The 144,179-nt window shown below is 40.2% G+C and overlaps 3 protein-coding genes and 1 pseudogene across 11 annotated transcripts in view; 3 read left to right on the forward strand and 1 right to left on the reverse strand.

The window, feature by feature from the left end:
* Nucleotides 1–289: 289 nt before the first annotated feature.
* CD96 (CD96 molecule) lies at nt 290–93,200 on the forward strand. Of its 9 annotated transcripts, none has more exons than XM_049105416.1 (15): nt 294–1,039; nt 2,948–3,301; nt 19,723–19,847; nt 28,862–29,072; nt 32,101–32,156; nt 43,553–43,643; nt 44,241–44,366; nt 45,620–45,808; nt 52,993–53,085; nt 75,629–75,697; nt 76,215–76,298; nt 86,149–86,214; nt 86,988–87,077; nt 90,749–90,872; nt 92,807–93,200. In XM_049105416.1, exons 1-15 carry the CDS (start codon nt 979–981, stop codon nt 92,913–92,915), a joined length of 1,848 nt encoding a protein of 615 aa, XP_048961373.1. In that variant the 5' UTR covers nt 294–978; the 3' UTR covers nt 92,916–93,200. The 9 variants fall into 9 exon arrangements, with proteins under 9 accessions (XP_048961375.1, XP_048961376.1, XP_048961373.1 ...); XM_035709817.2 differs by having other exon boundaries at nt 296–1,039; nt 76,215–76,286; nt 86,152–86,214; XM_049105417.1 differs by having other exon boundaries at nt 296–1,039; nt 28,865–29,072.
* Nucleotides 37,827–40,240, reverse strand: ZBED2 (zinc finger BED-type containing 2). The gene is made up of 2 exons (XM_025477981.3): nt 40,119–40,240; nt 37,827–39,875 (listed from the first exon to the last, which is right to left on the reverse strand). The coding sequence occupies exon 2, from the start codon at nt 39,065–39,067 to the stop codon at nt 38,414–38,416; it is 654 nt and encodes a 217-aa protein (XP_025333766.1). The 5' UTR covers nt 39,068–39,875; nt 40,119–40,240; the 3' UTR covers nt 37,827–38,413.
* Nucleotides 82,571–83,290, forward strand: LOC112678599 (cytosolic 5'-nucleotidase 3A-like; annotated as a pseudogene).
* Nucleotides 93,201–111,532: 18,332 nt separating the features above from the next.
* PLCXD2 (phosphatidylinositol specific phospholipase C X domain containing 2) overlaps nt 111,533–144,179 on the forward strand; it is a 49,156-nt gene continuing 16,509 nt past the window's right edge. The window contains exons 1-2 of the mRNA XM_025477899.3: nt 111,533–111,855; nt 140,348–140,808. Coding sequence (XP_025333684.1) covers nt 111,693–111,855; nt 140,348–140,808 — 624 coding nt within the window. The 5' untranslated portion in view covers nt 111,533–111,692. The remainder of the gene's footprint in view (nt 111,856–140,347; nt 140,809–144,179) is intronic.

Consider the following 144,179-nt stretch of genomic DNA (forward strand, 5'->3'; position numbering starts at 1 on the left):
TGTAATCCTCAATCTAACGCTTGTTCTCTTAAGTTTGGAAGGTGAAGACAGCCCATTTTATCTCGAGCTGGACCAGTATTGGCATCGTATCTGCCAGGGAAGTCAACCTATACCAGGAGTCACTTCTCTAAGCCCCTGAGAGTCTCAGTCCTCTGTAAATGGAATTAATGGGGCAGATATCACAGGCCCGGTAGCTGGCTGAGGTAGGAGGCTCTCTACCTTTGGATCCAGATTGTTTCAGCCTTACTCTATCTGGTTTTTGGCTGAGGCAGCAACAACAATGAGAAAAATCCCTCCAGCCAGCAGGGTGGAAGATTTCCCTGCCTGACCTCCAGCCTAGGCCAGACGAGGAGAAGAGGAACCGCCCCTCTTCACCTCCCCAATGCCAGGAAATGTGGGTTTTCCTGCCATATGGGTGACAATAAAATTCGGTTTGATAGCTGATGTTACACCCTGTTACTTTTCAGATCTTATTAAAATTACACGTGTTAATCCTTTGTTCTTTCACCCAGGAGCAATTCTGGAAAGAAAACATATTTTAAAAGTGAACAGAAAAACTGTTACGAAAGACACGGAGTTCACATTTGTTAAATGACTTTGTGTTCTTGAAATGTATAAAAAGCACATTATGAATCGCTCTGCATGATTTCCTTTGTTTGGATTTTCGAAGCAGCAAGACTGACACAGAGATCCTGAAGCAGAGAATCTTTGGATCCCGAGAAGTCTTTTAACAAAGGTGATACACACAATTTCAGAGAACAATTTCAACATTGTTCTGTCGAAGGTTATACTTAGCTCTGAACCACATTACTTTCCTGTCTACGTTTCATTTCCTGGGGTCTTGCTGAGTGGTAAGCAGACCCAGGCGTGCAGAAGGTTTGGGGTTTTTCTGCATAAATAGAGTAGCTGGAGTTTGCTTCAAGCTATCAGTTGACTTCTGTGATTATGGAGATGCTGGTGTGAGGCCTCCAGGAGACGATGGAGAAAAAATGGACCTACTGTGCCGTCTGCTCCATTATCCAAATACATTTCGTCAAGGGTAAGGCTTCTAGTTGTCCTTTCTTGTCAAATCAGCTGCTGTAGGGGAGAATATGGCCTCAGTTCATTTAAAATGTGTGTGACTACTGCTGACATTGATCACGAAGGCAGATCGTTGCTAAGGTTTTCAGTTACGAATTTAAGTGGCAGCTATTGGAGAGATGTTAGAGTCTAGAAATGATTACTAACGAACACTAAAAACGAGAAGGGAATGAGTGGTTTGCGCCACCGCTCTGAGACATTTTCACCCATTTCTTTCCTAAGGGGATCTCTGGAGTAACTGGGAAATTGCACTTCTTGGAAACGAAATGCTCTCCAAATGGTAGTCAGAACAACTCCGAAATACTAAAAAAATCACAAAGCCATTGGTGCTACGGGATCCTTGCTCAACTTTTCTCTCTCTCGAGGATCCTTTTTCTTTTGTATGTAACAAGCATTCCTCCTCCAAATACTAATGTCTTTGGGAGTTGAACATATGTTGAATTTTAATGAGGCGTGTGTAGGTATGGACCTGGAAGACAAAGTAGGGTCCTTACAACAGTGGGAGCCAGTGCCTTCAGGGCCTATTTAAAAATAGCAGGAGGAAAGATTTGTTCTGCATTCTGTAGCATGGGGGAATTAGAGTGAGCCTGAGTGTCTCAAGAATTAACTATGCTTTACAGATATAGCTACAAAGATTTTCAGGAGAATTTCTAAATCAAAGGAGACTTTGGAATACAATGCTGTGGATAGAATCAGAGGCATATTATCAGTCAAAGGAGAGCTTACAGGGAGTGACATTTAACTGTACTATAACCTCTGCCTACCCAAACTTTTGAATCCATAAAAGTGTAATAATTCCCATTTGTCAAGTACCTTTGAGAGCCTTGTTTCTTCTCCATTACTTGTCATCTTCTTATCTTTTTCCTTTGTGGCACTTGTCATATTAATATACCCTTCCTGGAACGGTGTTCCATTAATGCTAAGATTGATGCCTCCACTATTGAAGGCATGTCAAAGGCTCAATGCTTAACATATTTTAAGGGCTTGTACCATGTGGTCAGAGAGCTGATGGGAGAGAATCTTCTTCATTTATGTCTAGTATTTCAAAGTGTTGATAATAGATGATGCCGACCGCAGTTTATCTTCAGTGGAAACTCTACCTGAGGTATTTTCTCCCTTCCTTTCCTCAGGAGCTCTAGCTTCATGGACATGAAGGTCTTTTTGATCTTCATATTGAATGTCAAATTTCTGATTCTTCTCAACTGAATGGAGAGTCAGTTTACATGTTATGAAGGTTATAGAAAAGGCACAGGCTCGAGGCAACCAAATCCATGTTCTTCTACTTTTACTTATGTGTGACTTTAAACAAATCACCTAATCACCCTGTGCCTCAGTTTCCTCTTTGGTAGAGTGTTAACAACATCATTCTGTAGTATGTGAGCAGGATTCAATAAAATAGCCTACATATATTTTTTAAAACAACTATACACATATCAGGGTTTTTTTCAGTTTCAGAAGATGTTATTGTGTTATAGGCAGCTGTTGATTCATAAAACCAAAAAAAAAAAAAAGAAAACTCAGTTTTATTCATTGTAAAAGTAGTTGTCATAAGTTTGCTGGTGGGCTTCAATTTCTGAATTGGCTTAATTTTATTCACAGGTAGTAAGAGAACTTAAATTATCCTTTGGGCAGAGCAACAGACAAAGAGATGAATATTCTTCTAGTGTCCTTCAGCAAATGCTTCCTCATTTATACTGTGTCTCTGCTTCTCTATTGGGATCACACACAGGCTCCCTCCTACACATAAGACAGCCAGGGAGAAAATTCTTCAGTAGCTCCCTTGCCTCACCAAAGTGACCAAGGTTTTTAAAGAAGAGTCATTCCACATGAATCACGTAAACTAATGGCTCACAACCTTCCTTTTCAGGAGTATGGGGAAAAGCACCCAATGCAGAAGACACCTATGCTTTCCCTGGCTCTGATGTCAACCTGACCTGCCAAACAGAGAAGAAGGGCTTCTTGGTGCAGATGCAATGGTCCAAGGTCACTGATAAATTGGACCTGATTGCCCTTTATCATCCCAAATATGGCTTGCACTGTGCTAATGGCGGTCCCTGTGAGTCACTGGTGACTTACGTAGAAACTCCCAGAAATGTGTCAATCTGGACTCTACACTTAAGGAACATGTCCTCCTCACTCACTGGAAAATATGAGTGTACCTTTACTCTGTATCCAGAGGGTGCTCGGACTAAAATCTACAACCTACTCATTCAGACAAATGGTAAGCATAACTGGTGGATGGAAAGGGGCAAATGCTTTCATTCAGCTCTCACTGATTCGATGGACATGTATTCTGAAGCCAATCATGTACACAGAGGTTGGGCAGAAGTGGTATTGTCTGGGAAGGAAGACAGGAATTAATCAAATAATTCCACAAATACATGTAAAACTGTAGCAGCGATAAGTGATAAGGACTACAATGGTCTTGTGAAAGAGCCTGTCATGGAGGCCAGGGAAATTGACCCTGAGCAAGCAACACCTGAGCAGAGGTCTGAAGAAGGAGTAGACATTAACACCATTTAGGAGGTGGGAGGTTTGTGAGTGATCCAGGGAGAGGGAACAGCTTGTGAGAGGGGCTTTGCAGTGTTTGAGGAAATGGAAAAATGCCAGTGGGGCTGTGATGCAGAGGTTAAGGGATGAGGTGGGAGATATTACAAGGACCAGATCATGTCAGATCTTGTCAGCCATATTTGAAGTTTTGATTTTTATATAAGAGCCAGAGGAAGACATTGAAGTATTCACAACAGAAGGATGGCATGACATTTATAATCTGGTTGTACTTGTGTCAGAAAAAGATCATGCTGGCTTCAGTAGGAGAATGGAGCAAAAATGGGCAAGAAGGAAAAGGTTGGAGCAAGCTAGGAGACAGTCGCAGTAAGTCTGGAGGAGACAGAGTGGTAGTTTGGGTAGACATAGAATAAAACAACAAATTTAATGTTTCAGGCATAACTAGATGTGACTCGCTAATAGAACGGATATAGAACCATGGTAGTAGGAGTGAAGGAGAGAGAAAAATTTAAGGTGACATCGAGGTGGGGGATTGCCATTCACTGAAGGCAGAGAGAGCAGAGCAGGTTTGTGGGGGAATGTCTGCAAGTGGATTTGGATATATGACATGTTTAGTATAGGGCAGGTAAAGGTACCAAGGAGGCTGCTGGGCATGTAGCATTCATACATTCCTGCTTTCGGAGGAACTGCATTTGGGGGCAGGAATCCTAGGCTTAAGTTCTAGCTCCTTTCTGGCCAGAAATAAATTTCACCTGGGGCCTTTCGTGTACATTCTCTGAGCCCATCTGGAAAATGATGATAATAATGCCTACCCTAAATTAGTTGGTCCTACAGTAAATGATTTCGATTTATACTAATGGAAAAGAATGAAAATGAAAGCCAACAAATGGAAAATGCACTGGAAATGAAATGTTTTTAACTCAGGAGCAAAGTGGCCTGTTACTATCAGAGAAAAACAACAAAAATTAACTCATGAAGGCTGTGCTAAAAGAGACACAGAACTGCCCAGGACAGGCAACAGGGATGGATTTACTACCTCCTCTCCATTTCTTACCAAGAGACAAGACCATGGTGTTGGAACAATCTACCTGTAGACCAGAAGCTTCTCTACCAATAGTTTACAGTGCCCTATTCCCATTGATGTTTTCCAGGAAAAAAGAGATACTTACGTTCAAATTGGGGATGACGTGGGGTGGGGTTGAATGAAGAGAAATAAGGAGACCTGTGTAGAACAGTGCTTAGCTACACATACTTTGGAGTATGATAGCCTGGACTTGAGTGTTGGCTCTGTTGTTTATTATATATTTATATTCAAGTCAAGTTATTTTAAGTCTCTAAGGTTTTGTTTTCTTCCATAACAAATATGGGTAATTATTGTTCCTCCTATGCAGATACCATTATTTTGATGATTAAATGGGATAATTTGTGTAAAGCACTTACCATAGCTCCTGCCAGAGAGTAAGAGTTTAGAAAAGGGTAGTTTTCATTAAGAAGAGTAATAATGATAATGAGTGAACTCTATTTATCAGTTCTTATTTAAGATGGATCCTCCTCCCTCTCTTTTTATATTTGCATAATTTGGAACCCAGTGGAACATTGAACATACATTAGCACAAGTACACATTGACCTTGGCTTTAGATAAAGATTTTGTACTTTTTGCCTACATCTGTAAACTGTGCAATTACATCTCTGAGGATCTAAAGCCAACCCCATCGAGAATTGGCAACATGGATTGTTGTACCTTAGAGGAAATAAGGGATATGATCTAGCTCGACATGAGGATGGAGCTGGAGAAGAGGTAGTATGTTATCCGGGAAGGAGAGTGATGTTGCCTTTAAGGAAAGCATATTTCTTAAAATAAAGGGCAACTCAAGGAAGCCAAGTTTGTAGCTACTAAAAACTGCAAATCTCTGGAGGGGCAGAAGCCATGCCCACACGCTCTGCAGTTGGAAATTTCCCAGTCTTCTGATTGTAACTTTGCTGTTGGTCAGCTGGACCAGATGAAAAAAAAAATGGCTTCAGTGTTAGAGAAATAGTTCTGATAATTTGTACTGAGTCCAAAGGGAGCAACATACAAAAGAGCAAAACATAAAGGGACAAAGCATCCTTCATTACAGAGTGACCAACAGTGTAAGCCTGGTAGAGAGTGAAGCAGTAGACACTTAACTCAGATGAGGCAGGTGCCATTCAGAAGCCCTGTCAAGTCCCCCCCCCCCACCCCGCCCCATGACACATCCTTTTTCTCCTTTATTCCTTTGATCTTCACTCCCTGCTTCTCTGACTCCTGCCATTTCCCTCGTACATCCCTGTGAGATCTTCAGGTTGGCAAGCTAGTTGGATAAGCAAAGCACATGTGAAGTGTAAACACTCATGAAGCACATGGACACAAGCAAATTGAAGTGGTGGAGAAAAATCTAAATATGAAAACCTGAAGGACCGCAGGCAGTCGGGACCTCTTGTTTCACTTCTGTTGTCTTCTGAGCCATTCTCCTCCCTGTGTTCACAAAACAGTGTATGTCTAAATTGTGTCCCCATGTTCCCCGAGGGCCTGAGAATGGATTCTGTTCTCTTTTCCCAATATTTTGTTCCTGTGTGAGCTGGTGCTCTGAGGCTGCGGACGAGGGTAGAAATGATGATAAACAGTTGGACATTTGCTGCTTTTTCATTTTCACCTGACAGGGTTTCCTCCTACGTTAGCTTTCAAGCTATCCCAAAAAACCCAGTTTTCTGAGTAAAGCCCTGAGTTGTTATAATCCTGGTTTCCTTGATTTGAATGCAACTGGACTCACAGTACCTGAGATTGTATGATTTTGGTGCATTTTGAAATTTGAAGTTACTAGGCTCTGTTACAAAAGTGCAATGTGACTTTAATTTCCCAGATCAGGATAAAAGCCTTAGAGGGCTGGGATCCCTGGGTGGCGCAGCGGTTTAGCGCCTGCCTTTGGCCCAGGGCGCGATCCTGGAGACCCGGGATCAAATCCCACGTCGGGCTCCCGGTGCATGGAGCCTGCTTCTCCCTCTGCCTTTGTCTCTGCCTCTCTCTCACTCTCTCTCTCTCTCTCTCTCTCTCTGTGACTATCATAAATTAAAAAAAAAAATTTTTTTTAAAAAGCCTTAAAGTTAATAAGTTCTGATAACCCACTACCATCGGAAACGCCGGGACACCTGCACCCCGATGTTTCTAGCAGCAATGGCCACTATAGCCAAACTGTGGAAGGAGCCTCGGTGTCCAACGAAAGATGAATGGATAAAGAAGATGTGGTTTATGTATACAATGGAATATTACTCAGCTATTAGAAATGACAAATACCCACCATTTGCTTCAACGTGGATGGAACTGGAGGGTATTATGCTGAGTGAAGTAAGTCAGTCGGAGAAGGACAAACATTATATGTTCTCATTCATTTGGGGAATATAAATAATAGTGAAAGGGAAAATAAGGGAAGGGAGAAGAAATGTGTGGGAAATATCAGAAAGGGAGACAGAACATAAAGACTGCTAACTCTGGGAAACGAACTAGGGGTGGTAGAAGGGGAGGAGGGCGGGGGGTGGGAGTGAATGGGTGACGGGCACTGGGTGTTATTCTGTATGTTAGTAAATTGAACACCAATAAAAATAAATAAATAAATAAATAAATAAATAAATAAATAAATAAATAAATAAAAAAGCCTTAAAGGACTATTAATGTTGTTATTGAAAGCAGTGGGAGGGGGGGAGAAATGATGGTATATAAGGGGGAGGAGGAGGGTTGAGAGAAGTAGTACAGACTATGATAAAAGAACTATTATATTTTGTTATGAGTAATAGAATAAAATATTTTAATACTATAATCTTGATAACTTGGCTATCCTGTCTAGAGACATAATTTGTTCTTTGACTTCTTTCCAGTTTTCTTGGGATATAATTGACAAATGACATTGTATTTGTTTTAGGTGTACACAGATGATTTGATACTTGCATGTATCATGAAATGATCACCACAATAAGTTTAATTAATATTCATCACCTCATAGAGTTAATTTTTTCTTGTGATGAGAACTTTTATTTATCTCTTAGCAACTTTCAAACATATGATACAATATTGTTAGCTTTAGTCAACATGCTGTATATTTTATCTCCAGAATTTATTTATCTTAGAAGTTTGTACCTTTTGACCTTCCTCATGTATGTCATCCCCATTCCCCCTTCTGGCAACTGCCAGTCTGTTCTCTGTATGTACGGGTTCATTGTGGTTTGTTTTTTAAGATTACACATATAAATGAAATCATACAGTATTTGTCTTTCTTTGCTCGAGGTCCATCCATGTTGTCACAAATGGCAGGATTTCCTTCTTTATGAATGAATAATATTTCCTCGAATATTAGAATATTTTCTTTATCCATTCATCTATCAGTAGACACTTGGAGTATGTGTCCAACAACTTGGGTTGTTTCGATGTCTTAGCTATTGTAAATAGTGCAGCAATAGACATGGGGATGCTAGATACCTTTTCAAGATAGTGATTTTATTTCCCTTAGATATATACCTAGAAGTGGAAATGCTGGATCATATGGTAGTTCTATTTTTATTTTTAAAAAATATTTATTTATTTGAGAGAGAGGGAAAATCTTCAAAAAGACTCCCTGCTGAGCGTGGAGCCAGAGGCTAGGCTTGATCCCACCACCTGTGAGATCATGACCTGAGCCAAAACCAAGAGCGAGAAGCTTGACCCACTGACCACCCAGGCACCCTGATAGTTCTATTTTTAATTTTCTGAGGATCCTCCATACTGTTTTCCAGAATGGCTGCACCAATTTACACTTCCACCGACAATTCACAAGTCCTCCATTTTCTTCATATCTGTTCCTATATTTGTTATCTTTTTGAGACTAGATATTTTAACAGGTGTGAGGTGATATCTTACTGTGGTTTTGATTTGCATTTCCCTGATGATTAGTGATGTCAGGCACCCTTTCCTTGCCTACTTGATACTTGGATATCTTATTTGGAAAAATGTCTCTTCAATTTCTCTGGCCATTTTTAAATTGGATTGTATATTTTGTTGTCATTGTTGTTGAGTTGTATGAGTTGTTTATATATTTTGGATGCTAACCCCTTATCAAATATGTGATTTATAAATGTTTTCTTCCATCCCATAGGTTGTCTTTTCATTTTATTGATGTTTTCCTTTTCCAGAAAGAAACTTTTTAGTTTGATGCAGTCCCATTGTTTATTTTTGCCTTTGCTCTTGGTGTCAAATCCAAAAAATCGTTGCCAAGACCAAAAAATCATTGCCTCTATGTTTTCTTCTACAAGTGGTATGGTTTGGGGTTTTATGTTCACGTTTTTTATCTGTTTTTATTTGGCTTTATGTATGGTATAAGACAGGAGCCCAGTTTCTTTCTTTTGCATGCAGTTCTCCAGTTTTCCCAACATCATTTACTAAAGAGATTGTCTTTTCCCCCATTTCGTATTCTTGGCTCCTTTCATAATTGCATTATTATAAATTAACTGATCCTACATGGGGGTTTATTTCTGGGCTCTCTGTTTCATTGATCTGTGTGTCTCTCTTATAGCATAATTTGTTTTTGAACTTGAATGCTATCTCTTCTTAAATTCTTGTATTCAATCTTTATCCTACATATATTTTTGAGTGCTACATATATTTTTGATACAATACAGACATGACTCTGTCATCAGGAATCATGAAGTCCAATGGGAAGAGACACAAAATAATCAAATAAGCAGAAGAGAAAGGTCAAATTGTGACAGTGAGATGTGCTCTTGCAGTAGGAAGATCAAGAAGGGTTTCCTGGGGAAGTGATGCTTGAACAGGAGTTAACCAGGTAAATGTGGGGAACACAGCTTTACAGAAAACAGGATGTGTTAAAGGCTCTGTGGTAGTAAGGAGATATTGTAACAGTCAGGCCTTTTTTTTTTTTTTAAGATTCTATTTATTTATTCATGAGAGACATACAGAGAGAGGCAGAGGCATAGGCAGAGGAAGAAGTAGGTTCCCTGATGTGGTACTCAATCCCAGGACCCTGGAATCATGATCTGAGGCAAGGACAGATGCTCAACCACTGAGCCACCCAGGTGCCCTCTGTGGAGGGTTTTAAAATGTATTATGGCTTAAGCAGGATTAAAAGGAAAGCAGTCGAAGATGAGGCTAGAGAGATTGAATGGTTTAGTGAAGTTTTATCTTTATCCTAGGAGCTGTGGAAACTAACTGGAAGGTGGTTGTTGATTCTTTATCAAAATTTTGCGTTTCAAAAAGATTTTTGTGGCAACAGCGTAGAGAACAGATTGAGTTAAGGTAGAGAGGATAAGGTAGAGCAGTTAAGACAGGACAGAAATCTAAGTGAGAGATGCTAGTAACATTGAGTAGAGTGGCAGTGAGGTACATGGGGAGGAATATTCAAACTAGAAATATATTTAGGATATTCACCCTACAGGATTTGATGTTGGATTGCACATGTGAAATGAAGAATAAAAAGCAGTATCAAGGATGATGCTTTGGTTTCAGATGTGTGGAACAGAAAAAAAAAATGGGAGAATTACTCAGTAATTCAGTGTTAGGAAAAACTAGAGGACAATCCAAACATGCAGGGATTGTTTTGAGTTTGAATTTGATTTTGTACCTGTGGAGTTAGACCTGAAGTTGACACATTCAATAGATGTCAAGGAAATAGGTAGATATACAACTCCTGCTCTAGAAGAAAGCTTTAAGCTGAAGATACAAATTGGTGAGGTATATGAGTGTATGCTAACTGAGGTTTTGGGAGTGAAAGAAATGTAGGCAGAGAAAATCAAGTGAGAAAAGCAATGTGGCCGTCAACTGAGATCGATGGAGAAAGATAAATCTTCAAAGGAAATAGAAGAGTAACTAAAGAGGCAGCAGTAAAATCAGGAGAGGAGTTGGCTCACAAAAGAAAACTAGAATGACAATATTTTGTGACAGGAGGTAGCTATCAATTCTGATGTTTCTGAAAGGACAACATGGTTATTGGATTGTATTTAGGAACAAGGTTGTTATTGATCATCTTCACAGAAGCTGTTTTTGTAGAGCAGAAGGCAAATGGAAGTCAGACTCAAGGGAGCAGAGGAGTGAGTATAAGGCAAGGAAAAGGAGACAACAAATGTTGATGCAACTGCTAACAAGCCTGTCAGGAGTGAGTGGAAGGCTAGGAGTGCTCGTGTGAGTGCTTGCATTGGCATTATGCTGGGAGCAGGATGGTTTTAATTAATGCAAGATGCTTGACTAAGCTTTAACATCAAGTCAGAGTTGAAAGAGTATAGTGAAATACACCATACTGTACACTTAGTACAATAAATAAACTAAGGTTTCGGAGAATATAGGGACAATGAGATCTATAACATTAGTACTATGGCTAATGGACAAAAGGACATTCTTAAAAAATTCTGTAACAGAAGGGAAGGAAGTTGGGGCAAAAGCACAGGATGACGGCAGTGCCCTTCTCTATTTTCTCGAAAATGGGAAACATGGGGCCCCTGGGTGGCACCGTTGGTTGAGCATCCGACTCTTGGTTTCGGCTCACCTTGTGATCTCAGGGCCCTGAGATCAAGCCTCATATTGGGCTCTATGCTCCTTGTGGGGTCAGCTTAGGATTCCCTCTCCCTCTCTCTCTCTGCCCCTCCTGCTCGTTCTCTCCTTCTCTCTCTCTCTCTCTCTCTAAAATAAATAAATCTTTTTAAAAAATAAATAAAATAGGAAACAAAGTTATCTTCAGGTAGAGAGAGGGAGAAGGCTTCATTAAGGAGGTTGGAAAATTTTGAAATAGTTTCTATGAATAGAGGGAAAATGAGTTCCCTAGGTAAATGCATTTGGATTTTCTGTTCATGTTGAATATTCATTTGAGTATGATAAGAAATTGTAGTGAAGACAATTTGGCGGAAGTGCTTGGCTGCTTAGATCTGGGCATTAAAAAGTAGCTAGTTGGAGTTCACTATTGGACTCCCTGTATACTACTGGGAGGAAAACCAGAGCCAAGGGACTTGGGATAATAACAAGAATGTTACTGAAATGGTGGACTATAGAACTCTAGATAGATGATGAGAGAAGCAAAGAAAAGAAAGCGGATGGGTTGGGAGAAAGTAGAGATCAACTCATTTAAAGTCTCAATGAGGACAGAGAACAGGAGAGACAACATTAGTTGCACAAAACAACCAGCAGGAGTGATTTTGTAGGTGAAGCAATTATGTGTGGCTCAAAAGGTCCAAATTTGATGGTGAAAGTGGAAAGCAGAAATGGAGTGGAGACAGTGGGGAATAACAGTGGCAGACCTGAGAGGCCAGATAGTGAATAGGTCAACTGAGAGGTTACTGAAACCACTCAGGATTAGATCTAAAGACAAATAATGGATGAGGCCTGGGACATCAGAGTAGGAACTGGAAAACTTGAAGGACCAGATAGTAAATATTTTAGGCTTTGTCCATACAGCCTGTACAGCCTCTGTCAAAACTGTTCAACTCTGCTGTAGCATGAAAGCACTTATAGACAATATGTAAGTGAATGGGCCTGTGTTCCAGGAGAACTTTATTTACAAAAATACCCACTGGATTCAGCCCACAGGCCATAGTTTGGCAATCCCTGAATCGGAGGATAATAGTGAATTTGGGGGAGAGAAGGATTAGTTTTTTTCAAAGTGTGCTGCTTAGAGCTGGCAATACTCAAGGTGACTTCAGATGATTCATGGAAAAATATTAAAAGCTCTAATTGGGGAAAATTTCAAACATACAACATTATATAGAATAGTACAATGAGCTCCCATGTACTGAACATGCAACTTTAATCATTATTAACTTACAATCTTGTTTCATTTAAACTCTTAGCAACATGCCACCTCCCAGATTAAAGACAATCCAAGATATCTTATTTATTTTAGAATGATTCTTTAAAAGATAAAGATATATATATATATAATAGCCACGATACCAATACCAGAACTAAAAAAAAACTAGTAAATTCTTAATACCATTAAATATCCAATTGAGCTCATAGTTGTTATTTTTACATTTTGGTTCTTTAAATTGGATTCACATAAACTCAAAGTGTTGTGATCATTGCAAAACTCCCCCCCCCCCCCCGCTTTTTTAAAAGATTTTATTCATTTATGAGACAGAGAGAGAGCCTGTGCGCAAGGTGGGGGAGGAGCAGAGGGAGAAGCAGCAGACACCCTGATGAGCAGGGAGTCTTGATCCCAGGACCTCCAAGATCATGACCTGAGCCAAAGGCAGCCATTTAATCAACTGAGTCACCCAGACACTTCAAAACTTTCTTTTAATCTAAAGGTTATTTTATATTTCTTATTTTTCTTTCAAGTAAATGTGACTCTTTATCCTGTAAAATTATCACAGCCTGGATTTTGCTCTTATATCTCATGTTCCTCTTTCACTAATTCGTTGCATATGGAGATTTGATCACATTAACTTTGTTTTTACTTTTTGTTTTTTGGCACAAGTACTTCAGAGATGATGTTGCATAGTTACGTCAGAGGCACATAATGTCTGGTTGTGTGATGTTAACCACCATTGATGAGTATTGCCTGGATCCATTAATTCATTATGGGTTGACAAATAGTGATGTTCAAATTCTGTCATTCTTGTATTTATTACCTGAAGTCTGCTTATAGAGAAATTTCCTCTCATGAGCCAATTATTTATTGATGTGCAGTTTGTATAAGAAAAGCAGAACAGATACTTGATTCTTTCCCTTTATTTGTAAGTTTTAAAAATGAGCTGGTTCACTAGCACTCTTATAAGCTGACCAAAAAGTATTTTGTATTATGAATTCATATGAATTTGAACATATTGATGAATTTCAGTTAGTTATGGTGATTATCCTTATTATGCTGAAAAGTGCCTAAATTTCTACTTTTGTGTTTCTCTAATGCTTTTTTTCCTATATTTTCTCTGTTTTTCTTTTCTGTAGTTTAGAAATTATCTATTGACCTATAATCCAATTCAGAAATTTTATTTTTGTGTGATGTCCAGTTAAGTTTTCAACCCAATCAAATTAATTCTTAATTTCTGATCTTATGTTTTTAAGTTACTATTTTGGGTAGATTTTTAATTCTTTGATCAGATTATCCATCTTTTCATTTACTCCATCTTTTTCTCTATTCTTGAATACATTAAAAAAGTTATTTTAATATTCTTGTTGGATAACTTCAATGTCATGATCATTCTTATGTCTGTTTCTATGTTTATTTTCTCTCTCTTTCTCCCTCTTTTTGCAACTTCCTCCAGCATATCTCTTCTTTTCATTATAACTCTTGAAGATATATATATTATATATTATATATTTATAAAATAAATCCAACAGAACAGTGCTAAAATTAATGGTTTAAAAATTTTCTGTTCTTAAAGACATTAAGAGGGAAAAAAAGAAATATATAGTATTTTATATTTACCCATGTATTTACCATTTCCTCTGTTCTTCATTCCACCTCATGGCATGAAGTAACTATTTGGTATCATTTACTTTCAGCCTAAAGAACTTACTTTAGAATTTTATATAAGACAAATCTACTTGCGGAATCCTGTTTTTTTTTTTTTTCATTTTTATTTTTGAAGGATACTTTCACTGAATGTAGCATTCTTAGTGGGCTGTTTTTTCTTTCAGCATTTTGAATATATCTTCTGATCTCCATTGTTCCTTGTGAGAAGTGAGCCATTGTATTATTGGTCTCTGCATGTGATTTGTTTTGTTTTGTTTTTCTTACTGATTTCAATTGCTACTTCCATAATTTTCTCTTTGTTTTTGGCTTCCAGCAGTTTGATATTCATATGCCTAGGTGGGTTTTTCTTTGTGTTTAACTTTTTTGAGTTTTAAGATTCCTGGAGGTGTCTTTTAACTTTGCAGAAAGTTTTTAAAAATCAAATAAGAAGCCATTATTTCTTCAAACATTTGTTCTGTCCCACTCTCTTTCATCTTTCCTGCTATGACTCCCATTGCATACTTGTTAGAACCTTTGATTCTGTCCTAGATAATTTACATATATATATTTAGATTTATTTGGGGGGGGTGGAGAGAAGGCACAGGGCAGGGGGTGCAAAGGGAGAGAGAGTCCTAAGCAGACTCCACACTGAGTGCAGTGTCCAATGTGGGGCTCAATCTCATGACCCTGAGATCATGACCTGTGTCTGATGCTTAACCAACTGTACCACCTAAGTGCCCTTAGATCATTTATATTGATCAATATTCAAATACACTGATTCTTTCTTCTGCCATCATCCCAAATTGGCTATTGAGAATCCCTAGTTAATTTTTCATCATTTTTGTTATTGACTTTTCAACTCTAGAACAATTATTTGGTTCATTTGATAGTTTTTTATTTCTCCACTAGGATTCCCTATTTATTGAGTCATTTTCATCATATTTTGTCTTAATCCTGTGAACATACTTCCAGGAGCTGCTATAATGTCTGTTAAATCCAATGTAGGGCCTACTCAGAATCAATTTTAACTAACTGCTTTTTTTTCTGAGTATGGATTACTCTTTCCTCTTCATGTATCATCTTTTTTTGTTAAAATCTAGACATGAATAATAATAATAATGTGACAGCTCTAGATCCAGTGGGGTTTTTTTTAGGTTTTCTTAATTTTTTAAAATTTTGGTAACTATTCATACCTAAATTATAAAACCTATTTCCTCTTCAGTGTGTGGCTATTGATTTTTCTACTCAACTTTTTATAAGAATTATTATGTCTTTAGTTTGGTTTCCAAGGAATTGACCCTGCATTGGCAAAGCTCCTTTATTGGTCCACCAATGAATTTGACAAAAGTTGTACTCAAATTCCTCAGGCCTATTAGGCCTCCACCCTCTATATTTAGATGTATGTGTGTGTTGGATTAGGGGGAGGAGGTGGTTAGAGGGTTCATGCAGAGTTGCAGACAGTTACATGGTCTCCTTTGGGTTTGGCTTTTCAGAAAGCTCTCTGAGGTCTCCCCACTCCCCTGTGTAGTTATTTTCTCAGTCAGCCTAGGATGGGCAGATAATTCATCTGAGCTATTTCATGACTCAAATTTCCAGAATCTCTGTGTTAAATGTCTGTCTGGTCTGCTACTCACTCCAAGTGGGATTTGCAAACCCACGCTAACCAAGCTTCAGTTTTTCTCTGTTTCCTACCAAATTTGTGCCTGTTAGCTAACAAAGTGAAGGATCTTCACACTCAAACCTAATTTAAGTCTGCTTCTTCTGGAAGAAAAGCTGCTGTTTTTTGCAGCCAGCTCCAAGATGGTAAAGCTACTTTCTCACTGACAATGCTGGGGAAGGGAATGGAAGGATCCCTAGGTGAGAAGAGTAAAGAGTCTTGCTATTCTTAGTGAAATTCTAGCATTTTTCCAAGAAGAGATGCTTCCCAATTATGTTTGCCTTTGGTCTTGAAATGATGGTTTTTATACATTTGTTTGGTTTTATACATGCCTGTTTTACTGACCTTTCCATGGCCCCATAGCCATAAGCACTTCAACCGTCCCCCTGCCCCATTTATAATACTTCTATTTTATCTTCATTTAAAAATATATATTTATTACTACTCTCTTCCCTATAGCAATGATTTATGTTTAGTGCTAAAGGTGAGCGTAGATTCAACACTCATCTCAGCTTTTATGTAAATGCCTCTCCAGTCTAAAGTGTATTCTACTGGAGAATCCTCAGGAAGTGCTCATGGGACCAATATGCCCTGAGTTCTTATAACATGGTTCTAACAGGTTTTATGTCGTCTTCATATCAAAAGGCTAATTTTGCTGAATAAAATCCTTAGGTCGCATTTTCTTTCCTTGAGTACATTAAATATGTTGCTACCCTATTTTCTGGCATAACGAGTGGCTGTCAAAAAGCTAATAATAATCCCATTTCCTATAACTGACTTTTTAAAAATACCATTATAATAATATGCCTTAATGTCTATTCTGAACCCATTTCCCTACTTTTGCAGTATAATCTTTCAATATGTATTTCTTTTTTTAAAGATTTTCTTTATTTATTCATAAGAGAACAGAGAGAGAGAGAGAGAGAGAGAGGCAGAGACACAAGCAGAGGGAGAAGCAGGCTCCATGCAGGGAGCCTGACGTGGGACTCGAACCCGGGACTCCAGGATCACGCCCTGGGCCAAAGGCAGGCGCTAAACCACTGAGCCACCCAGGGATCCCCTGAGCTTTCTTCCTTCTTGCCAGTTAATTCATTTACCAGTCTTGCTAAAATTTTTTGCAGCTCATATCATTTTCCTTATTTCTATTACCTCATTTTGAATTATTAGACTCTGAAATTCTCTTTTTTTCTAATATGCCATCATTGTTGTGGGGATATTCTTTTGCTCTCTTTTCTTCTTATAGTATCTTCATATGTGATTCAACCCCATTCCTTTTCTATTGCTCATGCTTAAGGTAAATGCGTGCTGATTTTTGCCATGGAAGGGTGGCCTAGGCTAGCTTTTGTAAAGTCTTCAGTGCCCCTAGAGCCCTCTCTTCTGTTAGTTTTGAGGTAAATGATATGCCATTGTACTTTCTGAGATATACTTCCTCTCCTCCTATCCCTCACTTTTATCTAAATTGCCCGTTTGCTTTCTCCTATTGGACCTGTCCTGTTTAATTTGGATTCTCCTCTCAGGGGTTTCTTCACAGTATGGGATCTGTCTGAAAAGCACCCTGTGTTCCAGCACTGCTGTGCTTCTTCTTGTTTCCCTTGAAGGCACTGGTAATCTGGTGCCTGCAAACTCATTTCTCCATTTCTGCTGCTATTCTCAGACTAGTCTGCATGTCTTTCCAGTGATTACCTGTTGCTTTTTGGGGGCAGTTATCTAGTTCTGGGGGGCATCAGAAGCCCAGTCAATTTTCCTGTTTCTGCTCAGTTGCTGATACCACAGTGGTCCAGTGATTTGTCCCCACCTATTATGGGGGGTATATTGTTAATTAGTGTTCCTATATGTATCTCCTATGTGTTTTTAGGTTTGCTACTCTACTTAACTTTGTCTGTTTCTGTAGGGAGTTTCAGGAATATTAAAAAAGTTAGATCGGTTGCATTCCCAACTTCCCAGAACCTGGATAAACTTTACAAAAACCTAATACTTATATATTTGAGTAATGTACATGAAAACACAATTAACATATCAAGTGGATTTCCTGTGCTTCTCAAATATTAGTGTCTAGATCATTCTCTGTTTAAACTAAACTTATATAAGTAAAACAATTACAAAAAAATCCAATTACAATAATATCAAGAATAAAATTAAATAATAGCAATGGTGGTATGTAGTCCCAGCAAACAATTTTGGTGGTGGTATACAAATAACTCCATTTGGGAAAAAAAAAAAACTCCATTTGGAAGTACTGTTATAGCTAAATTGTTTTAACTATAAAGGGCAGGGCCTTTTTTTTTTTTTTTAATTATGGGGTTGGAGGAACATTTGGAAGCAGTAATGAGGAACAAGGAAAGCACTGATCCCACCTCCTAATCTTGAGGAAATAAGGCTATGATAAAATAAACAGCTACTACTTGAGAATGATGCAGGGAAGATGTGACCTACTGGGAAGGCCTGGTTTCAATTAAGGAAGGGAGGAGGAAAGAATTATCAGTAAAGAAGATAGCTTCTATTACTGAGAGATTGGAATGTTACAAAGTCCTCCTACAGTCTAGATATAACATTCCAGACTGAGAAATATTCCACTTCAAAAAATATGCTGTTGATAATAATGAAAATACTCATGCCCATTAAATTCATGGAATTTATGTTAAGTAGCTGAATGGTCAGAAGAAAGCTATTAGTATAAGGATGGTCCTTGCTATATTGGTTATAATAGTTTAAATAAACTAAAAGCCCAAACTGAAAGAACACATTATTCAGTAATTGGAAATGACAAAACAAACGATGATGTGTATATGTGACAGCATGACATAAAGTCTGAAAATTTCAACCACAAATAGCTTAAGAATCACGCAAAACATTTTATGTAAACATACAGGAATGTTTGTTGGTTAAAAGGACTGCAAAGTATGAGAAAACATATGCATACAAACAAGATTTGTATGGACATGGAAAAAAGAAAAGCAGATTTTTAGGATATCTGGATGATAGAGTTCATTTATAAATTATTCTTTGATATTATAGTTTAGTCATAAACACGTATGTGTGTGTCTATGACTTACCCAAAGAGAGGCTATGAAACTGATATTTATCCCTTATTACTTAGAAGGAAAGAAAGAAAGAAGAAAGAAAGAAAAGAAGAGAAAGAAAGAAAGAAAGAAAGAAAGAAAGAAAGAAAGAAAGAAAGAAAAGAAAGAAAGGAAAGAAAGAAAATAGTCCATTTATGCTTCTTCAGGGTTTCCTTATATGTTTTTCTGTATCATTCCCTCTTTGGAGGAATATTTATAAACTCTAAAAAGACAACCCATAAAGGCAGTAAGGCAGCGAAAAGATTGATAAATGTCAGAGTTTGGCGGGAGAGAGGGATGAATAGGGAGAGCACAGAGGATTTCTGGGCAGTGAAACTATCCCATGTGATACTACAATGGTGAATACGTGTCATTATACATTCCCCAAAACCCGCAGAAGGTACAGTACCAAGAGTGAACTCTAATGTAAATAAGCTGTGGACTTGGGGTGATAATGATGTGTCAATGTAGTTTTATTGATTGTAACAAATGTACCACTGTGGTTAAGGGTGTTAATAGTGGGGGAGGTTGTGCATGCATAGGAGGCAAGAGATGTATGGGAACTCTGTACTTGCCATTCAATTTTGCTATGAACCTAAAACATCTCAAAAGAAATTGAAACCTATTAAAATGTTTAATGATTAGAGGCTAAGTTATAAAGTTTTATATTCTAACTAATCAAGAAAATATGGTCTGAAGCCTAATTTTGGGGTTCAAGCAAAGGAACATACCAAATAGTGAGTTGGATTCTTTTAGGGTAGTTTCTCTGTACTTTTTCAGTGATAAGGAACTTTCTGATTCTCAGTGGTCCCATTTTGCCATTTATACAATGAGGAATGTAGTGGGGTCTTGCCTTGACATAGGCCCGCGCTGAGGGTAGATGAATCTCTCCATTAAAACTGTTCCTGTTTCTCTCACAAAAACCATTTTATAAACCAATCACATATTCATATCTCTTCCACCTATGTTTTGTTACAGTGACACAAGATGAATGGAGAAGCAGCCATATAATGGAAGTATGGATAAATCAGACTCTGGAAATTCCATGCTTTCAAAATATCTCCTCAGAAATTTTGTCTGAGTCCACCTTTGCATGGTTGGTGGTAAGTGTTGCCCTTTTCCGTGAATAACTGCAATGATCTTTAAATATTAATGAAATAAAAATGAATAACAAGTAATAATAGGGAAGAAAGCACACTAGTGAAAGGTTGGGGACTGTTGGGGGAGGAGAAGGAGGGAGGGCACTATGATTCCTTCCAATTCGGCAAGCCTTTGGGTTTATGAAGGCAGTTATTTAAAAATTAGTTCCTAAAGGTTAGTTTCTATTTCAAGCTATATACCAAACCATGGTTATAGAGAGAAAAAAGTGTGATGGTGCCCCGGAGAGAAGCCAAATCCAGCAGAAACCTATACACACAAATATTTGTTTTATAAACAACATATGCAGGGGGAGAAACCCCTTTTCCTAGAACCCTTGCTACTGCATCCTGGGGAATACACAACATTCCTTTTGATGAGGAAGCACAAACCCTCAGACTTATGAGATATTGGCAGAAAACCTACATGAGAGAAGCAGGACCTGTATGAGAAGCAACCACTCAGCAGCCATTTCAGTTTTATTATTGCCACAGGTTGTGGCAGGCCCATAGATGTCATGTTTTCTGACTTAAAAAGGAGAAAAGAAAAGAAAAAATAAAAGAGAGAGATGCCTGGGTGACTCGGTGGTTGAGCATCTGCCTTCGGCTCAGGGTGTTGATCCTGGAGTCCCGAGATCGAGTCCCACATCAGGTTCCTTGCATGGAGCCTGCTTGTCTCTCTATGTCTCTGCCTCTCTCTGTGTCTCTCATGAATAAATGAAATCTAAAAAAAGAAAGAAGAAAGAAAAGAAAGAAAGAAAGAAAGAAAGAAAGAAAGAAAGAAAGAAAGAAAGGAAGAAGAAAGAAAGAATAATGAAAGGAAAGGAAGAAGAAGAAAGAAAGAAAGAAAGAAGAAAGAAAGAAAGAAAAGAAAGAAAGAAAGAAAAGAGAATAGAAGAGAAAAGGAAAAAGAAAAGAAAAGAAAAGAAAAGAAAAGAAAAAGAAAAGAAAAAAGGAAGGAGCCAAAAGTCTAGACTTTCATGAGAAATTTTCCAAGGCAATCCAACCAAATGGCAGCTAGCTGTGATCTAAATTTATAGTAGACCTCTAATATTGTTAAATTGGTTGATGACATGAGACTAACACAAAGATAACTATCAGCACAGTTTTGAGAATCACACAATAGGGTGCATATTTGGATGATCCAGAATATGATTATAATAATTTTTAGACTGTGATCAAAAGGAAAACACAAGATTTAAAAATTCTTGCAGAACTCCTAGATCTTCATGAATGTAGTGGCTACTACAGTTTGCAAAGTACTGTATCCACGTAAATGATAATTCACATTTACAAGTTACCGAAATTTTTGTGGACTGTCTTGGAAACTAGATCCCTAACGCACAGAGATTTTTCTGAGGTTGTGCCAAATCCAAAATAATGGACTTGCAAGGAGGCCACAGAATGCAACTTACTAATGAGTTTTCACTGTCTAGATATTTTTTGGATAGTCAGTAGGATGAAAAGAAAAAAAAATGTTCTGAAATAACTTTCCCAGACTGTTCTAAAATCTATAGTGTCTCCTTTGTCATCTGTCAAAAAGCACTTTTCCCCCTTTATAGGATTTGGTTTCCAAAGTGTAAGTCTTCCTATCATTAGTATGTCTATCATTAGTATAAGGCAATTGTTCTTAAAGCATGATATAGAGTGGTTCTCAGAAAAAAAAGTTGAAAAGAGAAGATGATCTCAAGAGGGCAGGAACTGGCCCTACTAAACATTACAGCAATGGAAGTGCACCGTCTGTATTTTGTGTTATTCCTATTTCCCACCAATGGGCAAACATTTACACTCTAATTATCACAATTTCACTATCAAGGGGAATAATCAAGTTTAATAATAATAAATAACAATACAGTTGAATAAAGCTTGACTGCAGAGATTCAGCCTGGCTACTGAGCTGATCTATAGTGTTCTTAACTTATCTACAGATTAGGTTATCTGTTTTTCCAAGCAAGTGTCAATACTTCAGCCAGCCTGTGTCTTTTATGTGACTCTGAGCTTCTTCAGGGCTAAACACAGTGCCTCTCATTGAAAAAAATCCCTGGCATCTGGTTTAGTACCTAGAACACAGGCACTCAATAAAGACTCAATAAATAATTGAATAGATCTGTTTCTCTTTGTCCCTTTCCCCCACCTTCCTACTCATTGGCCTCATATTAAACTGATGGTCACTAAATTCATGCTGGTTGGTTATTGAGCATCTCATTAAGTATCAACAACTAGATAACTGATAAGGCACCTTCTATGTTGTAGTTGTCTTCAAAGAAACAGAGAAGGCTATGCAGATGTTATCTGTGGATCCTGCCAGGGCATTTAGGATAAATGAGGGACAGAGAGAGTGCACCTAAGGTCACACAGTGAGGCAGTCCTAAACTTCCAGAACTTCCAGCCATGCTGTCACTTTGAAGAATGCACCATGATACAGATAACTTGAGGAATCATTTTGAGAGCAACGTCTCTTCAAAGGGGACGTTGTATTGCCAAATGTGCTAAGTAAATTCCTACTGCACATTCCCTTTTTAAATGTCAAAATCTATTTGCTCTTCCAATTTATATCTGTGCTCCACACTGTTGGCAGCTGTGGGATTCAGCAGGTCTGATAAGAAAACATCTAATGTGCTCATAGTAGGGAATCAACTGCAGCTCTTCAAGTCATGACTGTCGCAGATCTTCAGAGGACACAGATGCCCCCTCAATCCATATTTTCATTCTTTGATCTCTTGTTAAACTCGCAATAATAATCACAGTAAGCCAGTTGTTCTTAAAAACATAATTCAATATGCCTTTTAGATAAAGGTTAAAGAGTGGAGGTGGTGAAGATGAGCTGAATACAGGAGCCTGCCAGGCAGCTGCCAGGTGCTCCCCCCCCGCCCGACTTCAAGTGCCTCATTGAGCCCTGGAAACAATTTTCTAAACCAAAAGTATTTTAATCTAGGTCACTGAAAAACAAAAGTGATGTCTTCTTGTATGTGGGATTTTGTGAACTCTAATTCTGGTAAGGAAATTAGGAAAAGGTTATCATTAGGATCCTCAGTTATCATAAAAAAGTATTTGCCTTGTGTATGGGATCCCACGTAAAGGCTTTGTTAAATGTGCTCATGGGGGCAGCCCGGGTGGCTCGGGTGGCACAGCTTCAGCCCAGGGTGTGATCCTGGAGGCCGGGGATCAAGTTCCACATCAGGCTCCCTGCATGGAGTGGAGCCTGCTTCTCCCTCGGCCTGTGTCTCTGCCTCTCTCCCTCTGTGTCTCTCAGGAATGAATAAATAAAATCTTAAATAAATAAATAAATGTGCTCATGGGGTGTTTTTTTTTTTTTTTTTTTTTTTTGCATTTGAGGAAGTTACATGCCAGGATGGTGACTATACTGAAGTAGGAAGGCATCAGATGCAAATTGCATATCCAACACTCATCTAGCATGAGAGATAATTAAATAAACATAAAGAGTTAATCCTTCAGGGGACACTGAGAGCTTATGTATATGATGGGATGATGAATAAGAAGTCATAGGATCTTTATGTTTAGATGGTGTGCAGTTGGTAGATAAAGGACAAGTAATAGTTTTTCCAATTTATGTCCTGGGGCACAAATATATAGTCATCTGGGAAATTCTATGGGCTTATTCTGGGAGCTTCTAAATACAAGCCTAATATTCTGTTTCCATTCCAAGGTATCACCCTGATTTTCTACAGCATAAATTTCAATTCAGTCCAACAAACATATATGAATCTGTTTTGAGTGTTAGGTCCTGCAGGGATACACAACCATATCGAATACATTTCCTGCCATGAAATACAGCTTTAATAAAAACATAAAAAATGGCAGCCGAGAGGGAAAATAGTTGGATTCTGTGTAAATGGACCTGGAAAAGCTTCTTAGGTTATATTTGAGCTGGATGATTAAAAAACAGTTGGCCAGCAAACATCAGACATGTACTATACCAAGACCCTACGACCCATGAGTACAAGTTGGTAGTGGAGGTGGAGAGAGGTATCGAGGAAACGTTTGTTTCCAAAGTTGGTGGATAAAGAGAAACCCATGATTTTTTTTTTCCTTTAAAACCATGAAAAAAAAGGAGAAGACTGTATCAGATTCAAACAGTTCAATATTTGTGAAAAGGTACATAACTAAAACCCAGATGCTTATATTTCTTTACATTTCTCTCTTTAAATATATCTTTTCCATATACTCTTCTTTAACATTTGTAATGTTTTATATTTAAGTAAAAAGTGAACTGGCATTATGAACAATGTTGGTTTCCCATGCCTGTGGGAAGCCTAACTATTCAAAAAACAAAACTCACCCTCTACATGATGGCAGTTGTCCCTAATTGCCTTCATTGTAATCAGAAATAAAGTGGTAGCCAACCCACAAAGAGTGACAACAAATTGTGATGATTGGAAAAATATTGTTCCGGTGCTCTACAAAGTAGACGTGGGGAGCTTTGCAAGCAGCCTGCTCTCAGAGCACTGACTGGATGGAAAATAATATGAAAGAAATGTGAAGAGAGGAAGCAGTTTGGAGATAAAGAAGTAGCAGTTGGTATAATTAACAAAATTTATTGAATGAGCTCTATACGCTCAACGCCTGCCACATACTGTGGTCAACACAGCCAGGTCTGACATGGCTCAGGCCAGCCTGGAGATAAGATAACATCACTAAATCAAAAGGTACCAAGCTCTCTTTTCTTCATTGGAAATTCTGGTTCTAGTACAAAAACAGCCTTCACAAATTATTTTAAGCTTTGTCATTAAGGTCATTAAGGGACATATAGGAAGAGTTTTTCATGATTCAGTATGACCCTGCCAAACCCGCATTAGCTGATTATTTTATCCAACTGCTGCCCAAAATTTCATTACTCACTTATTTCTCTTCTATGGGTCTTGATTTTTTTGTTTTTCTTGTGAATTTATTTTTCTCCTCAAATAGACTATAAGCAGAAAAGGCAAGGACTGTTTGTTCTGCTCCTGTTATGAGGCTGAATATAGCAAAATCATTAACAGCATGACTTTTAGGAGGAAATTGTTGTTTTCAAATACTGGCTCTACCATTTACTAACTGTGTGACCTGGGAGCTGGAATTAAGGTTAAGTGAGCAAGGCCCTCTCCTTCAGTGCAAAATTTAAGGGACTGCCCCAAAATCAGTGATTAAGATATATATTTTAATTAAATATTTTTAAAACCAAAATTTAGGGGAGATGTGTTATAAACCAAATATTTGATATTTAATGATAGATTTAGATTTTTAATTATAGATTTTTAATTATAGATTTTTCATTAATTTTTCCACTTGGTCAAAATATGGGAGAATAAGAAGTGCATATAGGTACACAAGTTTTTCCTTTTGTCTCAGAATTCAGTGTGACTTTGGCTGTGTTACCTAAGTTTTAGTTCCCTCATCTGTAAAAGGGAATGATTATAGCCTGACCCCATGGTGGTATCATGAAGGATAAATAAGGTAATACAAACTAGATAGCTTAGCCTAGTACCTGTACACCATACATATTAAAAGTTAATCTTTAAGGGATCCCTGGGTGGCGCAGCGGTTTAGCGCCTGCCTTTGGCCCCGGGCGCGATCCTGGAGACCCGGGATCGAATCCCACATCGGGCTCCCGGTGCATGGAGCTTGCTTCTCCCTCTGCCTGTGTCTCTGCCTCTCTCTCTCTCTCTCTCTCTCTCTCTGACTATCATAAATAAATTAATAAATAAATAAATAAATAAATAAATAAATAAATGTTAATCTTTAAAAGATCAACTGTATGACTCTCCATAATTCTTTAAGTTAGCCTTGCAGATGGTGAATTCTTAGGAAATAAGGAAATAAAGACTAAATATCAGTGAGGCTGGAGGACAGTGCATTTGTGTTACTTGAGTATGTATTGAGTGTCAGGACAAGCATAGGTGTACCATGTAAGCTACTTCAGTCTGCATTCCTCTTTCAATCATATGGGTGCTCCAACTGAGAATCCCAATAAGTTTTAGAAATATTTATTACTATTTTTTCAAGTGATCAATTTTTTTTTCTTTGAAGAACAAGAAAAACACACAAACTGGTAAGAAATAAAAAGACTGTACAATACCTCTTACCAATCTGTTTCCAGCAGACCAGGTTGCCTAAAATCATTATTATCAGGTAGGAATTGAGTTATACTCTCTGACCCCTACCACCAAAAACTGGATCAATATATCACAAAAGAGCTCTTTCAATAAACAAATTGCCCACACCTCTGTAATCTGCAATTTGTATAATGGCCTCCGGCTTCCTGGAATTTCTTTTAAATTTTCATTTCAGATCATCAAAAGAAAATTCTTTTTATTGTTTTGTGATGGTTTTGGTTTTTATTAGTACATGTTGTCTCTGGGACTTAAGTGTCTCTGGACCTGGGCATTTGTGCTTTTTGATTCTGTGACATAAGTACGTTCTTGCTTTGCTTGACCTTTGCACAAATTAGTTAGCCTTAGTATACTGGGGACTTTCATAAGGAATAAGTAAGACTCGAAAGAACTTTGCACAATGTCTAAAACATAGTAAGTGCTAAATAAATTTAAGCTATGATTAATAAGAATATAAAATTTTAGTAGTGGTTATAGCATAGCATTATTTTCCCCTCTCCCAATTCTAGATATTTCATTGTTTGCCTGGGCTCATTCTTTCCCCACCTCTTATCTCATTTGCTCTGTGAAGGTGGCCATTCATGTATAGGTTCTTGCCTTGGCCCCCTTTATAACTCCTCCATCAATGAAACTACCCTGGCCAGCCACAGGAAGCTGCACAACAAAGGAAAGGCAGCTTTTGTCTCCCTAGTCTCCAACCTCAGGCTCTGACTGCCTTTCTACCCACTACAAAGTAACAGATGGAAATGTTCCAAGTGGGGAATCATTTACTAAGTGACCAAAAAAGCATTTTGAACTCTAAGATCTTCACAAAAACAGAGCCTGTGCATGAAGCCAGAGCTGTGTAAATTCGTGTAAGTTCGTCAGTTGTGCAGACCTGCAGGGGGAGCCTGCTTCCCTAATTATTGGCCTCCAGATCAGCAGCCATTGAGTGAACTACCTTCCACTTTCTCTGCTGTCACCACACAATAAATACTAAGGGCTCCTTTCAAGACCTCTGTCTCCAGGATACAAGCTCCCTCCCTTTAGTTTTCTGTGTGCTTCTTCATTAGGAAGATAGCAGCACAGATCCCTAGGTCCTGCTTCATGGGGGATAAAGGTATGTACATTGTTTCAGAAGGAAATCTTGAGCAGGGTATCATTCTTTGCAAGCCTTACTGTCTATGTATCTGGAATGTAAGGCTAACTATCAATCCTAGTCATATGCACGTAAAGAATCATGTCTTACAGAAGAGTTTCTACTAAATATTCTGGAAATGCTTGTCTGAACTATTTAAGAGGTTTGCCTTTGTGTTTCTACTATTTCTGCTCCTAGCTCATTCTTGAATTCTCTCTTACCTTCCATTTCTACTACTCTGAATCTATCTGTTTCTTTTTAACAGACTTAGGCCAGAGATTTCAATGGACAGAGTTCTGTTTTCAATATTTTGTGACTTCTTCCCCCTTCAAATGCACTGCTGTTCAACATTCTCCATCTTAGTTCCCTTCATTTCCCCTTGATTTCTGCCCATCATGATTCATCTGTTGTTCAGAGTTAGACAGTAGTTCTCAAACCTGGAGCCTTTGAGGACCTTTTAAAAAATGCCCCAGCCTGAGTCTCATCCCAGAACAACTGAAGTAGAATCTCCAGAGGAGAGACTTTGTGCATCAGAATGTTTTCAAAGCAACTCAATTGAGAATATTGTGTTATACTAAAGAAGAATGAGGGCATAACCCATCCTCTACCCTTGTGCCCATGAAGAGTTCCCTCCTCACTGCCCCTTAGCACATTTACTGACACTGACCTGCATAGTGATCTTGTCCCTGGAAATTCTGGGTATGGCAAGAATGAATAATAGGAGCTTTTCTTCACATACCCAAGAAATGATATGGAATTAGAAGAACCAACTACTTCAAGTAAACTCTGATTTGTGGAACTCAGATTAACGTTTGCAGTCTACCCTTTAGGTGTCCTCTTTGAAGGTAATACAGAAACAAGGCCAGAGGGGCAAGGACCATGAGTAGGAGGGGCCTAGGGCACAAAATTTTTTTTATTATTTATTTATTTATTTATTTATTTATTTATTTATTTATTTACTTTTTTTTCTAGGGCACAAAATTTAAGAAGGCACTTACTCTCAGGTGCCCACCCTCTGCTTCCAAGCCCCTGAGAGTGAGTGCCTCCTGAAATGGTATGCCCTAGGAGCCTCTTCACTCATCCTAGTCCTGACCCCAAGGAGAGCTAAAATGAGACCTTTTCTAAAGGGAAGGTGGGATGGAGGACAACTGTAATCATCCAGTTGAGGTGAAGATTTAAAACAAAGCTGATACAGTACATCTTAGCATCAAGATTTTTTTAAAGATTTTATTTATTCATGAGAGACATGGAGAGAGAGAGAGAGAGAGAGAGAGAGAGAGAGAGAGAAAGGCAGAGGGGGAAGCAGGTTCCATGCAGGGAGCCAGATGTGGAACTTGATCCCAGGTCTCCAGGATCACACCTGGGCTAAAGGCAGTGCTAAACCTCTGAGCCACCTGGGCTGCCCAGCATCAAGATTCTTGAACTTAAAATGAGAACTAGTATCTTTCATTAGCCTCCAGTGCTAATGAAACTGCCTTCCAAATCCCACCCCCTGATACGCAGCTTATGGAAAGTTAGGAAGGGGAAGTTTAGTCAGAAGAGCATCAAGTTTCTATTCATGTGAGGAGGGGATGACTCTAGTTGTCAACTGAAAGTCAATTGTAAAGATCTTGAGTCTCTAGTAACATACTAAATATTGATTCTTCATTCATCATCTCTTTTTTCACATGATATGAATGAATTAATGCATGTGGAACATCTAGCCCAGAGCTGGCATGATTGAGTGCTCAGTAACTGGTAACTGTTTCCTTCAGCAGGAGGGTAATGGAATTCAGGAAATACGTATCACCCAAGGTCACGCCATCAGCAATTCCACATTATTTAAAGACAGAGTCAAGCTAGGTGTAGACTATACACTCTGCCTCTCTCCAGTCCAAATCCATGATGATGACCGGAAGTTCTCCTGCCACATTATGGTCAGACCTGGCAAAATCTTGAGGAATTCCATCACAGTCAAGGTTTTTGGTAAGAGTTTTTGTTCTCTGGACTTCCCTGCCATCTTCCTGTCCATTTCCCCTGCCTGGCTCCACCCTGGAGAGAAAGTGCCCTGTTAACTGGAGAGTAGCCCTCCAGGGTAGCTATTCTAGAGCTCTGTTTCCCTTGGTACTGTCATTCATGGTAGGGGTGAGGATAAGGATAGGAAGTTAAAGACTAATGATTGAGTTAATACAATAAAATCACACAGAAAGCCATAGATTGGCCAGTTTTCTGGTGACCACTCCTTATTTACAACTCTAATGTTTCCTGAGAATACTGGAAATCTCTTTAATTATAACTGCCAAAATCTAATTACTTGGTTGTCTAATTGTCTCGGTTGCTTGCTGGAGGAAGGCGGAACTGGGACTGTGAGAAAACGAAAATGATAAACACAGCTCCAAAGAAACTGCAGGGGTCTCCCCACCCCCAGCAGGGCCAGCTCCTTCTCAAAGGAGCCTGCAGGGATGTCCCTCTGTCCCTGCATTCACAGAAGTGTGGAGCCGAGCTGACATATCCCCTGTGGCCTCACGCAAATTGCACAGACTCTGCAGGGAGTAAATTTGGGGGAAATGTGAAAATCCTACTTTGCTCAGTGATGCATGGCAATATTAATAAATCCAAACCCCTGGCTTTGGATTTTTTAAAATCTTTGTCACCATGAACTGTATTTTTTTTAAAGTCGTTTTTAAGTGAAGGCAAAAAGAAAAAGCAGTGATGTGGATGAGCAACTAATTGTTTTTGCAAATGAGGTAAACAAAATAACTTCACAAAATCTAAGGGCATGAGCTTCTAGATTTTTCCCTCAGTTCTCTGAATGACTGGACAGGTGAATAATCTTTGTTTTTACTTAGAATCTTATTGCATTATTTTTAAAGATCAGAGAATTAAGTATTTTGAGGGAAACACAAAGTCTGTGGGGCCTAAAGATGGAAGCAGCTACAGCCACAATTTCTGGAGTTTAAGTCTCTTGCTTATAGCTCTTCCTACATCTCTCTCCAGCTCACCCTCTCTTCCCCACCCCCACCCCCATCTCTGGGGATGGGCTAAGAGATAATCAATCATGCCTGATGATCAGGTTTGCCTATGGAGCCTGAACAGTGCCTTGTGAAGAGGTGGGAAAGACTGTTGATCTCTCATCGATATCACCGTCCACTCACTTACTGGGGTGTGACTGTCTTCAACCCAACATGGAACTGACTCATCAGGCCTGACTTTTAACAAATCAATGAAGGCAGCCATCCAGGATGTGAAAAGAAATGTCGATTCTAAGTTAGGCGAACTATGTCCCATTTGACCAAGGGTTTTTGCACCACAACTTGATCTAACTGCATTGTCAACCCTTAAACCATGCCCCGTACCTCACGGCAGCAGATACTTCCATCTTGGTCTTGAATGCTTTTCACTCTTTCACATCTCACTCTTATGGCCCTTTTGTGTCTACGTCAGCTCTGTTTCTATGTCTCTGTTTCTTCTTTGATCTCCTTTCAGTGGATGCTCAAAAATGTGAGAGTCTGTCTGCTTGTTCATTAGATTTTCCCTGCCTTCTGGCTCTCCCCTTTAGCGGATGGGCCAGCCAGGCTGTGCTTGGCTGCTCTCATCCAGTCCTTAGACTATTTGCATATGCCACCAAGTGTATACGATAGTGACCCTGGCATGGAAGTAAAATACAGACCTTACACAGAACCCACTCAGCATCCCTCAGTGATCCCTCAAATAGAACAAGCCAAAAATAAAAACTTGAAAACCTTGAAATAAATACCCAAGCGTAGCACAGACCCACTCCAGCTTGGATGCCCTAGACCCAGCTTATTTCTTCTTCCTAATAATGCCTCCATTTTCTAACAGTCCAGAGACCAGAAGTTTCCACAGCTTGCTTGCTACTTCGTGCCCCTCTCTCACTAGTCTCCTTTGACTTTACTTTCCTTAGCAGGGAACCTGCCATCACAGGTTTGCTCCTGCCTCCTCTTACGCCCCAAACCTGATTGCTCTGAGCCTCAAAAGGAATGTCTTTCTAGTACCTTTACAGCTTTTAGTAACTGTTCTTTCTTTCACGTCTTTCATTCCAGTGGTATCTGTTGCTAGTATGAGGTCAGAATACCCCTCCTCCTGTTACTGTTTTAGGGTGTATTTTGGTTTGGGTTCTCCTGGAAGAAAACATTGAGACCAGAATTTGAGTTAAATTAATTTCTTTGAGAAGTATTTATCAAGGGAAATCAGAAGAGGGGTGGAAAAGCTGAGGAAGGGAAGGAAGATAATGAAATGTATATGATCATGCGTGCCAGTTTCCAGCGTGGGCTGAGAGCTCATTCCCACTGGGGAACTCTGAAAGAACACACATCAGAGTTCTCCCAAATAAAGGCAAGGCAGTTGGGGTATTATCCACCAACGCCCCATCTGTTATCACCATTAGCTCTCTAGACTTCCAGTTTGCCCTACTTGTGGACTAAGTGTGCTCCCATAAGTCCTTAGGAGGTAGTCATAGGTGTGCCCAACGAGAGGCCTTCAACATGTAGAAGTTAGTGCCAAGTGAGTACAGCAGACATTGACAGCACCTGTGACAGGCTTACTGTTCCTCCCCTGGTTCATAGACAGCTCTGTCTGCCGTCAAGAACTGACTTGAAGTCCCTTCAGTTAAACATAATGTACTCCATGTCTGTTTTGTGCTGGGCACTGCTAAGTGCTAGAGATAGAGAGATGAATGAAGCAGCCTGACCTTCAAGGCACTTACGATCTAGCAGGACATCAAAATCACTGAAGTATTCTCTGGTGTTTTCTAAGATCTGTATTTTCCATGAAAATGTAAATTTCTTAAGGTCAGTGAAGTTGATCTGTCCACTTTTCCTCAGCATCCAGCATACTGCTGGGCACACAGTGGGTATTTAATAAATATTTGATGAATGATGAATCTTATGTGTATGAACTCATACGTGCACACACACACACACACACACACACACACTAGTGGCCAGGTCAGATGACTGTCAATGCCACTAACTATGTTTTATTTGCCTTTAAGCTAAGCCGGAAATCTCCATGATCGTGGAAAATAACTCTACGGATGTCTTGGGAGAGGTGAGTCACATTAAAGCCTTTGAAAATCTATGGTATTATAGATTACCAAGGGATGTTGGGTTGCATCATTGTCCTGAATGTTTTCTCAAAGGACCTTACTCCTTGGCCCTCAGCCAATTAATTTCTGGTGCAGAAGAAGGGAAGCTGAGTTAATCCTAGAAACCAAATGGGCATCCTTAGTTTCTGACTTCGGGCTCTTAGAACATGTGATCTCTAATCCTTAGTTCTTAAGTTTTCTGGAAAAATAGTCTCAGTTGTTTAAACTTCTCCTTAATAAAAATTAGAGAGGATAGAAAGGAAATACTTGGACAGAAATCAGTGTGAATCCTGGTGTAAGAATAAGGCATTTGCTCGGCTGGCATTTAATTTGCTCTAATCCATTTCCTGTACCAGCCTTCCTATAGTTTTTATTTGGAAGTAACAAGAGGAAAGATGCCTTTCTGTAATTCCTTCAGAACCCTGGCTATTTCTCAGGCAGTAGAAGAAAAGGCAGGTGAAATAGGAGAGTAGAGTAGGGCTGTCTGACTTCAGTTTCTTTTTTTTTTTTTTTTAAGATTTTATTTATTTATTAATGAGAGGCACAGAGAGAGAAAGAGAGGCAGAGACACAGGCAGAGGGAGAAGCAGGCTCCACGCAGGGAGCCCGACGTGGGACTCGATCCCGGGTCTCCAGGATCACGCCCTGGGCTGAAGGTGGCGCTAAACCGCTGAGCCACCCGGTTGGCTGCCCTGACTTCAGTTTCTTGTAGGTAGTTCCCAGCCTCAAGTCACTGGGATCTGGGCTCACTTGCCAGTTCTTCTTGCTGGCTGTGACCTTAGGCAAATTATGTCAACATCTTTGTCATCAGTTTTTCTCTATATATGAAGAGGAGAAGAAGGGTATCTGCATATTGTTGTTCTTAAAAGAATTAAATGAAATCATGTATAGAAAGTTCTTAGTATAAATAGGGCATATATTAAATGCTCAATAAACATTATACTTGTTATATTGTTATTACTATTAGTGTAAATCAGCTGTCTTGGGTCCTTTTGACTTAATTCAAGCTTTTTAAAATCCCAAGTTATAAAATAAATGTTCCCATGAATTCTCAAACACTTCTTGCCAAATGGGAGGAGAGAAAATTACACTCATCTTCTAGTTTCTTCTAGTCCTAAGAACCCTAAATAAGTTATGATTTCTGATCCTGTTGAGTGTCAGTCATTTAATTTGACAGCTGCATACAAACCATAGCTCAAATGCTGTGGGATGGCTTCAGATGAGCATATACTTGTGTCTTCTGTTGATTTTATGTATTCGTCTCTTAGATGATTGCTGTTATAGTCCTGAGTATATAAAAAAAGTCTTAAAATTTTTGGTTCTTCCACAATTAATTCCAATTAAATTAGTGGACTTCAATAGTTTTAAATAAAACAATCTAATGGCACAGTGTTTGATGGATATTTTTGTTTCTTATAAGGATTTCTTGAAGGTTCTTTGTGCCAGTGTTTACAGGTAATAAGAATTCCATCCAGATACAGAACCTTAAGATTGGATCCAAGAATTCCAATGAAAAAGAAAAAAGGACTTTCTCTTACATATTATCAGATTTCCTCTTCTGTACACATGCTTACCTAGGTTCTGACTAGGCAAAGTCAGAGAACCTTCTTTCCTAGGGAATTAGTGAATAATCTCTCACTGACTCTACATAACCAGTGACAGGATACAGCTTGCCTGTGGATCTTTTAAGATCTTGCCAAACATTAGTAATTCCTTTCTTTAATATTCTTAGAGTCTCTATTGTATTTTTAATAGCTTCTTAACTCTTCAAAGTCCTTTCACATGCTTTTATCCAGTGATGTCAGTGAACCTCTGAAAAACGTAGGGCATCAGCCATTTTACAGATGAGAAATTGGGGCCCGGAGAGTCTACACAACTGACTGAGTCACTAATAAAGGGCAGAGCAGGGATGAGAATTTAGCATGCCTGGTTGCAGGCAGGGTGGTGTAATGAGAGGGGCCCAAGGTTCAGGGGCAGAGAGAACTAACGTCAAATCCTAATTTGACCACTTCCTGGCTCCATATCTTCACCCAGTAGTTAACCTCCATGAGTCTCAGCTAAGTCATCTAAAACTGCTATCAGGATTAATATTTCACAGGATTCTTAGGTGAACTAAATTTATGCACATTAATGGAGTACATTGCACATAATAGATGTCTAGGGAATATTTCTTTCCTCCCCACTATTAATCATTCACCTATTCTCTTTTACCCATCCTTTCATCTGAATAAATATTCATAAATCTCCTGTGTGGTTGATTTTTAGGAGACAGGGTGGGATAGTGAAGAAACAGAGCATGGGTTGTGGAATCCAGTTGCCCTGGGCCTGAATTCTCCCCCATCGCTTATTAACTCTGGCCCCTGGGACCTCGATTCCTTAGCTTCCTCATCAGTGACCCGGGAGAATGATCCCAACCTCCCAAGAGTGATATAAAGATCAAATGAGAGAACATACGCAAAGTATCTACCATCTGGCAACCATAAGTGTTAGTTAATGAATGGTAATTTGTAACCCCATGTTTATTCCTTAAAAATTAACTAATTGGGATCCCTGGGTGGCGCAGCGGTTTGGCGCCTGCCTTTGGCCAGGGGCGCGATCCTGGAGACCCGGGATCGAATCCTATGTCGGGCTCCCGGTGCATGGAGCCTGCTTCTCCCTCTGCCTGTGTCTCTGCCTCTCTCTTTCTCTGTGTGTGACTATCATAAAAAAAAAAAATTAACTAATTCAACATGTTCATATTGGCTGCCTACTATGTGTTACGTATTCACTACACCAGCAGCCCTTGGTGTTAAAGTAATAGGGATTCGGTCAGTTATGTTTTCCAGCATTACTAAAGTGATAAAGTTTATGGTTCATTGGGTTTTCATGAAAAATAGAAAAGCCTCCACACTTTCTAACAATGATGTTTCTTTGGCTTAGACCAGGGCTGTCCAAGGAGAGTGTCACACCTGTGGGTGTCATATTCTTGTGAGTTCCAGGGCCAGGTTTCACCAGGGCTCCAGCATGGCCTACAGCGTCACCCCCACAGCTGACAGGGAAAGATAGTCTTTAACTGAAACCACCGGGCCCCTTCACATAGCAGACTTTGTATTTGAACAAAAGATGCTGGCCCAAAGAGCTCTCAGCCCACAGCCCCTGGCCCTGCATGCCCACCCTGACGATGCAGCAAAAGAAGGCACAAGAGAGATGCATGAAAACTCCAGGGTTTACTCAACAGTTTGATCTTTCCAGGAGCCACATATGTCTTTATTTGATGCTTGTGCTTTGTGCTTTAACTCCATCATCTCTGTGGGTCCCTTGCTCGTTACTCTCTACCTTTATTATGTTTGACAAAAGTTAGGTGAAAAAAATATATAAAGATAACTACCTAACATGAAACAGGAAATAAAAATATTTGGGGTTAAAATATCTGAGAAGGGGGTGCCTGGTTGGCTCAGTTTGTTAAGTGTCAGACTCTTGATTTTTGGCTCAAGTCATGATCTCAGAATCCTGGGATCAAGCCCTGGGTCAGGCTCCAGGCTCAGCTCAATCTGCTTCTCTCCCTCTGTCCCTCCCCCTGTTCATATGATCTCTCTCTCTCTCTCTCTCAAATAAATAAATAAATCTTTTTTATAAAATGCCTGAAGACACCTGGGTGGATCAGTCGGTTCAGCATCTGCCTTCAGCTCAGGTCAGGATCCGGGGTCACGGTATTGAGCCCCACAGAACAGGGAGCCTGCTTCTCCCTCTCCCTCTGCCTGCTGCTCCTCCTTCTTATGTGCTTTCTCTCTCTGTCAAGTGAATAAATAAAATCTTTTTAAAAATCCCTGAAAGGGTATTTTAGCGCTGCCTTCAGCCCAGGGCGTGATCCTGGAAACCCGGAATCGAGTCCCAACGTCCGGCTCCTTGCATGGAGCCTGCTTCTCCCTCTGCCTGTGTCTCTGCCTCTCTTTCTCTATTCATGTCTCTCATGAATAAATAAAAATAAAATCTTTAAAAAAAAAGAAATTAAAAAATGCCTGAAAATGAAGAGAAGCTAAAGTCATAAAAGAGATGTGAAGCAGACACCGTAATCTAAAAGCACACATTACCATTCAGCTGCATGGCTCTGGTGGCTGTTTGGCGATTTTAACTGTTGCTGTTTATTTAATTGTGATTTTGCAAAGCCTGGAACGTTGTGGACGCTTTGTCCTTCTTAAACTCCATTTCAAAGGTATATGTGTGTGTTTAAGATTAGGTATTAGAGCTGCTTTCCTTCTCCTTCCATCCCTCCTTTCAACTTTCTACCATTCCTTCCTTTCACTCCCTTTCTCCCCCTCCTTCTTCCTCATTCCTTTCTTTCTTGATTTCTCATCTTTTCTCTTTTCTTTTCTTTTATTCTTTTCTTTCTTTCTTCTTATGACCCAATAAGGATCTGATTTCCAAGGTCCAGCCATGGGACTCCCAGCGGTCATCATCATTTGCAGTGGCGAGTCCATGAGCTTTCACCCTAGCTGGAGAGGGTCCTAAAAATGGCACCGTACCCCTTTGGGAAACCATATGGGAGGTGCAATTTTTAATATCAGGCAGGTTTCTGGAAAAAGGGGAAATTATAAGCCTGTAGTACAGTCTGGGTTTTTCACAAGCTTGTGTTTAGACTTGTGCTTGTTCCACAGACAGCTCACAGGGAAGACAGATCTGGCTGTTAGAACAAGCACTAAAAAGGGAGCCATATACAGCTAAGGATGGAGTGAGGCAAGGAGCCATTATTATACATACCAGGATCTTGTCCACTTTCTGGAAGGTTGATACCCATAAAGGGCTTGGGCCTATTTACAAAATAATGAGAGACTGTGTTTGTTTATTAGCTCTTGTCTCCCTGCCAGCTCCCACTACTGCTCATCCCACCCCCAATCCAGTGAAAACAGACAATAGATTCTAGAAGAATCATTCAAAATAAAAGCCCACCCTAGCACAAAGGCCACAGTCCTTGCTGGTTGGTTTTATTCTACTCCTGAGTGAACAAATTAGGCATATCCTCAGCAGCCCACAGAATTGTCCTCTCCCTATAGACTATTAGCTTCCCTTTTTTCAAAGCATCTCTGAGTATTTTAAAAATGAACATTAAAAAAAAATCAGGGAACAATGGGCATGCAGCCAACATCTCAAAGGCAGGGATAAAATCCAAAACCTACTGCTCAAATGAATGAGTGGTCTGTGGGAACAAAAACAAAAGCAACTTAAGTGTTAAAATGGACCTCAGGACCTAGGAAAATGTCCTTCAGTCTCCTAGATAGTCATGGTCTCTCATCTTTGCATGGTGATTTTTTGGGGGGATGGGGAGAAAATCTGTCTCTTCTGTGGCCACACTTCTCTATCCCTTTTTCTTTCTTTTTTAGTTTTCTGCCTCTGTTCTTTGTTTCTCCTTCCTCACCCAACTCCCTATATTTCTCTTTTCCTTTCTGAGTTTCTCTCATCTCTTCCTCATGAACTCCCTCTTCAACAGATCTTAATATGATGTTGGATTATATTTTAAATATTTACAAATAAGTTTCTATATCCTCCATTCTTAACATTTCATTTGAGTGAGTTGTAAAGTCTTTAATTCTCTCTGTGCTGATTATACATTATTTACACATATGTTAAGTTGTTGAAAAGATTTACAGGATTCAGACAGGTTCTGCTGGTGGCACAGCTTTAATATGAGCAGGTGGCACAAGAGAAAGATGGGTCCCAAGATCTCAGGCCTCAAGCTTAGGTGTCCTTCCACAGCTGGGCCCCACAAAACAAGCTCTCTACCCAGTTCTCAACTCACCACCAGGATGGGTGCAAACGCAGGGGCCCCAGGAAGCCTAGGCTCTGCTCCTGGTGTCACCTGTTAGAGTGAGCTGGTCACGTAGGCACATTCCAGCTACCCCACCAGCCTCAACTCTCAGAACCGTCACCTCTACCAAAACCAAGTGCTGAGCATAAATCCTGTTATTTTCACTCATCAACACTGACAAGATGGTACATTCTGCACCCAAACTCGCAGACCCATGGTGGCAAAACAACATTTATCTTCAGTCAATACATTTTGAAGTTTTGATCAGGACAGCTTCAGGAAACCTGTAGAAAGGTGTTTGGTCAACTTACACCTGCTGAGAGTAACTCATACTATGCATGCTTTCTCTTAAAAACAAAATACTTGCAACTTAAGCTAAAGTGGCTCTTTGCTGTGAGCCTGAAGTCTGTGTTTTCGGAACAGATACCTCCCCAACTGATTAAACAAAATGGAAGGGATGAGCCACGGCAGGCTGCTCTTGCTCCCTCTGACAGGCTTCCTTCTCAGCCCTCACCTTCCACTTCATCTCCAGGATGGCCCTCTCTACCTCCTCCAGGGCTCGCTCTCTCCTTTCCACTGCCCTCTCCCGCCATTCCACTGCCCTCTCCCTCCTGAGCACCTCCTTCTCCCTCTGGCTGGCCCACAGAGCCAGGGCCCCCACCTGCTCCAGGAGCCGGGCCCAGTCGCCCTCAATACCCACGGGGAGCTGTGGCCCCTGGGGCCTCGGGTCCTTGCGCTGCCCCACCTGACCATGGCCAGTCTTCTCCAGCTCCTCTCTATGCATGCTCTTCAGATGTTTCCACAAGGCTGTGGTGCCCACGTTAACCCCAGGGCCACGACTCACCTGCCTGCCACACAGGCGGCAGGTGGCGTATTGGTTGGGGTGGTGGCCAGCGCGAACGGGGGCCAGGTGGAAATACTCCCACACCTCGGAAAACCGGGTCCCCTTGTTGTGCGGCATAGGGGTGGGCATGGTGCTCACGAAAGGGCCAACCAGCTCTCCCTTCTCACTGACCACCTCTTCCTCCTTCATCTCTAGGTCTCCCTTTGCCTTCATCCTGGTTCCCTCCTCTTCCTCGTCTTCCCGCCTCATCCTGTCTCCTCTTCTACGGCTTTCCTTGAGCCCAAAGTCTTAGCTGAACCACGGCTAAAGTGAAATGAGTAATCGGGAAGGGCCTGTGGTGACTCCTGGGGATTCACAACAATGGTCAAAGGCTGGCCACACCTGAGTGGTGTGATGTTGCCTCCTTTCCGCTTCACGGGAGAGTCAGGGTGAGTCAGAGCCACGCGAAATGGCCTCTGAGGCTCCCATGGACATTCCCCGCAGGCCCCAGATCTGGACCGATCCCTCCTTGTCTGGACCAGAAAGACAAAACAAGGTAGTCCAGAAGTTACACAGTTATTCAGTGACTTCGGTGTTCTCTACATCAACTGCCACCACGTGTGTTTCTGAATATTGAAAATTTTAGATTTTTCTCTTGATTCTCTCCTGGCCGCCTCCACTGGCTCTGTGCTCCGGGGTGCCTACAGACGGGTTTCAGAGGCTCTGAACCCTCAGGCTGCTCGGGACCCCCAGGGCTGGGGCCTCACCCCTTCCTCAGAGGAGGGAGAAGCAAGCACGGAGAGATGCTGTTGTGGGAGACACTTGCACTTCCTGAGAACTGCTGCAGTGGGCAGGCCAAGCTCTAGGTAATAAAGTTCCCAGTGTGTGGGGTCAGTTTGCCCCTAGAGAGGTCCCTCTGGGGCTGAGGTTCTAAGAATCCCGAACAGCAGGCTTAGCTATTTTCAACAGGAGGAGCTGGCTGGCACAGAGGAGAAAGAGGTGGAGCACATCTCCGCAGACTTGTCCCCCGACCGTCCTCAGCAAGTAGCTTACACTGCACCTTCCCTGGCACCGTCACCTGCAAAGCCAAGAGCTGATAAGACCTTCCCGACAGCAGCATACCCCAGGTGTTTGGCTCATTCATCCCATTGAAATAAATGGATGAGTCTATTACATTATTAAAAAAAAAATAGCCTGACTTCTCTCTCCTTTTGGGGGGGGGGGTCATTTCTTAAGTGATTGAGAGCCTTATTCGCCAAACTTTGCAACCCCAAAGAGTTAGGAAATACTCCCACCCCCAACCCCATAAGTGGATACTTACAGGCAAGCAAGGCTCTGAACTGGTCTCTGAAGGCTTTGGGGCAGGGTGAGGGCTCCTGCGTGCTGTGGGCAGTGGTTAGCTGACTCCTGCCCCCAGGAGGAGGGCACCGGGGGTTCCTGTTCCCTCCCACTTTCAGGGCCGCCTCCTTGCCAAGTGGGTGTGTCTCCACCTGCCCACACACAGATACAGACTTTCTCTCCGCCCCCCTCCACCGCTGAAAAAAGATGTTCCTGGCACAGGGCATGGAGTAAAACAATAAATAAGTCAAGCACCTACAAGTCTTCCCTCTGCTTCCAGATAACTAGATCATCTGGCCTCTTAAGCAAAGAAAAATATTTAAGCGGGGGAAAGGGTGAAATTTCAGCAGAGAATCCACATGCCTCAACGACATCTGTGCTTTCAAATATTTTGTCCAATTGTCAGACCGTGAGTCTCAATTTGGGGTTTGGAAACTATGGATGTTGTAAATACAGTCAGTGGAAAAGCCAAAGAACTTGCAGAAAAGGGAAGAATAAGTGAAAGGAAGCCTCCCAAGTTTAAAGAAATATGACAAGTTAGGAGATAGATTTAAGGTTGCTGGTTATTACATTATGTAACTAGAATTGGAAAAGCTGAATTGCTATTGGCTTCTATTCTCAGTTGGAGTGAAATAAAAGAATAGTCATAGTTTAAGCAAAAATTTTATGTTTACATAAATGCTATATTTTTATATATGTATATTCAGGAAGGAGAAGCTACCAAGAGGAGACAGGAACATCTTTTTTTTTTTAACTTTTCATCCATTTATTCATGAGAGACACAGAGAGAGAAGCAGAGACATAGGCAGAAGAAGAAGCAGGCTCCTCCTGGGGAGCCCGATGCAGGACTCAATCTGAGGACCTAGGACCTCGCCCTGAGCCAAGGGTAGATGCTCAACCACTGATCCACCCAGAGGTCCCTAGACAGGAACATTTAAAGAAGATGTCTGTGGAAGACAAATGCTTAAGTTATAGAAGAGAAGATAGAAACCACTATCTTCTATGCCAGTCCTCTATGGCAGAGTAGGAAACAGAGACAGAAAGATAAATTTCAAGTGAAGCAAGAAGGTTGAAGGGAGGAAAAACTCTAAATAGCAACGAAGAGCTGGTAAACAAATAGTGGAATGTTTTTTTAATTTTCCTTTTTCTAAACAAAAAAGCTAAAATTTTTAAATGATTTTACAGAAAGCCCTTTTAAACAGGTTCTGCCCAAACTTAGGCGAACTGAGCCTGGGCTGACATACAAATGGTCAGCGTTTCAGTATTTCGTCTGTGGAAAAAAAGGGAATGATCATTCTTACAGCCAGATTTGGATTCACTTTTCCTGACTCCTCAATCTTGTCATGCTCTGACTCCCCCCTGCTGGCTTCCCTCTGCTTCCAGGACAAGGTCCCACCCCACAAATAGGCCTACAAGCCCTTTCCATCTATCCACTACTTTCCACCACAGACTAACTGTGCAATCCAAGACTATCTCCTCCCTGTCTGCAAAATATAACTCTGTTCCATTCCCAGAGCTCACTCTTCTCTGCTCTCCTACAGAACTGCCCAAATACTTTTCACCACTTACTACATAATTATTTGTGCTATTGCTCACATATTCCATGTGTACTTAGAATAATGTGTTGGAGAAACCAATTCTTTGGTTGTCTCATGGATGTAACAGCCACATGTTAAGTGAGTGAGTGGCTTTACCTTCTCAACAGAGGAATGTGGGTGTGCACTTTTAGGTGTGTACACAGAGACTTTTGTCCGTATTAATATCATATTTTTTAAATTTAACATGTTTTTTTTTCTTACTCATTTGGAAGTTCCCAACCAGCGATAGCTTGGCTTGCTCAGCAAAACCATAATCTTGATGTTTCATAAGAGGTTTGACCTCAGTTTGAGCTAGTTTAGTCTGTGGCTTTTCAATTTTAGAGAGGCTGGGAGGAGTTCAGGACAAGAACCACATTCTGAAACAAAAATCTTGGAACATGGTCTGGAGGTGGCAGAGAGTTCTTGAAATCTGAATCACTCTGTAAAATCTGGATTCAGAGAATCCACAAGAGTAAAGCTTTTTAACATTTTTATTAACTTGACAAGAGATTTCTTCAGTAAGCCTGTCATGGATCTGCATTCCTACCACATGAATTCCTACCACATGTCCCCATTGTCAAGTATGGAATGAGTGTTACATGTAGTTCATTGTTCTTTACTGGTTAACTGGTGAATTCATCAGTTGTGGAAAATATTTGAGAAGAAGAACCAGGGTTGGTTGTATGTAAAATACATGCATCTCTTGATGAGAAAACGAATAACGATAAATGGGATTATAATTCTGCAGTGTCTCATATAAAATAATGAGGATCCGATAAGTCTTTTTTTCCTAAAGATTTATTTATTTATTCATTCATTCATTCATTCATTCGAGACACACAGAGAGAGGCAGAGACACAGACAGAGGGAGAAGCAGGGTCCATGCAAGGACCCCAGTGTGAGACTCAATCCCAGATTCCAGGATCACACCCTGAGCCGAAGGCAGATGCTCAACTGCTGAGCCACCCAGGCATCCCCGAGGATCCAATAAGTCTTAATGGATATTTTTCCCAGGCTGTTGAAATAAACTATCATCTCACAAGGAGCAAATACGTGCTGCAAATAAAACATAACTGACTCTATTTTCTGGTTTTGTAGCATAAGCTATCTGTTCTCACTCTTTCATATTTCAGTACAATATGTTTCACCAAGAAATATCTTGGGCTGGGACTGGGGTAACATAGTTCCCAATTGTGCTATGGCCTACATCCCACCCCCTTTAGTAGTCCTGTGACTTGGTGCCTTGGTTTCTACATCTGTCAAATGGCAATAATAAGACATGTCCTACCTGCCCTATAGGATTATTAAGATGCTAAAGTGAAAATTCAATTACATAAATTCTTTACAAGTCAAAAGTGAAATATTTACAATAATGGTTTCTGTGGTTGTTGCTACTAATAGTACTTTACATTATTTTGGGAATGGGAACAACCAAAATGTGGATATCTTTTAGCTTTTAGTGTAACAGAATATTCTTTTCTGTCCTCTACCTGTTAGAGGATATCTTTCTAGTCTTGGGCTTATATTTAATATTATTTTATTCTTCCTGTATAGAGTTGTGATCTCCCTTCTCCAGAACCTGGACTCCAGACTTGCAACATTAGTCTAGTCCAAGATTCTTCACAAATTAACCTATGAATTCATGATGTCTATGTAAGAGACAGCCTATTTGTAGTTCACATTTTCACATAACCTCTGAAAGGTAAACACAGCCTTGTTGAAGGTGGAGAAAAGCATTTCCTGCCAACTTGCCTTGTGTGAGAGTTGGCAGGGATGGAAGGGGTACCAATTTCTTCTGAATTTGCAAATAAGCCTTTCTATGGTCTGCCTTTTCTCCCAGAGAACATTTACCTGCTCCCTGAGGAATGTATTTCCCACAGCAAATCTCACGTGGTTTACTAAAGGAGGCTTTCCTCGAGGTGAAAAAAAAGGTAAGGAAGTCAGTCAATGGAAATGGATTTGGCAAAGAAAGAAAGAAAACAAAGAATAGAAACTGCCATTGCCCAAGTTGATCCTGGCATTGAAGAACAATTCTCATTCCAAGACAAACATCATCTTGCCTACCAGATGCCATTTTTGGATATCTCATCTAGCACCTCCAAGAGGACTAGCGTAGGTAGCATTTCCCAGAATTAAGAAATGCACGTGACTTCTTTTTATTTTGTAAGATTTATTTATTTTAGAGAGAGAGAGAGAGAGAGAGTACATGAGCAGGTTAGGGGCAGAGACAGAGGAAGAGGGGAAGTAGATTCCCCACTCGATCCCAGGACCCTGAGATCATGACCTGAGTCGGAACCCAAGAGTTGGATGTTTAACCAACCGAGCCACCCAGGTGCCCCACACCTGACTTCTTTAACTCCTATTTAAACACTAGTGCTTTATTCAACTATTAATAAAAGCAGATCTTTTATATGAAAGCAAAAAAAGTTTAATTCAACGTGTACTCATTAATAGTTTGATTTACTTCAAATAACTTAGCACCACTGCTTTAAATCCATAAAGAAATACTTTCTACTTTTTCTTGTAAGGCCCTAAGTGGAGTGGTCTGAGGAAGACTAGAAGTAAACATAAAAGACCGGACTTTATGACAAGGAACTCCACCAAGAGGCTTAAAAATTCTTGGAGTGGAAACATACACACTGAGACAAGTTCAGGTGAGAATGTACAAAGCCACGTTTTTCAGAGGTAGCAAGCAGGCAGCATTGGCCAGAACGATCCCAGCCATTCTCTGTCCTGGACAACACCCCCTCTTCTTTCTCTTGAGTCATTTTTTTTCCCTCAAATCTCATTATGTTTTCAGCCCTAAGTCCCATAGCTCTTGCTCTATTATTATTTTTAACTGATAAAATAAAAAGTCCATATTGATTAACGATTGTAGCGATCCACTTGATTCATTTCGAGACCATTACTGGTTTTGTTATTCACTTTGAAAACAATTCACCCATAATAAGCACTGGATGCCATCCTGAAAATGCCTCATAAAGGTCTTTATAGATACGTTCTTCTGTAAGTAAGCCCTGGTCTGATGTGTCAGTTATGTTCCCAACCGTGAGGCCAGACAGCGTGGCGAGAATGCTACCAGGATACAACCATTTACTTATTTCTTTGGCAAGTAACAACCTCAAAACTAGGATTTAGAACCTGTAGTGTAAAGAAGCTATGAAGAGTTCAGAAAGCTCTGGCCTACAGTGACAGATGGCTTTACATTAATTTCCTGCTGCCATGTATGCTTTTTGGAGGTTGAGCTCACAATGGCAGTTAAACAGTTTCTACTTCTAAAGAAGACTTACAGGACCCAAAATGACAGTGGTTATAAGTTTACAGCTTATTTCAGGAAAAAGATATAATATAACAACACCATCAAAGTAAAGATATGCATCACATGTATAGATGTAGAGCAAAAGGGCCAGTGAAATCAGACATGGGTCCTTAGTAAAGGGGGGATGACCAGCATGGCACAGAACACCTCAGAAGTGGGGAGTCAAGATGAGATTGTTTTATATTTTCCTTATGTACATCTCTGCTATGTAACCAGACTTGACAGAAGCTTCCCAGGTTCTAGCCCAGATCAGGTACAAATCATCAATCTCACTGTTATGAATAAACAATGCTGGTGAGCTAGGGCAACTGGCCCCCAGCCCCCTCAGACCCATGGTCATAAATAAAGCAACATTATGAATCAGTACATTTTGTACCTTGACCATGGATCAATACCATGTAGGAGTGTGAGCAAAGCCGTTTAAGTTAACTTCAGGCCTGTGGGAATAAACTGTACAGAAGCTGTGGTTTGACCATTTTAGACTCTCTGTTACCATAAACTGAACCACCCCCAGCCATGCCCTGACATCATTTTATGGCTCATACAGAAAACGTTGGTGATTGATCTTGTTTTTAATCTGTCTTACAGAAATATACATTATTAATGAAAAGAGAAAAGACAAAAGTGGATTTTTGGAGCTGAAGTCTGTTTTGACAAGGGTGTTTGGTAATAAACCAGCCCAATCACAAAACCTGACCATCTGGTGTACGGCTCTGTCTCCAGCCCCTGGAAATAAAGTGTGGAATATCTCATCTGAAAAGATCACTTTTTCCTTGGGTGAGTTGTCTATTTCATAAGGTCAACAAGGGGTGACCAAGACTGCCATAAGCTCAGAACACTTCTAATTAGAACAAATAGAATGCTCATTATTTCCATGGTATTTTAATCTCGGAAAACTCTTTACACAACTCAGAGTTATTAAATTTCATACTATTAAAATTTTGATAAAATAATGGGACTCTGCTTAAAAGAATTTTTTCAAATAAAAAGTAGGTGATTCCTGTTTCTAAGAATTTCTAGTGAATATAGCAATTTTTTCAAATTTCATTAATAACTTTCTGTTAAAGTACTCTATAATAAAAATTAGCACTAATATATTGATGATCAAGAAAGATTCTTAAAATCCTAAAATTCCTTCTGAGTCACTAAAACCCTCAATTATATACAACACTTACAATTTTAATACTTAGGAATGGATAAACCATGTATGTGATATAAATTGCTTGAGGATAAGGACTATATCTTAATGACTTTAGTGCCCCTAGGTTGAAGCACAGAATTTGGCACATTGAAGACTTTTATGATTTGAAAATCGATATGTAGGATCATTCTAGTTATCACAATATTTGATTGACCAGAATATTCACAACTCTAAACCTGACCAAATAATGCAGATCTTACTACATAAAAGATATGAACAAATGTCTCAACAAATACAGCAACAACAGATTGCCTATAAAAAATAGAGGTCTGTAATGACAACTATCAAACATGCATATGTCACAGTAAAGTAATACTTAAACAGCTTTGGTAGCCATTATTACAACTTTACAGAACCATTAACATCTTTTACCACCTTCTCATTTTCAGATACTGTAGTGTGTAATGTACTCATAAAACCAGGATAGTTTATAAGGGAAAGTGACCCTTTGTTCCAAGGTCACCTGCATCTTGGGTCCTACCCAGCCCTTTCACAAATGCAGGCAGTTGGGTCATGGGAGCCTTGGATGGGAAGGATCTATGGCTCAATGCAAATCCATCCCCACTGTTCAGAAGCAGGTGCCATCCTGAATCTGGGGCAGTGGCATCATGCCTATAATGCTGCCTCTGTATGTGTGTGTGTGTGTGTGTGTGTATATATATATATATACACACACACACAAATTCATCTCCCTGTGAACTTTGAGTTAATCATTCAGAAGTGGTCATGGGTTTGCACTGAAACATCCATACTCAATTTTGTCTAATTCCCTCAAGAATAGGTGCACTTCCTTTCTAGAAGGATGAACACAGTTAGGGCTATGGTCTTGGAACAGGATAAAGGAACTGGTTCTCACAAAGATTTGCCAGTAACTTCGGCAGACTCTAAGGACATGAGCTAAAGACCAAATAGCCTCAAATTCCTAAGGAAAACCTTATTCTCCTCACAGACAGAACCATGTTTGAAATTCCAATCTTTTCTGATGTTAAAACTGAGCTTTTCGGGGATCCCTGGGTGGCACAGCGGTTTGGCGCCTGCCTTTGGCCCAGGGCGCGATCCTGGAGACCCGGAATCGAATCCCACATCAGGCTCCCGGTGCATGGAGCCTGCTTCTCCCTCTGCCTGTGTCTCTGCCTCTCCCTCTCTCTCTGTGTGTGTGACTATCATAAATAAATAAAAATTTATTTAAAAAATGAGCTTTTCTTGGTTTCAAGATTTTATTTTTTGAGGGCAGTTTTAGGTACAGCAACAGAGAAAAGTGTGGAGATTTCCTTTATGCCCTGCCACACACGTGCATATCCTCCTTTGTTATCAGCTACACTCACCAGAATGATTCATTTGTTATGACTGATGAACCTACACTGACACATCATAATCATCCAAAGTCCATGATGTTAAATGAACTTAAACTTAGGATTCACACTTGGTGTTCTACATTCTACAGGTTTGGACAAATGTATGGTAACATGTAACCATCAGTGGTTTAAAACAAGCCTAAATTTTAACTGCCCTAAAAATCCTCCATGCTCCACTTATCCATCCTTTACCCCCACCTCCAAACCCTGGCAACCACTGATTTTTTTACAGTCTTCACAGTTTTGTCTTTTCAGAATGTCCTATCAGTTGGAATCATATAGTATGTAGCCTTCTCAGATTGGCTTCTTTCACTCTGTAATATGCCTTTACGCTTCCTAGATGTTGTCTTATGGCTTGATGGCCTATTTTTTTTTTTTAGTACTGAATAGTATTCCATTTTATGCATGTACCAGTTTATATATCTGTTCACCTACTGAAAAACATTTTGGTTGCTTCCAAGTTTGGGCAATAATGAATAAAGCTACTGTGAACATCCATGTATGAGTTTTCAACTCCTTTGAATGAATACAAAGGGGTAAAATTGCTGGACCATAGGTAAGAGTATGTTTAGTTTTATAAAAAAACACTCAAAAGTGACCCTACCATTTTGCATCCCTGCCAGCAGTGAATGAGAATTCCTGTTGTTTCACATCCTCACCAGAATTTCATATTGTCAGTGTTACGGATTTTGGCCATTCTAATAGGTGTGTAGTGGTATCTCATTGTTGTTTGAGTTGGATTTCTCTGATAACATACTATGTGAAGCATCTTTTCATATGCTTATTTACCATCAATATATCTTCTTAGTGAGGTGTCTATTTGACCCTATTGTTAATCAGGTTGGTTAGTGTCTTACTGTCGAATTTTAAGAGATCTTCGTATATTTCAAATAATAGTCCTTTACCAGTTGAGTCTTTTGCAAATATTTTCCTCCCAGTCTGTGACTTGTCTTTTCTTTCTCTTGAACTATGCTAAGTTTTAAGATCAGAAAATAATGAATAATTTTAGGATAATAAGGAAAAGCACTGATCCTGTTACCCAAAGCATACCATAACTCCAATTTTACAGGACACCCCTTGATCTAGTATAATTTTAGGTTCTGAGCAGATGGTTATTTTTAAATTGTCAAATGAATTTTTGTCCTTTATGATCAAATATTAAAGATAATAAATCTTGAGGAGTTCGGTTTCCCAAAATTATAGCTTACATCTGGTCACATTCTAGCATGTGTCTTTGGGAATGATTTAGAAGATGCAGCTGAGACTCTGTAAAGCCATGTCATCACTGGATCATACTCCCTTACTTGTTGTATGTTCTTAAACACTTACTTCCAAACATGCTTTCTGCTTGTGGTCGTACTGCTGGGTGCCTTATGAACTCTGGGAAAACTTTTGATGCCTGTGCAAGAGTTATTGCTTTATCAAGCCATTAACTGTTGACAGATATTGAGATGAAAATACAGAAGAAAACCCTAAAGTAAAGAAATTTTGAGAATATTACAGAGCAAAAAGGAGATTTAGTGAGAGGAGAGGAGCTTTTGCTCCACTTTATTCCCAGAGAAGAATTGGAAGTCTACAAGCTGTTAGTCTTCAGAGATGCTCCCTTCCCCACCTACCTCACATCTCCCAGAAAGTTGAAAGGTTCAGTGATTCTTATTCTAGTAAACTCAGACAGGGAAAGGGGTCAGGATCGGGTGATCAGTGGATCATCAGGCAGCTGTTTGAGTACCAGGACCTGCAGAGTCCTGTGATTCAACAATAAATATATATATTTTTTAAGTTCTTTCCAAAATATCCTCTCTTGCTGCTACCAAACCCCAAGTCAAGCTGCCCATCGCTCAATAGGCCAATACTCAAAAGAGGAATTTTGATTGGAAAAGTCTGTGAGATTTATTCAGGAGACTGACCACCTGGGCAGGAGGCAGATTTTTGTCCAAAAGCCAACTCCAAGGTCTCTGCCTGGTCCAAGGATTTTTCAAAGGATTCAGAGCAGTTAATTAATAAGGGACTGCAATGTTCTGTTACATTTCTTGATGATGTGTAGACTTGGTGGTCCCAGCTAGAGATGTTATCTCCATACTGGAGGGTTGTACAAAGGGGTCTGCTTCCTGTTTCAGGAGATATAAGAATACTCTATTCTTTCTAGGAAAGAATGCAAGATCTACAGATACTCAAAGGAAAATCTATCACATGGCCTAAGGACATTTGCTAAAGTTTAAAGACTACTAGTTAGCCGAAGAGGCCAAGGTAGCCTTACTGCTAGCCTAGCTTATCAGAATATCTAAAATTGTAGTACTGTACGGTCAAATTTTTGGCATATACAAAGAGTTGTCTCGTTTTGAGGTGGAGGGGATTTTTTTTTTAAAGCAAAAGTTGACTGCAAATACCCATTTGGGATAGAAGGAGAGTTAGGGATTGATAAGCCATGTGTGTTTGAGTGTGCGTGTGTATTTTGGGATGTGGAGAAAGGATTAAAAAGAGATATCTCAATAACGGGGCAAGAGAACCACTGAATATTGAGCCAGCATATGCCAAAGACTTCCTATTTCATGATTTTTCTCATGCCCTGACCGATCCTAGGGATCCTAAGTCTCAGTTAAGAACTTTAATAATGCACAGCAGTCACCTAAGGATATTGTTAAAAAAAAAGCAGATTCTGATTCATTAAGTTGAGGTGGAGGGGCAGGGCCTGAGATTCTACATTTCTAACAAGCTCCTAAGAGGAACCATGGGCCACATTATGAGATGCAAAGACCTAGCAGGGCCTGGAGTTTGGTTCATTTCTAAGTAGACCAGCTAAGAGCTGATTGGAGTTCTGAGGAAGCCCTAGACCTGACCAGCTGCCCTGTGGGACAGACAGACACCTGGCCATTGCTGCCTATGAGAGTGGTCCTGAGCACCCTGCCTGGCCTACTGCAGAGGGGACACACTCAGGAACAGATGAAGTTGCTTTAGGCCAACAGCTTAATCCTATACAACATGAAGGCAAACGCAATGGTCTGAAAACTGGCTGACACATGTTTCTGCTAAATTCTGCATTTGAGTTTTGGGAAAAAGTTTTTTTTTTTTTCTTCTGTTAGGTTTTAGCCACTTCTTTCTACACCCCCTCAGTTTTGTTTTGACCAAGGCAGAGTTTCTACTTTACAGGACAGTCTGAAACCAGAAGCCTCCCCCCCGCTCCTTTTTTTTTTTTTTTTTTTTTTTTTTGCTGCAGGTTTCATGTTGAGAGCTATGCATCACTTTTCTTACAGGGCAAAGAGTTCATCTTAAAATACAGATCTTGCAGTAGGAACTTCCTAATACGCTGTAAGGATGTGTGTGCCAAGAACCCCTCAGATTACAAAGCTACATGGGTGTTAAATACAGCAGAACAATAGCTTAAAATAGAAATATTCAATAAATGAAAAATAAAGATTTCCCATTGTAGAAGTCTAGGATTAAGCATAACCTATTGACATCTTCTTTTCCAGGAGTCAGCAAACATTTTCTGTTTTTATCTACCAGGTAGTAAATATCTTATGCTTTGTGGATCATCTGGTCTCTACCATAATTACTCAGCTCTGTCATGGAGGACACAAAAACAGCCATAGACATTACAGAAACAAATGGACATGGCTTTGTTCCAAAAAAACTTTATTTACAAACATAGGCAGTGGGTGGAATTTGACTTGCGGGCCATAGTTTGCCATTCTCTGTTCCAATCAGTCTACAGAGAAAAACACCTAGGCATTGTTTTTTCCAGGCCCGTGCTCATTAAGGTTACTACTTTGGAAGATGATCCTTATTATGCATCGGTGGTCAGATATGTACTTAAAGTCGGTCTTCTCTCTTTCAGTGGATAGGAGGAACCCATATGCATTCATTCATCCACTTGCATTTGCCAGAAACCAGAAATACAGTGAGGAGCAACACTAATCATTTCTCTTGAGGGATATACTGATGATGTAGAGTAAAAAGGCCTTTGCTAAGTTAAACACTGAGGACTAAGAGCACATCACAAAGATCCTAAGGATTCTTCATGTTTGAGAAGGTGCCTACCAGGCAGTTTGCGGTGGGAAAGTATAAGGAAGCAGCATGCACAGAAAGCAAGAATCCATGGAAAATTGGGTTGAAACATCACCTGTTGGATTGAGGGTATGATTTGAGATATAAAAGATGATAGGCCGCATCGGGAAATGAAGTGGGGAGTGAAATGGGGGGAAAAAATAATGATTGGATTTGAATGTCATGCTGTAGTGTTCAAACATGTTTCAGATGGTTTGGGTGGAAGAAGGTGGTCATTCCGCTAACCTATTTGTCTACTCTCCAGGTAACTTTCTCCCCACCCCACACCTACCTCCTCAGAGCTTAATACTTAATAGCAAGGGATCACTTATGTGATAACAAGTCAGAGCCAGCTGCAAGCATCACCTACAACCAACAGCAATAACAACATTACCAACACTGAAAATAAAATCTAGAAACATCTCGGTTAAAAACACAAATCCCTTCCAATGTGCTATGTGCTATCAGGTGACAGCTTATGTTATATATACTTTTCTCTTAAAATAAATTATAGAATAGAACCAATAGTATAATTTATAATTAAGTGTCCAGATAATTGACACAGCTCATCAGATGTGTGACACTATACCCAATGTCACTGTATCTAGAAAAATCACAAAATTCCCTAGCCTCAAAATCATTTAACCATATTTACCCCAGACCTTCCTAAAGTCAGTAGATCCTCTGGCATTTGTAAATTATTTTATACTGATAATAGGGCTATTTTCCAGTTTCATAATGGGAGCTTTAAGGAATTGACATAAATGTCTAGTATGATAAAACAATATAGTCTAGCCCCTCCTTCATCCCTACCTGCTCCTGACACAGAGAAAGAGAAAAGTTACAGCAAGATAAAAATGTTCTGACAAAAATAGGCGTTTTAGAAAAAGCAGTAATCACACCATTCATCTTAGGCTCATTGATGTTACTTCCAGTTGGATAGTTACATTGTTTCTATCCTGCCAATAAAATTTTGCAGGCTCAGAATTTGTAAATTGTATGATTACTTCTCAAATGCTGTGAAATATTAGCTGCTGTAATCGTTTCACCAGGGCTTGGCTAAATGTTATATTCTTTCAGGAAGCTTCCCCTGACCTTCCAATCTTGTCTGATGCCCCTTTTTTGCATCTCCTGGTGCCCTACATGCAACACAATGCCTGGCTCCCTGCCTATTACCGAAGCATCTGGTCCTTAAAGACAGCCTGATATCTTCCACCACATATCGCATGACTTTGCATGTAACGGCCCTTCCATAATGATTTCCTGGATGAATGGATAAAGTTGTGGGGGAAGTTAAGTCAACACATCATCTTTCTATTACAACATTTTGTTCATCATTATTGTCCATTTCATCCTTTCAGGCTCCGTGAAACCCTCAGCAGATCCTCCACTTGAAGGAGTCACATCTACCCTTGGCACCCAACCCTCTCCAGTCAACAGCGTATCTCCTACAAGTAAGAAAGTTTTCACAGGGTCTTACTTTCTTCTTTTTTTAATTTTTTTTTTATTTCAGTGTGGTTGACACACAATGTTACGTTAGTTTCAGGTGTACAACATACTGATTCAACTCCTCTCTGTGTTATGCTGTGCTCAGCACAATGGTAGCCAGTGTCTGTTGTCATACAACACTATTAAAATACCACTGTGTTCCCTGTGCTGGGCCTTTCATCCTGTGACCTATCCCTTCCATCACTAAAAACCTGTATCTCCCACTCCTCTTCACCAATTTTGTCCATTCCCCACCCCCTTTCCTCTGGCAAACATCAGTTTGTTGTCTGTATTTATAGATCTGATTTTGCTTGTTTGTTTGCTTATTTATCTGTGTTTGGTTTTAGAGTCCACATGTAAGTGAAATCATATGGTATTTGTCTTTCCCTGTCTGACTCATTTCATATAGCATAGTACCCTCAAGGTCCTTCCATGTTATTGCAAAAAGCACAATCTCATCCTTTTTTAAAGATGCATAATATTACATCTTCCTTATCCATTCACCTATTGATAGACCCTTGGGTGGCTTCCATATCTTGTCTATTGTAAATAATGCTGCAGTAAACAGAGGGGTACATATATCTTCTTGAATTTACTTTTTCTTTTTTTTAAGATTTTATTTATTTACTCATGAGACACAGAGAGAGGCAGAGTCATAGGCAGTGGGAGAAGCAGTCTCCCTGTGAGGAGTCTGATGCAGGACTCGATCCCAGGATCTAGGGATCATGATCTGAGCCAAAGTCAGATGCTCAACCCCTCATTTTCTTTCAGTAAATCCCCAATGGTAAAATTATTGGATCATATGGTATTTCAATTTTTATTTTTTTCTTCATACTATTTTTCCACAGTGGCTGTACCAATTTACATTTTATTAGTGCACGAAAGTTCCTTTGTCTCCACATCTTCTCCAGCATATGTTATTTTTTTGTTTTTTATTTTGCCATTCCGACAGGAATAAAGTGATATCTCAGTGTGCTTTTGATTTGCATTTCCCTGTATGTCTTCTGTAGAAAAAAATATCTGTTCGGGCTTTCCACCTGTTGCTTTTTTTTAATTGGATTGTTTGGGTTTTTTGGTGTTGATTTGTATAAGTTTTTTATTTTGTTTTTTTACATTTTTATTTTAATTCCATTTAGTTAACATACAGTGTTATATTAATTTCAGGTGCACAATATAATCATTCAACAATTCCGTCCATCATCTGGTGCTCATCATAAGTGCCTTCTGTAATCCCCATCACCTGTTTCACCCATTTCCTCACCCACCTCCCCTCTGGTCACCATCAGTTTGTTCTCTATAGTTAAGAGTGTTTCCTGATTTCTCTCTTTGTCTTTTTCTGTCTGCTCATTTGTTTTGTTTCTTAAATTCCACATGAGTGAGATCATATGGTTTTTGTCTTTCTCTGACTCATTTCACTCAGCATTATACTCTCTACTTCTGTCATATTGTTGCAAATGACAAGATTTCATTCTTTTTATGGCTGAATAATATTCCATTATAAATGTCATATCTTATTTATCCATTCATCTGGATTAATGGAAACTTTGGCTACTTCCATAGTTTGGCTATTGTAAGTAATGCTGTCAACATGTGTTATCCCTTTGAATTTGTAATTTTGTGGGTTTTTGGTAAATATTCAGGAGCACAATTATTGGATTATAGGGTGGTTCTATTTTTAATTTTTTGAGGAACCTGCATACTGTTTTCCACAGTGGCCCTACCAGTTGCATTCCTCCCAGCAGTGCATGAGGGTTTCTTTTTCTCCACATCCTTGCCAACACTTATTACTTGTGTTTTTTTATTTTAACCATTCTGATAGGTGTAAGGTGATATTTCATTGTGGTTTTGATTTGTATTTCCCTGATGTTGAGTTATTATGAGCATCCTTTCATACATCTATTGGCCACCTGGATGTCTTCTTTGGAGAAATGTCTATTCATGTCTTCTGCCCATTTTTTAATTGGATTTTTGGTTTTGGGGTGTTGAATTTTATAAGTTCTTTAAATATTTTAGATATTAACCTATTTCTGGATATATCATTTGCATATATCTCCTCCCGTTTAGTAGGTTGACTTTTTGTTTTGTTGATGGTTTTCTTTGTTATGCAAAAGCTTTTTATTTTCATGTAGTTCAAATAGTTTATTTTTGCTTTGTTTCCCTTCTTTAGGAAACATATCTAGAAAAATGTTGCTACTGCCTGTGTTCTCTTCTAGGATTTTTATGGTTTTAGGTCTTCAATTCATTTTGAGTTTATTTTTCTGTATGGTGTCTGAAAATGGTTCATTTTCATTCTTTCACATGTAGCTGTCCAGTTTTCCTGGCACTATTTGTTGATATGTTTCCCATTGTATATTCTTGCCTTTTTTGTCATAGACGAATCGACCATATAAACATGGGTTTATTTCTGAGCTTTCTATTCTGTTGTACTACCTATGTGTCTGTTTTCATGCCAGTATCAAACTGTTTTGATTACTGTAGCTTTGTAGTGTATTTTGAAATCTGGAATTGTGATATTTCCAGCTCAGTTCTTAAGTTGTTTTGGTTATTTGGGCTATTTTGTGGTTGCATGCAAGTTTTAGTATTATTTGTTTTAGTTCTGTGAAAAATGGTGTTTGGTATTTTGATAGGGATTACACTGAGACTGTAAATTGCATTGGACAGTATGGATATGGATATTTTAACAATATTAATTCTTCCAATCAATGAACATGGAATCCTTTCCTTTTATTTGTGTCATCTTCATTTTGTTTCATCAGTGTTTTATAGTTTTCAGAATACAGGACTTTCACCTCTTTGGTTAAGTTTATTCTTAGGGTTGAGGTTTTTTTGGTGCAATTATAAACAATTGTTTCTTAATTTTTCTTTCTGAGACTTCTTTATTAGTATATTGAAAAGCTATTGATTTCTGGGGATTAATTCTGTACCCTGCAACTTTATTTAATTCATTTATTACTTCTAGTGGATTTTTGATGGAGTCTTCAGAATTTTCTCTATATATTGTAGCATGTCATGTTTAGCTAGTAACTGCACTATTTTATTTTCCATGAAGTATCCAACCCTTTAACCAAGCAGATTGATAAAGAAGATATTTCCAGAAGATCTGTATGATTCATATTCTTTTATTATCTATAACACTTAAGGCAAACATATTAAGTACTATTCTCATGGCTTTAAAGAGTTAACATAACTTCCAAAGCCCTTCACTTAAAGCCCTGGCAAAATTAGAGTCAATAAATATGCAGTGAGAAATTTAAATTCTGTATTTATTATTAAATAGGTTAATAAATTGACAGTCTTCCTCCACAACTGTGCTCTCAGTGGGGTGTTTAAGAAATTGGTTATAAATGGGCATCCTGTGGACCAGATGTAGTTAGATAGTTTTAAATTTAAATTTGTTCTGGTTCAAATTAATTTTGACAAAGTTGACTGGTGAGGTCTATGAATTCAGCCTCCCAGTGGCATTATTAATAATGGAAGCCAGGCTGGGTCAGTGTTACTATGGCAAAGGGATAGCAGTGACTTTCAGAAGGTCACATTGATGCAAACAAATAATAAATTCCCACATTTATGGCCTTTATGTTTAACAAAGAACCATGGTTACTTTCTTTAGTATAAAAAAATCTATATTATATGTAGAGGAGAAGTACAGTTCTGATTTCTTGTTTAATTAAAACTATCAATTTTAGCTCAAAATGAGAACCGAAAATGAAATAAAACAAAAGCAGTCAGGAGAAATGAACAATTCTTCCAGCCTGTAGCCTTTTGGCATGTAGCCTGCAGTCACTGTCACAGGTTGAAACCTCTCAGAAAATGAAGCTTGTGGCAGGGTGAGAAATGTCTGTAAATCACCTATCAGAAATTTTACATCCATCTGATTTTTCTCTAGATCTTAATGTTTTGTGATTTTTGTTGGAAGCCACTTTTTCTTCCACTTTGAGCTCATCATGATGCAGCAATAAACTCCAGTAGATTATATTATTCTTCATTAAACAAATATTAACAGTCAAAAATAATACCTTAAATTTCTTTAGTATGCTACATATTATCCAGTTATCCAGCACTACCTAACCAATTACCCCCCCGCATTAACAACTTTTAAAACATATATTGTCTTACATGATTTGGGGGTCAGAAAGCCAGGAGCAGCTGAGCTGGGTGGTATGTTTCAGGTCTTTTCATGAGGTTATAGTCAAGTGGGGTTGGCTAGGACTTTGGTTATCTGAAGCCTTGTCTGGGGCTAAAGGTTCTGCTTCCAAGTTTGAGCATGTTGTCAGAGGCCCTAGTTCCTTTCCATATGGTTTCTCACATCATGGCAGCTGCCTTCCCTCAGACCAAGGAAATAAATAGGATAACTAAGAAAAAAGTTGCACTGCTGTTTTATTGCATAGCATTATTTTGCTTTATTGCACCTGTTAGAAGCGAGTCACTAAATCTAGCTCAGACTCAAGAGGAGGAGAATTAGGCTCCACTTCTTGAAGGGAAGATTATCAAAGAATTTGTAGACAAATTAAAACCACCATATCCTGTCATTTAGAAAATATTTGCACATAAAGTGCAATGCGGTTTGATCTTTATTATGAGAGGCAGACAGAGCAAGCATTATCATCCCCATTTTCCAGAGGAAGTCACTACGATGTTGAGCTTAAATGATCACACAACTAGTAAGTGGCAAAGATTAGTATTCAAAACCACAGTCTTATGACTCAAATCTAGTTCTTACCACATTTGATATCAGGTTTTCTCCAACTGGTCTGAACACTTCGGGAGGACAGAGGACATATGCCTAGCACAGAGTAGGACGCACAAAAGTACTAGTTGGATAAAAGGATAAATAAAAGAATTAATGAGAATACTGTTCCTTCACAATATAAGTGTCATTTACTAGATTTCTTTAAAAAGAGATGATCATTTGTTTCTGCCTTTAAAAAGTTGCTGTATACCTGGGAAGAGATGATATGTGCACATGAAAATGGCAATTCAAAATAGTAAGGTGAAAGGTGCTACATCTTATAGAATTAAAATCCTCAGGGAGAGGTACAGACTAGCAAATTTTGGACTTTGAATAAGGAGATGTCCCTATGGGTTCTTGGAGTCAGGAAATCTCACCAAAGAGAGGAAATAAGATGACTGACCCTTTAAGTATGTGCTGCATTTACTTGACTCAATTGAGAGCTTAAAAAAAACATTCAAAGCAAAGAGAACAAAGTGAGTAGTTGTGCCTTGGCAAGGATGTTTGTGGGAATTTGAGAAAATAATAGTAGATAAGCTTGGGTCAAGGATTGCGTAGCAGCGAAGCAGGGGAAAAGATTAGAAAATGCAGAATAAAGAGAGCCTTAAGCCCCATCCTAAGAATTCTCAGTGTTATCCCTTAGGAAATGGGGCTAGCAGCCCAATAAAAATTTTTTTTAGAAATGAAGTTATATAATTCACTTACCAACTATTTATTAAGCACTTACCATGTACCAGGTATTCTTCTAGGTGCTGGAAATGCAACAGCGACCAAAGGAGAAAACAACTATGCCCTCATGATGTTAACATTCTGTTAGTTGAGAGCAGAAATGAATTTCTTCCAGCTGAGTTTTCCATGGGGTTAGTTGACATACATTAAATGCATCCATCACACCAAATACAATTCCTTTTCTCTGAAGAAATTCAGGGAAAGGAAAAGGATATTTGTTACCTTAAGGGGTCTTTCTTAGAAGATAGCTCTAGTGTTAGAGAATACGGTCAAATGAACGTGTTTGCTAAAAAGCAGGGGAAAATTGTTACTTGATCTACTATCATACTAAGGTGATATGGTTGAGAAATCTCTGGGGAGTCACAGAGCTCCTTAAAATAAGATCCTACTACACTGAACCTCAGGACTATCTTAGATCAGTGGTTCTCACCAGGGAAATGTTGTCATCCTCCCTCCCAAGGTCATGTGGCAGTGTCTGGGGACATTTTTGGTTGGGGATGAGTGCTCCTAGCTAAAGCAAGGTTGCTACGTATTATATAGCACAGAACAGGACAGCCTCCACAACAAAGAATTATCTGGTACAAAATGTTAATGGTGCCAAGCTTGAGAAACCATTTTAGATCAAGACTCAGGTATAACAAGACTATCTGTTGCTCACTCTACAAATTGTGGACCTCTATCAAAATAGTAATAATCAATTATGTTTGAAACAATTTTCAGTCTAAAATGTCAAAAAATGTTAAATTAATGGCTCTTTTAGGCTAAATAAAACTTAAGAGTAAACATTGAATTACAACTGAAAAATCCAAATTTTGCCTTGTAAATCTGGAGGGTAATTGTGAAATCACATGATGACTAGCTGCCTCATGTCTCAGAAGCTAAAAGGATTCACCCTTTGTGTTCTTTTAAGAAAGGAGGCAAGATGGAACATGTCATGGGAACCAACTTCAAAAGGGTATGGTTTCATTCCAAATTCTAAGATGGAATGCACTATATAATTCAGCCATAATTATTAAGCTACATGTCTTACTGCAAACATCCAAGTTTGTATTTTTTTTCTTTCTCAGCAAAAGGATATTTTTAAAATAAATGTAAGGTAATGGAAACAATATTCTTTGACTAGAGAAGGGGAACTTTATAATTCATAACAAACTGCAAGAGTTACTACCCAGGATGCCCAGAGCAAGTCAGCCTCAACTGCTGGGTATTTTGAGGCCCAGCTGCAGAATGCAGCCCTGTCCTAGGAAAAGACATGAGGCTGACAAGCTAAATAGGAAGATAGGAAAGCTGGTGGGATGGAACAATCAGAAACAACTGACCAATATCAGGTGTGGCAACCCATAACTCAGGGACTCCTGTTGCTCTGAGTAGCACCCTATGCCTTCAAACCCTGGGTCTGAACTGGCTACAGGGTGTGTAACTGAAGAGAACAGGCCTCAGAAATGCCAATCCCAATGGTGCCAATCATCCAAGACATTCATCATTCAACAAATATACATTGGGTGCCTACAAAGTGCCAGGAATTTTAGAGGTGCTGGACCCAGTTGCACGGGGCTCACACTGTAGCATGACCTACTTGCCTACCTTCCCATTTCATTGTCCACGAGGCTAGAGGCCTTTTGTCTCTGCCTCTGATTTTTATGTCCCTTGAACCTGATGGTGTTGGTTTTGATATTTAGCCTTCTCTAAAGCTTTAGCTCATCCTCACAGTCTAAATCTTTCTACTCCTGAACACTTCAAATAAAATATCAGGTCCAATGTGACTCTAGCCATTGGCTAACTCTCCAAGTAAGGACACTTGGTGCTCAATGGGTGGGGATCAGACTTGGAGGAGTACAGACTGAAGGAACAGCTGCCCAGGGGATGCAATGAAACTATTGATTTGTGAGAAAGCATGTAGAATGGCTGGGGGGTTATACGGGAAGATATGCCGTTGGACAAGATTGTCAAATACAAATCATGGGGGAAGCAGATCAGAAGATCAGTCACAGGTTGGGATGTTGAGTTTTAAAGTAAGAGGGGGATCTAGAGAAAGCCTGCCGGTTAAAGTAGATGAGTGCTAGGTAACAGAGGAGGCCAGAAACAAGGAAGTCTGCACAGAGGTCTGGAAGGAAATATATAGACACAGATGGAAGAGAGATGAGAGACAGACCCTCAGGCAATCCTCCTGAGTAAAAAAATAAAATCAAATGAGTGTTGGGCATGAGAAGGTGAGCAGAGGGAGTGCTGCCAATGCTTGTGGGGAGGGCCACAGCTTGCTGCAGTGAATTGGAGCCCTGTAAAGATGAGCTCCTGTTACAGGCTAAGGATTTGGTCTGGAATAGAATGCCTACAAAGAGCCACCATGGCTTTCTGAGTACGTGAAAAACATGAGTGAAACAGAGGTGATGTGTATGATAAGCAGTAGCAGCAAGAACAGAGAGTAAGAAGACCAAATGATGCAGAATTCAAGTGATTTTTAAGTGATCAGGGTCTGAACTAGAGGGGGCATATATAGAAATGGAGACGACTACCAACAGAAGCCTCGCCATTGTCTGCCTAAATAGGAGGGATAAAAGGTTTTTAGAAGAGTGTTGTATCAAGTTTTTTCCCTAGGAATTATCAAAATTTTTAACCAGCTCCCTTGATTAAATTATAGTATTAAGCAATAATATTAATTTGCTAGTTTTTGAGTGCCTTTGATGTACCTGGCTCCATTTTAAGATGGTAAATATATTATCTCATTTAATTCCCCAACAACACAATGCTACAGGCACCATCATTATCCTCATTTTACAGAGGAAGATACCAAGGCACATAAAGGTTAAATCACTTAACCAAAGTCATGCAAAAAGTGCAAGATCCAAGATTGAACCCAGACCAGCTTCAGAGCTTGAGTCCTACTGCCTCTGACAGTCAGGATGAGTACTCAAAAAATGTCTTTAGACACTGAATAAATCCAGTCCTGTGTCAAGCTGGTATAGCTGATATGAAAAAAGTCAACATGACAGTTGTGCCTATATTAATCTCTCTCTTCTCTGGATTAGTGTTTTCTGAGAACTGCAGCCTCCAGAAGTGGGGGTAACATTTACTCAGAAATAAACTGGAAAAAAAAGGCCTCCTCCATTTGTCACCCTTGCCTTCTCAACATTATTATAATCTCACTGCCCAGGGATATGTACAGAATCCATACAAAACTCCAGTGCTCTCCCTTTAATTCCAGTCATTGCATCTTCCCAACCACTTTTCACCTGGGGCACATATTGCAGGTTGTTAAAAAATTTCTCATTGTTTTCCAGACCTGTCACCCATAAGTCAAGGGTAGCTTTCTTGATGACTAGTTTACTTTGAGCATTTGTTTATCCAATCTTTCTTCTTTGGAGTAAGGTAGCTCTGAAAAAAACCTATTGAATGGCCTCTTCTTCCATTCATTTCATAAATTACTGAGTATAAACAGACTGCAAGACTTATGATGAGCTCTGTCCTGCTTACTGTCATTTCCCCCAGGGGTTCCCGAAAACCCTTTTGAGACCAGTAATCCAGCAATACACATTGCCTTAGCCATTCAGTAAGCACATGTTCCTCAAATAGTCTGCCTCCCCTGAGCAAACAGTCTTGTGCAGAGATCAAGATTTCACACTATATATTTCCTACATGCTGGTGTGAAGGTCAATATTCACCAAATCCTGAAAGCAGGGATTGATGAAGCTGGCACAAATGTGTTTAGATGTAGTTGAAGTTGTATATTCTTTTAAGTGCAGGGCTCCAGTTAATGTCATTGTGGGTTTAAAGGCTCTTTGTGCTGCAAGTGAATTGATGGAGTACAATGTACACATGTGCCAAGGAAGCTAGGTCGCTATGTAGATAGACACTATGTCAATAGGTGGAAGGTCAAGTAAAAATAATACTATTTGAAAGAATAAATTTAATATGCGGGTTCAGTTTTACATAGAAATAAGGCAAAGTCTTGGACAATTGAGCTTGACAAACCAGATCATTCTGACAGCTGCAGCCTGAACTTACAAAATAACTTTATGCTTAGTTGAATAAATAAGCTGAACTGGGTACATTGGCAAAAAAGAATTTTCTTTTCCCCATTATTCCCTGTCCAAATGAGCTCTCCTGAATAAATCCTCCTTAGACTCTGAAGGCTTTTTTGGTGACTTTCCTATATTAAATGTTGTCTGGTCCTTTACAGATTCAAGAATGGCCTTATGTCAATAATTAAAAAGGCTTGTCAAATGTAATATCAAAACTTGCAAAAATAATTTGATCCAGAACTTCTCCCCGCCTTCTCCTGCCCACCACGTGTGGGTGTACTTCAGCTGCAGAAGCCTGGGATGTGAGATTATGTGTTTTATGTCTGGGGGTGGAGGGTAGTGAGTGGAAGAAATGTCTGTGATGTCCTGGCTCAATCCTCTCCTCCACTCCTAGTTGTTGGTTTGGACCTTTCTTTAGGAGTCATATCATGTGGAAAAGAGGAGAGAGGTAGATAATAAAAGACTTTCCTTGTTAGGCTGACTATAACCTGACCTAAGTGCCCTCTAGATGGGGAGAATAAAAAATGTGCCATCTTGACCTCATGAGGCACTTTGGCAGATTTCTCAGAAATCTGTAACTGGCCTGTCACCATTGTTCCCTTGATGCAGGCCATGTCTCTCCTCCAGTCTTTATCTTGCTACAGCCCCTGAGCTTCTGGAGGTCTGTCCCCTTAGGAGCTTTTTGCTCCTCTACATGTTCTTCCTGGGTGAGATTTCTCTTCATGGCATCCTGTTTTGTCTGGGAAAACATGCACCTTGGCCTCCTACTTGGGGGAAGTACTCTTCTCCAATATGGCCATATCTCTCTCCTCTATGCCCATTCAACACTACTAGTTAAGCATAGGCTCCCAGTGTAGTCTCCTCAGCTTGAGTCAGGCACTGGTCCTCTTCATCCTAGACTCCAGGATACATAGGCCAACAGCTCTGAGTGGTTCTCTTGAAACCACACTATATTTGGACTAAGGTAAGGAGGCAGATTCTTCTTTTACCCCCCAAGTTTCCCCCCATTAGAGGAGACCCGACTCATAGCACCCTGATGACTCTTTAAGAAAATCCTCACCTGGGGCACCTCTGCCCTTACATAGTCTTGAGGTTGATGATGGAACCAGAGTTAATGGAACCCACTCGACATGCCCTTCAAAGGTGGTCTAGAAGTCTACTTTAGAAGTAAGGATGACTTGCCCTATATCTTTCTTAGCCTTTGGAACTTCATCTAAAATGAAGGTATAAAGAGCTCCATTTGTAAATTCTGTTACATAGTATCCATTAAAAATCAACTCTTTAAAGAATTTCAGTGAGACCAACAATGATCTATCCAAAGAGGAAATCAAGAAAACAATCCCATTTATAATAGCATCAAAAAGACTAAAATACTTAAGAATAAATATAAGTGAGGAGGTGAAAGACTTGTACACTGAAAACCAAAAACATTGGGGAAAGAATTTGAAGGAGACACAAACAAATGGAAAGACATCTGATGTTAATGGATTGGGAGAATTAATACTGTTAAATTGCCCATGCTACTCAAAGTGATATACAGATTTAGTGCAGTCCCTATCAAAATTCCAATGGCATTGTTCACAGAAATAGAAAAACAATCCTAAAATTTATATTCACAAAAGATACCACATAGCCAAAGCAATCTTGAGAGAGAACAGAGTTGGAGGCGTCACACTTCCTGACTTCTCACTATACTACAAAGCTGCAGTAATCAAAACGGTATCGTACTGGCATACATACAGACACATAGATCAACAGAACAGAATAGAGAGCCCCGAAACAAATTCAACCATATATGGTCAGCTAGTTTTTAACAGGGCGGGGGGGGGGGGCAAGAATACACAAAGGAAAAGGATAGACTCCTCAATAAATGGTGTTTGGAGGGATCCCTGGGTGGCGCAGCGGCTTGGCGCCTGCCTTTGGCCCAGGGCGCGATCCTGGAGACCCGGGATCGAGTCCCACGTCGGGCTCCGGGTGCATGGAGCCTGCTTCTCCCTCTACCTGTGTCTCTGCCTCTCTCTCTCTCTCTGTGTGACTATCATAAATAAATAAAAATTAAAAAAAATTAATGGTGTTTGGAAAGCTAGATATCTACATCCAGAAGAATGAAATTATCTTACAGCATACACGAAAATCTCCTCAAAATAGAGAAAAACTTAAGCATAATACCTGAAACTATAGAAATCCTAGAAGAACACACAGGGGAGCTCCTTGACATTGTCCTTGGCATTGAGTTTTTAGATAGGACACCAAAGCTTAGGCAACAAAAACAAAAACAAACAGGTATACCACGTCAAACTAAAAAACGTCTGCACAGCAAAGGAAACAAACAACAAAATGTAAAGACACGCTATACATTGGGAGAAAGTATTTTTAAGCCATGTATCTGATAAGAGGTTAATATCCAAAATATGTATGTACTCATTCACCTCAATAGCAAAACAAGAAACAACTCTAAAAATGGGCAGAGGACCTGCATAGGCATTTTTCCAAAGGAGACATGCAAATAGCCATCATATACTTGAAAAGATCCTCAACATCACTAATCAATAGGGAATGCAAATTATAACCACAATGAGATATCACCTCCCACCTGGTAGGGTGGCAGTTACCAAAAAAAAAATAAAAGATAACAGTGTTGGAGAGGATATAGAGAAAAGACTCTTGTCACTCTTGGTGATGCAGCCATTATGCAAAACAATATGAAAAACATTATGGAAAACAGTTTTTGAGGTTCATCAGAAAAGTAAAAATAGAACTACTATATGATACGATAATCTCTATTCTGGGTATATACGAAAAGAAGAGAAAATCAGTCACCTCTAAAATAATGGGAAACATCCTAAGCTTACGTTGACAGATGCAGGGATGAAGAAATTGCGCATGCGTGCTCCTCTGCGTGCGTGTGTGTATAATTCAGCCATAAAAAAAAGAAGATTCTCCCATTTGCAACATATGATGTACCTAGACAACATTATACTAAGTGAAATAAACCAAACACAGAAAAAGAAACCTGCATATCTCACTTACAAGTAGAATTTGAAAGAGTGAAATACATGGAAGCAAAGAGTAGGACGGTAGTTAACTAGGGTGGGGAAGTGGGAAAATGAGATGTAGGTCGAATGGTATAAAGTTGAAGTTAAATAGGATTGCTAAATCTGGAGATTTAATTTACAGCATGATGATTATAATAATACCGTATTGAATATTGGAAATTTGCTAAGAGTAGATTTCAAATGCAATCATTCTACAAAAAAAAAAATTAATGGTAACTATTTCAGGAAGGATATGTTAATTAGCTGACTGTACTAATCATTTCACCATGTATGTGTATATCAAATCACACTGTACACCTTAAATATAGACATTTTTTATTTAAAAAATAAAATAAAAGCCTGAGGCAAGGGAAATAAATGCAAAGATAAACTATTGAGACTAAATCAAAATAAAAAGCTAATGCACAGCAAAGGAAACAGTCAACAAAACTAAAAGGCAACTACTGAATGAGAGAAGATATTTGCAAATGGTATACATGACAAAGGGTTAATATCCAAAATTCATAAAGAACTGATACAAATAAGTACCAGAAAAACAAATGATCCAATTATAAAATGGGCAGAAGACATGAACAGACATTTCTTAAAAGAAGACATAGAGGGCCAGTGGACACATAAAAAGAAGCTCAACATCACTCATCATGAGGGAAACTTTTTTTTAAGATTTTATTTATTTATTCATGAGAGAGAGAGAGAGGCAGAGACACAGGCAGAGGGAGAAGCAGGCTCCCTCAGGGAGCCTGATGCCAGACTAGATCCCAGGACCCCAGGATCATGACCTGAGCTGAAGCAAACATTTAACTGCTGAACCACCCAGGCATCCCTCATGAGGAGAATTTAAATCAAAACTACAATGAGATATCACCTCCTACCTGTTGGAATGGCTAAAATAAAAAACACAAGGAACAAGTGTTCATGAGGATGGATGTAGAGAAAAGGAACCCTTTTGCATTGTTGGTGGGAATAATAAATAATGCAACCATTGTGGAAAACAGTATGGAAATTCCCCCCAAAATTAAAAATAAAATTACCCCAGAATCCAGGAATCACACTACAGGATATTTATCAAAAATACAGAAACACTAATTCAAAAGGATACGTGCATCCCTGTGTTTATTGGAGCATTATTTACAGTAGCCAAAATATGGAAGCAGCCACTATATTACATATATATTATATAATGGAATATTTTTCAGCCATAAAAAAAGAAGGTAATCTTGCCATTTGCAACAACATGGATAGAGCTAGAGAGCGTAATGCTGAGCAAAACGAGTCAGTCAGAGAAAGACAAATACCATATGATCTCACTCATATGTGGAATTTAAGAACAAAACAAATAAGCAAAGGAAACAACAGAGAGGCAAAACATGAAAAAGACTCTTAGTGGATAAAGAAGATATATATAGAGGATACATATAATGGACTACTACTGAGCCATCAAAAAATGAAATCTTGCCATTTGCAATGATGTGGATGGAGCTAGAGGGTATTACGCTAAGTGAAATAAGTCAATCAGAGAAAGACAATCAGTATATGATCTCACCTGTATGTGAAATTTAAGAAACAAAACAAAGGATCAAAGGGGAAGAGAGGAAAAAAATAAAACAAGATGAAATTAGAGATGGAGACATACCATAAGAGACTCTTAATCATAGGAAACAAACTGAGGGTTGCTGGAGGGGGTGGGGGTGGGGGAATGGAGTAACTGGGTGATGAACATTAAGGAGGGCATGTGACGTAATGAGCACTGGGTATTTTATAAGACTGATGAATCACTGAATTCTACCTCTGAAACTAATAATACAGTACATGTTAATTAAATTGAATTAGAATAAAATTTTAAAAATTAAAAAAATAAAAGGAACAGACTCAACTATAGAGAACAAACTGGTGATCACCAGAGGGGAGGTGGATAGGAGTGATCGGTGAAATAGATGATGGGAACTAAAGAGTATACTTACCAGAGTAAAAAATAAAATAATACGAAATGATGAAAAATTAAAATAAATTACTAAATAAAATAATTTTGTGGAAATGAACAAGCATCATAAGGCGATGGCTTATCCGCTGAGATGATCCACAGAGAGCTGTTGTTCTTGGCATAAGTGTGATGGGCTGGCAAATAACAAAGTTCTAAAAGCATGGCTGAAGGTGAGGATGCTTGAAGAAAATGGGAGAAAACAAGAGAAAGAAGAAAGGGAAGAACAAGAGTATGGGTACCTTCCTCAATGAATTATTAAGAGCAACAGAATGAACTAGGCATACAAAGCACCTAATATAGTACCTGGTTCATAAGTGTCAAAATGTCACACTGTATTATTTGTCCCCTTAAATCCCTTTGGAACATAGTAGAAACTTAAGGTAGGAAACAGAGTGGTTGATTAATTAACCAGCCCATCTTCATCTAAGTTGTGTGTGTGTGTGTGTGTGTGTTTTACTAAAAACAAATTATCTAGCCCTGGGATTTTATGTCTACTTCTACTTGAGATGGATAGTGATGTAAATAAAACGCTACCAGGATCATAGTCATGTGAGTGGAGGAAGAGCCAGGGTGGTGAGGAAGGGCAAATATCTACAGAGTTAGCCTGAAAGTTCTCATCTTATATCCAATTTCTTGTATTTCTACTACTCTCCTCTGCTCTTCTTTCACTTTGCTTCACGCAAATCGGCCTCCTCACCGTTCCCACAGCATGCCAGCGGTGCTTCTACCTCAGGGCCTTTCTACTTTTTCCCCTCTGCATGGAAAATTCTCTCCCACCAAATCCACATGGCTCATTCTCTCATTTCCCAATCTTTGTTCAAATGTCACCTCTTCCATGGGGCTTTCCATGACCATCTAACTTAAAACTACAGCCTCCTCTGTCTCAGTTCCTATCCCCTTTCTCTGTTTTATTTTTATTTATTTTATTTGTTAACATCCTGTATGATATGATACACTAGTTTGGCTTCTCCCCACAAGAAGCGAATCCCGTAAGGGCATTTTTTTTTTTTTTGGTCTGATTTGTCCACTGATGTATCTCTATCCCCTAGAACAGTGATAACCCATGGTTGTCTGTGAGTATTGATAACTCAGTAAATATCCTGGGGATTAAGGATATTTTTTCAGGTATAAAGGAGGAATTGATTAACAAAGGAAGGGCTTCAGGGAGAGCAGAGGAAGGCTCCCTGAAGAAAACAGTTCCTGGCCAGGGCTTGAAGACTGGGCAGTCTTATGATGGGAGACTGAGAGGGGATGATGGGAGAGAGGCAGAGGCTCTCAGTGATTCTGGGTGGTTGTGTGCTGAGGACCATGACTGAATTCAGAGCTGCACTCGGCTTCTGTAGCAAGGCTAACTGTGATTTATAACGATACCAGAGGGGAATGAATACAGTCTGTGGTGTCAGACGGGCTTGAGTTCAATTCCTATCTCTGCTGCCTACTAGCTATGTAACCTGGGCAAGTCATTTTACCTCTCTGATTACTGTTTCCTTATCTTAAAAACCAGGAGTGAGTATTATCTAGTTCATATGGTTATTATGAGTATCAAATGTGAAAATGTGTAAAGAATAACTATAAGGCTAAGACCCACACTGGCCAGTCAGAGGAGGCATGCCATGATCAAAAGAAGAGTCTGGCAAACAAAACTAATCTCAAAATAAGTCAAGACCTTTACATGTATTTTCTAGTTCCTTAAAGAAGGAAACAATGACCAAATCAATATTTCTTTTTTTTTAATGACCATTTTATCCTTTATCCTCCACTTACCTCACCTCAAGACTGCTCACCTGCCTCTTTTATTTGGTACACAGTAAGTCCATGGTAAATGATCTTTAAAATTTGTTTGGAAAATATCTCAATATTTCTCCCAAATTAACCATCCCGGACCCATTCCCCCTCTCCCATGAGACCTCCAGCATTGCCCTCTGTTTCCCTTCTCTGGCAGTGAGAGGGACAGTCATTGGGAAGATGGCAAGAGTCCAGGTGAAGAGATTCCATTCTGCTTCATAATGTCATGAGGAGCCAACCAGAATTAGCTCTTATAGAACATGTATCTATCTCCTCTGCTTAACTCGGGACTGACTGACGAGAGCTGTCTTCTGATTTAATTGAATTTCTAGTGATAATATAAAGGGGGTCATTTTTAATTTTAGTGAAAAAGAAATTTTCAGTTGAACTAGAAATGGGCTAGGAAAGTTTTGAAACTTCTCATCAAACCTCTTGGCAGATTTCAAATTAATATAAGCAAGACATTTTGTATGAAGTTGTGTTTTCTACTCACCCCTTTCTTCTTTCCTAGAAACATAGGTCATCATTATCTATCTCTGGATACCTGCAAGGTTTAATAACAATGAGCATTCAAACTGAAGAACAAGTAAACAACCAACAGACAAAGCAAGCAACTCTGTGTCAGTGGGTTTGGTATATTACTCTCCTACACAGCATGTCATCATACAGAGCCAACTATTGAGTGCTGAAGAGGCTTTGCTGTTTTGTAAGTGTAAATATAACCTTGAAACAGAAAACACAAAAACAAGCTGTCATATTCACATGCTGAAATATGATCAATATAAATTTCAAAGACTTGGCTAAGAGGCATATGATTCTTATAAAATGCTCTATATCAAAAGATAGCCAATCATGTCCTCTTACAGTTAATGGATCTCCAAGTCAACATCTAGGAAGACCCTTCTTTTAAAAACAAAAATAACCACACAAAAAGCCCTGAGAAACAAGCAGTGTTGCTGCCACTAGTGTCCTACAGCTGCATCACTGGCCTCTGCTGCTGAGGCCATGGGTGTGCATTATGGCAAGTAATGCCTTTCAATCTCATCCTCAGTTCAATTCAACACACGGAACAGACCCTCGTTGAGGGCTTACAAAGGCCCAACCCTGAATAGACACGTACCACACACTGCTGGTACTAACAGTGCATGAGACCACCCATTGGGCCTTTGTACTGTCTGTATCCTCTGCTTGGAGGCTTGGAGGCTTCCATCAACCCTTCCCTGCCTCCACACCCTCACTACATCCTTCAGGGAAACCTCCCTGGGACTCTGAATAAGCCATTCCCCCTTTCATGTGTTCTCAGATTTGGAGTGGTTTCTGTATTCTCTGGTTGGTGTCTGTATCCTCCATGAATTTCAGTTCCAAGGGAGTTGATGATGATGCCCCCAGTGCCAAGCACAGTGCCTGGGAGATAGAGGCTTCCAAATCCTGGGTCAATAAATGAAAGGACACGGGAAGGCAATAGCAAGAGATAACAAGGTGGAGATTGTTAGAGGTCAGGTTGCATAATGCCAAGGAATCTTAACCTTGAAGTATACTGTAAAGCCAAGAGGAGTGAGTGGGCTTTAAAATACCGAAAGAACTAGATAGTTTTCTAAATGGCTTTAACACGACTTGCACATGAGGAACAAGGTCTCAGAGTAAAGAGATCATTCTTCCAATAATCTATGCAACCTGGTACAGACCCTCAGGCCAAGACCCAAACAACATTCAGCTGGAGACGATTAAGGCTGAAATGAGCTTGGACTCCCTGGGGTTATTGATGAGGTGTCATTGATCTTTTTGTTCCCAGACGCTTATTGGCACACACTCAGCCCTCAATAAACTCCACAGGCCTATGAGAGGAAGCGTAGAGCAGCACTGATACCTATGCCAAGCAGGAGACACAGTAACACGAAGATCAAGGCCATACCGTGAGCCTGGGGCAGTCAGCGTCCCTCCTCCAACGTGATCCAAGAACAACATGTTAAATGGAATCAATGAATGAATTCTCCTTTCCCTGCAGTAAACCTGCAGTAAGCAAGGATTTATGTCACATTATTTTCTGATCCTTCAGAAAAGAAATTTAGTCATTTTAATACCAATGAAGTTCTCAGTCAAGTTATCATACTTCATTGGGATTCCTCTGATTACTGACAGAATTAAATCACATGGAGCTAATGGTCCGTGTGGACAATCTGACCGGCTAGGGAAAATGTCCATTAGCTTGTTAAGTAAGAGATTTTTCTTAAATATTTTATTTGTTTATTCATGAGAGACAAACACACACAGAGAGAGAGGCAGAGACACAGGCAGAGGGACAAGCAGGCTCCATGCAGGGAGCCCGATGGGAGACCCGATCCTGGGACTCCAGGATCATGCCCTGGGCCCAAGACAGGCGCTAAACCGTTGAGCCATCCAGGGATCCCCAGTAAGAGATATTTTCAAAGGTGGCTGGCAGTTGAATATAGACTGAGATTTCTAGGTAATAGTACTATTGGCTACAAATAAATACAAAGGTCTCTGGTGATTACTTCTTAGTTCTTTTTTTTTTTTTTTTTTTATCATTATCACCATTGTTATCACACCACTACTTTAAAACCATTCTTTTCTGCTTTCACTTACTAAATCATTCAGTGAATTCTACAGAGGTCATTTCTCAGAATGAGAGGGAGGGAAGAAGGAGGGAGGAAGGGAGAAGGGAGGAAGGAAGGAAGGAAGGAAGGAAGGAAGGAAGGAAGGAAGGTAGGTAGGTCAGCCATCCATGGGAGGTAACTATTGACCAACAATGAAAGCTTCACTCTCTCCAGTGTAAGGAATTGAATCCCAGAGTAAAAGGATCATTCATTTCTTCTTCCGAGAATCATTTAAAACCTGGATAGAGTCTTTCTTCTCTTTCCCCTCTCCTCCCCCTTCCTCTTTCACTTGTTCCTCTATTAATTAGGAAAAACATATCTCTCAGTATCACTCTGTATCCAAAGATTACTTATTAGTCATTTATATCCTTCTATGCATTTTTTGCCTTGCCTTATTTTAAAAAGGATAGGAGATAACTTTAAAAATACATAACAACATAAAAACTTTAAAATCAGTTACTGCAAAAAAAAAATCAGTTACTGCTGCTTCATTATTGGTGTATAGAAATGCAACCGATTTCTGTACATTGAATTTTTATCCTACGACTTTGCCAAATTCACCTATCAGTTCTAGCAATTTCTTGGTGGAGTCTTTTGGGTTTTCTACATAGTGTATCATGTCTGCACATAGTGAATGTTTGACTTCTTCCTTGCCAATTTGGGTGCCTTTTATTTCTTTTTGTTGTCTGATTGCGGAGGCTAAGTCTTCCAGTACTACATTAAATAACAATGATGAGAGTGGACTTTGCAATGATGTGGATATGCTTGGAGCTAGAGTATATTATGCTAAGATAAATAAGTCAGAAAAAGACAAATACCATATTTCACTCATATGTGGTATTTAAGAAACAAAACAGATGAATATATGGAAAGGGGGAAAAAAGGAGGTGGTGGGGGGAAACAAACCATAAGAGACTCTTAACTACAGAGAACCAACTGAGGGTTGCTGGAAGGATGTGGGTTGGGGATGGGCTAAATAGGTGCCGGGGATTAAAGGAGGCACTTGTGTTGAGCACAGGGTGTTGTATGTAAGTGATGAATCACTATAAATTGTACTCCTGAAACCAATATTACACTATATGTTAACTAGAAATTAAATTAAAACTTGAAAAATAAATAAATAAAATAAGTTATTAAAGGAATCACTGCAGATAAAGACAAAGCCATCCCAATGAAAGAAATAAAATTCAAATTCACTCTGTGATTCAGTGGCTGGGTGCCCTGTTCCATACATCATTTAAGAACCCAGGCTTCCAGCAGGTCTATCGCCTTTAGGTTGTGACCTCTAAGTCCCCCTGCATCATAATATCTGATAACACATGAGAAAAGATCATGATGCTTATTACATGGAAGATTTTATACATCAGGTCTTAAAATGACAACCATCACTCCCACTCATGTTCCATTGGCTAAGACTTAGTACACAGCCACACCTAACCAACCCCATAGGAAGCTCTGAGATATAGTTCACCTGTACCAGAGAGAAGAAGGGGTTTGGTGACCATCTGCTAGTCCACTACACTGACCTTTGTTCTCACTAAATTGTGGGAGCAAGAGCCATATTTCTCTCTTCACTTCATCCCCAATTCTCATACACACTGAGCTCTCAATAAGTATTTGTTGGATAAATGAAGCTGTGCATATTCAGTATTTAAGACATTTTATCTGCCATCCTGATGCTGGTTGCCCATTTTGGCAGCTTCTAACGCATCTCTCCATAACTGACTATATTCCTGAAGTTCGGGTACAGCGTATCTTTGGTGTACACTAGCAGCCTGCATTGCAAAATGATTGTTATTGATCATTTCTGTAAATCACTTTAAGATGTATAAATCATGATGCCAATTTATTTATGTATCCTACTTTTTTTTTTCAGAGATTTGATTATCTACATTTTTGTTTAAGCATGTCATTTCCCAGAACTGAGGTGCCTGGGAAGGTGGGATGCCATTCATTACTAACTCAAGCTTACAGGTGAATGAGTATACTGATTGTCAGACTAAAAGGACATTGTTAAGAATATTAGACACAGTATACAGTCTTCTTTTTTAAAAGACTAGGGAGAGGGATGTCTGGGTGGATCAGTGGTTGAGTGTCTGCCTTTGGCTCAGGTCATGATCCCAGGGTCCTGAGATCGAGTCCTGCATCAGGCTCCCTGCCTGCTTCTCTCTCTGCCTCTCTCTGTGTCTCGTGTGAATTAAATAAATAAATAAATAAATAAGGAGAAATTTGTTTTTTTATAATAAATTTATTTTTTATTGGTGTTCAATTTACCAACATACAGAATAACACCCAGTGCTCATCCCGTCAAGTGCCCCCCTCAGTGCCCGTCACCCAGTCACCCCCACCCCCCTGCCCTCCTCCCCTTCCACCACCCCTAGTTCGTTTCCCAGAGTTAGGAGTCTTTATGTTCTGTCTCCCTTTCTGATATTTCCCACACATTTCTTAGGAGAAATTTGTTTTTAATCACAATAAAAAGAATAGCTGTGTTTCTCTTGAAATTGACTATTTTTATCCTATGATAGCCATTAATGGCATAACATATACTCTTTATTTCCTAGCATCATTACTGGAAAGTTCTGACTAAATGTGGGGCCCACATCAATTAAGAGTATACGACATCAAGAAATGAATTTTATATAATATCCCCACCCAGGTTTCAACAAGGATCAACATACTTTCTCTAACTATATTTTCCTTGGCTTTAGTTTCCCTTTCTGTCTACTCTGTTATCTTCTTGAATTGAGTATTTATATAAGCAAACTTAAATATATTTGTTTTCCCAAGAGATAGAACCATGTTTTCAATGGACTATGATTGGGTATTTTTCTTTTTTAATTTACCTTGCTTCATCCCTGGAGATATTTTCAATTGAATATGAATTAGTCTTTCATTTTGGGAGGAATAGAGAGAGGGGAAGAATGGGAAATGATGGAGTATAAAGATGGGGATGATTTTGAAAGCTAAGAACTGAAGTAGGTAAATAATCATATTGAGAATATGAAAATATTATGTACAGGGATGCCTGGGTGGCTCAGCAGTTGAGTGCCTGCCTTTGGCTCAGGGTGTGATCCCAGGGTCCAGAATTGAGTCCCTTGGGGGAAGCCTGCTTCTCGCTCTGCCTGTGTCTATGCCTCTGTGGGTGTGTGTGTGTGTGTGTGTGTGTGTGTGTGTGTCTCATGAATAAATAAATAAAATCTTTAAAAAAAAAGAAAGAAAATATTATGTACAATTGTGAAAACTCACTACCAAGGTAAGTTCCATGAGGGCAAGAACCTTGTCTTCATTGTTGCATGTAGATTGGAGTCTGGCACACAATAGACACTAAAACAACATGTTTTGAAAGTGTGAACATAATACACTGGGAGTTAGGAGAACTGGGTTAATATAAATGATATTGAATATTGGATATGCAGCCACAAGTGTATGCCCTTTGGACTCAGGTTCATAGTTTATAAAGGAAGTCATTAGACTGTATTCACTTTCCTTCTCTAATATTCCAAGCTCTGCACACCACCCTCATTAGTTACAGCAGCATATTAAACATGGGACTGTAAACTCTTATAACAACTTGGGAATTTTGTTTTCAAAATAGGATATCCAGCTGTAACTTCCACAGCCCTTGAAGATGTGGGTGCCTCGACTCCAAATACCACCCCGCAGAGTGAGTATAGGAAGGCTTTCCTTAGGGGACTGGAAAGAGACAAAACACAAGTTTTAGTACAGCTGTGAAAATGTTGAGGTTTGGGCAAGAGGCTGTATTTTTCATTTGATATTGATATTTTGCTTTTGAATTGCTCTGTGGCGAATTGTAATCTAAATGGTGGCTATAAATTGATATGACAATCACTGTAATCTTTAAAATATGGGGTGGTGAATTATTATGCTGCATTTCTCATTTCTTGTGGAATTTTAAGATAACATTAAAGTAGTCTTGACAGTACTCCCAGTGATCGGAGTTGATGACAAGAACAGAAAAAGAAAGAAAATCAGTAACAAGTTGGCATTAAACATAAACTACAGAGCTTGTGTTTAATATGCCAGCTGTGTTCCTGTGTAGGAAAGCATATTTTCAATTACAGATTTCCCCAAAGTCACATAGATTAAAAATTCAGCACATCAAAGTTAAGTTAAATTACAGCTGTAGAAAAAGGTTGGATTCTGAGAATTTTGTCTTTCAGCCAGCAATTCCAGTGTGACTACCCAAGGCTTCAACTACTCCTGGACCTCTAATGGGAAAGATACCACAAACTGTACGTGTAACTGTGAGTCCCTTGGGGTCTTCTGGGCCTCATTAATTCATCCAGCACCTATAATGAACAACTACAATGTGCTCTGCTCATAATCATATTAACAAATACTTAGAAAACATCTACTGTCTTTAATGCATTGTTGTAGTTGCTGGGGATACATCTGTGAACAAAACAGATCTAAGTTGCAAATTCCAGTGGAAGAGAGACAGGCGAACGGTGATGAGTGATTAGGGAATAAAGAAAGCAGTGAAGGGAGACCTTGAGGATCCGGTGGGAGGGTGGGCTGCTATTTCAAACAAGGTGGATTCATAAGGCCTTCCTGAGAAAGGTGACATCTTAGTAAAGACATAACTCACAGAGATCAAAGAGCCAACTATGAGGATGTCTGAAGAAAGAATGAACCAGCCAAAATACACATATCACTAAAAGCAGTGAGAAGAGGGAGCCCAGTGTGAGGCACAGAAATGGTTTGGCCACTTACTCTGGCCACCTAGCAGCAGCGTGTGCTGATGCTGCATTAGCAGGTATCGACAGGATCTGAAGAGGAAGTATACTGCCTCTCAGTGGTAAAAGCCCAAGATCTGCACAGTAGGGAAGTGGCAAGGGATGTGACCCAAGCAAAGACCCCAGATGCCACTAGTGCAGAACTCTGGGTTTACTACTAGGCCCTTGGCTACAAAGAGTAAGTGTGTGTGTCTCTTTTAGGAAAGCATTTAAGTTGTACATTGAAAGCCTCTTAAAGTCTTTCATACCCCGTGGCTCAGTCATTTCACTGCTGGGAACACGTCCTTAGGAAATAAATCAAAGAACAAAGAGGAACATGTATAATATTGCTCTTCGTTGCATTCGTTATTTACTTTCTCTTTTGTGGAACTCAGGTTCACAGATCTGGACTAATCATAAACCTTAATTCATAACACACTTTGACCACTAGTCTGTATATGACTTTCTATAATTTAATTTAACATATTTTTTAACAAATATGTGAATAATATAACGGACACCTGTGAATTCAGTGCCCATCTATGAGAAGTGAAAAGGGGATTATCAGATGAGAGAGCACACCCAGAGGTCCTCAAATAAGTGTAACCTAGACAAGCCAGAGGTGGCATGGCAAATTCCTGTGAAAAGAAGAGGCAATCGGCAAATGGATCTGCAAACCCTGATTATTTATAATATTTATAATAAAAAAGTATTATAATGTATGCCTGCCATGTACATTACATAAAAGTAGGCTTCATAGAGTATGAGAGCTTTATGTCAAAAGCAAAACGTTAAAGCATGTAATAAAATAAAGGTGAATTTCCCTTTGACTTTGGGGTTAGGAAGGGCTTAAAGAGACATAAAGTACTAACCATAAAAATGATGGAAACAGGGATCCCTGGGTGGCGCAGCAGTTTAGTGCCTGGCTTCAGTCCAGAGCGTGATCCTGGAGTCCTGGGATCGAGTCCCGCACCAGGCTCCTTGCTGCATGGAGCCTGCCTCTCCCTGTGCTTGTGTCTCTGCCTCTCTTTCTCTCTCTGTGTCTCTCATGAATAAATAAATAAAATCTTTTAAAAAATGATGGAAACATCAGAATACCATAAAGTCAAGAAAACTTTTCATCAAAAGACAATTTAGCAAAAGCAAAAAAAAAAAAAAAAAAGGGCAAGCTATAGTGTAGGAGAAGATATTTGCCACATATGTGTTTGAAAAATGATCAGGAATATGTAATTGACAAAAGTTCAAGACTTCATATCAAGAATATGTAAAGAATGGTCACAAATCAATTTTTAAAAATACAAAAGCATTAGAAAATGAGCAGAGAGGCACATCACAAATGATGTAATGCAATGGCTAGAAAACATCCAGAGATGCTTAGCTTTTCTAGTGATCAGGAAATGCAAACAAATACAAGAATCAGATAACTATTTCACATAATCAATCAATTAACAAGTCTGGAATTGTCAAGTGTTAGCTAGAATGTAGATTAATATAATTTTTTATATGCTGCTGGTGAAAGTATAAGTTGGTACCATCACTTTCCACCATTTTGACGTGGTATTTTAAAGCCAAATATTTTCATACTCTACAACCCAACAGTTCCACTCCTAGATATATACTCAAGCCCCCTACACACATGCTAATACATGTATCCAGGAAATATGCACACAAACATCAGGGGAAAACACTATTCATAATAGCAAAAACTATAAATAACCTAAATAACCATAGTCAAGAAAATAAATAAATTATTGCATAGTCATATAATAAAATATTATAGAGCAATGAAAAATGAGTGAATGACAGCATGAATGAATCTTAGTAACATTGTGTTGAGTCAGAAAAGTAAATGCCAGGTGACATATCATATATGCCATATATTGTCACCTGGCATTTACTTTTCTGACTCAACACAATGTTACTAAGATTCATTCATCCTGTCATTCACTCATTTTTCATTGCTCTATAATATTTTATAATATATATATATATTAAGATTTTATTTATTTATTTAGAGAGCGCAACAGGGGGAGGGGCAGAGGGAAAAGGAGAGAGAATATTAAGCACACTCTGTGCTAAGAAAGGAGTTCAACATGGGACTTGATGTCACAACCCTGAGATTCATGACCTGAGCCAGACACCCAACTGACTGAGCCACCCAGGCACCCCAGAATGATATTTTAATATAAAATATTAAAGTAAGTACAACCAAACACCATATGGCTTAGGCATAATATGTGATAAAAACTTAAAAATTATATAAGCAAGTGAATAACAAACACAACATTCAAAACAGCATTTGCTTTGGAAGAGGCATACAAAGGATGAGGCAGGGAGAAGACATGATGTTATTTATAGTAGTCCAACAATCTGTGTGTATGAGTGGGGGTGGGAGGGTGTTAAGGAAAAATATATCCAATAATAAGAGAATGTGAAATAGGATGATATAATAATTCAGTGCAATATTATGAAGCCAATCCAAACAATAGCCATAATGTACTAAGCTAGCCAGTACATCTTATTGTAGAGACAAGGGTACTGGCTGGAAAATTTTTAACCAATCAGATATAAATTGAAAATAAAAATATTAGTTAGACTGGGGATGAAAGTCCATATTTAATAGACTAGCATTTATCCTATATGGTGTTAACATAAAATTGAATTTGTAATGAACTATGCTGGATTCTCCTTTACCTACACAAGTTTGTCATTCTTTATTCTTGATAGTATAATACAAGTTAAATTCAATCTTTTTTGTTGTTGCTTGCCTGCATCCCCAGTGCCTAAAGTAATGCCTGGCATACAGCTGGTGCTCAAAAATATTGTTGAATAGATAAATGAATCAATATCTGTTGGTTATTGGGGGAAATTATGTAGCAATGGTGATAAAAGATCATTAGAGGGGCACAGTCAGGTAAGTATCCAACTCTTGGTTTTGGCTCAGGTTGTGATCTCAGGGTTGTGAGATTCCATCCTGTGTTGGGCTCCATAATCAGTGTGGCGTCTGCTTGTCACTCTCCCTCTGCTCCTCCTCCTCTCTCTCTCTCTCTCTTAAATAAATAAATAAATACATAAATACATAAATAAAATCTTTAAAAAGTAAAAGATTACTGGACAATATTATAGGACAAATCTGAACTCCAACTTAAATTTATGCTATGGTTTTTATAAATTAACCTATATTTTCATTCTCAGCAAACTACTTGGTGTCTGATGATTTCCTTTATTTTATTGATTTGATTTTTTGCTGAAATTATACTGAAATGTAAGATACACAAGAACAGGGACCTAAACCTTTTCCTGTCTTGTCAACTGTAGTATCATAATGTCTGTAGCAGTGGCAGGCATACAGTAGGTGCTCAGCAAATATTTCTTGAATAATTGAAAGAGTATGTGTACATATGGGGCAAAGACAAAGAAGAAAATACACCCAAACGCACACAGTGAAAAGAAATTATCTACTTAATCGGAATTTTTGAGCTTTTTGTTTGCTTTACTTAAATTGTTACTCCAATATTACATGTGCCCAGAATAAAAAAGAAATCCTGTTCATTCCATGCATCATATCTTTATGGTAATGTAGAGGCAACCCAAAGTATTTTCTGCCCTGGAAACTAGAAAACTGAAAGGTCTTGCATGAAACTACTTTATAATTTACACAAGTATATTCTTGGTCTTTTTAGTAGATTTCATAATGAAATGAACTATTAGTAGATTTCATAATGAAATGAACTATTGCAATTCTTCGTATCTTCTCTCCTTCCCCACTTGAAAACTTCATTTATCCTCAGATATCTCTTTACCATTCTTACCATGAAATAGCCTTAGAAATTGTGAAATCTAGGAAGGCACTCCAAAATCCAACAAACAAAATTTTCCTGGCAGTGAAAACTCACATTCTTACTTATTCAAATAAGGATATCTTGTTTACTAGTTGCCATTTTTAATCCATAAGCTTAGAGAAAAAAAATCCCTGCAGTGAGTTGCTCTATTTATAATCATTCACAAAAACACATTAGGATCCAACAAGTTAATATTGATTGCTCACTCCCAAACAATTTTTGAAACATGTTTCTACTCGTTGGATTGGACTGTAATGTGACATCCAATATTAGATGATGCATTTGGCAAGATTCGTGACAGGCATTGGTAATGGGATTTTTTTCCCTTCCAGTATGTTTATTTCCATAGATTTATGAAATGTTCACAGGCAGTAAAAGAATGATAATGGATGGATATCTGGTGAAATAAACCCACAAGCAGTGTTTCTATGGCTCTTGCTATTTGTGAACACATTCTAATGTGATATTTGCTTATACATGCATTTTGCATAGCTTATATATATATTTGGATGTCACAAGAAGATTCTGGGTGCATTGCACTTACACTAAATTTATAAGTATATGTTTTAATACATTTTGTTGTCATTTTATCAACTTTAGAATATTAGTATCTAATCCTAGTTACATTTGCAAGTTTCCAACAGCCTGGAACAGAAATGCCTATTTTAACCACCTGTGAAATGGGGATACCAAATCTGACCATCTAAATACTCCAAGTGTATAAGGTTAATAACATCCTGGGATATTTTCACATGATCAGGCCATGGAGATGATCAGGCCCTGGAGCAGAAAAGTGAAGCTTAATTACTTTTTTCTTTCTGATTTTCCCTGCCTTCCATCTGGTCCAGTGGAGTCTAAAGCCACATTGAAATCAGTCAGTCTTTCTAAGTTAGACAAGCAGAAAAATGATAGGAGTCTCCCTAGGCCCCTATGCCTCCAATTTACCTCATTACCAAAATCAACAAGCTTATCATTACCTCACATACATGTGCCCATGCATGTGTGCACACATGGGTGCACACACACACACACACATACACCCCTGGGCCTCAGAATACCTCTTAAAGACAGCACATGGGTCTTTACTTTGTTCTTTGACCATACATTTCTTATTCTTCAAAATTTATGTACTCTTCTTTGTAAATCTTGCAATTGCATTGTACCCTGTTCCTGGTCCTGGTTGGTTCATCGAAGGCTCTTGGTAACTGTGCCTAATAGTTTCATAGCAACCTCTTCTACTTTGCATAGGCAGGGCGGATGGAGAGGCTGGAGTTGAGGGGTTGAGAGTCAATTACAGGGACATAGCAATGCAAGAGCCTACAGCAATGTTGGGCCCTGCCCCTCTTTCAGGCTATGCTGCTCCCTGTTGGCTGCAATGCTGATTCTCTACACTCACCACTCTTGCTCTCAAATTCCAAAATCTTATATGTCTTAGGTCACTTCTCATTCTATTTTCCTCTTCTCTAAAACACTGTTCTCCAGTCCTGATACCTAGTTCCTGATTATATCAACCACATATTAAAGATTTGTTTCTGATTGTAAGTTCTATCTTCTGTTAAAATACCAAATTCTGTGGGCTTCATGGGTCTCTCCACAGCTATCACAAAAGCACTACATTTCCAAAGATCATGAGTGTCATCTTTTTTCATGGTCAGGAAGAGCATGAGGGTCCCATCTGTGGATGAGGTTGTCTGGCAAGAACAAACAGAGAGGCTGGTGCCAGCCTGTGCATCCTGGTGTAGAGAGTGTAGGGAGTGGTGCTGGCCCAGTACATTTTCACCCTGAAGTGGAGGATGGGGTAGAAAATCAAGATCACTGAGATTTCCAGTATCCAAGTCCTACATTTCTGGATATTGCTTGCCACCCATGCCATTGTTCCAGGATAGAATCAAGGACAGAAGAACTCAAAATGTCTTAAGGAAAATTGGATAACTGAGATACGTCTTGGTAAATGTACATGTAGAAATGATGCCCAAATTCCAGAGAAGTTCACCTTGCACCAATACCCTGTAAGAATAACAGAAATTATCTGTAGCTTTATCAAAAAAGGAGCTATCAAACTGCAGATAACCATGGACTTTGCTATGACACTAAATAGATTTTCCCACAAAGGAGAAAGATGCCCAACATGTTATAATATTATTGATCACTGTAAACTGGTTACAAATGAATGACAAGATAGTTTTTGCAACTAAGGAAAAATACTATGTTGTCAAAATTGATTGTTTTTAACCATAAAATGAAAGTATCCCTTTGTGGTAGAAAGGCATGCTAAAGCACCTATTTGGGTTCATATTTTCGGCTGATAATGGTGATGTATTCAAGGTTATCCATCAAGCTGGGGTTTATCAGCCAAATGTCAAAGTATGTTTATTCATGGATTTTGATGAAGATGGAGTCTCAAAAGACTTAAAGGAGAGTTAACTCATGTATTTAGCAAACATAATGGTGGTTTGAAGAACACAGAATATTTAAATTAATTAAAAGACATAGAAACATAATTCTGCTGAGAGACTCTCAAGGAGACTTAAGATTGGCAGATGGAGTGACCAATGTGGAGCACATCCCAAATATTGGATATCTAAATGATAAAACAGGATGAGCTTTAAAAAATATATTATGTTAGTGAAATATGAATCTTCAGAAGTAGCCAACTCTATCTTACTTAGGGTTCTATAAATAAGTATTCTTCAGGAAGACCTCTTTCCTATGGGAGTAATTGATACAAGAATTGTTCATCTCTTCATCTTGCTGAAAGAATCTTATGTAAAATACATTCTTTCTCTTGAAGTTTTTTTCTTTACATTACCTAAGTATTTTCAGACATATTGAACTCATCAACTGGAGTCTCCTTTTTCTTCACCTCTCTCAACACACTCCCCACCATATTTTTTAACAGATTAAAAACAAATCTTAAAGCCAAAATTAGAAAAATAACTCTGCTTTTCCACAGTGGGTTCTGTAGTTTAATTTTGTCACACGTTTTTTGAGGAGTCTTTCTACACTTGGAGAATTCCTAGAAGTCTAAAAGGGAAGATTTAAAAACTGGTCAAGTAATTTTAAATACCACCATTTTTGTAATTTGGATGGATCGTGCTGCTAATGGCATCACCAACTCTTGAAATTGTGCTGTGCTTGGTTATTCTGCCTGGGGAAAATTAATATTGACCAGAAAAAGTTGGCATTCCTCATTTGGTGAAAAAACTGTTGGTACCCATATGTAACTGACCATTACAAAATGTTCTATGTTGGGGTGTCTAGCGGGCTCAGTCAGTACAAGATGCAACGCTTGATCTTGCCCTACATTGGGTGTAGAGACTATTTAAAAATAAAACCTTTTAAAAATGTTCTGTATTTACTTGCTATTGATAAACATGAAATGGAAAAAAATCTAATACTCACTTCCCTCAAAGGGTTAGCACTTGTTCAAGTATTTATATCTTAGCATAAATTAATCACATCCTTTCTTGCAAACAGACTTTGAAAAGATTAAAAAAAAAAAAAGGCATCAATCCCTAAAAAGAAGTAAAAGAGGCACCATATTGGGCAAAAAATCTTGTAAGCTTATCCAAAACAAATTGCCTTCATCATAATTTTACTTAAATCCAGGCCTAGTTCTAATTTCTTTTTAATTAGTTATTGTTCTTTGTTACTCAAATCCCTACCTTAAATGGCTTAGCCTTTCAAAATGGTCTTTTGAAAAAGGCTCAGTCCATGATCATCTATTGACCTTAGTATTCTTCAAAAAAAAAAAAAAGATTTATTTATTTATTCATGAGAGACAGAGAGAGAGAGAGAGAGGCAGAGACATAGAGGGAGAAGCAGGCTTCTCACAGGGAGCCTGATTTGGGACTCGATTCCAGATCCCGGGATCACACCCTGAGCTGAAGGCAGATGCTCAACCACTGAGCCACCCAAGTGTCTCTGACCTTGGTATTCTATTCTAGAACAGCAACAACAACAAAAAGTCAGGATCACACGTGCAGGGTCAGATAACTATACTGAAGATAAGAACATCTCCCTGACCTAGTCAGACCCAAAATAGCTGTGTACAAAACCCCCCTTACCTCTGCGGTGACCTCAAGTCAACTAGCTATGACAGACTGTATTGTGAGCAATCCCGGAAAGCACTGAGTTGCACCTCTCCTGAAGGGCCTGATCACATACCTTTGTCTGCAGCTGCAACTTCCATTGTCATCTAGTGGAAACCAAGAAAGAGGAGGACTAAGGGTTGTTGGTTTTTTCTTAATGTTTGTTTTGGTTTGCTTTGCTTTTTTTGTTTTGGTCTTGACACACAGGAAAGCACTTAACATAGAAAAGCATACATGCTAATTTTTTTTTTTTAAAGATTTTATTTACTTATTTACGAGAGACACAGAGAGCAAGAGAGGCAGAGACAGAAGCAGGCTCCATGCAGGGAGCCCGATGTGGGACTCGATCCCAGGACTCCAGGATCATGCCCTGGGCCGAAAGCAGGTGCCAAACCCGCTGAGCCACTCAGAGATCCCTACATGCTAATGTTTTAAATAAATGAGCATAATGTTTTTCTACTGATTGCAACTCCTTGTAACTATAGCTATTTTACTTTATACTGCGTTATAGGCCTGTTATCACATACAGAAATGCAGAGCCTGCCAAGAAGTAGACCTTTCTTGCCAGAGATGGGGAACTAAACAAAATGAGTTGATAGATCTACTTCAAAAAACATAGGTACTGTCCCACTCAAAGGGAATGTTTGCTTCTGAATCCATCAAGATGACTCAACACAGAAGCTAGCAAGGCCTATGACCCAAGAGGCCTGATAATTCACTGTTGACATCATTCAGTTTTCATAGCCAAACAAGAATATCGGCCTATCCACATGTACAAACTATTTTGTTCCTTCGTACATGTTCTACCAAGGTCTTCAAAGTCCTGTTGGCACCTTTGCTTGATTAAAGGCCACCATAACACACCTGGTTATGTCTCCTATGTATTGGGTGGACACCAGAACAGTTACAACACACTCTCTGTGACTGGAGAAACCTCTCCTAATGTTGTGCATCCATTCCTTCCTCCTGCTTCTAAGTGGCCATAATCAAAACCTTCCCTATTGGAGACATCAGGATCACAAGTTTTCACTCAATTCCCACTTTATTTTGGGACATTCTAATGTGTGCTGCAGAATAGTTAAGTAATTTCACTTTACATATTCATTAATAATCTTTTTTTTAATTTTATTATTTTACTGTAAATTATTAGGTCAAGAAGAGATAATAAAATAACTAGTCTTGGGTCCCTGGGTGGCCCAGTTGGTTAAGCATCTGCCTTTGGCTCAGGCCATGATCCTGGGGTCCTGAGATCAAGCCCCACATCAGGCTCCCTGCTCAAGCAGGAGTCTGCTTTTCCCTCTCCCTTCTACCAGGAGTCTGCTTCTCCCTGAGCTTGCTCTCTCTCTCTCCCTTTCTCTCAAATAAATAAATGAAATATTTAAAAATAAATAAAATAACATAACTATTCTTATACAGGTTGACTCTTCCAATATCTTCTTCCTTTAGCAGCTTCATGGATGCCCAACGAAACATATAGTTCATCCTCCTCAGGGGCAAGCTCAACAATTCATGGTGAGTACTTGGGAAATACAGAAAAGAAAGATAGTAGTCTGCTTTATTTGGGCAGAGGTGGAAAAACAAGAACTGGTTTGAAACTCAGATAGATATTGAAAAGTGTACCTTGATGATGAAAATGACAATGAATAGAACCAAAATTTTTCCCAGCCATGGTCTTCAAAGAAGATAGTCAGAGACCAAGTCTTAGATTTTTTTTCTCTATTTTATTTCAAAATGAAATCTATAAAATAGCATATCTTGGATAATTAAATACATTACAATGCATTTAAAATTTCAGTTTTCTGTTATAAAATGAGATGATTTGTCAACACGGATTTGTCTGCTAAGATGGAAGTTTTATTGACCTTATCCAATACATCACAGTAGGAGAATCGGTATTTTGATTGACTGGATCTCTGGTACCCTGGGAGAATAGAGATAGGTTCCATTTTTCTATGGTTCCAACATAAGACATTTTCCTATAACTACTTAAATTTCTCATGGAGATTCTTTAGCAGATATTATTTTGTTCTGTGTGCTATACAGCTTCTTTTTTCTTCTTTAAACCAATAGAGAGTTTCACTCTTTTGGCGGTTGTTAGGTTCTAAGGTCCTAGCCTAGCTGTAGATTGGTTCTTACTAAACCTTATACATAGTACTGTAGGAGCATTTAGGCCATTAAAAATGAGCTCTTCCTAATGGCAAGTGAAATACAATAATATTTTACACCCCTCAATTGGGTTGAGATGGCTATTAGGATTAGTTCAAATATCCCCTGTGCATTCCTAGGTGATGTCTTCACCAGCACAGCCAGAACATTTTCAGAAGTTCCCACAACTGCCAATGGATCTACAAAAAATATTCACATCCATATTACTGGTGAGTCATTTACTTTTTTCTAAATACTGTGTTTTCTCACTCAATGAATATTTGTTGAGTACCTACCATTTGCCAAACACTGTACCAGTTGTTGGGTATACACTGTGAAAGAAGTAGATCTTTCTTGTCTTATATACAGGAGAGACCTTGAAAACACTGGCCTTCTGAATATTATACTCTATTGAAGATGATAAATATTAAGTAAATAGTCATATAATTAAATTTATTTGTGACAGATACTGTGATATAGTATAAGGTTTGTCAGAGTGTAACAAAGGATCTGATATTAAGGAAAGGAACCTCTGAAGATATATTTAAATGAAAATCTGAAAAATGAATAAAGATTAGCCAGGTGAAAAGTAGTGAGAAACATTTTATCCTATGAAAATATATCTTGAGACAAGAAAGATTGTTAGAACAAAGAGTATTTCTATAATTAATAAAATTTTGTCACTACTGAATATAGTTTCTTGTTTTATATCATAAGAGGTCAAGACCCTCCCAGCCCAGGTCTTGATTGTAAGTTCAGAGGCATAATCAACTCTTTCACTTCAAGAGGTGTTCACTTGACTGGTGAACACTCCACTTGAGTATTTACCTTATTCTGTAAAGAAAGTCATCCAGTCCTCAGATCACTGGAGCATTATCCTGCATACAATGTGGCAATAGAACTGCAAACTGAAGTCCTACCAATGTCTTTCAGATTTTGATGCTTTAAAAAACTGCCTAGTTCAAATTCAAACATGGAGCAAGATTGAAGCTTTGCTTCTCCACTGAGACATTTCTAAAGTCAATGGTCTCGTTTTCTGTATTTGGTTGGGAGAAAATATTTAAGCATTGGTTTAAGACCTATTTAAAATCTTTTGTTCTTTTATTTCTCTGAAACTGTAGGAGTAAAATGTTATATCCCTCCATGTTACCAGTGTAGAGCCTAGTAAATTTTTTTTTTTAATTTTTATTTATTTATGATAGTCACAGAGAGAGAGAGAGAGAGGCAGAGACACAGGCAGAGGGAGAAGCAGGCTCCATGCACCGGGAGCCTGACGTGGGAATCGATCCCGGGTCTCCAGGATCGCGCCCTGGGCCAAAGGCAGGCGCCAAACCGCTGCGCCACCCAGGGATCCCGAGCCTAGTAAATTTTGACTTGACTAAAACAGAACCTTGTATAGTCTTGGGTTGACTATTTCTAAGATTGTTTCTTTTATGATCATAATACTCTAGTCTTTAACAGTTCCACTACTACAATAAACTAGTGTGAACTAGTTAACTGCACATACAACATAGCGTATGGGTAGGTCTTATAGGAGTACATGGGCTTCCAGAGTACCCTCAGCATATGCTGGGCTGAGGTTGGGTGAGCATCAGGAAGACTCCAACTCTCTAGATGTGTGTTGTAAACATGACAACATCATATTGCCACAGTCCAAACTAGGTAAAACATAGAAAAGATTTGGTAACTAATATTTTGAATCTAAGGTTTCTTTGCCTATATATTTTGAGGCTTAGCTTCATAAAAAGCACTATAATAAATATGAGGCAATGAAAGAAATTAAAAACCTAATCTCCACCTACAATCAGTTGACAATCTAGTTGAAACAATGAAAGAAAATCAATCCGGGTAATTCTGATACAAAATGGACTTTTTGTCAAAATGGTCTACATAATCTCAAGAGCTATCCATGGGGCGCCTGGGTGGATCCATCCACTAAGCCTGGGTGGCTTAGTTAAGTGTCTGCCTTTGACTCAGGCCATGGTCCTGGGATCGAGCCCCTTGTCAGGCTATCTGCTCAGTGGGGAGCCTGCTTCTCCTTCTCCCTCTGCCTGCTGCTTTGCGTGCTTGTGTCCTCTCTTTTGGTTTTCTGTCAAATAAATAAGTAAATAAGTAGATAGATAGATAGATGATAGATAGATAGATAGATAGATAGATAGATAGATAGATAAAATCTTTAAGAAAAAAAAAGATCTATCCATAATGTATGGAATTTCACTGGGGTGTTGTTAGAAATAACAATAGCCTAGAAACAATTTAACCCTCAAACATTAAGAAACCAATTAAATAAGCCATGATACATCTATACATTTGGGAGCTATCCACTCTTTTAATCAAATAAGGTAAATCTCTATGCACTGCCTGTGGAAGTATTCCAAGAGCACTTTTTTTTTTAAGAAGAAAGAAGGCAGGGACAGAACAGTATGTATAGTATGCCCTCATTTCTAAGAAGAGAGACATATATTCATGATACATAAGTATGTTTATATATGCATATAAAATTTTCAGTGTGATACATAATTATCAAAATTTATTGCCTCTAATATGCATAACTGGCATCCAAAATCATAAGGACACTTCCTTTTTCATTACAGTTTTATATTTCTGTGCTGTTTGAACATGGTTGTAAAATGCTTTTTAAAAATGAAAATATTAAGTAACTATGGACTTATAAACATTTCCTTTTATTCTATACAGTAGAATCAGACAACCTTATTTCTTAAGAGAGTCTATTTTCTTCATTCTTCCTTCATATTAGAAGTAAAACAGTCCAGAATATGATATTTACATTGCCTTCGGTCTAAAATCAACAATATCTGTAAGTCTTTGATTCACACAATTTGACTCGGTGTACAAATGCTAAAAATGTAATGAATTGAGTGTGGATATAATCAGAAAGGCTAAGAAAAATCAGTGCATGTATCAACCACCAATGTAATTTCTGCCAGCCCTCTACTTTTGACTCCCTCCCTTTGCAGACCATAGAAAGAGCAAAACTAACTGGTTTCACTTTTATCCCTTTTGTTACTTCTCTTTCTATTGTGGATACATATAGGAGAAAGAAAGAAAAAAGAAGGAAGGTGGTAGAAAGGATTTAAAAAATCCCTATTTTTTTGGGCAGCCAAGGTGGTTCCAGTTTAGCGCTGCCTTCAGCCCAGGGCCTGATCCTGGAGACCTGGGGTCGAGTCCCACGTCGGTCCCTGCATGGAGCCTGCTTCTCTCTCTGCCTGTGTCTCTGACTCTGTGTGTGTCTCATGAATAAATAAATAAAATCTTTAAAAAAATCTCTATTTTGGATATCATTCCTTGAGTGACATCTAAATTAAAAGTCTTGGATGATGGTGTTTTGAGCACTACAAATCTATAGATAATAGCCAAGCCTTCTCAGTTTTGGATTTTTAGGGCATCGGAACATTAAAATGTTAAAATGCTTTTTACTCTTTCTTCCTCTTCCTAATACACTAATATCCCATAAAGCATTTGATGATTCCTTAAAGAATAAGAGAAGACAAAGCTAGGCCATTATTTCACATATAAAGTTTCCTTTACTGGAGTAAATTTGTTATACAGATTTAAGCTTATCCCTTTTATTTATTCATTCTTACAAATGACATTTCATTGGCCATTATGTGACAGAAATTATCCAGGGCCTTGGGAAAAAGAAAAGAAAAAAAAAAGGATTAGTTCTGGAAAATTCTAAGAAGGAAGACATTCACCAAAAAAGTTAACTGCAGACCCACAAAAACAGAAGTAAGAACAAGGCATAGATATGATCGCAGAGCATGATTGTGGTCAGTGATGGCTGTTGGAGAAAACAGGTAGAAGAGACAGTTCAATTCATCCTGCTTTCTAATTACCAAAGTTTGGCATTAATGTTTGTCTCTCTTTATGCCCTTTGCAGGTATTTCGGTTAATAGACCTAAAGATGGAATGTCCTGGCCGGTGATCGTAGCAGCTCTACTCTCTTTCTGCGTAGCATTGTTTGGTCTTGGAGTGAGAAAATGGTGTCAATATCAGAAGGAAATGTGAGTATACTGAATCTGCAGGAACAGGGATACTTTTTCAGTACAAAATATGCACTCAGCACTTTAAATATCACTCCTATATGAAGTTCCTCTCACACGGAACTGTGGAAATGAGGCCCAGAGAAGCTCAGAGAAACTCCCCAGCTTGCCCAGGATCATCCAGCTGGGATGAGTTGCACAACTGACTCAGTGTCCCCCTCGATCTATTCAGTCTGTGACAGTCTGGAAGAAGTCAGTGGGCATGAAATGAGAACTGAGCCTTGCCTCACCTCAAACACTAAAACTGATTTTTCTTTTAATCTTCATTATTTTTTCATTTTCATGCATCTCTGAACTGCCTGGGCCCAGCTGGGCTCAGATGCTCAAGTGTGAAATTGAGTGAGAAAGGTAATTTTAAGAAACTCCAGCTGCTTTTCAGCAGAATGGGCTTTTACCATCCTTTTCCTTTTTCCCTAAGGACAGAAGAAAATAAACTGTGGGTTACCCCTCTTTTGTCTTATTAAAATATTTTCCAAAAATCTTTTCCCTCCACTCCACAATCTGAAATGGCATGTAAGATTAAGCTTCATTTTTCTGACTTGGCTATTTTGGATCCAGATTAGACCATGATCAGAGGAGATCCCTACAACACACAGATTCCTCTTCCACTTCTCTTACTGCTACCATCTAAGATGCCAGTGACCACTGTACAGTACCTTCTACTAAAAGTAACCTCAAAGACTCTATAACCATGTGAAGGGAGTATTTCATGGTGGAAAAAAAAAAACAAAACACTAAAGCAGTAGTCAGAAATCCTGGGCTCTTGTCCAAGGACTATACTTTGGCTACCATATGACCTTGAGGACTTCATAATTTCCCTGAAAATACAGAAGTACAAATTTCTCAGAATTCTATCTAACTTTTGAAATATATTGTTGGCATCAAAGCATCAGAAAAACAGGTAATAAGCATTAGATATTTTTATTAAAATGAGAAAATGGAAATCTGAAATTTTGAATTGATTTTTTATCACTCTATTCAAATGTTTGTGTTATATAGAGATGAGAATCTCTCTCTCTCTCTCCTCTCTCTCTCTCTCTCTCTCTCTGTGTGTGTGTGTGTGTGTATGTATGTGTGTGTCTTTCTCCATGTCCATGTCCATGTCCCTGATCATGTCCATCTTTCTGGAGAAATTAAGGTGCTATGGATTTACCAACAAAGGGTAGAGGTGTTTGAGTCAGGGATAGAAATCTGCTCACAGATGAATTTCCATGGCTTGATATCAACAGATCTGGAGCATTTGTACAGCTAAATCCCAAACTTACGTATATATCTGATGCACTTCAGACAAAGAGATGTGTTGTGCTAACATAGAACAGTACTGTAAGAATGTTCACTGATTCAAATGTAAGGGATTCCGGCATTAACCTTCCAGTACCAACCAATTCAAGGATTCAGAAGAGCTTTTCTTCCCACCTCAACCCTATCCTCACAGTATACAGTGAATGTGTGGGTGAAGGCTGGGGGTAAGGTTGGCAAAGAGATTATTTGAAAAGATTCACTCTTCAGTCCCAGAATTTAAAAATTTTGTCTCTGGGGGAGTGTGTTAACCCACATAAGAGAAACACTTCTATTAGGAGGCAGTTGCTATGGAGAGTATGGGTTCTGGTTAAAAGACCAGAGTTGCTGAAGACCTTGAGCCTCAGTATTATCTGTAGAATGGTGAATCCCATCCCTAGATACAAATTAAATAATGTTATGATAAAAATGCTTTGCAATCTATAAAATACCATAAAAATATTAATTAATGATATTATCATAACATGGCTAATGAGCAGAAGGAAAAATTCTGAGGGGACTGGTGGGCATGTCTCTTTCTCTGTTCCCTACTTTCCTATTTCCTTGAATCATTGCTTCACATTCTTAGCATTGAAAGAGTGATGTTTTGTTCCTAGCATGGAAAGACCCCCGCCTTTCAAGCCACCCCCACCTCCCGTCAAGTACACTTGCATTCAAGAGTCCATTGGAAGTGATTTGCCTTGTCATGAGTTGGAGACACTCTAGTCTCTCGAGACTTTGCTGACTAGAACTCTGCTAGAATCCTGTGAGAAGGTGGATATTGTGCTTTGTTAATATAATTGCCCTCTAGCCGAGCCTGTACTGCAGCTGCAATGGATGTCAGAAGAGAATGACCTGTTTCCCAGCAACTCAGCTTGTTTCATCTGCACATGCCTGAAACTGAGCAAGAATGAGAGGCAATGTCATGCACATACCCAATGCGATCTGTAGGAATTTTCTTGCTTATGTAAGAAGTGCAAATTAGACTGCTGTTATTAAAAAGTACTTGCAGTGTTTTTATTTTTCATTTTAGTTCTCTGACTGAGGTGACGACAAGTGGTTTCAAGCATATGTCCAAGCCAAATCCTCTTCTATTTGGGCATCTGCCAACATTCTAAACTATTTGCCAAAAGTATGATCATCTCTGAGGTTTGTTGCATTCCCTAGGAAAATTACAAAAAGAAGAAAATGTAAAGGCTCTATCAAGTGTTCCAAATAAGTGCAAGTAGTCTGTGTACTGAAAATATTTTGCTAATTTTCGCTGGAGGGAAAACCGAATACGAATACCTTGCAGAGGAACACCAATCCCAATCCTCTTTTTTTTTCCCACCGTGTTCCACCCAGCATCCTGCCCCATGGGATGAGGATGGATCAAAGGGAAAACTAGCCAACAACCAAGTAGCCTAGTAGACATAGGTAACACTTCAGTGGCCTCTAAAATGATATGAGCTAAGAGTGGTCTTATCCTCAGCTTTACCTCTGGGTGTGTGTGCATTTGTGAGTGCATATGCATGGGTACATCAAATTACTACCAAGTTGTTACATGAATAAACAGGCACCCTAATCCCAATCCAACTCTTGTAATTCCTATTACTCTCTTTTTATCCGGGGACTCTCATGTTTTTATCTATCTTGAAATACGTACAGGCTCAAATCAGACTAGCATTGATGAATTAATCCTGCTCCTACCAATCTTTTATAAAATAGTTCAAACAGAATGTATAGGTAAATGGAGAAGAAACCTAGTTAGCCAGACCTGTTCTGTATTCAACCAGAGTTCCTGAGTGAATAAATTACTGATGCTCCTCATCCCTCTAAACCACCCAAACACCACTGCCCTAGGAAGGGCATACATACAGCATATGTTGCTGTAGATATGATAGGCAAATGCTACATAGACTTTAGTCTCAAAAGGAACAATTAGTTCATTTGCAGTGTACTTATCCCTGACTGCATGTGAGAATAACCTGGAGAGGTTTTTGAGTTTTTCTGAACACCATGGCTGTCCCACCCCAGAATAATTAAATCAGAATCCTGGTGGAATGAGGCCCAGGCATCAACACTTCCAGGTGACTAGAGAGTTCAGCCAAAGTTGAGAACTGCTGAATCAGTGGAAGTCCCTCCTCATTAATCAGAATCTTGGTTAAGTACATATTTCTTATGGTGACCAGCCCCCAATGTGTCCTTTATGATTATTTCTACTCATATAGTCCTCTCTGATACTGAATGCAACTGACTTGTATAGCTGACCAGGACTAGGGTAAGGCAAGCAAGATACCTAGGGTGTAAAATTTAAGGAGATATTCAAATTCAGGGCCATGCACTTGCACAATCTTGTAAGTAAGTACCAGTTCCAGGCGCAGTATAACCAAGAAGATATGCAGAAGTGACTTCCAAGACTAGGTCGTAAAACACATTGTAGCTCCTGCCTTGATCTCTCTTTGATCACTCTCTCTGGAAGAAGCTGGTTGCCATTATGTGAAGACATGCAAGTAGCCCTATTGAGAGGTCTACCTGTCAAGGAACTGAAGCCTCCTGCTAACAGCAATTATCAACTAGCCAACCATATAAATGAGCCATCTTACAAGCATGTCCTCCAGCCCCCACTTAAGTCCACAGTTAACAGCAACACAGTTGATCTTTTGAGTGGGACCTCATGAAAGCCAGACCACTCAGCTAATCTCTCCTGAATTCCTTGACCCACAGACACTGTGTGAGATAATAAATACTTATTATTTAACACCACTGTCTTTAGGTATAATATGTTACATGATAATAGATAACTAATACAGCCCAATGAATGGAAAAATAAACTAATGTTTGCCTGCCTTAATTATCCTCAATTCCTCATTAATTCTAAAGAAGTAAATAAGACTGACTAATTATATTATACTAGTATACTATACTATATATACTATATACTATATATATATATAGTATATAGTATATACTGGTTGCTTCGCATGTAATTATTTTTATTTAATACAATTTAATCACCAGTAACTTGTGTTCAGGTCCTCATGGCTTTATTTCACTGCTTCATTAGGAGACATGAATACAAGTAGAGGTATTAGGGTAAAAGTAGCAGAGATGCAGGATGTTGAGATTGGGATGGACAGTTCTACAGTATAACAAAAGTCCATATCATTTTTCAGTCTATTCTTTGACAGATGTCACATGGTGTTTTTATATCAGCTTCTCTTTGAATTGACCTGCTTTAGTCTTATTAAAAAGTTCTGTTTATTTGCAAATTCATCTCCAATGTGACTACAGTGAGCAGCAGCTGCTTACCCATGGAGGGATACTCATGCAGTGGTTCAGAGGGAATTTTTCACAAATCTACAAAATAAAGAGACTCTAGATGCTTTTCAGGCAGTGCTGTGATTTTGATCTCTCTCATTTGACTGAAATGACCATTTCTCCTGCACCTGAAAATTGTGTGTAAGTAAGTCCATAGAATCTGTCTCAACCCAGCAACTCCTCTCTCCAGAGGTGGATTTAGTTGTGTCCCATATAAGAAATAGCAACATTAGACCCTAATCCCCAAGGTTTCTGGATGTCTTCATCACCACCTTCATTTTCACTGAGAAGAAGCCAGGCATAAGAATTTTCATCACTTATTTTCAAAGCACAGTGTGTTAGATGACATTATTGTTCAGAAACATCCTCTTCCTTATCTACCTTCACCATAAGCATGCCTTGACTTTGAGCTTGGCCATGTTATTTGTTTTAGAAAGTGGAATATCATGGGTGTGACTAAGCCAAGGCTTGAAAGTTGCTCGTGTGATTGGACTCACTCTCGTTCTGTGCCATTACCATGAGAAGAACACTTTCAGGCTAACCTGCCAGCTTGAAGAAGATGAGACCCATAGAGCAGACCAGAACCACACCAAGCAGAGTCTAGACCAACCAATCTCCAGCCTACCTCAAAGGTGCATAAATTAAATATTGTTGTATGCCGAAATTGTGTAACCATTACACAGCATTGTTCAGTAATAGTTAACCTATGCAGTTAAGTCCAGAGGTAGGCATATTTTGGCTCATATGCAAGTGCCTAGAGTGAGAGAGAAAATGTGCCTTTATCAAAAATAGTAGCTTTTTTTTTTTTTTGATTCAGCGTAAGTTTTAACTGAAGAACATATGGCTGGCTTGACCAAATTAACTTTGCATTATATATCTTTAAATCATAAAACATTTGGCCAGGATGGGCATTAGAAGTCCTATTCCAAAAAAGGAGTTAAGACACTCTGAATTTGATTTGCACATCACATAATTAGAAGTGATAGAGCCAAAATGATGGAAATCCAATCTTTGATTTCCAGTCCACAGAGTGATCAATCTCCATTATATCATAATATTTAATTGCTTTGGTGTCTCCTTCATTATAAATAAGAGGTATTTTCTGTGATTTGAAGTAAACATTGGTTTTTTTTTAATGCCCAAAATTGTCAACAGAAAACAAAGAAAAGTAGAAATAATTGACCCTTCAGGGTAGAGTAGCCAAGAAACTGTGAAAAAAAAAAAAAAACTAAAAAACTAGAAAAGAAAAAAGAGTAATCAAGATCAGATGTTTAGAGAATCTAACCAAGGCCAGAGATAATGAAAAGAGCATTGCCTCAGAAGCTCTGAGCAAGTGAAGAGGTTCTTGAAGGCAGGCCTCTTGGCATGCTGAAAGGTTGGCTTTAGCTTGAACTTGAAGATTGAATGTGCAGAAATATAGAAATTCTGTTCTCTGAGGGCTGACATACATAGCCTGAGTTTCTGACAACAGCAACCAAAGATCGAATTTCCAGCAGAGATAGGTGAAATGGTGAGTGAAAATTACCACCATGTGAGAAAAAGACATTCACTGGCAGAAATGGATTGATGTTCCAAGGAGAAACACAAGATGAAAGTGGTGAGCACAGGGCATTTTATTTTGCATCTCCTGCAAAGGGGCTTCTTTCCTGGGTGCTGCAGCCAGGAAGGCATGACCAGAGAGAGTAGGATACTATGACCTTAGGCAAGATCATGGCCAGAGAATACTTGAAATTACTCTTAAACACTGTCCAGTGCTTCTGTGATGGGTCTGAACAAATTAACACAGGAATAAGAACACCACAGAATAGAATACAATTTTTCTCCCCAACCCACATCTCTCTAGTCTTCTAACTTCTGTTACATTCTTTGCCTGGTCTGCTCACTAAGATTCCTCATGTTTGCTCAAAGGCTCTGTAAGATTGTGATTATATGGTGATACACTGAGGAAAATAGAGGAGAAGGGTACCATATGGTACCAGACCCAGATCACAATATAAAGAAGAGAATGTGGGGGCACCTGGGTGGCTCTGTCAGTTAATCATCTGCTTTCAGCTCAGGTCATAATCCCATGGTCCTGGAATCGAGCCTCAAGGTGGGCTCCCTGCTCAGTGGAGAGTCTGCTTCTCCCTCTCCCTTTGCCCTGTCCCCTCTTGTTCTCTCTCTCAAATAAATAAATAATCTTAAAGAGAGGAAACATGGATGGGGCTACATGCAGCAACCCTTGGTAAATGTCAGGTACATGTGGACATTAGCCCTGAGTTCCGTCAGAAAACTCCCCATTTACTGTCCAAAGAAGTCCTACCAACAAATAAAACTGATTACAGTAATAATGACATTTAGCTCTCACCAGAAAAATACTCAAAAGTGCTAGGAAGACAGAGCGGAGGGGATGGAAAACAGTGACACAAATTGTGAGGAGAGATTTGGTGGAGATCCTGATAACCTGGGGAACTGTACAAGACTTAGCTTCTCTATCCTTCACTTCCTTTCATCAAGGCATAAGTATCTGTTCATGGTGAACAGGAAGAGGAAAAGGATTTGGAGAATTCTGTCTATGGTAGAGCTGCTTTTGCACCACTAGTTTGGAATCAGCATAATCCCATTCTTAGGAATGGAATAGGAACTATAGGTAGTTGGGTTGCATTGGATTTATCTTATACATAAAACTGTTGCACTGATCCAAAGGGACATGCTTTGACGCCTAATAGATCTGAATCTGGCATAATTGTAATAGGAATTGATTTTAATTTCTGTGGCTAGTTAATAGAAAAGTATGACGAGCACTGCTCCTGAGTACCTCTTTTGGATGGCCATTTAGAGTTCATAGTTTCCACACTCAAGAAACTGTAAAAATATCTAAGAGCCACACCCTCCATATCCTTAGTGAGTGTAGAGTTTAATGGGAGAGACAGACATTTAAACAAATAAAAGCATATGAAAAGTTTGTACAAAGAAGAGAAATGAATAAAAAAGAGGGTATCATTTCAGAGAGGGAGTGTAAGAAATATTTTCAAAAAGCTTCAGAGAGGAGGTCGTCAATAGAAACAAAGGCATTGAGACACAGTAACAGGGCTTGAAAACCTTATTAAGGATCATGCAGGGATCCCTGGGTGGCGCAGCGGTTTGGCGCCTGCCTTTGGCCCAGGGCACGATCCTGGTAGACCCGGGATCGAATCCCACGTCGGGCTCCCGGTGCATGGAGCCTGCTTCTCCCTCTGCCTGTGTGTCTCTGCCTCTCTCTCTCTCTCTCTCTCTCTCTCTCTCTCTGACTATCATAAATAAATAAAAATTAAAAAAAAAAGGATCATGCATACCAAGAATGCAAGAAGGGTTCAATAACATAAAATCTCCTAGTATAATTTACCATATAAATAGGGCTTAGGAGAAAAGAGAATGCAATTAATCTTAAAAGATGAAGATGCTGAAAAGGCCTTTGGCAAAATCCAGTGCCCATTCCTAATAAAAACGCTTGAGAAAATGGTATATTTCCTTAACAATATGTATATACATAATATGTGCATGCATACCTATATTTATATATAACTATATACGTATGTACGTACACTATTGTAGTGTACAGACATTATAAGTTGTTATATGTATACACGTACTATGGTACATATACATATACACATGTGCTATAATATATACTATAGTCATAGTACATCCATACTGTAACCATTACTATAAATGTAACTTTACAAATATATATGTTCAGAGACAATGAAAGCAAAGATGAATACATTTGACAGCTTAAAAATAAAGGCAGTTTGCATGACAAAAAAAACAAAGTCAAAGACAAATGATAAACGAGGTAAAAATGTTCACAACATATATTACAGATAAAGGCTGAGAAAGAACTTACAAATATTGAGGATAAATAAACCTTAAAAGCCTATGGAAAATGGGTCCAAAGACATGAACCAAGATTGACAAAGAAGATGTTAAAATAATTCTTAAATACTTCAAAAAAGTTCAGTCATTGATATTAAAAGAAATGCAAATTAAAACTTCACTAGGACATCATTTCTTCCTCATTCACTTGTGAAGAATTTCAAACCTTTGACAACATGCTCTGTTATCAAGGCTGTGGGGAAACAGGTACCCTCATACGTTGTTGAAAGGAATGCAAGATGGTGAAACCACTATGGAGAGGAATTTGACAATATCTAACAAAACTACATATTACATTATCTTTTGACTTAGGAGTTTCTCTTCAGGAATTTACCCTGAAGCTCTACCTCTAACAATATATGCACAAAGTTATTCTTGGCAGCATTATTTGTAATTGCCAAGGATTGAAAACCATCCAAATGTCCAAACACAGGAGGTTAGTTGAATAAACTATAGTAAATACACAAAATAAAGAATGGTGCAGCTGTCAAAATAGGAAAGAAGAAAATCTCCATTGACTGGTATAAAGTGATTTCCAGGAGATAGTATTAAGAATGATAAGCAAAGTACAAAGACTATATAATATGCTACCTGTCCGTAAGAAAGAAAGAAAAATTATAAACATGTAATTTATATAATTTGATGTCCGATCGTCTCTCATTCATGACGTTAATTTTAATTGTGTATGTTGTATTGTAAGTATATACATTTACACATGCCTTTCTTTCCCAGATATGTCTTTTGAAAGGACCAAGGAGCAAAGATATTCCAGTAACAGTGAGCACACCTGGCACTCAGATCTTGCTCATTAACATAATTTCTTGCTGAAAGGAATCAGAACTTTTCAAAGAAATCTCTGATTAAAGGCAAAGAAGATATAGTGTGAGATGGAGTATTTTGTTATGTCAGAAAATAAGAACTCATTCCAAAAAAATGCTGGGATATGCCAGAGGATGCAAGAGTCGGCTTGAAGGGACTCCTACTGGCTAACCTTGGGATAATTTGAGCACCAATATAATTAAGCATACTAATGAATTAGAAACCATTGGGGGGAAAAACCAGGAATTTATGAATCCTTACCAGAAATAGGTGATCAAAATATAGGTAAGGAAAGATGGAGAGAAAGGGGAAAAGGAAAGCAAGAGGAAGGAGAGGTGGGGGAGGAAAGATGGGATCAAGCTAGATTCATCAACAAATGCTAAATCAAGGAAGAAGTTTTTATGACAATTAGCATATTTTCATGGCCTCTGAGGGTCTTCCAGAAGTGTGCCTATTGGTTACAAGGGAGGGAAAAGAAACAGTGATTATGCAGTGGAGAACAGCAACTTGACCAAGTAAGTGATCAAAATTAACATCCCTAGTGAGGAATAGATGAACATTGTGCTCCTCTGGATGTGATACCCTAGGAAGGACACAAATCACTGATGCAGTATTAAGGCAGAGAAAAAATAAACTAAATCCATTCACAAAGTAACACTGAATAAATACAAAATACAGAATCCTTAAAAGATAAAGAAAGGCTCTAAAAATATTCCAGATTAAAGGAAAGCTAAAAAGATGTGACAAGTAATTGCAATATCTAACTCCAGACTGGATCCTTGATTGGAGGGGAAGAAAAACTACAAAGAAAATATAGATAGGTGATAGATAGATAGACAGATGATGATGATAGATAGATAGATAGATAGATGAATAGATGATAGAAGATGATAGATAGATGATAGACAGATGATAGATGATAGATAGATATAGATAGATAATAGATAGATAGATAGATAGATAGATAGATAGATAGATAGATAGATGATAGAGATATCTGACAAGTCAGATCTGACATTTATCAGATCAGCTGACAAAACCAGAATATGGACAGAAGACTAGATAAAAGTATTGATATCTCTGCTGTGGTTCTGTAAAAGAATATTCCTATTCTCAGTAAATACAAGTTGAATATTTAGGGGTAAATGGCCATGATGGATATAAGTTACTTTCAGATGGTTGTGTGTGCGTGTATATATAATACACACATATACACACATGCACTATTACACACAGAGAGAAGCAATATATGAATCTAGATAAAAGGAATGTGGGGAGTCTGTTTTTATTTTTGCAATCATTTATAATGTTTGAAATTATTTCCAAAGAGAATTCTTTTAAGTGCTTAAGTGAGACCTTAATAATGCTTAATTTGACTCAAAACTCACCTATTTTCTTTTTCAAATGAGCCTATTTTTTTTTCAAACACTGCAGCCCTTAGAAGATATGACAAATGACAAAGATCTGTTCATTCTAGGGAGTTTTGTTTGACTACTCTCTGGGAGTTATTTAATCTGAAAGTTCAGGAGAAAATAAATGAGGATTCATCATGTAGGTTGGCTGTTTTTGTTTCATTTCTGGGTCTTATTCTGCCTAGGTACTGGCTGGGATCCATCAAAACTTCAATCAATTTTTCTTTCTTAAGGAAATGAATAGAGCCCTTTGATTTTCCCAGAACTCCAGGGCAAGCTTTTCCTCTCACCATTAAACCATTTCATATCAAAGGAGACTAAGTTATGTCACTCCAGATTTCACCCAAGAGAGAGACTACAGTTCTTCCTCAAACCCTGGGGCAGCGGTTTTTGTTGACACCCTCGTAGAAATTATGGAAACCGCTCATGGTTTCCCTCAGGCCCTGTCTCCAGATGTCACACTCAGGGCAGTAGCAGCCTGCAGCGAGCAGGTGCTGGAGGTAGAAGGCTCAACCATCACTAACCCTTCCCCTCCTAGAGTACTGTGTCCATTACCCCAAATTTTCGATAAATGACCCACACGTGTTTGTTCAGTAAATACTTAATTTGAAGATACTCTCTATTTTACACGTGTTTGTTCAGTAAATACTTAATTTGAAGATACTCTCTATTTTACCGAGACCAAACTTTTTAGTGTATTGTCTTTGCTTTAGTGTAATGTTTAATCGAAAACTTGCAGATAAGGGCATGCAGGCCATGAACTCCTCTGTCGGACTTGAATGTCCTCAAGGGTGTCGGATAGCTTTGTACATATCAGCACCCTCCAGAGTGAGGGCTAGACCCTGGATGAGTTAGCAGTCACGTATCATGTGAGTGAATGACAGATGATGGCCAATGAGTGAATAGGAGAAAGAAAAATGTCTTGTGGAACAGAGAATTTAGCTGAGACAGGTGACAGTCTCTCACTCATCACGGTGACCTGAGATTTTTTTTTTTTTTTTACTTACTGGGTGTCACAGATTAATACATCCCCTTGACATCTGTGGTCTTCAAAATCTTACCTGGCAGGTCAGTCAAGTGAGGGTCTAGATCTTGGTGGTTTGGCAGGTGCCTTAGCCTGAACTTGCCTCTGCGTCAGTTTCAATATTTTACTCAGATTGGTAGAATCAGGCATGTATCCACAGGTACTGAGAGAAGGCCAGATCCTAGGAATCAGTGAAGACTAAAATAAGTAAACACCACAGAATGGTGAGGGGAAATCGAGAGATGTTGGTCAAAAGGTGCAAATGCCCAGTTGTAAAAGAAATAAGTTCTGGGGACCCAACGAACAGCATGGTGATGGTGACTATAGTTAACAATACTATGTTGTACACTTAGGAGTTGCTGAAAGAATAGATCTTAATTGTTCTCACCACAGCAACCCCAAAAATGTAACTATGTGAGGTGAAGGATGTGTTAACTAACCTTATTGTGGGAAACATTACCCAATACATACATGTTAACAAATCATTACATCATATACCTTAAATTTACACAATGTTATGTGTCCGTTATATCTTAATAAAGCTGGGAAAGCAAAAAAGAACAGCAGTTAGCCAAGTGAGGAGCCATGGTCTGAAACTCTGAGAGCAAGAGCAGATCTCAACGGGTCCAAGAGTAGTCATGGGAATTCTATGCAGTAAAGTTTTTTCCTGATCAAGTCAAGAGCAGAGAGTTAAGTCTTGGATAGGAAGTCTTTGGCCCTCTACTCTCTTTAAGGAGATAGTCGTGTCTCTCATGGCAAAAAAAAAAAAAGTTTGGCCCATGTTCCATGATTCTCAACCCACTGCTGCCCCATGTTGCCTAAGGTTTGGAAAATAGACACTATTTCAAGTTTTGGCCTCAAAATCCACCTGTAGTCTTGTACTCTGCTGATCCAGGTTGGAGATTAAACCTACAGAGCTTTGCTATGTATAATTGGTTTCTTGGTGCATTTCTCTCAGACCTGAGACTTTCATATTATGGGATGAATGCCCGGGGAAATGGATGTATATGCCAAGAAGAACTCAAAGCCATGGGATAAACCTAGGACATCTAGGACATCAACTTTATTCAAGTTATATATGCATATATAACAAAATTTGAGTGGATTTGTAAAAAAACAAAGCATGCCACTTGAAGGAAATGCCATGATCAGTGGTTGCCATATGGGGCTCTGGGCAGTATGCATTTACTCTTCTTCATACTTGGGACATCTCAGGAGGAAAGACTGAAAAGTTCTGCCGTAGGATGGCACACACACCAGTCCTACCACTGTAAAGGTATTAGAAGCACAAAAGGTGGCTCTCATCCAAGCCATTCAATGCCTCATTCTGAGAACTTCTAGTGTTCTCTGAGGCTCAGTTCCTGAGGTCCGAGCATCTCATCCTGGGTACTGATTTTAAAATATCAGGTCCATATTTATAGAAGACATTCCACTAGACCCAGTTCCGGCAAAAGAAGTCAAAGATTTAAGTAAGAAAAGGTAATAGAGAGGAGAAGAAGGAAAGACCTAACTATGAAAAGGTAAAAATAGTATCTACAGCTGGAAGCAGGGGAGAAAACAGAATATGGCTCGAGAGACCATAAAACTCATCTAGTCTAATCTTCTATCAAACGCTTCAACACCCTCTACCATATTACTATCTTCTTGTTGCCAAACTTGGCTTGGATATTTCCAATTGCAGGGACTCCGATCTTCCCCTATTTCATTCTGTTGCCTAACTCTTGACTCCTAGAACGTTCGCTTTTATACGTGGCTGAAACAAAGATGCATGGCATAAACTTTACTTTCTTTTTTACTTTCACTACTAAAAGGAAGTGGAAGCTGTGGGCACCAATAGATCGTTAAGACAAACTACAACTTCCTCCATGAAACAAGACGTGTGGCTGAGTTGGGCGGTTAGCTGCAGAAACTTCAACAGATCAGAATCCTCTGAAACCAAATCAGCAAACAGCCAAAGAACACACTAAAGGCTTTTGACCATAGCCTACCATTCAGAGAGAGTTGATAAGGGAAAGACACTAAAGTCTCATTATTCTTTATTTACACTAAAATGTATTACATTGGGGTTTTTTTTAATTGTTGGTTGAAGTCGATTTTTCAAACTTGTAATTTTAGTAATAAAGTTGGTAGAGAATGATAATATCTGCTCTCAGTTACTGTGATTTTTGTTCCATAGGTAACATGTCATCATGCTATTTCCAACTGATGCAACCCCAAGTGCAGTCAGGTCATTGAAAAGAATGCATTCTTTTTTAAGGTCCAATATGCTCAATGAATAGCGAATGTACAGAGGTCATTCTGATTGTGACTGAAGGTCAAGTGTTTCCTCACATACAGTAGTACACACAAGCTCCCCTCAGCTGATGTCATTCTCAAGTGCAGCGACCTTGGGGTGGGGCAAAGAAGGAGAGCAGTTGGTTTTCCTGCCAGTTAACCCCAGATTAAGCATCTTTGCCAAAATATTCTCCTCTAATTGCATAAATCTACACATGACGTGGATAAGAGTCCATTCTTCCTATCCTAACTTTTTTTGAAAGAGAATTGGTTCGACATTTCAAAGTCTTGATATAAATAAAGCATTTGGGACATTAAAATCCCCCTGGGAGCTTTTTTAACAGGCAGAATAAAAAGTGTCACCCCCAGGAGATTTAATTCAGTAGGGTTGGAGTGTGACCAAGGAATCCAGCATTCCTAAATAAGCTCCCCAGTGGTCTTACTGGTGCTGGGCGTATGGTTTTCAGGGTAATTGAAACTGAAAGGAAATTTACTGTGTGCGTGAAGTGTGCCTTTAGTACCAGAAGGTGGCTCTATAACATATTAAATCAGGCATTTTTACCACTTGCTAACCAGCTGGGAAATAAAGGCCTCAGAGCCTTTATTTTCTCTGGATCACTTTTCTGGAAGGGAAGGATGGGAGGGGAGGTAAGGAAGGGATGGAAAGGGGAGCAGAAGAGGATGCGGGAATGTGGTGTGATAGAAGGAATAAAGGGATCTTAAACTCCTTTTACAATCATTAGCTGCTATTAGCTCCTCTCGAAGTTATTGTAGTGACGCTGTGTTGTTGGTAAAGGGTATTTCCTTTGACGTATACTAAAAAAAATCCTGGATGTCCAATAAATATAAAAGACACAGAGGCTCTCGGGATCATCCTTGATACCAAGCTTTTAAACCTGAGAGAAACAACCTTCGGCCGGTCATTACTGCCATCCACTTTTGTGTCATCAACAGAAATCCCAGTCGTGGGCCAGAAACACCTGGTGGGCACATACCACCACTTCCTGTTTCAGCTCCTCTCTACCCCAGTTCCTCAAGGACGCTCACCTGGGTGTCAGCAGGGCATGGGCCACAAGGACATGGTGTCTGGCTCCAGCCCTACTCTACAACCTCACTGGCTCCCCAGAGCCTCATCCTGCCCTCGATGTCAGGAAAGTCTGAGCTGTACCAAGTGGTGTTCACAAGGCAATGCGCTCGGTTCCCTCCCTCTCCTTGCAGGCTCCTGAATGGCTCGAGCTGCTATGATGATGTCACTCTTCCTGGAGGTAATTGCTGCTGCTGTCATCATGTCCCCAACACCACCCACGTTGATGATATTTCTCCATCCTACTCTGATCCTTATCGCAGAATTTTTTGGCTTGACTTGGGGAAAGATGGTTGGGAATGGCTAGGGATAAACTCTGCTGATGTGAGACACAAAACAGAGCAGCCTACATCCCAGCTTTCGTGTACCTGGCTCCTCGTGTCAGTCTTTTGCCTCTCCCTTACCCCACACCCTCCAGCCAGGAGAAAAAAAAAAATGTGCCTGTGGAACTCCAAGCATCCTATCACCTCATTCTCCTCTAGGCAATGTCCCCGGACCAAACAAAGTGCCTGGATTCTGATTCTCATTGAGATCTGTTCCTTTGCCACGTAGGACACATCCTAGGAAGTAAGACAGCACAGAGGCTTGGATCTGGGGACCAGAGACAGCCCGAGCCGCCGTGTCATTAAGTCAATGTTTTTCCTCTGTGCTTCCTAGGGTGTCTTCAATTAAGTAAAATCCAAGCTATCTTGCCCCACCAACCAGACATGTCCAAATGGCAAGCTCTTTGGGGTGCTTGCTGGGACCCTCATTATTCATTTATGACACGATCCCAAAGAACATGAACCATCTCAGACACTTGTGAAATATAATGTAGCTTCCCAAAGATGGCAAAGCCCATAGTCACAGCTTCAGGAATTCAGTGAGGCCCTTGATCAAGTTATTGAGAAAAATTTCCAGAAAAGGAAACTAACTTTGTAGATATGCTCCTGGAAACAGATTTGGTTGTCTATGACAAGAAATGGCTGAACAATTTAATAAGACTTTCAAGTGACCAAAATAATAATAATAATAATAATAATTTCAGAGCTAGTCAGACCATCCACTAGGGCCCTAGAATTCTAGGTCTTGGAGGTGAGAAGTGGGGATGGAGAAGCAAGCAGCATAATTAAGAAAGTCCATGCATTTAGTGTCTGTGTGCCAGGGCTTCAACAAGCTTTCTCACTTTTTTCTTGTTTAAATAACTGATTTCAGTGATTTACTTGGAAGACTGTATTTCTCCAACCATTTTTCATGACATCAGACTTATCTTCCTAAAGACGATGCGAGTCATCTTACTCCTCAAAAACCTGCAATGGCCTGTTTTGTCTACAAGGGAAAAAAAATGTCAAACTTTTTAATCTACTTTGGTCATAAACAACCTTTACCGGGTTACTCAGCGGTAACATATGATGTTACCATTATGATTGTGCCACTGGCCCAATGAGCAACAGGCTTGGAGTCACAGCTCTGCCACTGACTAGCTATGAGATCTTAGAATTGTGTAGTCTCTAAGTTCTAGTGTCCTTTGTCAAACGGGGCTGGTGATCATACCTACACGTCTCCATTATCCTTTCATTCCATGTGACATCACAGCATGTACTTCACATATTTCACTCTCTTTTCTCCTGAATTATACACTATCTGAGGTTCCTAAGATGCCAACTTTCACCTAACTTTTCCTCCATTCCTAGCACCTAGTGGAACGATTTGTACGTGAGAAGCACTCCATTCTGTTGTAATTATCACACTCCTTCTGTTAGTCCTCCAACCCTTCAGCAACGTTCATAGTGAAGCATGTAAGAAAATATTGCTTAGCCAAATCCTAAATATTACTTTTATTTTAAAATTATTCATCCTGGAATACCTGTGGCATAGTATAAAATTCCCACTGATAATTTGGTTTCCATTACATTACATGAGAGAAAAATTAATCTCTTATAGTTACAGATTCTTAGCTGAGATTCTCTCTCTCTCTCTCTCTCTCTTTTAAAGATTGTATTTATTTTAGAGAGGGAGAAAGAGAGAGTAAGCACACAGCAGGGGGAGGAGCAGAGGGAGAGGGAGAAGTAGACTCCGGGCTGAGTGCAGAGCCCAACATAGAGCTCTATCCCTGGACTCTTGAGATCAGGACCTGAGCCAAAATCAAGAGCAGGCTGCTTAACTGACTGAGCCACCCAGGGGCCCCTCTTAGCTGAGATTCTTAATATAAGTTTTTAATATAAGTTTTAATATAAGTGAAAATATTATTAAACCTTGGAGAAGAAAGAGAAAAAGCAATACAAGTTCCCACCTATCAAACATGAGTCTATTCTCTAAAACACTACTACCTACAAGTATGGTCTGAACCAGCATAGCTGGAAATTTAGGAATATGGAATCTGGGTCCATCTCAGAATAACGTAATCAGACGGTGATGGATTTACACATTACCGTTAGAAAAACACTGCTGTAAGACACTACCTAGAACCCCGCAGAACATGTTTTACCAAGCATCTGTCTCCTTCTAAGAAACATTTATCGAGCACTTGCTATATGCCAAGTACTGTACTACATGTTGTGATTTCATCTCCAAGATTTCTTCCAGGACTGACTCAAGAATATACGAAGAGTGTTGCCTTCTTTTGAACTGTTTTCTTGGCAAAGTCAAGTAGTTGTGATCAAAGAAGTTGCCAGTTTCCTAGAGATACAAAACCTCTCATCTTAAGTGATTCCACTTATTTGTTTTTTTCAGTTCTCACCCAGTGATGTCTCTAAGTCTAAAGTTTAAAGCTTTCTTTAAAAAAAGTTATTTATTGGAGGACAGAGGGGCAGAGGGAGAGAGAGTATCTTAAGCAGACTCTGGGCTGAACTTAGAGCACAAGTTGAGGCTCAGTCTCAGGACCTTGAGATCATGACCCCAAGAGTTGGATGCTTAACTGACCGTGCCACCCAGGATCCCTTTAATGCTTTCTTAATATGCTCACTCCTTCCACTAAGAGCTAAAAAAAATCAAAAGGAAAAACGGCATTGAAATTAGCATTCCACAATAGAGCTTCAAGAACACATTTTGCTTGTCTTAGTCAGCTTCCATAAAGCTTTGTTTGCATTTAGGAATTTTTAAAAAGGGTTTTAAGCTCAAGGAAAGCCCAGAAAGGGAACATTTCCAAAGTAAATGTTGGAATATTCCTTTAGAGTGATTTTTTTCTATGAGGAATAAACAATTGTGGACTCAACCAGGTGACATTCTCAATATCCTGTGGTGTACTCAAAAAAAAAAAAAAAAGAGCACTGTGTTGGAGTTCCATTTAAACACCGAAGATATATGATAAATAGTGTACATTTTCTTTTTATTAACCAAGGGATGCTCCTCTAAAACAAAACAAACAAACAAACTTCCGATAATTCTATGCAGCTCAAAGGGCAATAATTTTTTTTTTCTTTAAGGTGTGCACTTTATTGAACTGGTCTCAAGTCAGTGTACAGGTAAGCCCTGGATGCCTCCATGCCTCAGCCCCACTCCCAGGGAGACCAAAAGCCTTCATAAATCTTTAATTGGGGGGACAAAAACCAAAAGCCTTCATAAATCTTTAATTGGGGGGGACAAAAACAAAAAAAAACAAAACAATTTTGATGGCAGACCATTCAAAATAAAACAAACAAACAAAAAAACAAGTATTAAGGCGAAGATTTAAAAAAATTTGGACTACATAATTTACACAAAAGCAATTCTATTTCCCTCCCCTGTGTGGACTCGGATGAGGACAGGCCCTTCTCTGCAGGGAGAAACGGGGTGGCTTTTGGTGGCTTTTAAGGAAGGCTTAAATGAATGTTAAGAATAGCCTGGAAATAGAAGGGAAGGGAGAAGAAATGGGTAGGAAATATCAGAAAGGGAGACAGAACATGAAGACTCCTAACTCTGGGAAATGAACTAGGGGTGGTGGAAGGGGAGGAGGGCAGGGGGATGGGGGTGAATGGGTGACGGGCACTGAGGGGGGCACTTGACGGGATGAGCACTGGGTGTTATTCTGTATGTTGGCAAATTGAACGCCAATAAAAAATACATTTATTATTTAAAAAAAAAAAGAATAGCCTGGAAAAGGACATTTTAGTAAAGGCAAAAGGGGGCAATATGCAGCAGGAGTTATGTGCGCCTAAAGGTGGCTGGGGTGCAGGCATTGGGGCTGGAGTCACCTTGGTGTCCAGTGGGGCCTTTCAGTGATTTAATGTCAGTTTTTGCAAAGCCTGCTGCTTGCTTTTCACAGAAGCCCCTCCGGAGTCACCCAGGAGTGGCCAGACCTAAAGCCCTCCAGGGCCCCGGGATCAGGGCTCAGGGTGCTTTTCTTGTTCTACCTGCCTGCCAAGATGTTTCAGTGATTACTGATGTGCAAGTTCTCCTATCATCAGAGACCCTATTGTAAACCACCATGAAAAAGCACCACTTGAAGGAGTAGGGAATATTGCAGAAAGCAGGGAAACGAGTTTGTGTGCCTGCAAGCCTCTGGGCTTTTTTGTTTGTTTTGTTTAAATGGCCTTTGCAGATAACTGCCAGGACACGAACGGCTCCCTGCGTGCCCCGGGACTTCCATCTCATCTGCCCAAAGGGCATCCTACCTGCAAGCCTCCCTGCTCCTTGGGGGTCCCGTGAAGAGCAAATGGGACAAAGAATTTGGAAGAAGGTTTCAAATACCAGAATAATCACCACCGTAAGTAACCATCATCCCGTCCTCTGGAAAAATGGGGACAAGTGCTGTGCAAAGCAGACCTTCCTAGCGGTCGCAACAAACCATCCTTGAGGGTGACACACTGCCCCTCTCTCGGCTTCTTCACTTCCCGTGTTTTCCGCGGCTGCTGCTGTGGTTTTACTGGACATGCAAGACACGCTCTGCGACTGTCAGCGCGTGTGCGCGGGGAGGAGAAAGGTGCAAGGGGAGAAACGTCTGGGCTCGCGTTCAACCTCGGGGTGCGGGCTGCGCGGGAGGGAGGCGGGAGGTCGGGCGGGCGCGGGGCGCCGGGCACCTCTGCGGGGCGGAGGGGCCGGGGGCGGGGCCGGGGGCGGGGCCGGGGGCGGGGCGCTCGCAAGGCAGCCAATCGGAGCGCGCCCCGCCGGCGGCCAATCACGGGCCGCGCAGCCCGGCAAATCTGCCCGGCAGTGCGGGGCGGGGCGGGGCCGCCGGGGTCCGCGGGCCGCCGGCTGCAGCTCGGGGCGCCGTGGCGGAGCCGCAGGGCAGGGGGAGCGTGAGCCGGGAAGCCGCGGGGGGAGGAGGAGGAGGAGGAGGGGGAGGAGGAGGAGGGGCCGCAGCGTCCGCGCCCGCCGGGGCCGCCCACCCGGGCGCAGGTCTGGCCGCCGAGGTCGCGTCCGGGCGCTCGCGGGGCACCGACCCTCCGGCGCGGCCGTGAGCGCGGGGGCACCTGTCGTGTGAGCGGCTGCGGGCGTGGCTGCCCCGGGCCTACCTGGCCCCGGCTCCTGGGGGCCACGTAAGAAGTTTAACGGAGCCAGCTCTGAGCAGATTAGGGGAGGGGCAGGGCGGCTGGGCCGGCGAGGGCGGGGGCTGCGGGGCTGCGGGGCTGCAGGGCTGCAGGGGCGGGGGGCGGGGGGCCACCTCTGCGCCCCGCGTCCCGGGCCGGCAGGTCTTTCTGCAAGACTGGCCCGACCCAGGTGGCCCCGACGGGCCACGATGCTCTCCGAGTGAGTGGCACCGAGCTGAGCCTGGGCAGTTTGTTGACTGACAAAGAGGGATGCTAGCAGTTAGGAAGGTAAGGAGGAAACTCAGGATGGGGACCATCTGCTCCCCCAACCCCAGCGGGACAAAGACATCATCGGAGGTCTGCAACGCCGACTGGATGGCCTCGCTGCCCGCTCACCTCCACAACGTCCCCCTTTCCAATCTGGCAATCCCAGGTACTCTTCTTCTCTTCCTACTTGTGCCCACCCCCGTTTGCTTCTGCCATTGTAGTGTCATCGTTACTAAGGGCTTGGGTTGCTTTTCTGTTGTGCTGCGACGACAATTGGCAGGGACCTTAGTAAACCTCTTCAGTAACGGCCCAAAACTTAACACCCAAGCAGCTGCTGTAAACGGATTTAAGCACACCGCATCATTGGCCAAAGGGACCGGGGAGAATGGAAGCACCATTTTTTTGTTTGTTTGTCTGTCTGTTTGCGTCTTTCTGTTTCTGTTTGTTTTGTTTTTACTTGATAGCCTCATTCTAAGAATGTTGACTTTCTTCCTGGGGGAACCAGGCCACGTGATGGGGGGGCGGAGGGGAGAGGGCATTTACCTGAATCACTGAAGGCAAAAAGGGGAGAGATGGAGAGTGATGAATAAAAAGTCATTTAACAATTTTAGATCTGGATCAAAATTAAAACTGAAAAGTATTTTCTTTCTCATTTATCTGACCTTGCCTGTCGGAAAAAAAACAAACAAACAAAGACTAGCGTTAGGGAATAGATTGAGAACCAGGACTGAGTGTAAAGACCCATATTTGTGCTGTTGGAAAAGCCAGAAGTAGAGAATACAGATGCTCCGCAGAGGTCACAGGCAGTCATTAGGTGTGATGAGGTGGTGTTTGAAGATTTGTCTATATATACACACAGGTGTCTGCCTGACTGATCCAGAACCGAAGCCTTGAAGAGCACTTCTGCTCCAGCCACTGTTTCTCTCCCAGGGGTTTTAAGCCTTGGTATCTCTCTCGTTAAATTTGTCCTCTTGCTTCCACTCAAAAACGGTGAAGTAATGGTTTCTAGGGAAGGATGTTTGGCCTACAGTGATCTGGGTCTGCTGCTCTGGGCAAAGCCCCAGATGCCTGTACTTGAAAAGCACCCCTAGGAGCAGGGAATGGACTACTGCCAATGTTCTCTCTCACCTGGAGACATAACAATTGACGTTCACCCCTGGACTACCAGACAAACTCCCAAGCATCCTTGGGAGCAGTCTGATTTTTTGCATGACCTCATGCAACCCAGATCTTTGCTTTCTATGCATGAGGAAGAGCAGAGCTGGCTTCGGATGCAGCCTTTTCCTTACTTGCCTCTTCTTTTGGAGGTCTTCCAGGTTCATTGTCCTGATGAGCTCTTGTTGCTTTTGAGCAAGGAGAGGGCTGCTAAATGTCTTTATAGTTATGATCACTGGTGTTTTATCAGCCATTGGCTGTGGCTCCTTGGGAAATGCCAGATGGTCATGCTTCAGAACAGGTCTTTTCCATGTTTAATTGATGCCTGTGGAATCATCACTGAAATGATGCACGGGCTTCTTTTAACATTAGTCATTTGTCTTCAGGCTTTCCAGTGGAATTGTTTGGTCATGTGGTATGGCAGGTAGTGTGTGTTTGCAAACAGCCTGGCATCTTCGGCTGGCCTAAATGGCTCTGTCATTCAGGGCACGTCCGGGTAGGTTGGGGCTTCCTCCTTCCTGTTGGACTTTGGACGGGCAGGTCAAACCACAGCAGCAGCTCCGCCTGTGGCTTGGCTGTGCGCTCTGACACCGTGACTCCAGAAAGGAGCTGGGCATTTGTTCTTGCAATCTATAGGGTACCTCACAGTTACTAGAACTGCCAGGGGAAGGGGGCAAAGAGCCAGAGCCTGCTGCTGTAACTAGAAATGCTATATGATTAGTCACCATGGAGGACATGGGAATTTGTTCACCCTACTTTGTGAAGTCTGGTCCTTCTGTGCAGGAAAATTAAAAAAAGAAAAGAAAAGAAAAAGAAAGGAAAAGAAAAGAAAAAGAAAAAGAAAAGAAAGAAAGAAAATAAAAAATGACCTTGACCCCTCAACATGCTAAATTCTCTTCTGTGAGTGCCCTCTTCCCAGCAGTGGAAGGGACATGAACGTATGCGTGTATGTGTGCAACACAGGAGAATCACATGTAGTGCTAGCCATTTATGGAACCCCCACACGCAATTCTGCACCCCCCCACACACACCAATTTCCTTTCCCTTCCCTCAAGCTTAATATTCCCTAGCTAATGACTAGCAGTCAAGTTCTGCTAAGCCTTGTGGAGAAATTCTGAAATACAGAAGGCATTCAGGAAGCGGAATCCATCATCTTCCTCCCTCATTTCCCCTCTCCCTCTTCCCCTTCATGATCACCTTCATCATAATAGTTTTTTACTAAGTGCTACCACTGGCAAACATCACCTCAGGTCTCTACACCTCCAAGATAGGTACTGATATCCTCATTTCGGAAATAGAAAAGTGGTGTTGTCCAGAGGCTAAGTAATCTTTTTTAAGATCACACAAATGGCAAATAACAGAACTAACATTTAAGCCCCCATCTCATTGGTTCCAAAAGCCCTGCACTATCCCTGTGCCCCTCAGGGGGCCTGGGGGAGTGCAGAGCAGCTGTGTGTGTTTCCTGGGGGAGGGAGTGGTAGTCTCTTAACTAAAACAGTTTTCATAGACTGTCCTCTGCTGCAAATGAAATAATTTTTAAGACTAGGTGTTCTTTATCTGAGTGGTTATGTATCACTGTGAAGAGATAGAGACAGACATATATGTGTATATATTATATATCTGAGTAATATATGTATTTCCATGTTTACAATTATATATGTTTATATGTGTTATATATACAATATGTGTGTGTGTATGTATGTATATATATATAGCCCTGTTTAGAATTGGAACCCAGGAAGTTTTAAATTTGAGTTTATTGCTTAGGCCTATTTTGTGTGGTGTGCATGCACACATGTGCTCCTGTGTGCTAGCCATCAGGTGTCTGTAAAACTGTGTCAGATCTGTCCAGGATGGGGTGGGGGGGCAGCATTGACCTGGAGAAGTTCAGGGAAAAGGCAAGGGTTCTGGCAACAACAGCAGAACTGAGATGGAGTAAACTACATTAAATTTGAGTGCATCTGCCGCATTTGCCTAAGTCGTGATGGGAGAGAACATGTGTGAATGTGCGCCTCTCAGCAAAGCTTTGATGTATTATTTTACTTACACAACTGTTAAGAGCACCTGTTAATGGCCAGTATCACTCAAATGTATTGAAATATAGTGGAGAAGAAACTCAGAACAAATCTCACTGCCAACTCTTTAGATTGGAGACCCCAAGGGTAAAGGATCTGGAAATTGCAGAAGTCAGATTTTTTAAATTAAAGCTTTTTTTAAAAAAATATTTTATTTATTTATTCATGAGAGACGAGAGAGAGAGAGAGAGAGAGAGAGAGAGAGAGAGGCAGGGACACAGGCAGAGGGAGAAGCAGGCTCCATGCAGGGATCCCGCGTCTCCAGGATCACACCCTGGGCCAAAGGCAGGCGCTAAACTGCTGAGCCACCCAGGCTGCCCTAAAGTAAAGCTTTACAAACATTTTCACTGATGTTAGTGGAAGCATGATATTCTTTATGGGCAAATGGGCTGATAGGAAAAAAATTTGCTATCATGTGTATAGTTTTCAGTGAATTCTTTTTCTATATTTTATATTTCTTTTCTTTTTTAAGCCATGCTTTCCCCTTCTTTTTCTTGAAGGTAAACTGTTTGGTCTATTGAAGAAAGCCTTGTACTTGAGAAATTCGATACTGTTGATTCTGGCTGTGTGATATTGAAGAAGTATCTGAATTTCTTGGGATTTAGTTTCCTCATTTGTAATTAAGATATGAGATTAAATGAAATATAGAGTCTTCTCCAAATTAAAAATTCTTTGATTAGTTGGAGGCTTTTTTTTAAAATACGCGTTCTTTGTCCAAACGTGAAAAGAGATGAGAAGAATGAATCATTTTAGGTCTAAAAGCCAGTTCTTTTATGTCTCTGTAAAACAAGAAATTATTTGTGGCATGTGCAAACAAGTACTCACAACAGCCAGAATGAAGCAGGGTCCTCTCACTTTAGCATCCTAAAAGGAATTGTAGGTTAATTACTCTAAATAAACTGACCCTGAGTACATTTTAAGAAACCTCCATGCTCAGGCCTGGGGGAGACCCAAATCTGAATCAGGCATAAACCCTAGTATGAAGGAGCTTACGATCTAGGGTTTTAAATATATAAATCACTATATATAGTTAAAAATAATTGGGATAAATATTAAAACAGAGATATAAAGAAGGTGTTATAGAAGCACATAGAATGGAAAGATAAATTCCTGTTTAATTCCTACTTCTCAGATTAGGAACTACTTTGCTGAAAAAATATGACATTTGACCCAAGATTTGGAGAATGGTCAAAATATCAAGGCTAGGCAGGCAGTCTGGGTTGGAAGGGGACTTTCCTGATAAAATCAACCAGTTAAGTTAAGGAGTGGGGGTATATGGGAAATGGTTGGAGGGCTTTCTCCCTGCCTCTCTGTAATGCTTTGTTCCTTTATCATAGCACTTCTGAGCACCTTGTGGTTTTTGGCTGTCTTCTACATCATCTGTGAGCAACTTGCACTCAGAGAGTATGACTTCTTTTTCTTTATAATCCTAGGTCCTAGTACGGGGTGGCAGCTTGGTCCTTGGTGACAAGTGGATGATTGAAAGCAAGGAGCCAGAGAGTAAGGATGCTGGAGAGTGGCTTGTTTGCAGCTGCCTTCATGTTCAATTGCAATCAGAGCTAAACTGAATGGATTAGTTAGGTTTACCTGGCGAAAAAGCCATATGAAGACACCTGAACATTTTCCAACCATGTCTTGTTACTTCTGCATAATATTCCCATAGCTCTAGATAAAGGCTCATCACTGAGCCCCATTGGAAATGAAAATTCTGAGGCAGAGCAAAATGGTCAGGAGAATGAGAGGCAGGATTCTGTGTAACCTGTGTCCTAGGAACAGTTCTTTCTCCCGCATCCTTTCTGCCTTCTCCCTTCCCTTGTCACATTTGAGCTTCTCATGTTTCCTGTCTGGCCTCAGCCTCAGCCGGCTCTCATTTCTTGTTCCCCTCTTCACCTTCCTTCCACTGACCTGGCCTCTCCCTTTCCAGTGTCAACCCCTGCTCAGATGCTCCTCATTGCTCTCCAGTTCCCAGACCGTTCTCTCTTCTCATCTTCCTGATGGCCATCCCCTTCTTTTTGACCTTTCTGGAATTCTATCCTTGCCCCATGCAGTTCTGCCTTTGACCACTTCATGAGTTCTGTAGATCTTCTCACTTCCTACACGTGTGACATATGGACAATGAGGTTACGACGGGGGCAGGATGAAGGGATCATGACTCAAATCCTGCTGTTGGAAGTTTTATTAGGTCTGGTGCCTCTAAAAGAGATTTGGAGACCCAAAAGGGCGTAACATACATTGTGGAACAAGAAGTCAAAGGCTCCACTTTGCGGATAGCGTGAGTCCATGAATTGGCCCTAGATAGAAACCCATCCTCCTAGAGGATTTGAGGCTGTGGAAAACCAAGGATCAAGCAGAGTCTACCACGGCTGACCCAATCAAGAAAAAACAGTCTTCTGGAACCAAAATAGAATCTTAAGTGGGAGTACATTTTTGGTGTTTTTCATTTTTTCTCTGGGTGGCCATGGTGAGGAATAAAAAGAAGCTATGACTTTGGTGTTCTTATCAGTAGGTCTTTTTTAAGGAGGCTCATCACTTCCTTAGACTTCCCCACTGGTGCCCCCCAATCATGCAAAAGCCACAAGGAATTCAGGGATCCCATGTGTCTGCAGGAAGCAGAACAAACCATGGATCGGTTTAGAGCATTAATGCGAGAGCCATTCTGCCTGGATTTGAACTTCAGCTCTTTGCCTCAGGACTGTGACCTTGGGCAAATTTACTTCTTCTCTGTGTTATAGTCCTTCTCTGTAAAACAGAGATAGTAATGGCACTACACCATTTAGTTAATGTGACAATTAAATAAATTAATTCATATAGCAGGCTTAGAAGAGTTCCTGTCACAAAATAATGTGTCATTTAAATTAATTATGATGGATTTATTAAAAACCTGCACCTGGACTGCACAACCAAAAAGAAGTATAAGATCAATGCATACCCTCAGGTAATTTACAGTCCAGTTAGGGAGATGACCTTCCAGTTAAGCCGTGTGGCTCAGTGTTCTCTGATCAGATCAGGATAACCTGAATGGTCACCCCCTCAAGGGGACTTCCAGTTAAGGGAGGATACATGGCAAGTTGCCCAGGATGTGGGTCCCAAGGGAGGCTTAAGTGCAGCATGAGGGCAGCTGATGATGGGAGCCAGAAAATCCTCTTTAGCTCCTTACTGTGTCCCCCATCCCAAATTCGGCTGTCAAACCCTGTCACCTCCAACCATCCAAAGCCTTTGGGAAAAGTGCAACTCTCTGTGACAGGGGCATACTGTTAACTTTGCTCCTCCTCTGCTCATTTCCCCATTGCTCGCCCTTCTAACCCAGTCTCGTTCCCAGCTCAAGAGTAGGGATGTTCCAAAATACTTTCCTTTGAATAGATCTTTTTTTTTTCCTTTGAATTGATCTTTACACATACCTTATAACTCTTTCCCCAGCCGTTGGAATAGGCTCACAATCCCTGGCAACATACACATGGCCCCCAACACACACACTAACACACACATATTACCCATTGCCCAGAGCACACACACTGAGCTATGACCTCAGGAGAGCCCAGATTCTAATGCCTGTTGCTGTTTTCTCTTGATAAAGATTTTGCAAAACATGCCTAAGGACATCTCAAATCCTAGGAGCCTGCCACCTTCCCCTGCATGCTGCTCTTTCAGATGTGCCTCTGAAGCTGACAGTTGGCTTCTATCACAGATTTGAGCTGACTACCCCCCTCACCCCCACCCCCACCAGGAGACAGGTTGGTTCCAGTCTCCCCCTAGCTCCTGAGAACTAAATCCAGGCAGAAAGAAGTAACTGTTAGTGAAATGCTTTGCCTTTGGGAAAAGCTTGAACCTCTTTACAAATGCTGAGTAACCCTAATTAGAGTTTTCAAACCAGGCCTGCAGAGGAGGGATTATTTATAGACCTTGTAGTAGGTGGGTGTGTTTGTGTGCGTGAAAGGATTTGAACACACGTCAAGAACCATACCGAGGTAGAGGAGAACTGTGACGGTGCTGATTTGAGCAGTTACACGCCTGGCTGAGCGAGGCTCTGCTTCTCACAGCTCTGAGAATTTGGATTATATTGCTGAGCTCCCATAAGAATCAAACAGTACCTGGGAGGATTACATTAGTAGGTCTCTAGTAGCTCCAGGATAACGTGGGTTTGGCCACAGAGGCCAGCACTGCTCTAAGGGGATGTGTAGGTTGTGCTACTTATGAAGTATCAGCGGTCTTGGATTCATAGTCTACTAAGCAGCTAGAATTTTCTAAAAGAATAACAGGTGTTTTTTTCCTTTAATTTCCAATTTTTCCAGAACTGTTGGTTGTAAGGTATTATCTTTTTCCAGAGAACATTTTGTCACTATTTTGTTTCACCGTACAGACCTACAAATATCAAAATAAAAGAAGAAATAGGAAACGTTTGGACCCTGTAATGCTAATGTCTTGGAGTGCACAGCAGTCTGCAGGAATGGTGGAACTGAATGATTCCTAGACTCTGTCAGACTGAGATGAATATTTTATGAACATGTATGATTTGAAGGCTTATGTGCTGAAAGCAATATTCTTATAAAATATAATTGAAACCAGATGAAAAAAAGGTCAAAGAGATGAAGACAGCATCCCTCCTTCCTGAACTTTTGCTTCTTTTGGTTTTCATTACGTATAGCAAAAGGAGTCAACAAGCACCTGTAATTTTTTTCTGCCAAATTGACACACAGTGCTCATATAATGGGTACCTCCTGCCAGGACAATGATCTGAATTCAAAGTTACAAGAGAAGAAAGCTAAAATTCAAACACTATGAAGAAGAATACATAGGGTACTGTAACACTCAGAAAGCCAACTCCCAATTCCATTACTGGGACGAGGCAGGAAGCCTGGTAGATTGGGCTTTCAAGAGGAAATGAGCCTTGGATTGAATCAGAAAGAGCACATAGAAAATAGCCAGGTGTTAACAGGTAGAGGGAAGGTTGTCACAATGCAGAGGTACCAAGGAGCAAGAGATCTGGGTGACCTTGAAGAAACCCAAGTAGTCTGGCGTGGTCAGAACTTAGATTTCATTTAAACAGAGGAACAGAGATGAGGCTGAAAAATTAGGCTAATGAGTCCTCTGTGTCATGCTAAGATTAAACTTTAAACATCATCCCAGGGTGAAAAACGGCCGTTGAAATGACTTGATCAGGAATGAGTGAAAAGCCCCCAGATAACTGCATAAGGGTGCAGAGAAACAAAATGCCATATCAGTTATTAGGAATGCTGAGAGGTGGGTGCCTGGGTGGCTCCATCAGTTAAGCATCTGCCTTCTACTCAGGTCGTGATCCCAGGGTCCTGCCTGCATCAGGCTCCTTGCTCAGTGGAGAGTCTGCTTCTCCCTCTCCCTCTGCCTACCATTCTCTCTCAGGCAAATAAAATATTAAAAAAAAAAAAAAGGAATGCTGAGGAGAGATATAAGAAACTTACTGCTTCTTTCATTTCTATTTAATACATATATATTGATTTCCTCTCATATGCCAGGCCCTCTCCTAGACACTGGTGATTCGGTGATGATCATTACACACAGTTCGCACCTTTAAAGAAGCTTACAATCTAGTTGGAGAAATGGACTTTTTTAAAAAAAGATTTTATTAATTTATTTGACAGAGCACGCAAGTGGGGGAAGGGTCAGAGGGATAAGCAGACTCCCCGCTGAGCAGGAAGCCCAATGTGGGGCTCGATCCCAGGACCTCGAGATCATGACCTGAGCTGAAGATAGACACATAACCGAATGAGCCACCCAGGTGCCCTAGAAAAATGGGCATTTAATCAAGTTATATTGCATGTGATGAGTAACTGTTCTTAAAAAAACAAATCAAGTAGTTATAACACAATATACTGTGTAGGATGATTGGGGAGGTAGAAGTTTCTGCTGGAAGAAGCATATGGCACTGGCATCTTTAACAAGACTTGAGTGTCCAGAGATGCCTTTTAGAGGAAGTGATGAATAAACTGCACTGGGAATGATGAGAGCGTTCTGGGAGAGGAAATAACATGGGTGAAGACCTCGAAGAGAGAATGGCCCACTTAACAAGCCGATATGCTCACAGTAGTTGTACTCTAGGTTGGAGGGAGGAGAGGGGCAAGGAGTGAGTGGCATGACCCAGGGAGGTCTAATAAGCCATGTTAAAGTCATTTAGCTTCACCTCAGCAGTGGTGGGAAGGACGTTAAGCAGGTGAATGACGAAGTCAGCGCTATGCTTTGGAAAGACCACTCTGGCTACAGTCCATGAAGTATATTGGCACTGGGAGGTCTATTGCCAGCTGGACTGGTTAGGTTGTTGATGAGGCCATCCACATGGGAGGGGATGCTGGCCCGAGGAGGAGAGTGACAGTGTGGACGAAGGGAGAGAGAAGACCCAGGAAATCGATCGGAGGAAGTATCGTCAGGACTTGGCAATTAATCAGAGAGTGAGAATAGGGATACAGGAGAAGCAGCAGGGTTGGGGTGGTGGAGGGAAGCTGGGGCACCCTGAGTTTGAGGTACCTGTGGGACATCAGAATTGGGAGAAGGGCACAGACAGTGCCTAGTGGAAATTATTTCAGAGCTCAGTCTTTTGACAATTTGCCCAATCCCCTACCCTCACCCACAGCTACTATTTCCAATATATGATGATTTGAGTTTGAAGTTAGTGTCTTTCTTCTTTTCATAGTTTTTTTTCCTTTAGATTTCAACTAAAATTTTACTTTGTTCAGGAACTCTATCCAGAATTTCTAGTCCCAGATAAGAGACCCTCAAAAGCTCATCTATTGTTAGCTTGTTCTGCATGAATCCTATCGCGTCTTGTTTAATAATTTCTTCAACCATATTGGCAGCTTGGGGGTGGGAGTTGAGGTTAGCTCTGTGCACTACAGCACAAATCAGCTGTGAAATGGAAACATTTAGTAACTTTACCAGGCAAATACCATTTATTTCACTCACATCTTGGGTTATACCAGAAAGCTTAATAAAAGCAGGAGAATTTTGTTGTAGAATATTTAATTTAATATAGCTTTTTCTTCTACCCTGAATGTTTTCCTCTAAACCTTTGTGTTATTCTCATTTTTGTGTTAAAAACTGAGAAGCTGTTAAAGAAAACATGATTATCTTGGAACTAAGAAGTCTTATCGGGGTAGGGATTGGGGGGATGACCAAGTGCCTTTTGAGAGGTGTTGCTTTACCAGAAATAATGTCATCTGTTCAAGACAAAGGAGAGGGATAATTAGCAAAATAGAGAAAGAATTTCTTATTAATGAATTACCTCTGCAATCTCTTACTTTGGGATGGGGATCAGAGTCTACCGGACATTTGAGGAAGAGAAAGTCTTTCAAAAGAGAATAGATACCCTCCATCTGTAGAGGGCTTTAAAATGCCTCCCATATATGGAATTTAAACCCCTTTGAGTCACATAAATCCTAGGATGTTGGGGCCAATTCGGAGAATATCTAGGGCAGTGGAATTCTCATGGTGCCCCTCAGAGCCTGGATGAGACTTGGTGCCCTTCTCCAGGCAACAGGTGGGAACTGTTGGGGCAGACCTTGAACAAGAGAAGCTCTGCTTGTATTTGGTTTACACATAAATAACTCATTTGACAACATTCCAGGTCTGAGAAGCACCATGGAAAGCTGTGATTTACTCCAGCTGTCTAGCCCATCCAGCCAGGTGGGGGGTAAACCAGATAATAACTCTCTGGATTCCCAGGCTAATGTGGATCCTCAGACAGTGGGATGCCTCTTGACTCACCAGCATCCTCTGCTTTCCAGCGTTGTACCTTACCCAGTGGCTTTGTCACATTGTGAATAATTCTAAATTCAGTAGGCACCTGATTCAAAATTAAAATGGCCACACAGCCCTCTCAGATTTTGTGGGCAGTTTGACAGTTATTATTAATACTCTCCCACATGCCCAATGGAAAATACTCCAGTCAGACAGGTGAAGTTTATCCCTTTGGGCTGACAAGATTTAAAGACGTTACTATTGGGACGCCTGGGTGCCTCAGTTGTTGAGTGTCTGCCTTCATTCAGCTCAGGGCATGACCCCAGGGTCCTGGGATCGAGTCCCACATCACGCTCCCATCATGGAGCCTGCTTCTCCCTCTGCCTGGGTCTCTGCCTCTCTCTCTGTCTCTCATGAATAAATAAATAAAATGTTTAAAATAAATAAATACAGACATTACTCTTTGGTTTGGGAATCTGCTAACTGGTCCCCAGATCTCGAGCCCTGGACTCATTGGCTAGATGCTGTACATCCTAAAGGTGCCTCAGCCTTTCTGCATTTGTCAGCACAGAGTCACATTCTCTAACGAATGCTACATTCTTCCCAAGAACCTAATTCAGGTTTGTGAAATGGGAGACCCCAAGGAGATGTTAATTAGAAAATAATTTACACAGGCATGAGTTACAGGAAATCTGCTGTCTGGGACTTTTCCTTTTAAATTGTTCAACGTGATGTTTTAGTGTAGCTGCTTCTTTAGTCATCCTTTCTGGTTTATTTCTGTCCTGTGTGTTTTCTGACATATTCCTCTTTGTTGACCCAAATAACTCAAGCTAGAAGGACAGATGGAGATAAATGGAACTGGGGCTATACAGGTGCTGAGAATGAGGACGTGCAGACGGTGAACTCCGCCTGTTTAAAGAAGGTGCATGGACCAAAGAGAAGTTTGAGAAAGGATCAGAGGACCTAGGTTTACCTGCCCTAGGCAACTCTCAAAACACCTGTTTTTATTCAAGCAATGATGCTTGCATTTATTCTATTTGTATGTATTCAGTGCTTACTATGTGCCAGAAACTCAGGAACTCTAGGGACACGGGTGTGATTAGGCATGTTCCCACCCTCGAAAACTCACAGTCAGGTGTCAGTGGCAGATACGGAGATAATTGCCCCAAGGTATCCCACGTTCATCAAGTGTGAATAAGAGGCTGTGGAAGCACAAAGTGAAAAGTAGTTAAATATTGGTGGAGTCAGCTGAGCTCACAGACAGATGATTTGTGACCTGAGTCACATATAGGTAATCAAAACAAAAAGGCAAATGACAATGCGTCTGTTTTCTATGAGGCTTGAGAGAGTTTTCTGTTCTTTTAAGCAGATCTTTTGCTGCATTCAATAACCAGAAGGCCCGCTTCTTATATGTAACTTTGCAAATGAGTATGTTCTTAGCTCAGGCCACAGACTTAACGTGCAAAATTACAGTCTGTTCATATCCTATTTATTGTAATATTCATAGAGATGAAATACCTGATCCATAACACAAGATGTTTTCTACAAAATCTGCCCTTAACATTTCCATCATTTAAAGACACATGTTCATTTTTTTGACTGTTCTTAATACTTCTGACCTCATCTCTATTTTTAATTTTTACACCTGTGAGAAACAGTATAGAGAAGTAGTTCACAGTGTGGGTTCTGTTTTAGATACCTAGGATCAAATCCTAATTACTAGTTACGTGACCTTGAATAAAGAGTGTAACCTCTCTGTCCCTTCGTTTTCTCATCTGTAAAATGGAGATAATTATAGTAGCGTTGTCCCAAGCACAAGGTTAGAGGAAACACAGTCTATAAATCTGCCCCTACTCTGACACCAATTGCCAGTTTTGGGGTCCTCAAGCTCACCCTTAGTTTTACTAGATAATTTTCTGGAAGGACCGACAGGACTCACTGAAGGCTCTTATACCCACAGTTACTGTTTATCACAGCTAAAGGCTACAGGTTAGGGGCAGCCCAGGTGGCTCAGCGGTTTAGCGCCGCCTTCAGCCCAGGGCGTGATCCTGGAGACCTGGGATCGAGTCCCACGTCGGGCTCCCTGCATGGAGCCTGCTTCTCCCTCTGCCTGTGTCTCTGCCTCACTCTCTCTCTCTGTCTCTCTCTCTGTCTCTGTGTGTGTGTGTGTGTGTGTGTGTGTGTGTCTCTCTCTCATGAATAAATAAAATAAAAAAATCTTTAATCAGGCTCCCTGCATGGAGCCTGCCTCTCTCTGCCTCTCTCTCTCTCTCTTTCTCTCTCTGTGTGTGTGTCTCATGAATAAATAAAATAATAAAAACTTTAAAAGCCACAGGCTAAAATTGGCCAAGTGAAGAGGTATACAAGGCAGAGATCAGGAGAGTTGCAGATGTGAAGCTTCCAGCTGTCTGCCTCGTGGAGCTGTGGACAGTGCTACTGTCCTGGTGTTGATACGCGGCAGCCACTCCACGTGACTGACCTCAGGATCCAGCCCCTCCAGGGGCAAGCATATATCCACATGACTCAAAGCCACCATCATAAATCTCATCCTTAGACTTTCTAATGTGCCCCCAAAGTCCTCAGGTAAACAAAGATACTCTTATCTGGCAAATTATTCCTAAGGTTTCAGAGATGACCGCCAAGGGAAAAGACCAGCTGTGTCCCTGGGCAAGGTCAAATTCTTTACTATACAGCAAAGTTGTTTAAGAATTGAACGAGGATTTACCCCAAAGATCCAGATGCAATGAAACGCAGGGACACCTGCACCCCGATGTTTCTAGCAGCAATGTCCACAATAGCCAAACTGTGGAAGGAGCCTCGGTGTCCATTGAAAGATGAATGGATAAAGAAGATGTGGTTTATGTATACAATGGAATATTCCTCAGCCATTAGAAACGACAAATACCCACCATTTGCTTCAACGTGGATGGAACTGGAGGGTATTATGCTGAGTGAAGTAAGTCAATCGGAGAAGGACAAACAGTGTATGTTCTCATTCATTTGGGGAATATAAATAATAGTGAAAGGGAATATAAGGGAAGGGAGAAGAAATGTGTGGGAAATATCAGAAAGGGAGACAGAACATAAAGACTCCTAACTCTGGGAAACGAACTAGGGGTGGTGGAAGGGGAGGAGGGCGGGGGGTGGGGGTGAGTGGGTGACGGGCACTGAGGGGGACACTTGACGGGATGAGCACTGGGTGTTATTCTGTATGTTGGTAAATTGAACACCAATAAAAAATTAATTTATTAAAAAAATACAGTATAGTAAAGTATTAATAGTAATAATATTTTTTAAATTTAAAATATATTTTAAATTCTTATCATTAATATTAATAGTATTACAAATAAAATGTATCACAAAAGTAAAAAAAAGAATTGAATGAGAACACATGCATTGTGCTTAGAATATTGTTTAGCACAAAACAAGCATAAATTTTGGATATAGAGATATTATGATTATTCACAATCCTTTTTGATCACCTGATACATACCAAGCACCATACTAGATACTAAAGGAAATCTTTAAAATTTTAAGGAGATGTTGTTTGTAATCTTTTTTTGTTTAAGATTTTATTTATTTATTCATGAGAGACACACAGAGAGAGGCAGAGACATAGGCAGATGGAGGAGCAGGCTCCCTGCAGGGAGCCCGATGCGAGACTTGATTCCAGGACCCCAGGATCACGACCTAAGCCAAAGGCAGATGCGCCAACCACTGAGCCACCCAGGTGCCCCTAGTTTGTAATCTTGTAGGAGAGATACTAAGGTTCAAATAAAGCAAATCAAAGCAGAAGGCGGTGAATGCCACGGTAAAGAAACAAGGAAACTGCGCTAGGGACCTGGGAAAGGGGGGCAGTTACTTGCAGATGGGGGTGAAAGGACAGCTGTCCTGGGAGGACACCTGGGAGCTGGTGGAGGAGGGGTAGGATTGTGATGTGGGGAGGGGGGCATTCCAGACACAGGGAACCAGATGGATGAAATCCGAGATGGGAGAGCAAGAGCTGGCATGGCTCTCTGTACAAGTGACAGGAAGAAGCAGTGGAAAAGGACTGGGCAGATGGACTTAGGGCAGATTGAGGGAGGTTTTCAATGTGGTGCAGAGCACCTCATGCTTTAGCTCATAGACTGTAGGGAGCCAGTGACAATTTGGAGGCCAAAGAAAACTCTGGAAGAAAATATGTGGTCTCTGACTCTAGTCTTTGCGCATATGTTCTTTCCTCTACCATCAGGACCTCCCTCCCAACAGCCCCCACTTCACTTGGCCCACCCTGCAAGAAACAGCTCAGTACCCCTTCTGTGCACGCCTCCATTAGGGGACATATTATATGCCATGGGGACTGTTTACCTGGCTTTCCACTGCACCCAGCAGTGTTTGGTCACCTCTGTATACTCAGTGTCTGGTTCAGAATAAGGATCTTGTGCAAAAAAGGGAGGGAGCCAAAGAGAGAAACGTGGACTCTTGAAATATCTACAAAGAATTTAAGCATAAAGAGCAGATGTTTCTAGCTAATTTAAGAAGAAAGTAGGACATAGAGAAAGTCACAGTGCCTCGGGTAGGACAAAATCTTACAAGTGCATTGCAAGGTTCTCTTAAGGTGTCCCAAGGCTTTATGAAATAAAAATAAAATAATCAGAATAATAGAAAAAGATTTCTCACATAACACTTACCAAACATTTATGTGGTGGCTGATATTGCTCTACTTGATTTACGTAAACCTGCCTGGTTAAGCTTTACAACCCAGTGATATAAATACGGTGATCTCCGTTTTACAGATGAAGAAACTGAAGTACAGAGAAGTTAAGCAAATTGCAGCATAAGTCCTGATAACAATACTAGGCTGTAAGAACTAGGTCTTGCCAAATTCATGTAGGTGCACCTGAATAAGAGACACCTATAGAGTTGGAGATGGACCAGTGTTGGGCTGTGACTTCAGTTCCTTTCCTTTTGTTGGTTGTAATAGAGAGTACTTTTCTTTTCATCTGAGGCATTTGCTTCCACGCCAGGACTCTAATGCCTGAGCACCCATGAGGATGGTTGTGTTTGAAACATTGCCCAATAACCTGTTCCGGCTGAATAAGTCACTTTTTTTTTTTTTTCAAGACTAAACATCTAGGAGGCTTTTTATTGACTCAGAACAGAAGCAGCCCAGTGGTTTAAGTGGTCTGTGTAGTAATCGCCCAGCGAGGTTCCAGCAGAGAAAAGATCTTTCTGCCTTGATACCTAAAGATCAGCAGAGGCTTTTAGCTGGTGTGTAAGCTTGTCAGGACACTCATCTTTCAGAGTGGGGTGTGTTTTCATTCACTTTCCCTGCTGTGTGTAATGTCCAAATTCCCTTTAAACCTGTCATTTCGTGCAATTTAGACTGCTACCTGTAGGCTTTTCCCTCCTCCTTTTTCCCTTTCCTCTGTCGGAGTACATGGCTTAGTCCTTCATTTATAGGAAAGAGAGGAAAAAAAAACTGTTGTTCTTGAGGGGACCTAGCCGAGGAGCTTCCCTGGATCTCGACCCTTCTGCAGCTTGTCAAATAAATCTTAAAATAACCCTGACCTGTGAAAAATTTCAACCAAGCAAGGTGACTATAAAGGTGTTTTTTTCAAAGTCCCCATAATAAATTGCATGAAACTGTCCCACAAAGCAATCAGACACCAGCGGGTGGAGTGAAGGGAGCTGTCACATAAATAAATGCTAAACTAGAAGCAAGCTACTGGCTAGTGCGTTCAGTTAACGTGCGGATAATACAGCAAGCTAACCATAAGGTGGCCCTTGAGAAAAAGAGAACCTGAACCTGTGTGAAGGGCAAGAATTTCTCCAGCAGTTTCACGAAATTCTCAGATGAGCCAAAGATAAATAAAAGACCACCCTCGGGCCTAGATGGATTTGCTTTTTGCAAATATGGTGAGTTAAATTTATAAGCACATTTTCTGCTTAAGTATAGTAAGCATGAAAGAAACGGATCTTGTTTCTTTGCAATGACTAATAATCCTTGTTAAAACAGGGTCATAAATCCCTGTTTAATGAACTGTTAGTAAGTTGGAATCATCCAGTTCTTAAGGTAGAAGAGATCCTAAGTGAGAGGCTCGTTTCACGCCCCCCCCCTTTCCTAAATCTGTAAATGGAGCAACCGACCTCCAGTGTGAATTTACAATCTAAGTTCACACAAGTAATCAGAGCAGAACCAGCACTGGGATTCAAGGCTCTGAGCTGAGGAACTACGAAGAAAACGTTTCCTCAACTGAGAGGAGGTTAGAGTGCCCTCGTGTGTCCCTATATAGAAATTATTCGTGTCTTTACACAATATAACATTAATCTTTCCATCAATCTCCTGCATTGGGATGAGGGCAGGCATTTAGCTCTAAAAACAAACATGTTTTAGGAAGTAAATACACAATGCATTTGACCTGTTTCATCATTAAGGGTATAGAAGCAACAATATATCCCTAGAGCAGCTTTTTGTGGATTCTGGTCTGACAGGCCAGGATTTTTGTCCCAGGCCACTGGAGATCTATGTAACCCTGAACCACTTGCAAAACCAGTCTGTGCCTCAGTTCCTCATCTGTAAAATGCAGTCAATCGCTGCCCTGCAGGATCATGGCAGAGATCAAATGAGATCATGTAAGCAAGGTGCCCAGCTGAACATTGGGTATGCAATAAACACTGGGTAAATGGAAGCTGCTGTTATTTTCAGATGTGAACCCCCACCAGGGATCCCCAGTGAGTTCATGATGAAGGAATGGAATGCAGTTGCCTGGAAGGTCAACAGAATGTCTTTGGGATGCTTTTAGCTCTTGGATAAAGAGGTTCCCATGAGCTTGGGGGGGTGGGGGGAGCAGAGGGAGAAGAGAGAGAATTTGTAAAGAAGTACGTACTAAATATGTGATTCCTCCAAAATAAATTCTTCCTTCAGACAGGGAAATTTAAATGGAGCTCGGCCAAGTGGCTTTCCCAGAGATGGAATTTCTTTCAGAGCACCCAGGGTCCAGCAATCAAAGAAAACATCTCTGCTATGGAAAAAAAAAAAAAATGTTTGAAAACCGGATCCTTATTTATGTCATTGATCCGGTTCTTTTAGAAGTCTTCATTTATTGAGAGGGTAAACATATTAAAATCAATAAGAGCAGAGGTGAAAAACCATACTGGATTAATTCATCCTTTGGTTTTAATTTGCCTTGACTCTTTATTTGACGAAACAAGCTATCTCAGCATAAGTGGTGAGCAGAATTGCAGTAAATCAAGCCCTTTTGCCCCAGAGAGCAAAGGTAATTCTCACAGTAATTCTCACAGCCATCCTTCTCATACCCGTGGGAGGGAGATAGCATTATGTACAACACAAGGAACCTTGACCTTTAAATGTTAGTGGAAATGCAGAGTCGGCAGTTCTGTCTGGATCTTCCACTGGCTTATTGGAGAACCAAGGGAGACCGTCCAAGAGTGCGGGAGCCTGGAAGGTGGCAAGGTGAAGGAACACATCACCTGGGCCTCGATCCTTTTGCCCTTACATCACTGGAGAAAAGGAAAAGAAAGATTGGGCTGGATTCTGTTCTCTAAATGCATATTCTAGATACCATTATCACTGGGAAGTTTACATAGATTATCGCGCTGCAAGAACAGATAAAAGGCTGCCCAGAGTTTGCCAGCCTCGCCCCTGGGGTCGCTCATCCTTTCTGGGAAAATGCTGCCTTTAAAATAAGGCAAACGCAGCATATGAAGCCAAGGCATTTATTATTTATGGCAAGTTCATCAAGCTCACCTCTCTGGCTGTGGAGGAGCAGAATGGAAGCCGTGAAGCCCAGGAGCACCTGCTCAGCGGGGAACAGCACGCCCAGCCACACCTGCAGCAGTGATGCATGGGCTGCAGGACACTGCACTCTGCACAATTGCAATGCCGTTCTGGGCAATGTTGAGCTTGAGCTGGACACTGTTTGTGGTCCTAAAATCTTTAGTCAGCTAATGAAATGACATTCCCGGCCTCACACTTGAAAGTCTCCCATTTGTGTGGGTTAACTGAACAATAGGCACCGCAGTAGTGTTTATGTCCTTTTCTATGTTGTGCTTTTCTTTATATGTTGTTTTTCTCCTCAGAGTCACCCTAAAATCTATGCATCTTGCTTATTGATGTTAATATGTTTGAATTCCAGCATACTAAGAAAAAGATTTTTCAGAAAGGTAAAAAAAGATTTTTCTTTTTTTAATTAATTAACTTATCTTAGAGGGAAAGAGAGAGAGGGAGACAGAGCGAGTATGGGGGAGAGGCAGAGGGCAAGGGAAACAAGCAGACTGCGCTCATTGCAGAGCTGGACTCAGGGCTGGATCTCAGGACCCTGAGATCACAACCCGGAGATCACAACCTTAGCCTAAACCAAGAGTCCGGCACTTAACCCACTGCCCCACCCAGTGCCCCCATAAAGGGATCTTTTTGAAGTCCATCTCAATCAGAGAAAAGCCTCTTCTCATACTTTTCCAGCTCCCCCTTCTCATGTGGCACCACCCTGCTCCCCAGCCTGGTGTGCCCCGGCCTGCAGCGTCTGGTGCAGGTGCCCTCTAGATGGGAGGCAAAGAGGGACAGTCCAGCAGGGAAAGCCCTGCTGTGATGGGGCCTGGGAGCAGGCTGGGCCGAGATGCCCTTTGCTTCGGACAGGGTAATACTTTGGCACCCCTACACTGTCACTTGGACCATATTGATTTGTGATTTAGATAGAAATGTAGAAGCAAGACCCACACCCTTAAAAACTCCACATTGGGTTTCTTTGCTCCCCGTGGGTCTCTCCTCAGCTCTGCGGCCCCCGTGATTCCCTCTTTCTTTCCCCTTGTGACTCCCACCCTTCTCTCCCTGTCCTCAGCAGAGCACTCCGGGTGGCTCCAAGCTTCCGACTCCAAGCTTGCACACCCCACCCCCGTTTAATACTGCTTCAAGAGTGTCCAAAGCCATTAGTGCTGAAGATGAATATTTCAGCTGTGCATAGCAAACAAAAGATACCACAGTTACCAGGATTCACTCTGCTTAGAAGAGACTGTGTATTAAAAAGGATTTTTTTTCCTATCACATGTTCATATTCAAGATAAAGAGTTTACTATGTGCACTAAAAAGGCTTTTTTTTTTTTTTAACATCTTGCCTATTTTGTAAGAAATCACTGGTGAAAACCTGTATCAACTGGCACCAAATATGCAGTTTATCCAATGTCCCTGTGGACTGGTCCCTTTAGCTCCTGCTCTGCTGGTGCACTCCTCCACTCGGCTGTCCCTGGAAGCCCACAGTCCTGGCTGAGCTGCCTGTCATGAGTCAGGAAGAGATCAAGTGGCTTCCATGGAAAGAGCTGAACAATAGGGGATCTGGATGGAGACTAAATGAGACAATGATCTCTGTAGGGTCAGAGGTGTCCCTCTTATTCCTTGTCACCATCTGAGTCTGAGAGTGGATGTGGTGCAAAGGGAGTGAGTAGTTCCTAAATAGCTCTTCTTCCTAAACTTGGCCTTGCTGATAAGTTCCAAATGCATACAAAGGTGTACTTTTAACCATTTCTAAAATTAAGTAGTGGTATCGCCAAACCTTAGAAAAATATCCAGTCTTTTACCAAATGATCTTGAGTGGGAATGCTTTTGAGTACCTTTGAGTTAGTACATTCAAAACTTTTTTTAATTTCTTAGAAATCACAGGTTCACTGAAATGTAAACACTTACAGTAAGATATGTGTTTGAGGGCCTAAACCTCACTTTTAGCTCATTTTCTAAGTAATATTGTTGGAAGTTTATTTTTAAAAGAAATTCTGTGAAGATAGAGCCATCTGGGCTCCAGGTAAATCAAGGCATAAAATCCTCTTCTTTTCTTTTTTTAAAATATTTTTTATTAAGAATTGTATTTTATTTTAAAGACTTTATTTATTTATTCATGAGAGACACACAGAGAGAGAGGGAGAGAGAGAGAGAGCAGAAGCAGGCTCCAAGCAGGGAGCCCAATGTGGGACTCAAGCCCGGGACTCCAGGATCTCGCCCTGGGCCAAAGGCAGGCTCTAACCCGCTGAGCCACCCAGGGATCCCGTAAATCCTCTTATTTTCTCAGAAAAATTCAGCCCTTTAAAATGGCTTAACAAGTCACCAGGCTCTCATCTCCAAAACTCAAAGATGGGCAAACAGTATCAGGAGGAGCTATTGTTCATCTGGGCCTCCTCCCCATTGCTGATCCCAGTTCCGTTTCAGATCTGTTCTCTTTTCCTTTCCTCCTTAGGAGATGGGAGAAAATTAGTCTCTTTCTTTGGCTTAAACGCCCAACATCTTTTCTCTTTATAAAGTATGATACTGCTTCTCCTCTGCTATTTGCATGTCTTTGGATCTCGTGGAGCCTATATTCCTGCCCAGAAGCCTTTGGATCATATGAATGACCTAGCTCTATTAAGATGGAGTGGAAGCAAGGTTGTGGTCTTTGTGTTTGAGTACCTTTAATATCCTTTTGTTGATTTTTAGATGGGGAGGAGTCTTCATTGCAACTAAGATCTTCTTAACTTGCCCTGAACATTTTTGTGCTGTCTGTATTTTACATTAATTTGGAAAAATAAACTTGACATTCAATGCCATTTTATGCAGCATCAGCTCCAGTGGGTAACTGGCAGGATGGCTGCAGTCTGTTTTCTTGCAAGCTGCCTGCATTACGCTGGCCTCACATGACAGGGTATAAGCTAATAATCAGGGAAAGAATATGTAAATTATAAATCATGTGACTCAAAATTCAAACTGAGATCAAATAGACAAGCCCTAATTGAACACTCAGACTATTCCTAATAGCCAATGCATACACATTCAGTATGTGTTTTAAGACCAAGCTTGCAGTGAACCAGACTGTTTTAGGTGTTTGTAGAAATAATATGATCAAGTCCAGATAAAAATCTGGAGTTTACATGGAGTTTAGAGGGCTCCTTAAAAAGTGAGCTCAAGATAATAATAGTCTTTAAAAGAAATTTTGTGATATAATTATTGTATTTATTTGAAGCTCTCTATTGATAATAGTAAACATACTTCTTATCAAATTGTGGGTTTTTTTTTTCAATTCTTTTAAATACACTTTTCCAAGTCAATGAAGCATGGCATTTTTTTTTCCTCCTGAATAAGAATTTTCTCTGGATTTCATCTCAGATGGGCCAGTTTTAGTGTCAACATATATGCACAAATATACACATAAATGTTTTGATAACTGAGAGAAATTAGTTCCAAAATGCCCCTGTAATAAGTCCACTACGAACGCTCGCTATCTAAACATTTGCTATAACAACTTGTAAATTTGTTTTACCTGAAATTCCCTAGTCAGAAATCTCAGAAATAGTGAATTCAGTCATGTGGCCTAGAAACACCTTTAAGTTTCAGGTATGTCCAGGCGAGAAGATAGAGAATGTGTTGTATCTGTAGCTCAATGGCTCTCCCAGCAGGCCTGAGTTATGTGTTCGTGCTCTCAACTTCCCATGTTAGTGAGTGAGAATGTCTTCTAAAAAAGTGAAAAGCCTGTAAATAAAATAGGTGAACCCAAGAGGCCTGAAAAACGCATACATACGAAGAAAAATAGGAGGTGATAAAGCGTGTTAAGAGAGGCAAACTAACACCAATTTGGTCGTGCCTGTGTCCCTGGGAACTATGCATTGATGGTTTCAAATGTGTGAGAAAATACAGGAAAACTTCTTTAAGTGTTGTTGATTCTAGTATTTGGTGTTTAAAATACTTTATATTATGGAAAGATTCTTTTCTTAGATGGTTATATAGGTGTTTGAGTGTTTTAGTGATATTTGTGAAATGGGTTGGGAAAGGATGGCTGTTTTTTCCATTTCAAATAATGGGCTATATAGGCTTTTGCTCTCCAAAAAAATTGGCTAACATGTTTTAAGAGAAAGGTGGGATATGTTTTTCTATAACTGTTTTTGTATAGAAATCTTTCAAGGGCATGCAATTCTATTAAAAATAGAAAGTTCAAGAATATCCTTGGAACGTTCTCTTGTGTGCTTTTAAATTGGGTAGTCAGTGTATTTATTTATTGAGTTACTGACATAGGAGCAGACTAGAGATAATTTATTATTTTATGTTTATTGTCAGTTTGCACTTAAACTGTAATACTGTGATCTGAACTTCCCCTTTTTGATGTTGGTTCTGGGTGTAACCTAAAATAAACCAGTTGAACTTCTCATTTCATTTTTTCCACTCAACTTCCAAGGCAGATCCCTGAATATATAACTTTAATGAGGTTTCACGACATTATTTAAAAACCAGATAATGTCATCCAAATGGAAGATGACACAAATTCCTTAATAGTGAAATAATAATAGTGTTGATATGTTTGAGTTCATTCTGTTGGCCAGGGACTCTTCTAGGTGCTTACCTGAGTTAATCATTTAGCCTTAACCATGAACCATTGATGTTGGTAATGTTATTATCCTCATTTTACAAATGAGGAAACTGAGGCACAGCATTGCAGTCACATGGGTAGTAAGCAATAGAGCCAGGACTATGAACTTGGGCAGCCTGGCACCAGAGCCCATCCTCTTACCCACTGTGGGAACTCTCCATTTAACTGACTCAGCACAGTGGTAATTTATTAAGTTAGGTCTCAAGCCTCAGCATTCTCCTTGTTAAATTGACATCTTGTAAGCATCAAGTCTGGTCCTTTGGGGCTGAGAAGGCAGAGCAATGACTTCTTGGAGCTAAGATGCCTAGGGGGAATATTTAAAAGATAACTGGAAAAAAAATAAATAAAAAATAAAAAATAAATTAAAAAAAATAAAAAATAAAAGATAACTGGAAAAAGGGAATTGAGTTGGTTCCCAACTCATTAGTGTTTTGGTAGCAGGGATGAGAACCTTCCAGTACTGGGACAACTTATAGATGGGTGTCCAGTGAGAAGCAGTTGCTGAAGGCATTGAGGAACATGTCAGTCAAGGATAAAAAGATGCTCTCTCCCCACCCACCCCCCACCCACCCCGCTTTTGTTCTCATTCCTGTGCTCTCTCAAATAAGTAAGTAAAATCTTTAAAAAAAAAAAAAAAAAAGGATAAAAAGAGGTGCAGGCGGGTGGGAGGATGAGGTAAATGGTGATGTGGATTGCGGAGGACACTTGTAATAATGAGCACTGGGCACTATATATAAGTGTTGAATCACTATATTGTACACCTGTAATTAATTTTACACTGCATGTTAACTAACTGGAATCTAAATAAAAACTCGAAACAGGGAAAAAAGAAAAAGAGGTGCAGGGCCAGAGAGCCAGAGGGCCATTTGACACCTGGGAAGTTCAATCTAGAGTGATATTTCTCAGCATTTTGTTTTTTATCACTAAGGAGTCTTTTTAGCCATTTCTACCCTGTTCACCATGTACCCTCCCTCCACACACAATGATATTTTAATACTAGGTTATACTGTATATCCGTTGAAGATAGATAGATAGATAGATAGATAGATAGATAGATAGATAGATAGATTTTATACATAAAAAGAGCAGGGTTTTTTTCATCCCCAAGAACCAATTTCCTTTTTTTTCCCCCAAGAACTAATTTCTGTCCCTGGGGGGAATTGTCACCCCATTGAGAATGCATAGCCTAGAGGCACGGGAAACAGTGAATGGTGTATGAGTGAATATGAGGTGGGGATGTGGGTTTTAGTGAACCAGCTTGGAGGGGGCCAATGAGCTTCAAAGTTAGAAGGTGTCACCAAAGGCAGTGTAGTATCTAAGGAGGGGCTTGGGGAAGAGATTTTCTTAAACACGTGAGATCAGAAGTTCTTTGACATGGGGTCACCATCCCCACTTCCCCAGTGCCCCCCAGAGGTGTGATAAGGAGTTTCTGTTTCTCCTATTACTCAAATCTTGTCTCAGGCTTCCCCCCTGTGGCTGCAAGTGTGTCACCATATAATCTGAAATGCCACTGTGTTTTAATGAAATGTTCATTTCAGGCTGTGTGATTTGAATTTCCTGTTTTATTTAGAGACCAAGTTCCCAAGAAGCTTGCTTTAAATTCTTTTTTAATTAAGTGAGTTCAGGAAAAAAAAAAAGGCTACTCCTCCAAATTGCAAGAAATAGGTAATGAAAATGCTATAGCTAAAAACCGCTGTGTGCTCACTTGAGATCGACTAGTTCCCAAATAACAAACCTCAGAAAGAATCAAGTAGCAGCTGGTATTCGAGATAAAGAGCAAACTGGTTGGCACTGGTCCTCAGAAGGCCAGCTCATTTTCTTGTATACCTGGTCTCTTCCATAATCTTGTCATCTAATGCTATGTAGAAGAAAAAACATTGAACACACATCTTGCTGACCTCTTCCCATTCAAATCTCTTTCCTTGTGATTTTGCTGCCCCAATGACTTTATTCAGAACTCTGTGACCCAGCCCATATCTTGAGGGCCCTTATTAACCTTAAACTAACTCATTTATTCACTTACTAGAAGGCATGATAAGGAAAGTAAGTTCTCCCAATATTTTTCTTCATCACAAACAAGTAACGGTTATTCAGCTGGTCAAAAGGCAGGAAGCATGAATTCCTGGAATGAAAGGAATGGTGAAGAAACCTTCTGCCAAGATATGGGAAAGGCAGTGACCAGAGTGTAATTTGAAGATTTGAAAATAGCAGAAGACCAACCAGAGAAGGTGATCCCAGAAGTTAGAGACCTTGTTGAGAAAGGATAATCTTCTATTTATGGCAGCAGGTATCAAACCTGAGTGCCCAAGAGGATCACCTGGGAGCTTTTCAAGTTTTCCAGTCTCAACTCCCACCCCAGAGAGATTCTGAGTCTGTGGGTCTGGATGGGGTCTTGGGCACTGATGTTTTTAAAAAGAGAGTATGTAACTCTTCAAAAACACAAAACAACCAATATACAATTGCAAGATAAAACTGCCTCAGATGTACTGTATGAAGAAAGAGGTTTGTAAGCAATCAATTGAAAAATAGTGCATAGCATAAATCTATAGGATTAGGATTTTATTTTTATAAGTATTATTAGCAGATTGGAAAATTTGTAATTAGTCTATGTGCAGAAGAGGGGAGGCTATTTTTATCCCATGTTTTGAAAAAGAAGTAGTTTAATGCACTCAGGCCTGAATGTTACTTCACTCACTCTGTAGGAGGCAAAAGCATCCCAGAAAAATAAAATAAAATAATAGGGCAGCCTGGGTGGCTCAGCGGTTTAGCGCTGCCTTCAGCTCGGGTCGTGATCCTGGAGTCCTGGATCGAGTCCCGCATTGGGCTTCCTGCATGGAGCCTGCTTCTCCCTCTGCTTCTCCCTCTGCCTGTGTCTCTGCCTCTCTCTCCCTCTCTCTGTCTCTCTCTCTCTGCCTCTCATGAATAAATAAATAAAATAAAATCTTAAAAAAAAGAAGAATAGAAAAGCAAACATACTGATAGATGGCTGGCTTTGACTGCTCTAGGTAGGCCTGGCTAGGACGGTGCTGCAAAACATTCTGCAAACAATCTGCTCCGTTGCCCTGTCCTTTCCTGTCAAGGGGACGGAAGGGGGTGGCACTGGGCATAGGATGTCAGAAGGAAAGAGAGGAACTAGAATAAGGAACAAAGAGATGAGACTGAGTGTTCCTAGGGAATGTGCACACCCTCCCTCTTCTGGGGTTGGCCTGGGCACCATGTGTGTCCCTGGGGCCTCATCGCTGTCACATTGCTGCACAACCCTCGGGCACCAAGAAGAGCATTGGAGGTTGTTAGCACATCTCCCTCTGGAGATGAGACTGGGCTCAGCACCAACAAGAGAATACCAGAGGGGCTTTGTCTCTTTCCATGCCTGGATAATGGCTATTCCCTGAGACCCAGGGAAGAATGAAGTTCAACATGCACCTCGCACCCTATCACACACTCAATCCTGAACAGCTGGGCTGCTAGTATAATTTAAAAAGAGAGAACTGGCTGTTCACCATCGATGTATAATGTATTCAGAATAAATCTCTCAATGAGGAGGTATAAAGATTTCCTGTTTCTGTACAAGCCAAAGGAAACAGAGCATTAGGCAAGTATCCTGTGAGTCTCATTAACAGAGACAACCAATACGGAAAATCCAGGGAGACTTGCTCCACATTTCTATTAGTAATGGCAATTTTTTTTTACCTGAAATATGCTAGTAATTTTCTCGCTTGCAGAATTGACATTGCCTAAGGATTAATAAATATGCTTTTCCTTAATTACTGAGCATCCTCCATGTTCTAGAGACAAATAAAATATTGCTGGTCGCCTTTTTTTTTTTTTTTTTTTTACTTCTTTTGCTTCATTTCCAAGAAGATAAAATGGTAAAGCCATCCCAGATTGAATTATTTTAAAAACAATGGAAATAATAGTTATTTAAAACTTAGCCTAAAGAATAACTGATAACAACCAGCCAGCCAGTGTGAATTAAAAATTTTGATTCTAATATGGGTGGTAGTGATTAAGAACAAAGTTGGTAGGGTCAGAACAAGGGCAGTTGCCTGCCAAGTGCAGCCACCTATGCGGAATCCCCAGTGTCAGCCAGTCACAGAGCTAACTAACCATGGAATAATGGCTGCTGCCAAATAGAAGCCAATGACCAATGAAAGATATTTGTTAAACATCCTTTTGACCTCAAGTTACTCCTGAAATATTTTCTCACCATAGTTAGAACTGTGTCTGTTGTGGTCACTTGGATGTTATAACAATAAGATCATCTCACTGTCTGGGAGGATAACTACCCTCTTTTCTTTCAGGCAGAGGAGAGGGAACACCTTTGACCATTTAATAGCAGAATTGGCTTATTAAGATATATGTCCAAAAAGAAGGCCATATAAGTAAGCTGTGTTGAGCTTAAAATGATTTTAAAATTTTAAAAACAGGGATCCCTGGGTAGCTCAACGGTTTAGCCTTCAGCCCAGGGCGTGATCCTGGGGTCCTGGGATCAAGTCCCACATCAGGCTCCCTGCATGGGACCTTGGGGCCTGCTTCTCCCTCTGCCTGTGTCTCTGCCTCTCTCTCCCTCTCTCTCTCTCTCTCTCTCTCTCTCTCTGTGTCTCATGAATAAATAAATAAATCTTAAAAAAAAATCTTAAAAATGATTACCTGATTGTCAAGAAATCATTCCTACTGACTCAGGCTTTCACAATAGTAAAATAGTATGTACAATAGGAGACAAAAAATACTATACATAATAGCAGTTGGGTTTTATAATTTGTTTGTTTAATGCTGCCTTTCCTAGAATGTAAATGCCTGTCCCAGAATTATTGAGTAGGTGCAGGGCTTCCCTTTTTGTTTCACTGACCCCGCGAATAAAGCGAGTATGCGGGCATCACGCAGTCTTCCCTAAGAGATGCTTATGCAACCTCTAGTTTGTCTTGTTATGAAGATTCTTTAGCAAATATCTTTGTTTTCCAGCCATTAATTTATTTCCTCAGAAGAGCTTCCCTGAAATGAAATTCCTAGATCAAGTGGTATGAATATTTTAAAGCTCCTCTTTTGAAACACATTTCTAAGTAGCTCTCCAAAAGGGTATTTATTAATGTACCTTCCACTAGTAATATGTGAGAATTATAGCCGTAGTCCAGGCTTCTGAAGCTGCTAATAAGACCACGTTGCTTTTATTTGTGTTTATGTCTCGTCGGGCAAGCTTGAAAATTTTTGCAAATATTCATTTACATTTTTGTGGGTGCCTTTGCTAGTGGGTGTACTTGCTAATTTTTGTTGCTTCCTCATCAGTCAGCTTCTTTTCCCAGCTCCAGTCTCAGTTGCTTTCCTCCCCCTTTGTTGCCTGGCACAGGCTCCCACGATTCGTTCAGCTACTGGGTAGATGAGAAGTCCCCCGTGGGGCCTGACCAGACCCCAGCCATCAAACGCCTCGCCAGGATCTCCTTGGTGAAGAAGCTAATGAAGAAGTGGTCTGTGACGCAGAACCTGACTTTCCGAGAACAGCTGGAAGCTGGGATCCGCTACTTTGACCTGCGTGTGTCTTCCAAGCCCGGGGATGCCGATCAGGAGATCTACTTCATTCACGGACTTTTTGGCATCAAGGTCTGGGATGGCCTGATGGAGATTGACTCATTTCTCACCCAGCACCCCCAAGAGATTGTCTTTCTGGATTTCAACCACTTCTACGCCATGGATGAGGCCCACCACAAACGCCTGATTCTCCGGATCCAGGAGGCCTTTGGAAACAAGCTGTGCTCAGCCTGCAGCGTGGAGAGCATGACCCTGCAAGCCCTGTGGGAGAAGAAGTGCCAGGTAAGAGGAAACAGACCCGCTTATCAGGGCAAAAACATAACACTTTCTGCCTCTTCTGTATCACCAACTGGAAGGCAGCCCACCCCAGGGCTCTTAGGCTAGAAGGCAAAGATTATTTGGAGTATTAAACATATACACACTGGTTCCTGGGCTCTTGGATAGCTTCAAAGACTCTAAGGTATGTACACTAGTTCCTGGGCACTGGTGAAGTGGGATTAACACCTGCCAAATATTTACAGTGTGTTGGCAGCCTGTGTGAAGCATCTAAATTGACTTTGAATGGCCTGAGAAGCAGCCCAAGGCAACTTCCTGAAGTTGCGCCAATTGGTGATTACCATTTTTTTTTTCCCTCCCATAGAACCTTTTTCTGGTTCCGAGTTCCCCTGGAGATAGGCAGGTCCATCCTGCCTTTAACTCCATGTCAGATAATCCCTGCATTACCTGACAAAGGCACATAAATGATTCAGCTCAGAAGTGTTATATTTTAAAAGACTGTCTTCACAGATTTGGGGTCCTGGTGGGGAGAGAGTGAAGAAAGAGCCCAACAGGTGGAGAGCCTTCCCAGGTCCGATAGTTTAGCAGAGCTCCAAACCTAGGCCTTGAGAGACATACCCAAGAAAAGGAATGTGAGCCTCAGAGAGATGCTGCTCTGATCCCATGGGATGACAGGCTGTGGGACAGGGGAGCTTCAGGAAAAGTCAGCCTCCAGTTTACAGTCTCTTTAAAAAAAAAAAAAAAAGCAATTCCCTTTCATTTATAGTTGGTCACTACTCATAGGTACATGAACCAAAGCATCTTAAAGAGGCAGCTATTTTTGAAGTTAGAGAAGAGCTTTTAATTAAAAATCAACTAAAGATTTTTCATTTGCAAATATTCATTGAACAGTGTGTGCCAAGCACCAGTCCAGGCACTTGGGATAAGTTAGTAAATAAAATAAAGATCCTTGCCTTCATAGAGCTTTCATTCAGGTTGTAAGGAAACAGATAATAATTGCCATAATAAATACATTATATAAAATGCTAGAAAGTGATATGAGCAATGAAAATAGAAAGGCAGGTGTAGTTAGGAGGAACCAGCGTTCTGTGTATTGGAGGGTTGGTCTCAATTTTAAATAAGTTGATCAGGATAGACTTTCGAGGGAGTTAATCATGTGACTGTTGCGGGGGAAGAGCTTTCCCAGCAGAGGAACCAGCCAGTGCCTGACACCTTTGAGGAGAAGCAGAGGCCATGGGCCTGGAGAGCAGAGCAGCGAGAGGAGGTGAGAAATAATGGGTGATGAGGTACGGACTCAGGCTTTCACTCTGAGGGAGGAAGGTTCTGAGAGGGTTCCGAGTACAGGGTGCTGTGTCCTGAATGACATTTTAATGGAATCTCTGTGGCTGCTAGGAAGAAACCAGGGGTAGGAGGGCAGGGAAAGGAGGGAAACCCGTGAGGAGAGCACTAGTGGAAAGTGGAAAGTGGTCAGATTTGGAATCTGTCAGAAGGTAGAGCTAATGGGGTTTTCCACTGGATGGGATTTGGGGTGCGAAAGAAACTGGCTTCAAGGATGACTTCCAGGTTTGGCCTGAGTGATTGGAAACACCAGGTGGTTTTGCACACTTACAAAAGGGCTAATGTCTTTCACTCCATAGAGGCTAATGAGTTAACTCTCAGTCTCTGTTAAAATTTATCTAAACCACTTCTCACTAAAACTTTGTAAATGATATTTTACCAAATATTTATCACACCCTTGCCCCTAAGCCCAGGTTATCTTTTCAGACTCACAGGTCTAATTTGGAGAGGTTTTTTTTTGTCTTAGTGGAGTCTCTCTTACAGTATGAGATAATAGTAATACCAACATCACCTTATCAGCTAACATTTACTGAGCCTTTACGCTGTGTTAGGTACAAGGATTAGCATATTTAGTCCTCTCCACAACACTAGGAGATAGGTGTTCTGTTATCATCCTCATTTTACAGTGAGTAAACTGAGGCACAGAGAAAGTAGCAACTTGCCCGAGAGATCATCGCTAGTGACTGGCCAGAGCCTAGATTGAGTCATAGGCTGTTTGGCTCCCCTGAGTTCCCACAGCTTCTGATGCTATTCCACGGCTGTCCCCTCATCTTGGGGTTTTCACAACTAGGATCATAGATTACGCTAATAAAACACCTCCTCCTTATTCATGAGCCCCTATTATCAGAGGGTCTCTGAGGGCTCGCTGAATGGAGTAATGGGCTAGAGACCGACCTGTAAGTGGGCTTTTGAATTTGGGATTCAGATAAGATTAGATTTGAGTGCAACTAAGCTTGACAATCAGATATAGCTTTATAATTTTATAAATATAAATTTATAAATATAGCTAATATAATTATAGCTTTATAATTTTGCATGCAGATAGTGTCCTGGGTGGACTGCCATGTTGCCTACAAAATTGTTTGGAAGTCTGCAGGAGTAACAGGTATTTTCAGAGATAATGACGAGGGTGGACAGTGAACTTCCAGCAGCAGAGTGATGAGCTATCCATATTTTTAGTAGGGGCTAATCTGTGTGTGTCTTCCAACTACAACTACTCCTACTAAATTTATGAAAAGATTGCAATGACCTGTCAGTAAAAGGGTAGGTGTCATTCATTTGAATTCTAGGATTTCCCTGCTCTTCTTGCTTTCCTGGAGTTGTCCCCTCCATGTCTCTCCTTAAAAAGCTAAACAGAGACCTCACAGTCATCAGTGATCTACTCCCTGCTGGGGGCTAAACTTTAAATATTCATTATATAATGAGCTGCTTTGCTTGTAACCCCCTGAGTATTTTATCACTACAGCTTCATATACTACCATTCAGCCAAATTTCATTTACTCAACGTAACAGTTACATCACAGCTCACTGATAGGTGTACATCGTGGCTATGGGTTTTGAGGTACCATGAATTAGAAGACTAAATCTACGGTTTGGCAGTATTTAGGATCTTGATGAGAAGGTAAGAGTACATAACACTCATAAAATACAAAACAACCGATACACAATTGCAAGATAAAACCGCCTCAACTGTACTATATGAAGAAAGGGGTTTGTAAGCAATTGATTGAAAAATAGTGCATGGCTTCGATCACTAGTCGAGGGGCCTCCAGGAAAGGACCCATCAGAATAAGAGAAGGTTAATCAAGGAATAATTTTCAAGAGAAGTTAGATTTCAAATCTGAGTCTCCGGAGAAAAACTGGACATAAATTGCTGAGCTGGAAGGGGAGAGCGTGTCAGAGAAAAATAGAGCAGAGCGAGGTAGGGAGGCGCATGCAAAACGCGGGCCCTCGGGCAAGAGTTACTGCCCCTTGAAATCCATAAACAACAAACAATCGGTTTGCTAGACTAACCTCCTCCTGTCAACCGAAATTGTCCC

The sequence above is a fragment of the Canis lupus genome, chromosome 33 (genome assembly GCF_003254725.2).
Source record: "Canis lupus dingo isolate Sandy chromosome 33, ASM325472v2, whole genome shotgun sequence".
NCBI classification, from domain to species: Eukaryota; Metazoa; Chordata; class Mammalia; order Carnivora; family Canidae; genus Canis; species Canis lupus.

Coding starts and splice junctions, on each gene's coding strand:
- CD96 (XM_049105416.1), top strand. CDS start 979: ATGGAGAAAAAATGGACCTACTGTGCCGTCTGCTCCATTATCCAAATA. Junction 19,848..28,861: donor CCACCTTTGCATGGTTGGTG/GTAAGTGTTGCC, acceptor TGTTTCCTTCAG/CAGGAGGGTAATGGAATTCA. Junction 86,215..86,987: donor GGCAAGCTCAACAATTCATG/GTGAGTACTTGG, acceptor GTGCATTCCTAG/GTGATGTCTTCACCAGCACA.
- ZBED2 (XM_025477981.3), bottom strand. CDS start 39,067: ATGAGGCGGGAAGACGAGGAAGAGGAGGGAACCAGGATGAAGGCAAAG.